This window comes from Myodes glareolus, chromosome 12 (genome assembly GCF_982192425.1).
Source record: "Myodes glareolus chromosome 12, mMyoGla1.1, whole genome shotgun sequence".
In the NCBI taxonomy this organism is placed as follows: Eukaryota; Metazoa; Chordata; class Mammalia; order Rodentia; family Cricetidae; genus Myodes; species Myodes glareolus.
This window is the reverse complement of record NC_142037.1, coordinates 27980386-28124564: the sequence shown is the minus strand read 5'-3', so window position 1 is coordinate 28124564 and position 144179 is coordinate 27980386. Positions and strand designations below refer to the sequence as shown.

General features: G+C 45.6%; 2 protein-coding genes and 1 pseudogene across 3 annotated transcripts; all 3 read left to right on the top strand.

Moving 5' to 3' along the window:
- The first annotated feature begins 7146 nt into the window (after positions 1 to 7146).
- On the top strand, positions 7147 to 8205 carry LOC125392347 (large ribosomal subunit protein uL29 pseudogene; annotated as a pseudogene).
- Positions 8206 to 24519: 16314 nt separating this feature from the next.
- C12H13orf42 (chromosome 12 C13orf42 homolog) lies at positions 24520 to 59420 on the top strand. The gene is made up of 6 exons (XM_087912175.1): positions 24520 to 24903; positions 42603 to 42629; positions 51277 to 51424; positions 54680 to 54914; positions 55696 to 56350; positions 56761 to 59420. Exons 1-5 carry the CDS (start codon positions 24520 to 24522, stop codon positions 55868 to 55870), a joined length of 969 nt encoding a protein of 322 aa, XP_087768301.1. The 3' UTR covers positions 55871 to 56350; positions 56761 to 59420.
- A 26520-nt stretch (positions 59421 to 85940) lies between these two features.
- Positions 85941 to 136628, top strand: LOC125392391 (guanylate cyclase soluble subunit beta-2). 2 transcript variants are annotated; one of them, XM_048422175.3, is made up of 14 exons: positions 85941 to 86014; positions 86683 to 86777; positions 101256 to 101416; positions 106653 to 106752; positions 107976 to 108172; positions 110531 to 110639; positions 111843 to 111946; positions 113393 to 113609; positions 122009 to 122329; positions 125224 to 125372; positions 128157 to 128303; positions 130583 to 130737; positions 132061 to 132212; positions 135968 to 136628. In XM_048422175.3, the coding sequence occupies exons 2-14, from the start codon at positions 86711 to 86713 to the stop codon at positions 136111 to 136113; spliced, it is 2025 nt and encodes a 674-aa protein (XP_048278132.3). In that variant the 5' UTR covers positions 85941 to 86014; positions 86683 to 86710; the 3' UTR covers positions 136114 to 136628. The 2 variants fall into 2 exon arrangements, with proteins under 2 accessions (XP_048278132.3, XP_085554757.2); XM_085698631.2 differs by lacking the exons at positions 85941 to 86014; positions 86683 to 86777; positions 101256 to 101416 and adding an exon at positions 105514 to 105600.
- The last annotated feature ends 7551 nt before the right edge of the window (positions 136629 to 144179 follow it).

Here is a 144179-nt window from a genome sequence, read left to right as displayed (position 1 = left end):
ACTCCCTTGTAAACTGAGTATCATCAAGGCAATATTCAGGAATTAAAGGTCTAGTGAAGAAATACATATATGTCTAAATGTATGTAAAAGTGATATTACTACATGAGCTGAGGAGATAGTTGCCAACTTATCTGGGAAGAGAGAACTAAGGAAATGCCTCCATCAGATTAGCCTGTAAATGCATCTCCATGCATTTTCTGGATTAATGATTGCTCTGAGAGGGCCCGGCTTACTGGGAGCAGCGTCACTCCTGGGCAGTGCTGCTGGGCTGTATAAGGAAGCAGGCTGAGCAAACCATGGGGAGCAAGTCAGTACACAGCACTCCTCTAGGGCCTCTGCTTCAGTTTCTGCCTCTGGATTCCTGCCTTGGCTTCCTTCAGCAATGGACTGTGACCTATAAGCCAAGGAAACCCCTTTCTCCCCACATTGGTTTTGGTGAGTGTGTGATCACAGAAATCAAGAAAACTAACTATTTAGGGCACTATTAAAGGTAAAAAAAAAAAAAAAAAGCTTTGGTAGTGCCTAAAGTCACAAAGTGGCATCTATGCTAGCCTGCAAGCTCCCTGCAGTCAGAGACTCACGCCCTCTCGCCAGTCCTACATCCCTGGCTCAGAACCCAACAATTGTACTTTAATATATGTCATGCTCTTCTGCCATCGGTGCCATTAGTTGGAGGTAAGGCCCTTGACTGCATTGTTTACTGCTCTACCATCAGTGCCTTAAATCGAACTGGTGTCTAGTAGGTGTTCAGTTCATCTGTACCGAATGTGTGTGTGGATGCATGCACTGGTAAGTGGGGACCAGTTCCAGAATGAGCTATAGGAGGCAGTTATGCATCCTTTAAGTCTTTAGTTTTCTAGGGCTGATGTAATGACTTATACATACCCGGGTGTGGGGGTAAAATCAGTTATACAAGCCAACTCAAAGTGTTCGCGTTTGCTCAGAAATTAGTTCATCTAATCTGGTTACTCCACTTCTGGGTGTGTTCCCAAAGGAACTGAAATCAGTGTCTCAGATAGATACAGCGCGCAAGCTCACAGTAGCCTTGCCGGTCTGACGGGAAGGGTAAACAGCGTCTGACATTCATATACCTTGGCAAAAGAAAAGAAAACTCTGACCCATGCTGTAGCAAGGATGAGCCTGCAGGACATTATGTTAAGTGAAACAAACTTTCCGTAGAAATCTCAATCCTGTATGAATCCACATATGTGAGACACCTAGAGTACTGAGATTCACAGAGGCAGGAAGTAGAAGCTGTGGTTACTAGGAAAGGGCAGAGGAGATGTGGGAACTTATTTAACAGGTACAGACGCTTTGGTCATGGGTCATAGAGAAATCGAGCTGAAGCTGAACTGGAAACTTCCTCTACACTATGTAACTTGTGTTGTTCTGGAAGGTGATGTGAAAGTTACTAAAGGAGAAAAGTCATGAGCAGTTTCCCCTGCTTGTGAGCTCTGCAAGCTATGGCAATAAGCTGCCAGGCGAGGCATGCTCTCTAGCGCAATAGTGGCACAATTGATAGGATATAACCAAACGCTTTCTGATTGGAATTGAGGTCCCCACCACAGGAGGAAACTCATGCCTAGCTCTGCAAGCCTGGTTAAGAGTCCTTGATTTGGGTGTTCATAGATCCTAACGGGAAACTGATGACTGTTTTGTTAAATGATTCAGTTATCAAACTGCCTTCTAAATAATCATGTTTATACCCGTAGATTAGGACCATGCCCAGCGTCCATCAGAGAAGTCTACTGCAGTAAGAAGCTGAGAAGAAGTGTTGGCGGAGCTCAGGCCCAGCTGTAGTATCTCTCCTCGGCATGGGGAATATCACAAAAGATAGGCAAGAAAGAATATAAAAGCAGAGGATGGTGAGATGCATGACAAAAGATGTTTTCTGGGCATGGCATAATTCTTGCCCTGATGAACTCACTGCAGATGTGGTTATCTGCACAAGCTTGGAACCCCCTCGACATTTCATTGTGAATGGGGGGGGGTCATGAGGCCCCACTTCTCCCAGAGGAACCATGGACAATTAGCTATAATTGGTGAAGAGGTGTCACCTTGTTCAGAGGTGTATAAGTTGCCTGCGCCCCACTAAGTAGCTTCTCATTAGACCACACGAAAAAGAAGACATGAAGGTAGGAAGTGGCTCATTGAGAAGAAGCAGGGTGTCAGCAGGAGAGGAAGGGGAATGAGGAAGGGAAAGGGGGAATATGAAATGCCTGAAGTTCATTATATGAATGCATGAAACTGTCTAGTTATAAAAATATAGGAGGAAGCCGTTCTGTGATTGGCTACACAGAGAGAATATGCTTCCTACTTCCAAACACTCATGATGGTTTAGAGAGCAACTTTCTACTCTGCAGGCTTTTACTATAAATCAAAGAAGGCCAAAGAAAGGCTTCTTCTCCTTTCCCTGATCTTATATGGCCTGTGAGAGTTCATTTCATGGATGCCATCTCATGTTGCATTCCCTCAGGAACAGGATATCCATGGAACAAGGCCAGAGTCTCAGGGGTGCTGGAAACTGTGCCCTACTTCTTGGAGGGACTGCTTGTCTGGCCCTCTCTGGAGACAGCCGATGCTAGGTGGGAGCAGAAGAACATTCAGTAGAAGAAGCATGGGGCTAGGCTGGGGTGGGAGGCTCTGAAAAGAGAGAGAAGCCGGGTAGGATGTGGCTCCCCAGGTACCGTGTAAAACCACAGAAACCAGCCCCAGTTGAGGCACACAAGCCTAATCAACTTCAGCCTTCATAGCAGAAGTGTCTCCAGGCTTCTGGGGGAATGGAAAGCAGCCCCAGGTGTGTCTAGGATTTAGAGTTAAATAAAAGTGGAGCGCCAGCAGAGCAAAGAGGTTGTCATGCTGGGCTAGTGGAAGGTTATGCTTGCAGCCTAGTGTCAAAGTCCTAAGAAAAGAGCTGGTCTTGGGGGCCGGAGAGATGGCTCAGTGGTTAAGATCCCTGATTCCTTTCTAGAGGACCCACATGACAGCTCAGAATTGTCTGTAACTCCAGTTCTAGGGGATCTGATACCCTCACACGGACATGCAGGCAGCCAAAACTGAAATATATTTCTACATATTTAGAAAACCTAACTAACATGACTACAATTTTGACTATTATAGATGACTATCTTTTAAGCTATATTTCTTAATTACATTACATTTTCAAATGAGCGACACAATCACAATACCACAATCAAGAGCAGAAATATATGTACACAGTATAACAAAATTGACCTTAAATTTATATCAACAAACCAAGATACATACCAATGCAAATCTCTATAGCATATCCCCATTTAAATGAAAAAGAACATTTATAAACAATATTTGGAAATATGGGTGTAGTTTTATCCATACTGCTTCCTGCTGTTTGGGGACGCTGTTATTCAGGTCTTTCATGGTATATCCTGTGTGCTAGGTTCATCTCAGTCAGCAGTTGGGTGAAATAATTTTTTGAGGGTGTTCACGGCGACCTTTCAGGAGTCCTTGGTCCATGAAACCATATTGGTCTGGAAGTATCCACAGGTTTTCATCTTCTGTGGAAGCAAGAGAAGAACTTTTCCAAAGCAACATATTTTTAGACCCAAATTTAAAAGTCATGATACCTTTATAATATACATGCTGGTTTAGTTTAGCAGCCCATACAATGAAATGTCTCTCTGTACTTAGCTCCTTCACAGTCAAAAAATTTAAAGAAAACACAATATACATAATCCAGACTCTCTGTGAATTTTCCATTTTTACATGGCTTATTTTTCTTTACCCTTTTAATCTATGACCATCTGTACTCTGTCTCTTTAAAGACTTTGCCCCCCCCCTTTAACTTTTTTTCTTAACTCTCTATACTCTTTTTCTTCTCTCTTCCAAGCCTACATACATTTATCCTCATTGTTGTCTAGGTTCTTTGAGATTGTGAATTGTAGGCTGGTTTTCTTTGCTTTATGTCTAAAAGCCACTTATGAGTGAGTACATGTGATAATTGTCTTTCTGGGTCTGGGTTATCTCACTCAATATGATGTTTTCTAAATCATCCATTTGCCCGAAAATTTCAAGGTATCATTATTTTTTTCCCACTGTGTAGTACTCCATGGTGTAAGTGTACAACATTTTCCTGATCTATTCTTTGGTCCAGGGACATTTAGGTTGTTTCCAGGTTCTGGCTGTGACAAACAATGCTGCTATGAACATAATTGAGCACATGTCCTTGTGGTATGATTGAGCATCCTTTGGGCATATACCCAAAAGTGGTATTGCTGGGTGTTGAGGTAGGTTGTTTCTTAATTTTCTGAGAAATCTCCATGCTGATTTCCAAAGCAGCTGCACCAGTTTGCACTCCCACAGCAAAGATTTTTCTGTCTGCCCTGAATGAAATTTCGGAGCTAGCTTCCAAGTTAAGCAGATCAAGGTGTTGCAGAGTTCAAGGGCCCCACCTAGTGGGGAAACAGTAGTCTGCTACCTGAAAGCAACTGTGGTGGAGGGGTGGAGGGTGAAGGAGTGGGGAGAGGTGGGAGGAGGGGGGGGAGGTTGGCTAAGGATTCCCGTCCTTCCAGTGGGCAGAAGGCCTCCTTCAACATCTTGAAGATTCGAGACTTTTCCGTGACTGTAGGCAGGAGACGTGGCCAGGCTGAAGGATGCTTCTCTTTTCAAAGAGAGAAAACAGCGTGCCGCTGCCCATCAAGGGAGTAGCTTCCTGTGGCTTTCTCCGGAGAAAGAAAGGGATGCCTGAGGTAGTCTTGATTGACCAGCTTGCGATGCTGCTGCTGGAGTCCAGAGGGAGGGAAAGGGGCTCTTTCACCAGCCAGGCCTGACTGCTGAGGCCCATAGGGACATTTGTGTCTCCCGCTGGCTAAGGGACTTGGCTCTTCCATCTCCTACAGCTGGTCCCTGTCCAGTGGGTGTGGGCTCTGTCCTGTCCATAGACTAGCCACATCCCTTTTATTACCTAATCTCTAGGTGCCACGTGACTCCCTGGAAGCTCAGGGCTGGACTGCTTCCTTCTTAGCTTACAGCACTTCTCCTTGGTGTCACAGCTCCATAGGGCTTCTAGCCTCGCCACTGGTCTCAGCAGGAGCCTGTAGGCTTCCTTCAAGTGCTTGCTCAACTTGCCATTGTATCATGTGTTACCCTTCTTGTCTTGTCCTCCCTGTTGCTGCTTAAGCAGGGGCTTCGAGAGCAGGGATGTGTCTACAGGTATCCCCGACACATGTATGGCATACTGGTTCACTGGTGTGGAGAATGGAAGCCCTAGGACCTGGAGGTCAAACCTAGAGCTAGCTGAACCTCCTCCAGAAATTGGCTGTTGTTAAAGGAAATCATGTGTATGTGGTGTGTTGTGCTAAGGCAGGAAATTCTCGAGGCTTGGTTCCCTTTACCCTGAGTTCATCTGCTTTCCCGGATCTCTTTATTAGAGGGAGGAGAGGTAAGATGGAGGAGGACCCATGCATGTCACCAGAGCCCCTATAACATGAAGGGGCCTGATTGTTCGGATTTCTGTCCTGTCCGGCCCTCCAGCTGTTTAGTCCCAGAGAAAAATCACACAAGAGATCTCTATAAGTTATAATGCTGATTGGCCCATTAGGTCAGGCTACTTATTAGCTAACTCTCACATCTTGATTAACCCATTTTTCTGATCTATGTTAGCCATGTGGCTCAGTACCTTTTTCAGTGGGGCAGCTCACATCCTGCTGCTTCGGTCATCTGGGCAGGAGTGGGAGGAATCAACTTCTGCCTCCCCAGAATTCTCCTGCTCTCCTTGCATCATTTCCATGTCCTGTCTGGCTTTCCCGCCTACACCTCCTGCCTGGTCAATCAGCGTTTTATTTAAAACATGATTGACAGAATACAGACAATTCTCCCGCACCAAGCCCCAAACAGAGAAACGAATGGTAGACAGGGCTTCAGAGAGTCATGGCTTCTCAGCCTGCCCTAGTGTTAGAAGCCCGAGGGCAGGTTTAATCCAGGCCTGATTACGTACACAGGCATGACAGGTGCTCCAGGTAGCTTTTGAAAGGCTAAAGACCAGGATCAAACTCATCTGTTGCTGCTGCTGAAACAGATTTACATAATGGATTTGCTTGATTTTTACATATGCTCTTAGTTGTCTGGACAACAAAGAGCTGCGAGCGCACACAGCTAAGGTATAAACCCATCTCCAGAACTGGGATCATTTGGAGAACCCGACCCCCACATCTGGAGTGACAGAACTGTTTTAAAATGAGCTCTCTGCCAAGACAACAATGAGGCCCCTAAGAGAGACATACATGGATCTATTCTACATGGGAAGTAGAAAAAGACAAGATCTTCTGAGTAAATTGGGAGCACAGGGATCATGGGAGAGCGTAGAAGGGGAGGGAGAGGCAGGGAGGGGACCAGAGAAAAATGTAGAGCAAGATAAAAATTAATAATAAAACATAGAAAAAAAATCAGCTGTTCTGAAACAGATATGCCTTCAGTACAGAACACTAGCTGTGGTCTAAATGTATCCCACCAAACTCATGTCTAAGTCTCATTAGGAGCTGTTGTTGAAGAGGCATGTGCCGGTGGTAAGTAAATTGAGTGCGTGCTTTTAAAGAGGCTAATGATAGCACTCTCTGGCTCCACCTTCCATGTGAGGACCCTTAGGAATCACTGCTACTTGTAGTTTTAACACTTAGTCTCCAGGTGGTAGGGTTGCACAGGGCAGTTCTGGAACCTTTAGGAGGTGGAGACTCGCTGGAAGGAACGCATCACTGGGCGTGGCTTGGAGAGTTCATATCTTTGCCTTACTTCCTGTTCTCTCAAATGTGTTCTCTCTGCTTCCTGGTCCTTTTGTCATGCTTTTCCTGTCATGATGGACTCTCATCCCGCTGGAAGTGTCGTCAATCTGGTAACCAAGCTTGGCAGTGTAGTCTATGTGGTAATGGTTTTGAGGAGAAAGATGCAAGATGGAGTGTCTTGGGTTCCTTCTCCACAATTTCAGGAAGACACTAAAGCCGGGTGATGTTTGGCAGGGTTGGAGTCCTTGTGAGGAGGCGCTGGAAGACCACTCGACGTGCTGGGAAAGGTGAATCTGTACTGTGGTAGAGATTCCAAGATGCTGGAGATGCCAGAGCCAAGGAGAGCTGCATACAGCAAGTGGGACCAGGCCAAGAGAGAGAGAGAGAGAGATGTTGCAGGCAGTCTGGAGGGGTGGAACCATCTAAGCCCTTTGATGCTGAAGCCCCAAGCACGGGACATGGACATGGTGTTTGTCCTACTGCATTTCATTCTTGCTTCAATCCAGTATTTCCCCACCAAGCCCCCGTTCCTTCCATTTAGAATGAGATTGTCTATTCTGTGCTGTTGTATGTTGTAAGTATAGATATACTTTTCATTTTTATCACAGTTAAGAGACTGCCTTGAGAGCGGTGAGCAAGAAGCCATGGTCAAGATTAAATCTCGGGACCTGCGTGGCAAGAAGACGGAAGAGCTGCTAAAACAACTGGACGATTTGAAGGTGGAGCTATCCCAGCTTCGCGTCGCCAAGGTGACAGGTGGCGCCGTGTTGAAGCTCTCCAAGATACGAGTTGTCCACAAATCCATCGCCCGTGTCCTCACTGTCATTAACCAGACTCAAAAGGAAAACCTCAGGAAATTCTACAAGGGCAAGAGGTACAAGCCTCTGGACTTGCGACCCAAGAAAACTAGAGCCATGCACCGGCTCACCAAGCGCGAGGAGAAGCTGAATACAAAGAAACAGCAGCGGAAGAAGAGGCTGTACCCGCTGGGAAGGGCAATAAAGTGCAAGACTGGGGAGAGAGAGAGAGAGAGAGAGAGAGAGAGAGAGAGAGAGAGAGAGAGTGCCTTGAGTCTCAAAAGAGACTTGGGACTTTTAAAGACGACAGGGACTTTGGAAGTTGGACTAAATGCACTTTGCATTTTGAGATGGCCATGAGCCTGTTGGGGCCAGGGGGTGGAATGTTGTAGCTTGAATAAGAAATATTCCCTATAGTTTGTGTATATGAACACTCAGTCCCCAGTTGATGGTACTGTTTGGGGAGGTTATGGGACTTTTAGAATGTGAAGCATTGCTGGAAGAAAAATGTAGCTGGAGGTCTAATTTGAAGGTATATGGCCCACCCTACTTCCTAATCACAGATTTCTGTGTGTAGATAAAACGCTTCCTGTTCCTACAGTTGTATCTTATCTATTGTTATGTAAACAAAAATAAAGTCTTTTCTTCCTTAAGTTGCCTTGAGTCACGGTGGGTGTTTCGTCAGCAACAGAAAGGCAAACTGAGCATCTTTGGAGCAGGAGTGAATATCAGTGACTTCATCCTGTCCTTAGAGAAGCATTCTGTTGTTTCTAATTACCAGGGGGGGGGGGGGGGGGCGGGGGGCGGTGCAGAAAGATGGCCCAGTAGGTAAAGGCACTTGCTGATCAAGCCTGATGACCCATCAGATCTCCAGCATCTGTGCAAAAGTGAGATGGGAGAGCAATTGCACAAATGTTGTCTGATCTTCACACATCATGCACAGCATACACGCTCTCATAAGTACACACACACCCATGCATGTGCACACCCATATGTGCACACACAATAATAACAATAGTATAAAGTTTAAAAATTAGCCAGCCTTAACGAATTTTGTTTTAGCAACCACTTTTGACAGTTTCGGAAAGGGAACAGACTACATCCTTCAACGCCCTGTCTAAGCAACTCTGAATTTGTTTCCTCAGTAATAGGTTACTGAGATTTGTGCTTCTGGGTCCGAGAGTATGAGAACAAATAAAATGGTTGGTGATCTTTAGCTTCTTCGACTGTGGGTGACACTCCATGTGTGGGTCACGTAAAAGAATGTGGAAGCCTAGAAGACTGGGATCAGATAGAAGGTACTGGAATGTGTAAGGCCCAAACCCTAGTTTAAAATGGAATGTGTAGTGGGCAGCCCTCACCCATACTGTGCTGAGTGTCTCCAACTCACAGCATGGTTCTGAAGACACAGCATGCACACTTCACACTGCCAACACTGTACCCTTCCAATGCCAAGGAGCGAGCCTAAAATACTTCGGCCCACATGCTACAGTCATATATAATGCAGATCGCACTGTTTTTACTGTGCATGCAATGTTTTCTGCTTCTATGGAAACATAATGGTTTAATTATTAAAAACAAAGACTGAGGACTTTTCTATTGTTATTTCTCATCATGCAAGCCTCAAGTTAGCAATCTTTGGATGTATTGAGCTAGAATGTTTGGTTTTAAAAATTACTACTTGAATTGCTAACTTGAGTTTCAGAAAACGACAGTTAAATGAATTTTGTCTTGGGATTAGGAAGGAATTTTCGCTGATTTCTGAAATGTTCCCAAATGTATTTCTTCCAGTTTGTCCTGTGTATTTAGGCAAAGCACTGATAATTATAAAATCAAAATATCTCTCAACCAACTCTGAAAATTGTTGAAGATGCTCTACATCCTGAAGTATCAAATATTCAGCCAGATTTTAATTCTTTTTTTTTTTTAAAAAAAATAGTTTTATTGTCAGACAGTGGTGGCACACGCCTTTAATCCCAGCACTCAGGAGGCAGAAGTAGGTGGATCTCTAAGTTTGAGGCCAGCTTGGTCTACAGAGTGAGTTCCAGGACAGCCAGAGTGGCTACACAGAGAAACCCTGTTTTGAAAAACCACACACAAAAAGACACATTTTACTTATTTTACTTGTCTCTGTACTGCCTGAGTGTACGTCTGTGCATCACAAGGGTGCAGGAGCCAGCCAAGGTCAGAAGAGGGAGGTGCAGTCCTTGAAACTAGAGTTACAGGTGGTTGTAAGCCACCACGTGGGTGCTAATAACCAAACAGGTCCCCTGTAGCAGCAAAAAAATGCTTTTAAACTTCTGACTCATCTCTCTGGCAACTGAAACATCTCGTTAGCATGCACATTTGCTTTTGTCTTTAGTGACTAATGAAATTATGTGCATGTTGAAAAACGTTTTTAATAAATGTCATTATGACTTAAAAGTAAACTTTTGACTAACATACCTGTATCACACACACACACACACACACACACACACACACACACACACACACAGACCTGGGTCCATGTAAAAGGTTCTCCAGTGAGAAGGGAAAGTCATGGGGAGAGTTGAAGGAGCCCTGTCCCCCATGGTCCCCAGTTTGAGCTTTGGCTAAAGATGACCTAGGCTCTCCTGGGCTTCTTTGGGGTGGGTGGGGTGGATCTCTGTCTTCATAGCAGGAACCTGAGAGTAACATATTCTTGGTGGTCACAGAGTTGACTGAGATAGCATGAGGAATGTTCTAGAAATGTACATTCTAGAAACTCAGATATGGAAACCTGGTTTGGTAAGGGTAGGGGCTGACCGGAAATGGGGAGACTCATGCGGGTGTGGTGACACATAGCTCTCAAGAACTGGCTGGCCAGTCAGCAAAGCCAAAAGAGCAAGCCTCGAGTTCAGTGAGAGATCTTGTCTCAAGGGAATATGGTGGAGAGCAAGGTGGGAAAGCATTGCATGTCTTCTGTGGCCTCCATACGTGATATACGGACACAGTGCAAACTCCTGCATGCACAGTCTACTCTCCTCAACACACACAATACACATGATAGAATTTTGTCTGAATGCAATTCTTTAATATTGCCTTAACAGTCAAGATGCTTTCTAAGCCGGTGAGGTGATGTCAGCAGGAACAGAGGGAAGTGCTTGCTTTAAGTGATAAGACAACACACAAGGCCACTTCAGGAGTGCTGCCCTTTGTGCAAGATGATCCTGGCCAACGCGTCCTCATTCAAGGGGAAACTATAGCAAGCAGCACAACCTCTGACTTATGGCAGGCGTTTAGTAAATGCCACACAGTGGCGTGACAATGTCTTTGCAACAGCTTAGGCGTGAGTACGCTCTTCTAGGTCCACCTATCCACAGCAGAGGCGCTCTGGCGCTAACGAGAAATTAGAATCCATTAATGCAAGCAAGTTGCCCCCGCAGAGGTTTGCACACAGCACACCTTGGAGAACCATGGCTAGATTGTCCTTGTCTACTCAGTACCAGAGCAGGGGTGGCTGTGGAAGGGTACCCTCTGGAGACAGTTACAAAACACGCTTGCTATATTAGATAGACATCAGACATCACTAGGCAAGGGCTTTGCATCAGCTCATTAGGCTGTGGTCTTATTGTTTTTAACAGATAAAGAACTGTTATAGAACTGGGAAACCCCCATCGAGTCCAGGATAACTGTGAGCATAGACCTCACCACCACCCCCCGCCGTGACTATTTTCTGATTGGTTCGGCAGATAAGCCCAGGGACTGCGTAGACCTGGGTGTTGCTGGGCACTGGAAGCCAGCTGAGGTAATCTGGGCAGTTCTGCACGCACAGTGGGAATCCTGCTGAGCCTTAAGATTTTTCAGAATTCTCTTCTGGCCATTGCTTAATCCACCCAGTACCGTAAATGAACTGTGATTCTTCTCTCCCTCGACTTTCTGAATTGCGATATGGAACTGGCCAGCCTTCTCTCCACTTAAAGGCAGTGGAAGGGTTTAGAAATGAAATGAAATATGTATGCTTGGCAGGTGCGAACCACACCAGAGAAAACGCTTCCTCGCGGCTTCACGGGGCCCTCAGGACCAAATAAAGAGCTTTGCAAGAAGAGGCACGCCTCGAGCTGTGGCTGTAGCAGGGAGGCGACATAATCACAGGTCAGGGTAGACAGTGCCTGGCACGTTTGCCACTCTTGTGATCTGGAGAGGCGTTCTGCCTTCACATACACCTGTTCCTCCTTTGTCATAAATAAGACAGGTGCCTGTCCCCAGGGGAGAGATGGTCACTGCTGGCAGGCTGGTGGCAGACACCCTGAACCCTGGAGCAACCTCCAGGTCCTTTTCCCAGGCAAAGCTCAAGGAGGGGAATTAGCAGTTTTTATGTGGGGTTTTACAGCAGAATAAAAGCAGCATGTTCTTTTGGCGACTGACGAAAAGAAAAACTCGTATTCAACCCCTGGAAAGAAAGCGAGACCCAAGAGGAAAGCTGCTTGATTTATTATGAAGGCAAAGAAACTCACTGTAGGAATGAGGGCTCACAGAAATGAGAAGTGTTAGAAGGTTAAAAAACAAAAACAAACAAACAAAACCTAGGTCGAACTGAGGTCCTAATTGGATAGTTCTTGAAGCTCTGTGGGAGACTGCTTCAGTTCTTCAGGAACATGGGAAAATGTTCCATCAACCCTGCTGAGTGCCAGGAAATCAGAAGAGCTCTGGAGTGTGTGCTCTCCCAAGGACAACCTGAGTGTGTGTGCTGTGACCACTAGGACCTCCCAAGGACAGCCTGAGTGTGTGTACTGTGACCACGACTTTCCAAGGACAACCGTCTTCCTTCGCATTTCCTCTCCAACACTTAGACAAGTTCTAATTCCAAAACCAAACTCAAACCATGTAAGATAGCAGCAGGGTGTGGTCAAGAGAGTTCGTTCCAAGGCAGGCTGGATGGTGAGGGGATGCAGACTGTAGGCAGGGTCCTATTCCAAACCCCTGACATTTCCAGGGTTCTGGAACCCTACACCTTCCCATTATCGGCTAAACTCTTCACTCCGGCTCACAGATGCCAAGTACTGTCTGGTGTCCCGGGTTGTTCTGGAGAAGGTTGGAGAGACCTGGTTAGCTAAGGTGGCACAATCGGAAGCTTAAGGACCCTTTCTACGGCTAAGGGTCTCCTCTCTCCTCTGTACAGCAAACCTTCCTGTGGGATTGACTTCCCGTGAGAGCAGATGATTGGAATAAAGATCCACAAGGGGTCAAGGCCTAGCAGCTTCTGGGTCTGTATGGGGTAGCAGTTAGGGGGTGCAGAAGTTTACAAAGAGTCTGGGGGAGCTGCTAGGCCTCTAGCTGGCTGTGTTAGTCGGCCTTTCTCGGGGGGCACTACCCAAAGAACGGACAACTACCCCAGCACCTTACAAGATGATAAAGTTTTGTTTTGTTTTTTCTTTACGCTCGGTGTGATGGTTCACACCTGTAATCTCAACACGTAGGAAGTAAAGGCGGAATCAGTAGTTCAAGGCCCTCCTTGGCTACGTGAGTTTCAAACCAATTTGGGCTACATGAGACTTTGTCTCAAAAAACAAAACTCGAGACTGAAGGGACGGCTCAGTGGTTAAGAGCGTTTTCTCCTTTATGAAAAACCGGAGATTGATTTCTACCACCCACATCCAAAAGCTCACAGCTGCCTGTCAGCTCTAAAGATACCTTCTGCTGGATGCACAAGCACTTGCACACAAGTGTGCAGACATTCATAAAAGCATACACAAACCCCTATGGAAGTATTAGAAAACAAAGGCCTATAAGATCAGTTTTGGATTTGTGACTTCTCTTTGATCCTATATTCTGACATTCATATATTTATTAATATGCCATAAGTGTTTCTTATGTATTTAAAATTTATTCTGTATGTGACTTGAGAGAAAGCTGTTTGCACCCACACAAAGCCAATCCAGACACAGTCCCTACAAATCAAGCAGAAGGAGTGTGGTCTGCATGCTGCCTTTGTGGCCTTCTGCTCTTTTGCACTGTGGGAACATTTTGGTATCATCTGTTATTCTACAGCATCGTTTTTGCAGCTGCAAAAATGGGATCTCTAGGGCAAAGGGATGGCACGAATTTTAGAATTTTTAGTGGATGTTTCCAAACTATGCCCAAAAAATTGTTACAGAATATTCTGATTCACGGTGCATGAGAATGATTGCCCACGCCACCTTTTCTTACCCTCACAACATGGAGCATTATTTTTCTCCAAGTCTGGTTTAATCACATCAAATGCTATCTTATTTTACATTTTAAATGGCTTCCATGATTTGGAAGCACTCTGCAACTTCCATGGTAAATCTGAGGCTTCTGGGCCCTGGATCTGCCTGTTTGAATCCCCAGAATAGTTTTTTTTTTTTGGGGGGGGGGTCTTTCTAACAAACAAAAAGAGGCAAACGTTTCTCTGTGGGTAGAACTGGCTCTAGTGTGGTAAGCCTGCCCAGTTCTTGCAGATCTGGCCTCAAATCTCAGCATTGTCATGCGGTAGATGTGGTTGCCGGGCTCACACATCTGCGCTGTCTGTTCCAATGCCCGACTTTCTTGAAGCATCTTTCTGGCTGAGCCATCTCAAGGTTTCCAGATGGAAATTTCTCGCAATTCTGTTGTCACATTACCTTCAGTTCTACATTTTTAACCAAATGGCATCACCATTGTGACAGGGCAAAGGTTCCTCCATCGTGCCTCAGATGGAGTTATCTTTGATATGAGCCTCACCCCCATCCGCTCCCACTTTGGGAATGTACCCAACCCTGTTTAAGAAATTTGGGATGAAAATGCCCCCAGATAACTGCAAGTGTTTGGCTTCTGCTAATCTGCTTGCTTGCTTTACTTCCTCTTGCAATGGTCAACCAGGTTACAGTTTTTCTGTGTTCTTTGTCTTTTAAAGCTCCCTGTAAAATGCATGTGAAGCTGTTCTGTGAGAAGTGTTTCTCTTTAGGCAGTTGCAGGCTGGCTTTACACAGACTCTCAGTTTGGATTTCAGCCATTCTAAGTGGTCTTTGGGTCTCTGTCCTTTGATGTGGGATTCTCCTCTGTATGTTGTGAATATGTCTTATTATCATTGGTTAGTAAAGAAGCTGATTCAGCCTATAGCAGGGCAGAATATAGTCAGCCTGAAAGAGATATATAGATATAGAGAAAGTAGGTAGAGTCAAGGAGATACCATGTAGCTGCCAAAGGAGACAGAAGACAGACCCTTACCAGTAAACCACAATCTCATGTCAATTCATTAATAGAAATGGGTTAATTTAAGGTGTACAAGTTAGTTAATAAGAAGCCTGAGCTAATAGGACAGTCAGTGTTGTAATTAATATAATTTCTGTGTGATTATTTGGGTCTGAGTAGTCAAGAAACACATGTGCAGTCTCTGTCCACAGAATGGCGCACCAAGGTGGGGCAACTACATCCACATAAAAACTGAGAGAACTGGGGAAGGAGTTCTAGATACAAAAGAACAGAGTAAAGCACAGCTTCTTAGTAGCCATATTTTTTTTCAGACAGACTCTGTTTGCTGGTGGCAAGCAGAGGCACAGTTCTTTTAAGAGAAGTCTTCCTGACTCTGTGTTAGTGACAAAAAATTGCACAGCTTCTTTAAGAGATGGCTCCCTGTCCACGCTGTCAGAATAAACTCTGGCTCTTTCGGGAGGTCCTGCCCTTAAATGGAATCTGTGAGCAGCGTGCTACAAATTGCTTAATGGCAACAGAGACCCACTGCGTTTCTGGAGCTGGGGTGGTGATCATGGCTCACAGAGCTGGCAATGAACGTTCCTCCGCCATGTTGGACTGGGCAGGGCCAAAAGTCAAAGCACCCTTAGCGCTAGCCATGCCGCTTAGCATTTTAAGAAGTGGTCATGGTCAGAAAAGGATTACAGATGCTCAATAAAGATAGATTCAGATAAAAATGACCTTTGCGTGGGTCACAGAGTTGGATAAATGTACACAGGCTTGGGAAGGAGAAGAAAAAGAGTAGAGGCAGCTATAAAAAGAAATAGGCTTAAAAAATAAAAACAAAGTCTCTAAAGAGACAATAAAAGTAATATTAAAAATACCGATAATCATAAATTAAGAGTAAAAAAATAAGCCACATAAAGATGGAGTATACACAGAGAGTCGGTTATGTATACTTTTGTATATTCTTTGAACTTTTTGACTGGTAATGAGCTAACTGCAGAGAGACATTTGATTCTGGAGGCTGATAAGTTAAACCAATATAAAGGTATGTTGACTTAAAAATTTGTATCTAAGGACATTTTGCATTGGAAATGAGGTTCTGCTTTTGTTTCCACAAAAAAATGAGAACCTGTGGATTCCTTTCAGGCTAACGTGATTTAATGGAACAAGACCCTCCAAAGGTCTCTGTGAACCCAAAAAATACTTTGCCCAATAAACAGCAGAAAGCAGTTTCGAGAAAACAATGCCCAAATTCCCAAAAATGTCTTTTTATAAATGTTAGTTTTCATTTAAAGGGGGATATGGTATAGAGATGAATGCTTTACATTGGTGTGGATTTTGGTCTATTAATAAAAATTTAAGGTCAATTTTGTTACACTGTGTATATGAATTTCTACTCTTGTTTAAGGTATTATGTTTGTGTAGCTCATTTAAAAATGTAATGTATAATTAAGAAACATAGATTAGTCGTCAAACTGTAGTCATGTTAATTAGGTTTTCTAGATGTACAGAGATAAATTTCAGATGGATAGGTGTTCTTCATATCTTTCAAATGCCTACAGAATGTGGTATTTAAAATGTTTTAAGAACTTCAGACTTTTTATGACAGTGAGACATGTCTGCTTCTGGTATCACCAATTACTTCAAAACGATGATGGGCATTGAAGAAAATTATTATGAAATTTGCCTTCAATGTGACAAGGCTAGCCATTTGGGCAAAAAAACTGCTCTTGCCTGGACTTCTTGATGGTATGCTGTATGAACTGGGCTTGCAGGACTCACAAAAGAAATAATTGCTGAACTTGCCTGAAGATGATGAGACAGTCCTTCAGGGTTCCTGCTTCATGAAAGAGTCTGCCAGATATTCTGTAGGACACAGAAGATAGCAACTGATGAAGCTTGCCAGTACAAGGCACAACAGATCTTAAAACTTCTGCTTCATGGAAAAGTCTGCCAGAAACAATGGACCTGTAGGCTGAAGATAGGTGCCCCAATGTTACAGAAGAACTTTGGGTGACTGTTCAGGCAGCAAGATGTCTCTTTTAATTCTAAAGTTTTGGAAGTTGCTTACAATACACTTTCCATTTACTTAGGTAATATCATATTCTTCTGGAGTCCTTGAAGAGTTGAAAACAAAGTCATAGTTTTCCTTAGTTATGATAAATTATAAGCTAGATATGAAACTTTAGACTCACAAGGAAATATTGTAAACTGTAATTCTTGCTTGATAACTGTTTTGTTATATGTAATTTTACTATGTTAAAGTTAAAACCTTCCTGTATATTAGATAGAAAAGGAGAAATGATGTGGGTGTCCTCCTGTATATGTGTTGCTTTTATTGGTTAATGAATAAAACTGCTTTGGCCTGTAGCATGGCAGAATATATAGCCAGTCTGGAAGGGATATATAGAGAAAGGAGTCAGAGTCAGAGAGATGCCATGTAGCTGCCAAAGGAGTCAGACTCCAGAACCTTACCCAGTAAGCCAGGCCTCATGGTGATATACAGAATAAAAGAAATGGGTTAAAATATAAGAGCTAGCTGTTAAGACACCTAAAATATTGATCAAACAGTGATGTAATTAATAAAGTTTCAGTGTGATTATTTGGGTCTGGGCATCTGGGAAACGAAGGAGCAGTTTCTGTTTACCAACCAACACCCTGGAGAACTCTGGGAAACCAACTTCACAGAGATTCAACCTAAGGATATAAGTACTTGCTAGTTTTTAGAGACAACTTTTTCAGGTGGGTAGATGCTTTCCCCATCTAGACTGAAACTGTTTAAATAGTAGCTAAAAAAACTTCTCCAGGAAGTGGTACCCCAATTTGACCTTCCCCTAGCAATGAGGTCCAACAAAGGCCTTGCCTTCATAACCAAAACCTCTCAGTGAGTTAACGCATTTGGCATAGACTGGAAACTTCATTGTGCAGATAGTCCTCAGGGTTCTGGGGAGGTAAAAAAAAGTAAACAAGATGTTGAAAGAAACTCTAATAACATTCTAATTAGAATCTGGCAGAGTGGACAGACCTCCTTCCCTTTGTATTGCTTTGATTCCACTGCTCTCCATATAGGGAGGGATTTACCCCCTACGAAGTTACATTTGGAAGACCTCCCCCAGAGTTTCCCAGGCTCAGAAACCAACAATTGGCAGAACTCTCTAATCACCCCTTTCTCAAGCCACTACATCCCCCTCCAGTCCTTCATAAAGGCCCAGTTGTCCTCTGAGAGGCCCAGTTGTCCTCTGAGACTGAAACCAGTTTCTTCTCTCTCACCTCCGGGTCGAGCATGTAGCCAAAGGCGTGCTGGAACCAACCTGGAAAGAACCATACACAGTGATTCTCTCCACTCCTACAGCCATGAAGATATCTGGCATTATGCCATAGATCCACCACACCTAGGTCAAGAAAGTGGAAGCCAGCAACACCACCAGCATAGTCTCCCAGACTATGCACCCATTAAAATTGAAGATCTATTCCCTACCTATTCCCTTCTATTCTCTACCTCCTCCTGGGTCTTGTGTTTCTTCCTACGGGTATGGGTCAGGATCATGGTCCAATCCCCACCACCCTCAGGCCTGAACCTGGGAACCTAGGAAGACAAATACAGGGGAGATGTAACCCATATTCCACCCTGAACTGAAGCCCATTTTAAGTGTCTGGTTGTACTAGGGAAAGGGGAGCTGTGGGAACTTATCTTTTGAGATAGGAACACAGAGTTTATAATTCTATGCACGGCCTGCAGATAGGTGCCCTAGTCACTAAAAACAAAGGAGCTTCCATAGCAAAATTTGGGGTTGTGAAGCAAAGACTTCCTGAAACCACACACACACACACACACACACACACACACACACACACACACACACACACATATATATATATATATAGTCCTATCCTAAGGAATATCCAATAGAAAATATAATTCAATGCCAATAAAATTAAAGGTCTAGAAGTTTCTTAAAAGATATTCTGGCCTATGTAAAACAGGGAAATCCTGGGGAATCAGACTCCAGGCCACAAGAAGGGACCCTGGGGATAGATTTACTATCCAGAAGAAACTCCCCGCCCAAGGTCCCCAGACCTTTGAGTCCTAATAAAAATCTTTTACCTGTGTCAAAGCCCCAATCAATTCTTCCTCCAAAGAAACTATCTCACTTGACATATCCGGGGCCCAGGCTCCCACCTTCCTATCCAGGCAGCAGAGGAATCCCCATCCCCATTTTCCACTATTGATAAGGTTTACTGCTTAGTTAATCATTCCCAACCAGAAATTGGTCAGGATTGCTGGTTATATTTAGATCCTCATGTTTTGGTAGAAGCGTCATCCCAACCCCTGGCATCCATACATCTAAAGAGTCTGAAATGTTCATGTGGGGGCTCCATCCCAAGTCCCTTTTCCTCAGAGTTACCTCAGTCCAGACTCTGCCCATGAGAAAGCCCACCAAATGATGGTCCCTCCCCAGAGATGCTCAAGATCACTCCCACAGGGTATTTAAACCACCCCCAGAGAACAGACGTGTGGTCTCCTCAACTTCCCTTGGGGTCACCCAGGAATACTGTGCTCGGAATAAACCTGGATTTATTGATTCAGATTGATTGGCTTATTACATCAGTGGTGGTGCATTTCCATTAACCAGGAATTGAAACTTAACACCTCGGCCCTTGTACTACATAGGGATAGGAACTAACCAGACTGGCAGCCCATGATTGATAAAATTCATAGTGACTGGGGACAGTCCAAATTAGCTTTAGAGGACTTACAAGGGGCTAGAACTTGTCTAATATCCAAAACCTTTACTCTGGACACTTCCCCTTTTTCTGATGCTTGTTATTCCGACTTGCAGGTTAACTCATCTGAACAACAGTCATGTTACCAAATCCCTGAGTCTACCTGGTTGGTACGTACTCATGTCTGATTAAATGTGCCTCTTCTGATGTTTTCCAAACTGAGATAGTTAACCCCTTGATGTGTCTTAGTACACATTCTGTCCCAGGTATACCTGTATAATGGGAAAAAAAATACATTTTAATAGGGACCCGGGACTACAAAGGTAAAAGAAGGACTGTGCCTGTCTTTATCCTACTCCTGGTCAGAACTGGCTTCGTCAACTCAACACCCATAGGCACATCAGCCTTTATCATGAGACGAAAGCTTTAATGAACTAAGCAGACATGTTGATCAGGACTTAGAGGAATTAAGAGTTTCCATTTCTGAATTAGAACAACAGATTCCCTTGTGGAAGTAGTCCTACAAAATCAGAGAGGTTTAAACTTAATTCTCATGAAACAGGGAAGGATTTCAGGAGGTTTTTATTAGCATTAACATGGTTTTTTATGCGAATAGATTAAGAGTAATTAAAAGAAAATTTTGCCATGGTTGGGGAAAACATCAAAGAGAGAGGAGGAGAGGTCAGATAATTGGTACCAATCTCTCTTTCTGGGACCCCCTGGTTAACTAACTACTCTGCTATTAGCACTGACTGGCCTTTAATTCTCATTCTGATTGGATTAACGGTGGGGTCCTGTATCTTAAACAGGATGATCAATTACATAAAACAAAGGATTAATTCAGTCAAATCAATGGTTCTTAGAACCAACTACTCCTCTTTGGAGCAGGATGAGTCCTTAGGATCACCCTAAACTAGTCCTAGAGAAGGATTAGCCATGCACTTAGCCCATTGGTGAATATGACAGGGCTAAAGATTCAAGCAAACAGCATTGCTTTCTGAGCCAGGGAAGCTGTCAGTAGGGAGAATTCTTTTCCTTGCCATTCAGCACAATCAGAAAGTGGAACGTTCCAGTAAGCTGTGCAAATGGACCACCATGACATGGGATCCATGTTGTCGAACTTTGTAATCTTATCCTTCATTAACTATTCAGCAGAGGAATTTGACCGCTTCCTTCTCTCAGCATCCTCTTCTTCCTCCACACTCTTCCTCCGGCCCCTCAACTGTGCTGCTCCAACGTTTTGTCCATCTCTGGGAAGCACTGAGCTGACTCAAAGTCACCTTTCTTCCTGTAGGGAACAGAGTGACAGAGATTTCCAGACTTGCCACTGGGGGCATCCACCTTTGACAGTTTGCTATTGTTTGAGTCAGGGCTCTCTTTAGGAGGTGCAGGCACTGACCTGTATGTGGCCCATTGATTGAGATGGGCATCCCACTGGGGTTCCAGGCTGTTCCACAATGGCTGCTGTGCACCTGGCTGTCGGGAAGAGGGCGGGGTGCTCATGGAATCCTGCCAGGAAGAGCAAGGCACAGGGCAAGCGGCCTGGGAGCTGTCTGGCTCCAGACAGACCAACCAACTGGCATCTAGGAAACAGATTGTCCTCATGGTAGTGGCAGTATCTCATCTGGTTGTTACTTAGGGACCCATCCAGGTCGGTGGACCTCTATAAATATCAAAGCATGGCAGACTTCCTGCGTTTGACTGAATTCAAGCATTTGTATGACAAAAGAGATTGGCAACTGACAGGGGCTATGAAATGGAAACCGTGGTGACATTTTATACTATTAAAATGCTACTTGTGATGGAGGAGATAGAACGGCTGGTGCTCTCGCTATATTATCTCATTTTCTCGCTTTTTTATTTTTATTGTGTATGTTTGACATACTTCTAACATGCTCTTGATCTAACAGAACCATCCTCCACCCCTCTTTCTGGGCCAGAGCACCTAAACCCCATTTCTTTGTGTGTGGGAGAATCCGAATGAAACACATTATTAGTAACTATAGTGTTCATTCACTCGATCTCTGGACCCATCTTATGTATCTGCAGACTGTCACAGCAACCAGGTTATAAAAACAGCCAAAACATCTGCTGGTCAGTGAGCAGAAGAAGAAACTGTTCTGGGTACACAGTGGGTTATTATTCCATCTCAGAATAGAAGATCCTGTCACTTGCTACAACATACACAGCCTTGGGGACATCATGCTAAGACAGATTGAAAGGTATCTCATAATCACACTTCTGTGTGGAATTTTAAAGTTGAATCTACAGAGATGGAAAATGAACTACGGTGGGAAGAGAAGCAGAAGTAGGGAGAGAGATGTGTTGTTGCTATGGTTTGATTAGGAAGTGCTGCCCCAAAGGGTTCATGGATGGAAGGAAGGCTTAGTTCTCATTGCAGCAGTTTTGAGAGCAGAGGCTTGGGAAGGGTGTAAGGTCTCAGGGGCTATGACATCATAGAAAGGTTAATCCACTCCTATCTTTGTAATCTGATGACATTTTGAGGAAATAGCACAATTAGGAGGTGGGGCTGAGTTGGAGGGAGCAGAGCATTTGAAATGTGTCTTGTTCACTGAATGATCTTTTCTATGCTTCCTGGCCGCTCTGGGTGAGATTGCTTCCTCTCTATACATCCTGATGCCTAGATGTTTAGTCTCACCTCGGGACCAAAGAGGTAGCACCAGTTGACCATGGGTTTTTGTGACTGTGAGCCAAAATATATTTTTTTCCTTCCTTAAGTTGCTTCTCTTGGTTGTTTCATCACGGCGTTGAGATTCTAACCATGATGGTTAGTTTTAACCGTCAGAGTGTCTGAATGAGGGGTTCTCTAGATTAGGTTGGTTTGTGGGCTTGTCTCTGGGGATTATCTCAATTGTTCTAATTGACTTGGGAAGGCCCAGCCTGAAAGTGGGATGCGCCATTCCCTGGTTTGGGGCCCTGAACAGTATAATAGCAGAGAAAGCTAGCTGAGCATGAAGCATGCTTGTAGTCCCCTCTTCTTTCAAGTGCGGCTGTGGTGTGAGCAGCTGTTGAAGTCTGACTGTCTCTGTGTGTGCATGAGTATGCTTGAACATGCCTCTCTGTGTGTGCCTGTGTGTGTGTGTGCATACCATGAGGTTACATGTGGAGTCAGAGCATGTGGGAGTTGGTCTCAGTGCTCTCCCTCTTCTTCCTGGAGTTGAACTCAGGTTGTTGGGCTCCAGTGCAAGAAAGAGCCATTACCAAAGGTTCCCCCTAAGTCCGGCCTGTGAGAAGAATCCAGCAGAGAGGAGTGCACAAAGAGGGTGAGCATGTGGAGCAAGGTAGTTTTATGCCCTTCGTGAGCAAAAGGTGAGGCTGCAGGTGATGTTCCGGAAAGGAGGTGCTGTCTTTAAAAGCTCGTCACACATTTTCTTGATCCAGGCAGTGCAAACGTGATCACTAGTCACCGGCATCATCTCCTAAGGAAGGCTGAATTTCTCCGTCATGGGCTCTTCTGAGAAAAGCTGCAGCTGGCCTTGCCCACTATGGGCTCCTCCACACTGTGTCCCGGTGAAGGCAGAGACAGAGTCAAGGGGAGATGCAGCTCTGCGGCTTTTTGAGGGGGAGCACGGGACTTGCGGCTGAGCTGTTTAGACCTCAGACAACTCTCTTCCAGGGCTCCCCTTTTTCCTGTGTACTGATGCTCACTATAGATGATGGTTGAAACCACACTTCCCACCCCAGAAAGCTACAAATACTAACTGTATCACTTCACTGGAAAATACTTCATCTTCCCTAAATCCCTCTGCAACGGGGAGGCTTAAATAGCTTCACCCACAAGGAACTCTGCCCCCAGCCTGCCTAGGAGAACACAGGCCGAGAGAGGGTGCCCCATACAGTGGTTTCAGATACAGTGCTCTATACTCACTTAAAATAAACGGCTACTTTAGAGCAGGGTATAAACTTTTAAACATGTTTTTCTTTGTATCTGATGAGGCTAGAAATGCTTTCTGTTTCAGAAATAAAAGAAAGCAAACCCAATAAATAGCAAAAATAAAGGGTGTGGATATAGGCAATAATACTTCACACATACTCTCTAGTCCCCAACTCCTCTAGTATCCTAACCCATACCCAAAGAAATACCTGCACTGGAGCCATTCAGGATTCAGTTCTCAGATCCTTGCCTGGGGGAGAATAAACTCTAGAGAGAAACCAATGTGGCAGTGAAAGGTGTGGCTGGAACTGTGAAAACTGGGGGGGAAGGTCCCTGGGGAGCTGATAACTCAGTGTTCTCGAGAAGTAATTTGTTTGGTTGGGTTGTCCCGAGTTAAAATGCACTCAGGAGAAATGACTCTTCCCCAGTGGATGTAATCACCCATCTGCTCACTGACGCATTTGCGCTGAAAGTCATGATCCAGATACCTGAATCCTCCAACCCTCAAAGGCCTGCTATCGGGTGACCACCGTGAGGTCCTCTTACGCAGGGCCAGCCTCCCCCAGGACTCTCGGATGCCTGCTCAGTGCCCGGTTTATCAGGGCATCTGCCTGTTCCTGCCAAGGGTCCTGGTCGTGTCCACCCTGGCCTACAAGGGGGGCTGGATCTCACCCGGAACAACACCTGGGTTTAGGTAGAGAGTACCGCTGAAAGAGTACGATTTTGTTTCGGAGCTACAGATTCAGCACCAGGGCCAGCTCAGCTTCGGCGGAACAGTAAAAACTTTGTGAAGATCAAGCATAGCCAGATGAAACCTCTCTTGAGGACGGAAAACTCAAAGGAAAGACAGCGACTCGGCAGGTAGAATGTTCCCTCCAACTGAAGCTTTCCATGGAAAAGCATAGGACATATTTGCAGCAACTGATTCGAAAGGCCTGCCCGGACACTCTCTCCTGGAGCCGGGAACCCCTCTTCATGCCGTCTTGGTTGTTCCATCTAAGAGTCCCCAATGAGAGAGGTGCAGCTTGCCCGTCGGATACAGCTGTTTCTCACCAGAATTGTGAGAACTGAGCCTTCTGGGAGACAGGTGGCGCAGGGCCCGGATATGGGCTCCTCTGCCTGCAGCTGGATCAAGTGACACCCCCGTGCGGTCGGCCAACAGTTCCCACGGAGGGAAACGGAGACTATGTTCAGAAAGATCCATTCCATCCTCCACCACGGCCCTCAGGGGAAGGCGGCAGCCGAGGGTCCCTACTATGCAGGAACCAACCCCAATGTCAGGCTGATTCGTAGTAGCTCCATGTACGTGATTGGGGACCATTTCGAGAAGGCTGGCGAGTCCTTGAAGAAGTACAGAAGCACCCACAGCATGGACACCAGCCTGCATTACCTGCAGCAGGAGGACCGTGCCTGGATGTACTCCCGCACCCAGGACTGCCTGCAATATCTTCAGGAGCTGCTGGCCCTGCGAAAGAAATACCTCAGCAGCCTGGGTGACCTGAGGCCCCGGCAAGCACAGGGCGCTGGGTCCACCTCCTCCAAGTCCTCCAGGGGAGCACAAAAGACCCCAGCAGAAGGCAAAGTAAGTGTGGAATAGGCTGGCTGCAAGCCATGGCTCTTCCCAGTCTTGGGACACTTGCTGGAAGTCCTCCCTCTTGAGTGGCTCTGACAGGTTCTATTATGGCCTTCAGTCCCCACACCTCCCTGACTCCTGAGGAGATAGGGGGACCGGATCCAGAGCAGGGGACAAGGGCAGGGGCTTCAGAGCCACCAGGTTCCACACCGGTGTCTGAACATATTACTTATTGTCTGACTTGAGGAGGGGGGTGGGGGGGTGGGGGGGGTGGGGTGGAGGCAATGCTTGCATGGCTTTGGGAAACAGCAAGGAATTTCCCACAAATGCTTTACTCTCCTTAAAACAATTGCCGCTGTCACATGCGAAAGGCCTGGAACCAGACACAAGCGTGTCATCCGTGAAAGAAACCTTGTGTGTTTGCCTCACTGTTGGTGCTCACTTCAAGGCTTTGCAGATATTACCTTCCTCGTCTTTCCTAGCACGGGAATATGCCAGACCTGTTTCAGAAGGGCAAACTGAGGTGCAGGGACACATCTCTGTCCACTGGGCCAATGACTTCCTTATTCCTTTCCTTGGCATATTTCATCTTATGTCAAGGGTTTCTCTAAGTAGCCTAGGATGGCCCTGAGCTGGCAGTCTTCCCACCTGGGCCCCCTGAGTGTGCCGCCAGGCCACCCTGTCATCACGCTGCCATTTTCCGTTGTTTCCCATTATTTATTGTACCCGGAGTTTGAATGTCACCTGTTGAATATTTCTAATGAACGTTTTACTGATGACCAGACTAAGTGTCTAGAGCAGACCCGACTCCCTCCCCAGAGAGTCCTGCGGGCTCCCCAAGGTCCATTAATGTTGAATGGCTGATTGGACTGTTATCAAATTTCTAGGGCCTGGCTTAGCTAACAGGTTTCAATTGTTTGCACTTAGTACCAGGTGGAAATGGGTTAAATAATCCTTTTACCTGTAAAAGTGTGTCAGTGTTGAGCCCCGAAGAGGGCCTCCTAGTCTGGGGTCAAGATGCTGAAACCCATACCAGTTAGCTATGGGGTTTGAGCCAGTTTCTTCTACTGAAACTGGCACTGGGGATGAAGAGGGCTCTGGGCTTCCTGCCAGCCTGAGTCTCCTGGGATTCTGGGTCTTGCTTAGCTGCTGGCAGAGAACAGCTCTGTATTTGCCTGCAGATGGAGCCCTCCCTTTTAGGACACAGCTGGCTTCTGACAGTGCTGAGGATGGGGGATGGGCACACAAAAGCGGCTCCCCGCGGAGCATGACATGGCCACATGCCAGGTGTGACCACTGCAGGCTATCTGGCAGCTCCGTTCAGAAACTACTCTTTTCCCTGGATTTCAGAAGAAATTTAGGAGCAGCCATTGGTAAAGAAAAATGGATTTATTTACAGTTTGACCAGAACTAGAGGGAGAAAATTCTTAGATGTAAGAAGGAATTTTCTCCCTTTCCTGGAATCGCGTTTCAATTTTATAGAAAAGACAACATCACAGTTTTATAGAAAGAAATGTGTATGCTGATTTAGCTGCGAGAGAGGCTGTCTGAGTCCTGCGACATCCCTTCCAGGGAGGCAAGCTCCTCCTCCTGGTGCCAGGGTTTCTGCCTATTTTCTCTGTTGGCACTGGGCAATAGTTGCTCTTCGGGCCATTGTTTCAGGGTCTTTTACATTCGAAGGGTGAATATTGAAAGGGTGCTGAGGGAGAACAGACCAAAGTTTGATTTTTTTCTGCTCCCCTCACTTTGCTGGGTCTGTTTTAGTGGCCAAGCCTTGGACGTGGTGCCATGCCTAGGGAGGAGTAGTGCCACCCTACAGGTGCTGGTACCCAGTCAACCTGCTACACCCATGTTTATTACCACAGAAATGCCAGGAACGTCCAGCCAGCAACCACAGACCAACTGCTGGCATCCTTTGCCCTCAGCCTACAGAAAGTCATCTGCTGGGCATTCAGTCTCCAGGGCCAGCAGGGTAGCCTCCATGAGAGCTCTTTCCTCCCGAAACGCCATCGTGGTCCTGCCAGTAGTCAAGAATTAGGCCTGCACTATTCTTTTTCCTGTTCTCCATTATGGGTTGACTTAGATGCTGTCTCTCAAAATTCACATGTTGAAGATCTCGTCCTAGCACCACAGAAGGAGATCAGATTTGGAAATAGTGCAACCGGAAGGTTTAGAGCAAAGCCCAGGCTCAGGAGGCTCCAACAAATTCCAGTTCAGGAGAAGAGCAGCCGTGAAAGGCAGAGAAAGGAGATGTAGTGAACGTGGCCACATCGTGCAGAAGCTCAAATAAAGGAGTCCAGTGGTTCCCAGAGTTTTAGAGCAAAACCCGAGCTCTGTAAGGCATAATGCGCAGTCTACCCCGATACAGCAGTTAAAGAGATGGGACTAGTGAGAAGGGGAGGAAGGGGAAGCAACTAACTCGGCTGCAGTGGGGAGAGGAGAAAAATTATTCATCTTCAGGACACTGACGTGAATTCAGGCTTAATACTGGACAAGCAGGATGTATAGGAAAACAGTCCTGGCCGTGGTGTGCTCCCCCTCATTAATGACCCATCACCAGCTTGCCTCTGGTTTGTCCTGCAGGGCGGTCTTGAAAAGTTGTTAGCATCACAGGACATCTCTTTCCTGGAGGCAAGTTTCTTCTCTGGAAGCAGGGTTTCAGTCTTTCCCTACGGCAAGCGTGAGATGCCTAGCGGAATTTAAATTCTCCCGTGTGTGTGTGTGTGTGTGTGTGTGTGTGTGTGTGTGTGTGTGTGTGGTGTATGTGTGCATGCGTGTGTGTGTGTATGCATGTGCATGCACGTAAGAGGTCAATTTCAGACTTATTGCTCATGAGTTATCTACTTTGGATTTAGGGACAGCATTTATCTCTGAGATCTGTAGCTCACAAATTAGGCTAGGCTGGCTTGCCTGCAAATCCCTGGAACCCACCTCCCAGGCACTGGTGTTGTAAGAGCACTTTTTAGGTGAGTGGTGGGAACTGAACTCAAGTCCTTATGCTTGTGTGGCAAGCACTCTATTGATTGATGTAGTTTCTTAGCCTTGAGATAGTTTTTATTTCTCAGGGAACCATTGTTTGAGCAATTGGATGGCACAAATCTGTCTAAAATGTCTTCGCTACTGTCCAGACCCTTCTCTTCTTTGCTTCAGACCTCAGATTTGAGGTATTTGCGGTGATATGCTGGGTTTGTGAAAATCTCTGAAATGCTTTTATTGTTGAAACAAATATCACAAGCAGCATTGGAGTGGCCAAGGTCAGAGCACATGCAACCATGCATAAGGCCACAATGCTGTAACTTCTCAGCTCAAGTCACTTTTGGAAAGCCTGGCATAAGTGAGTTCATTCCTGTTGGTTTTGAAACAAATCCTGTTGATAGAGATCCCACATCCATTTAGTCCCAAAGAAATACACAGAGGTCTACATTAATTATATACTGGTTGGCCTGTTAGTTCAGGCTTCTTATTAACTCTTATAGCTTATATTAGCCTATAATTTTTGCCTGTGTTAACCACATGGCTTGGTACCTTTTTCAGTGAGGCAGTCACATCATGCTTCCTCTGTGTTTGAATGATTACTGCAGACTGAATCTTTCTTCTTTCCAGAATTCTCTTGTTCTCATTGCCCTGCCTCTTCTTCCTGCCTAGTCGCCTGCCTAAACTTCCTGTCTGGCTACTGGCCAATCAGCATTTTATTAAAATACAAGTGACAGGGTACAGACCATTGTTCCACAGCACTACCCCCCCTTTTCAAAACAAGAACTCTGAATTGAATCTCCTTTGTTTAGCTTTTCTTCTGACCATTATCCATAATCATATGTAACCAATATTCTAAAAAAAGGCAAATATCCATAATCCAATTTTCAGAATGTGGATATAGTTTTCCAGGCTACTTCCTATTGATTGGGGGCACTGATAATCTTATGGGGACCTAAAGAAAATTTTGAATTATGGTCAAGTTCTGAATGGAATATTCTGTGAAGCTTGATCATCTCAGCCAGTCTTGAAACTGTTCTGGGATGTAGAACTTAGACATCTGGGCCATTTGCTCCTATCAGAGATTTCTCAGGAGGTCTTCCTTTTTCTTAGCCCAGAATGAATCAATAGCCTCTCATTTCCTGTGGAAACAAAAGCAAAATCTTTACTCCAAAGTAACATATTTTTTGACTTAAATTTCAAAGTCAAGGCATTTTCAAAATATATATGTTGAATTAATCCAACAGCATTTGAAATCAAATATCTTTTTAGCAGCTTTTGCTCCTTCCTTAGCCATCAAATAATTTAAAGACAACACAATAACATATAGTATCCAGACTCTCTGTGTATTTTTCATCTTTACATGGCTTCATTTTAAACTCTATTTCTTTTATTTATGTTTTTAATTTTTGACTTTTTGATACAGAGTTTCTTTATGTGCTGTGGGACAATGGTCTGTTCCCTGTCACTTTTATTTTAATAAAGCACTATTGGCCAGTAGCCAGGCAGGAAGTAGAGGCAGGGTGATAAGAACAGAAGAATGCTGGGAAGAGAAAAGGTCAGTCTGCAGCCAGTTACTGAGACACAGAGCAAGTGCACCTTTTATAGCTGCATTTATAGTATAAGAGACCATGCCCAGGTAGGCTGGTATCTTAAAGGCTATTGGCTGACGGAGCAGAAGGAGCTCACACAGCAAGGTTCTTCCTGTGAAACCCTGGTTGTCCTCAAACTCAAGACCCACATGCTTCAGCCTCTCAATGAAAGGCAGGAATCCCCTGCCTAGGGTGCGTTCATTTAGAGATGATAATGCCCCTTCTTACTTCTGAGCAATTTTCTTTGAATTTAATTGATGATTAGCCATCTTGTTCAATATCAGCTTTCCTTCATTACTGGGGCAAGATCTGTCCCAGATGGACTGATATGGTCCCACATCATGAGGGACAAATAAGAGAGGCTAAGGAGTTAGTGCCAATAAAGCCCTTTAAGGTAGATTTTAATCAACTAAGCAATATAGCTACAGGAATGGCTCTTAGGCCAAGCCCACTTGAAGTTTTTTCTTGAATTTCATGCTGTCTGTCCTATGGATGATCTCCTAGTATCGTGTGTGTGTGTGTGTGTGTGTGTGTGTGTGTGTGTGTGTGTGTGAGGGGGTTTAGTCCAGGGTCCTTTGTTAGAAACTGCTTTTACAGGATATCAACAAGTGGTGGCCAGTGAGTTACATAAGATGAATATAAAAGACGGCCCATAAATAAAAATACTTAAAGAAAACTAGTTTGTAGGGCTGGAGAGATGGCAAACAGGTCAATAACCTTCGCTGCTCTTTCAGAGGACCCAAGCAAAGATCCCAGATTGGGTCATTTACAACCACCTGTAACTCAGGCTCCAAGGATCCAGAGACTTCTCTGGCCTCCCTAAGCACACACATGACGTTCACTCACACATACATGCACACATACACATAAAAATAACACAAATAAATCCTAAAAAGAAAAAAAAAACTCTGAAAAATCGAGTACTGACAAGCTGTACTACTTGATGGCCAGTACCATTGCCTTTTGATAATTAAACATGGCCAGTAGTAGGGCTTATCTAGTTATCATTGCCTAAAGGACCAGTTCATGGTACAGTTAGGGACTGCCCTGGGAGGACATCAGCTTGGGAACATGTTCTCTGAGTTTGTTTGAATGAGAATGGATATAATATATATCCATTATATATATTATATATATATTATATATTATATAAATATAAATATATATATATTTGGGAAAGATTAGACGATGTGGCCTTTTTTGCAAGAGGCATGTCACTATTGGGGTGGGCTTTGAAGTTTGAAAAAGCCATGCCATTTCTAGTTAATTCTCTTACTCTGCCCCCTATTTGTGGATGAGAATGTAAACACTCAGCTACTGATCCAGCATCATGCCTCTCAGCCTGCTGCCATGTTCCCTGCGATAATGGTCATGGACTCCAACCCTCTGAAGTGGTAATCAAGCCCCAACAAACTCATTCATAAGTAGCCTTGGTCATGGTGTCTTCTCACTGCAAAAAGAAAGTAACTCAGTCATTCTCCTAAGTACTACATCTTAGAAGGCTTATGTAAGGCAGAAGGGACATGCATTTAACTTGTGCTTTCTTACTTTAGACACAGAGAATTAAGTTCTAGTTTTATACGAGTGCATTAAATTGTGTGTGTGTGTTTGTGTGTGTGTGTGTGTGTGTGTACGTGCGCACGCGTGCATGCGCATATGTGGTATGTGCTCAGAGATGTGTGGATGCTGACTGTGTGGGTACTCACCTAGAGCAGGATAGTGGATAGCCTTCTCTATTTCTGTCTACATTACCTCCTTAAGGAAGGGTCTCCCACTGAGTTCTTTTGGCCAGGCTTACTGGTCAGTATCTTCTGGGATCTGCCTGTCTGCCTCCAACTTGGGGTAGGTGCTAGAGATTCAAACTCTTGACTGTCAAGCTTGTTCAGGAATCACTTTTCCCACTGAGCTACCTCCCCAGCCCTGGTGCATTAAAATTTGACCCTGTGAAATTCTTTAAAGTTATTTTGAAATATTTTTATAGTTTCGATAAAATCGTATCAATTATCATAAAGAGATAGTACCTAGTGCAATGTGTGTGATAGACTCATATAACTAGAGCTAAGAAGTCTTTAAAATCATTTCAACCTAAACAGAAATTTAAATGAACTCTGATTCTTCTGAAAGCAGACTTGGAAAAACTAAGATAAAAACATTAAATTTTTATTTTTTCAAGTTAGAGTTAACCCTTTTAAAATTTTATCAAAAGTAGATCAGTAATCTAAGAATCACTAATTGTTTTGGACAAAAAGCATTTTTAAAAACTTTACTAAAAGGACCCTGTAGACAGCACTTTGTTTATGGTTAACCTAATTACATATAAATCTTTTAAGATTTATTTTTCTCATAGATATATCTATACTCCAGACAAAGCATTTATTGATATAGTCATTGGATGATCATTAAATTCATACCTAAAAATCATTTAAAAATGAACAAGATTTCTAATAATAATAATTGTAAGCCTCTAGCAGATACAACATGATAAAATTATTATGTATCATGTATCCAACAGAGTGTAAGCCTCTAGCAGATACAGCATGATAAACTCTGTTGGATACATTATAAGAACATTTTCTGGCTGGGCAGTGGAAGTGCACACCTTTTATCCCAGTACTCAGAAGGTAGAGGCAGGCAGACCTCTGTGAGTTCGAAGCCAGCCTAGTCTACCAGAGCTAGTTCCAGGATAGGCACCAAAACTACACAGAGAAACCATGTCTCGAAAAACAAACAAACAAAACAAAACAAAAAATTCTGTTTAAAATATAAATATCAGATGACCTAATGTAGAGACTCTAAATCTAATACTACCTTTTTGTGAATGAGGTTTGCACTAGCTTGGTAAGTTCATAATGTACGTACTGCAGAATTAGATGTGCAAATACCTAATCTCATAACATTGCTCATAATACAGTGCATTATTTGCTAATGGTGACTCGACATTGAGTGACAACTTTGTCTTTCCACTTGATAAATTCTCCCATCACATCATGAACAAAATACATGTATATTTTCCATGGAGCAAAGTTCAGAAACTGTGTAAGGGTGTCTCTATGTACAGGCCTGTCCTATACATTTTTCTCTTTTAAGTTTATACTTGAAGTTTACTGAGCAAAAGCCTGCTTAGACCTTTTTTGGGCGCATAACATTAGCATATTTAATTAGTTAATTACCCTTTCAATAGTTAATTACCCTTTAAAAGCATGGGGGCAAGGCTTTATAACAGCTATTGCCTATTATATACAGAATAAATCTGCTCAGATTCTGAATGTTAGTAGGGATTGTGAGCTGCCTGGTGTGAATGCAGAGAGCTGAACTCTGGTCCTCTGGATGAGTAGTACATGCTCATATACAGAACCATCACTCCAGCCTCTACAGTTAATTTTTGAATTCCTATATTTCAACTAACAGCTTTTTCAAAGAACAAAGAAAAAAATGGGGGAGAGAGAGAGTAAGGGAGAAAGAACCCAGTAAAAGGCAAATCAGAGAGTGGATGGCTCCTTCACATTAACGTAGTACAGATACTGACCCCCAAACATTTATATTCCTATACATTTTAAAGTAGCCATGCCAAGAACAGAGATGCTAGCATGTAATGAGTTAGAAAAAAAATCAGTGCAAAAAATGAAGCATGCAGAGGTTTGGTAGTCAGTTCTTTTCAGGATCTCATGGCTTGGCCAAAATTGTTACTATAGATTTTAGAGTCAAAGCCTGGTCCCTGGCAGCCCTAACAAGACAGGCTCAGCTTCCTGTTCTCAACAGACCAATTAAGAGTCAAGGGATTTGAAAAGCAGAGAGAGATGAATTCAGTGTGGTCACACGGGGAAGAGAAGTAGATAAAGAAGTGATACATAGGATTATTTTGGGGTTCTAGAGAAAACATTTAAGCAGAGGGCAGGAAGAACACATAGCCACACAGTGTGGTCTCGTTCATCCCTGACCCATCATTGCTGGGTTCTAGTCTGTCTTGAAAGGTGATCTGATACAATGTCAGAACTGTGTTAAATATTTTCCTGGGGAGCAAGGTCCTCCTCTGGCACCAGGAAGTCAACCTTTCTCTCTCTCCAGCATGAGAAACAAAAGAAATTCCAGTTTTCAGGGGCCCACTGGTTCAGTGTTCTCACTGTGAATAAAACGGCACAAGATTCTATAAATTCTTCTCTTTTGTCAGGGTGTGATGTAGGAGGTCCTTCAGTACATGTGTTGCTTTTATTGGTTAATGAATAAAAAAGCTGCTTTGGCCTGTGATAGGGCAGAGTAGAGCCAGGTTGGAAAACTAAACTGAATGCTGGGAGAAAGAAGGTGGAGTCAGTGAGATGCCATCTAGCCATATAGCAGGAGACAGACATGCCCGAACCTTGCCAGTAAGCCACAGCCACATGGTGATACACAGATTAATAAAAATGGGTTAATTTAAGACATAAGAGCTAGCAGGAAATATGCTTAAGCAATTGGCCAAACAGTATTGCAAATAATGTAGTTTCTGTGAGATTATTTTGGCTCTGAGTGGCTGGGAATGAACAGTCTCTGACAACAAGGGTGGCTACAATCAGGTCTTGTTGCAGATATAACTAGTTCAGACAAAACCACGTTGGTAAAGTGGTCTCTTTTCTATGATTGCTGTCCTTGTAAGAGGCTGACTGCATTCTGCTGCAGAGGACTGGGAAAGGCCTCAGAGACTGCAGTCATGTTGCCACAAAGTGAAGCTTGCTGGAAGTTAGAGGAATGACTGAGAGCTGAGCCTCCCCAGCACTGTTGGAGGTAACATGACCCTTTCCACACCATTACCCTACGACTTCAGACCTTCAGAATTGGGCAACAATATGTTAGCTCTACACCATCCTTGTTCAGGACAGTTATAGGTGTATACATACTTGTCCATAGAATTAGCTTTATTTTCTTTTCTCCAGCATTAGCATAAATGCACCTCTATTCTATTATGTTTACTTATTTATTTGTGTAGGTGGATGGGTGGACACACATGCCATGGCTCACATGTGGAGGTCGGAAGCCTACTTGTGGCCATTGGTTCTTGGCTTCCAACAAATGGACCCTAGGGATCTAACTTAGATGGTCAGGCTTGGCAGCAAGCACCTTTACCCTCTGAGCTATCTCACCAGCCCCTGCACCTCTCTTCTAGCATTTATCACATCTTCTTGAGCCTTGTTCAAATGTGTATCCCCTGGATGGACTGTAGCGGGACTCTGCTGGATCTGAAGCAAAACCAGTATCTTTTTCATTTCTCTTTGACTGGAGTCTAGAGCAGACACCATTGGAAACGTGTGTGTGTGTATGTGTGTGTGTGTGTGTGTGTGTGTGTGTGTGTGTGTGTGTGCATGTGTGTGTGTGTGGTCTGGCATTTTTTGTAAGTTTTGGCTTTTCCAAGTGAGCCATGCTTCCTGTAATCCCAGAGTGCTGTGGCAGCCCCTCATCCCTCCCCAAATGCTAGAGCCTGGATGTTATCATCTTTTCCTCTTTGTTTTGATATTGACTCAGTTTACCCAAGTATGTAACCATTTTTTTTAAAGAAGTAAACGTTTTTATGTTCCCTGCTTGGCACTTTAGTGTTTCCACAGTACTCTGGTCTTCCTGGTCCGTTCTATGTTTACATACTGGTCATGACACACAGCTTTATTTTAAAGTACACCATTGGATCAAGACTGGCACTTTGTCTTGCTCTGGAGTAAGGCGTTTTAATAGGCCTCTCTTAAGCACCAGGGTGCCAAGGGTTTGCTATCCCAGCTCTGTGGAGAAACCCTGAGCCTGGAAGAACTCCCATAGGGAGGGAAGGAGGGAGAACAAACCGGAAGGGAGACAAGCCTAGGGTGGGTATATAATAAGACCATATAGGTGAGAGTCACAGTCAGATAGTGTGTCAGCCTTCTCTCCCACACCACAGAGAAAGAGATCATGATAATGAATAAATCACATTGTTTATAACATTTATAAAATGGCAACCATAGGGTTTACAAGATGATTCAGAACTAAAGGGATCTGCTACCAAGCCTGACAACCAGAGTAAACTACCAGGACTGACATGTTGGAAGACCAACTCTTGAACATTATCCTCTGCCTTACACACACACACACACACACACACACACACACACAATCTATCTATATATCTACATACACTATATACACAGTACGCACTATAAATGTACACACACACACACACACACACACATATATATATACATGGAAACAACAGAAATCATACCTGAGGATTTTTGGTCAGTGCAGGACATTAGCTGTATCTGAGATGCAGCCTGGATGCTCAAATGTTACAATATCCAACACACAGAATAACACATATGTCAGAAGGACATTTCCCAGAATGTAGAGTCTTTGAATCAATAGGGCAAGATTCCTTCTGGCTTGGAGGCAGGATGTTCGCGTCAGTGAAAAGAGGCAGGAGCTTCCCGTGCCCCATGTCTTGTCCTTGTGGCCCCACTGAAGCATGTCAGGACCCATCCCCAAACATCCTCCATATCTGACATGGAGGCACCAGCGGGGTTTTCTAAGGCCATACACTGATGGTATCAGATACTGTTGTCAGTGGGTCCCTGTGTCTTTCCACTGGAGATGGAGGATTGAGTCATGTACTATGTGGGCCTCCTCAAGAGGCCTCGGTGGCACTGGGGGTGGGATATTACTTGTAACTTGCACTCAGACTACCCGAGCAGAGACTGCATGACCCAGGCTGCTTTCCCTCAGGAGAAACCTGACTGAAGTTGACCAGAAGGCATGCCAATCTGTGCACACATTTTTCTTCCTGTGGCTGCTGCTGGTTGAACTACACCCTGGGGCTCCACAGCCTTGAGGTCTTGAGGTCACATGCCCTTACCTTCACTTCTTCGAAATGTCTGGAACAATGGGCCAAGCTAACAATGCAGAGCTGTGATGGGCTCCTCACTGTGGGTAGGCGTTCTTTCCTCAAATCATTTCCACACGTTCACTCAAAGCACCCGAGATGACCTGCACACCAGAGTAATGAAGGGGCAGCAGAGGCTGGGCAATTAGGAAAGAAGAAACATCCATAGAAAGCCAGGGCCATGCAAAAGCACGCACCGTCATTGAGCTAATCCAGATAGATCTTCAAATTTTCCTGGGTACTTGCTGGACAGCGAAGACACAAGGAAGATCTGGACTTGTTCAAAATTCTGTTGATATGAAAGCACCAGGCCCATTGCTTAGGGAAGTGACATTCACCCCCTCCACTGACTTTGGATTTTAAACTTTCTTATGTGATACCCGACGTAAGGATCCCTGGGTTGTGTGGTTGACAATGTCTTCAGTGATGTTTTAGGGTTCGTGTGTTATTCACTTATTAGCACGTCCATGGAGAGCACACTGTTTGTCAGGAACTGTCCATGGTATATGAGATGCTATTCCTGTTCTCACACAGAGAATATGTATGTGTGTGTGCACACGTGTGTGTGTGCGCGCGCACGTGCGTAATAAAAATGTTGGGGAAAATTTCTCTGAATAGCCCGAAGCAGGAGGATTGTCAATTAAAGGCCAGCCTGGGCTTTAGGGTGAGTCCGAGGCTGACTTGGGGGCTACCCAAAAAGACTTTGACTCAGTACAAAGTAGCAACATGAAGACCGCTGAAGATACTCTCTCCCTAAGGATGGTGAACCTCTGTCTTGCCGCTTTGCCATTTCTTCTGCCATCACCCCACATCAAAGAGGACGAGGAAGCCCAGTGTCCTCTGTGCCTTACTCTGCCCCCCCAGACTTGCTTGCTTAGGTTTTGGGGGCCCTCTCCTTGCTCCTCTCTATATACAGTGCTGCTTCCTGCTGCTGATGTCTTGAGCTGTTTTACCTCTTTCTTTCCCTGTAATCATTCCTTGGCTCCATTTGGCTTAAAAACTAGCTCTCGTTCATGCCTGCGAAGCTCATCCCTTTGAAATGTCCAAGTCAGTGATGCTGAGACACTTTGAGCTATGAAAGTTTAACTGCCATCTTGTTGGATATTTCCATCCTCCATTTCAGGTGTGTGTGTGTGTGTGTGTGTGTGTGTGTGTGTGTGAGAGAGAGAGAGAGAGAGAGAGAGAGAGAGAGAGAGAGAGAGAAAGAGAGAATGAAGATAAGATGGAGTTTACCATTTTCAACGCGACACTTCAGAGCCCCTAAGTGACTGCCTTTTGGTGTCCTCAAACTATAGATAATATGTGCATTACAGCTAATGACTCTTTAAGACGCCATTTGCTTTGAATGGTTTTACATCAGTTTTTTATGGGGCTGGGGAAATATGGCTAGGAGCCTCTGCAAGCATGAGGACCTGTATTCAATCTCAGCATTGTGAAGAAACACTCCTAGAGCTCAAGCTAGCTGAGGAGGGGTCATCTGGGGAGGGGGTTGACTCCTGTGGGGCCCGCAGTGTGTAGGATGCTTGTTATTTAAGTCAGGGTTCCTGCTCACCCATCTCTGTCAGACAAAAGAGCATTAATTCTTCCCTGGACCTTCTAGCATTGAGCAGCTTGGACAGTGCATGAAGGAACTAGCTGTAAAATGCACACCTCTCCCTGTCACCTGACTGAAGAAAGTCCCCTGCTATCACAAGGGTGCCAAGAACCCACTGAAGTGTGGAAAACTCTAACAGTGGCTGGACCACAGCTGGACTGCAGAGAAAGGCCACACAGGCAGCTAAGTTTTGTCAAATCATCAAAGGTTTCTCCTGGTGATGCTTAGCTCTCAGGGACAGCCCATCACAGCTGCTCAGTTTCACAAGGTATGATTTTAGAAAGATATATTTGCTCTTTAGATAAAATTTATAGGACACAAGAAATAGAAGAAGAAAATAAAAATAACTTAGAAGTCCATGATCTGAAAATAATTACTATAGTAGTTTAGGTGTGTATTTTGTCAATCATTTATTTTTCCACACTGGCGTTGCAAACTGAAACAAATGATACCCAGATAAATTAGAATTTCCAGTAAACGAGAGATGAGTCTTTATGTTTTGCTTCTGTTTGTTAGTTTTTGAAATGGAGTCTTGCTGTGTTGCCCAGGCTGGTCTTGAACTCCTAGGCTCGAGTGGTTATGCTGCCTGGGAGGAACAGCTGTGATTCTGAGGGCTGGGATGTCATCGCAGCCTTGGTAGTTACTGAAAAAAATTACTCATTGTGTGAAATCAAAGCTTAGCTCTCATTCCATACTTTTATTTGTCAAATCTGGCAGCCTCAATACTTGTGTGTGTGTGTGTGTGTGTGTGTGTAATAACAAGTTTACTTAAGCAGCTGGGTCTCAATAACTTTTATAAGTAAAAAATTAAAAGGTAAAAAAATTAAAAACTCACTTTAAGTTATTATTATTAAAAGATTATGTATGAGTATATCTTACTCTGTGGTCTCTAAGGCATCTTATTTATTTATGCTACATTTTTTTTTTTTTTTGAGTCAAGGTGTCTTAACTCTGGAGCCCAGGCTAACCTGGAACTCATGACAATCCTGCTTTGGTTTCCCAAGTACTGAACTTTTAAACCAGAGATTCCTAGAGTCATGACTTGTGGGTGGCCATTAACTTTTAGTGTCTTCTCCATTTGCATGATGCAATGAGATGGGTATTTGTCTTGATCTCTGTTTCCTAGCATTAATCTTCTCAAAGCCTTAGGATCTCCACTGGGCTGCCTTTGTGCACTAATCCTTTGGTAGCATAGGAAGGGGCTGGCTGCAGACAAAGCCCAAAGCCAGGTGAGAGCTTGGGACTTGCAGCCCTCTGGGCATGAAGAAAGGTTGACCATGTTACTAGTGACCAATGATTTGATCAGTCGTTATCTATGAAACAGACTCCCTATAACCCCCAGAAAGTTTGGGTTCAGAAGTTTTTCTACCAGCAAGTAGAACAAGTGGCGGTTTGGGGTTGTAGCGCCCCCTAGGGGGCATGGTAGTTGATTCCCCTGTACAGCACACCTTGCCCCATCTGTCCCTTTACCTTTCTTCATGGATTTTCTTCATAACAGGCTTCATTTAACAGCAGAGTCACATGAGTCTCTGTCAGAAACTAACAATCCAAGGAGGAGGTAGTAGGAAACCTGATTTATTTTGGTCATGCTGAAACAAGCAGCTCTCACCTCAAAGGAATAAAAGCTGTGATTTATCATGGAGTGTATTTAAGTTCCCATGACCCATGAACATATATTCAGGTCTTCCCAAAGATAACTGGAAGCAGTTTTGTGTAGTTTTATAGTAACAGAACAAGGAAAGTCATAAATCAAGGCAATTAAAAAAATACATTGGTGGGTATGCCAGAGAAACAGACAAGATGGAGGAATCTCTCTATAGGGTCTCGTCTAGCCTTTGGGTTGATGGGAGCTGGTGGGTCTGCCAGATTAAAAGAGTCCAGATATCGAATTTTTCACAGAATATTAGTACTGACACAGAGGTAGGCTATCTGGGGGACTAAAATTAGCCTGAGATAAGGTAATCAACCTCTGAACCCACAACACAGTCATTGCAGATGCAGCTTCTTTCCAAGAATCATAAATCACAATCAGAAGCACAGATAGAACAATGACCTGGGACATTGAGCAGATATGAAACAGGGGCATTCTGGGAACTGAGCTTCCTTCCTGTGGGATCCATATTAGCCTCAGGTAAACAGCATCAGACCCACCTGGCCTGGGGTCTGAGTAGTAGGTTTTCTGTACCCCAATAAAAGGTTTCTTTGGCGAATCAGTAAGCCGGATCAAGCTGAATTTTAAAAGTAAAAGACTAGTTTTATTTTGGACAAAGCAACTCCCAGGTGACTCCTCCAGATCCCAGAGATGAAGGCAGGAGAAAAATCACAATCACATGGCCAGCAAAATTGGGGTATTTCTGTAGCCTATGGTTGAGGGACAAAGACGTGTCTGCCACAGACAAGGTGTGTGCCCAAGTATGGTGTGTTTTGGGTGGGACTTGGGCAGCTGGCAACTTCAGGGGAGGAGCCACTGCAGCTGCCAAGAATGTGGAACTAGACTTTTCGGGCTTTGTTGTTGTTGTTGTTGTTGTTGTAGATTTTCTGAGAGGGCAGGGTTTGGAGAGAGAGGTGGGGCTTCCACAGCAAATGGGAAGTTCCAGACAAACACAGGACCTGGCTGCTGCTGACTGAGAGTTTATGTCTTTCCTCTTACAGTGGTTAAGTGTCATAGACAGCAGCAACAATGAGTGGTTCTAGGGTTATTTCCTCTCTTTTATCTCTTTGTATGATCTCCTCAGCTCTGTTGTCTCCTTCACTGAGTTTTCCTTCAGGTTGGACAAGTTTATCAGCTAGCTTCTCTGTGAAGAATGGGCATGCGGCTGTGTGCATGCCTGCATTCAAATCCCAGTGACTACTTCCTTGGAGTTGTTTTGCTTATAGATAGGTCTTGTTTCATGAACTCTCACTTTTTAAAACATAAAATCCCATTCAATTATGGGCACCTCACTCTTTCAATACCGTAGTGTTAAAAGAACAGATGCATGCTGGAGCTGGGTATTTGGGTGCACATCTTTAATCCCAGTATTCAGGAAGGAGGGGCAGGCGGATCTCTGTGAGTTCCAGACCAGATGGGCCTAAAACAAAGGAAGAAAAGAAATAAAGATATATATTGTTTTTGACATCATCCTGATCCCTATGGGCAAGGATGGCAAAAGGCAGGATAATGTTGTTAGTTGGAGCTCTTGAAGCTTATCTCAAAGTCCTCTGATTAGATCCCATTTTGTAGAGGGTGCGCTGCACCCTGTGTGCCTGGCCAAAAGAGGAGTAGAGCAGCAGTGGGCATGACTCAGTGTCCAACGGGTGGACCCACGCATACAAGGCAGAACACTAGCATGGAAGAGCATGCCCAGCTCTGTCTGTGGCAATCAGGGTAAGTGTAATGGTTGTTCTGTCTCTTTAAGAGACAAGCCACTCCCACCCTCATCCACAGAGGCAGGCTGGTCTTCCTTCCTGCTTGAAACCTTAGTCTCTCTTTTTTCCATCTTCCTCTTGGAGAGGCAGCTCCTGCCTTTCCCCATTTCTCCCTTTCTGTCTCTCCCCTCTCTCTTCTTTCTCTCTCTCTGCTCTTCTCCCCTTTTCCCTTCCCCCTCCATAAACCCCTGAATAAATATCCAACATCACTCAGCATAGCATGCCTATTCATGTCTCTGTCTCTTGCCTGCCTTCCATGTGTCTCCCTGCCTGGGATCAGCCACCACTCGCAGGACTGGCAGACATCTCTGCCTGGGGCTGGCTGCTCTCAGGGCCGGCTGCCTGCCAACACATGGCCCGCTACCACTGCTTGGGGACCAACAGCATTTCTGCTGCCTGCTGCCGCCAGGGATCCTGCAGCATTTTTAATTTTTCCATTACAGTGAGGACTTCAAAGAGGAGGGAAGGCAGGAAATGACTCTCTGACCATTGGGGTGGGGGAGGGTGGGGTAGGAGGGCACGGATAGACAGGCTGGAAAGGGTGAAAGGGACTAGAGGCCCATGGAGGTTTCCCTGGCACTGGGTGCAGTGAGCATCTCCCTTCCCCTCCTCTGGTTGCTGTTTACATGGGAAGTTCCTATGGAAGGACTCAGGTCTGCAGATAATAACTCACAGAGCCCTGAAGAAAAGAAGCAGCCTAGGTGCCAGTAAGGCAGGATGACAGAGTAAATGCAGAAAAATAATGGCATTTGCCTCCAGGGAATCAGAAACTGAAGTGAGAACTGTAATGGGGTTTGGTTTGGAAACGTGCAAAAGATTCCTCCCAGGAAGAGCAATTCAAGTTTCAGCGTGATGAAGCAACAGGGCCAGGGGAGCTTGGACAATAATAAGCATAGCGCAAGCGAGTACCTGCTGTTCTCTGGCATGGACAACCCCTTCCCAGTAGCTGGATAAGGACAAATGGCAAAGGGGCCATCAGCCTACCCCAGGAAGCAGGCTACATGGCTTACACCAGGCCTTTCTAAACAGTTCAGGAGCAGAGGAAACAGTGGAGTCTACCTGGACTTCCGAGATCCTGGCTGTAGGACTCTTGAGCTCACTCAGTGTGCTGGTGACGGACACCCCATCCTGCTGGTCACCTCTTTGTAAGGTAGATTCTCCTGTAATGTCAGCTGGATCCTGAAACCCTCAGCCTCTGGGTGTGTGAGAGGAGGAACTGTCACAAGTGTGGGTCAGGGAGACCATGGAAGGTGGAAAGATTAGAAGCAAGCCTCATCTTCTGCATGTGAAAATATCCCCACATGCACTCAGAGGCGTTTCCAAGGGGACCCATGAAGGAAACACGCAGCTGTCATCTACTCACCACTGTGGCTTTAATACTTGGTACTCAGGCACCCAGCTCTACCTAAAGCTAGACCCCTATTGGTAATGTTCGAAACAACACAGACGTGATACTCTTCATTGTGGCACTAATTGCTGGAGTCGAAGTTGAAGAATAATCCAAAGATTATTTGTTGCCATGGTGCATGGCTATAATGGAAAACTATACAGCTATTAAGAGGGACAAGATGGTTCTCTGTAGACTAGGGAGCTGAACTCTGGGCACAGAGTGAGGATGGCAGTGTTCAGAGGTGTGTATTATGTATGACTCACTGAATAAACATGAGCATAAATACACTCGCTGTTTCTTTCTGAAAATCTTGTGTGCGTGTGTGTGTGTGTGTGTGTGTCCATGTGTGCCTGTCCATGTGTGTGAATGGATGTGTGCCTATGTGTTGATCAGAGGGCAACTTGGGGTTGATTGATCAATCTGTGCTTGATTTCCGCTGTGTCTGAGATGGGAACTCTTGCTCACTGCTGTGTAAACCAGGCTAGCCTTCCTGGGGATTCTCCAGGTGTTTATCACCTCGCCTGACTTCATGTGGGTTCGGTGGATCCAAACTCAAGTCTCCACGCTCACACAGCAAACCTCTGAGCTGTCTCCCAGACCCCAGGAAGATGGCTCAGTGGTTAAGAGCATTTGATGCTTTTCCAGAGGACTTGGATTGGATTCCCAGCCCCCATGAAATAGCTCACAACCACTTGTAGCTACAATACTCTGGTTAAATATCCAGTGCTTTCTTTTCAGCTCCAAGGGCACTGCACACACGTGGTACACAGACATATACACAGGCAAAACACCATAATAAGGAGAAAAACAGAAAATTTATCTATTTATTATTATGTGTGTGTGAACATGATGGATGTATGGGTCATGGCATGGCATAAATGTGGAGGTCAGAGACTATCTCCTTCTATGATTATGTGGGTTCCAGGGTTCGAATTCAGGGTTATTAGAGTTCTGCACTAAGTACCTTTATCTGCTAAACTGTTTCCTGGGTCCTCACTTTCTTTTTCTTGATAAGACTCATTTCACTGTGTAGCCAAGGCTAGTCTTTAACTCACCAACCTCCTGTTTTAGTCGTCTGAATCTTGGGATTATAGGTTTTCATCACTCTGTGTGTGGTCTACATGTTTGCTTATATGTCCAAAAAGAAATCTTGGGAAGACAGACAAAGATTAATTAAAGCATCCAGGACACAAGAAGAAGAGACTGTCATGGAAACACCCTCTGTTTTGAGCAATGGTTCAAAATTTGGTGAAACCATGAGTGCTGTTGTGACTTTTAAAGCATTAAACAAAAGAGTAGTGCTTAAAACTACACTCAGGAGGCAGACGCAGACAGATCTCCATGAGTTCGAGGCCAGTCTGGTCTACAGAGCCGGTTCCAGGACAGCTAGAACTGTTACACAGAGAAATCCTGTCTCAAAAAGCGTTCAAGATTGATATTGGTCTTGTTTTGACTTGATCTTGTACAGTAAGATATAGGAAGTTATTTTTGTTTCAATGTAAAATAGATACAAAAAAAAGAAAAATGAAAATTATAACATTAATTTGAGAGATATTCAGGATGTAGAGATCTAGGAAAAACAAGATTCTCATTTTAGTTAATGTAATTAATCAATTAATTAGCTTATGTTTTGATGATATTGGGAATTGAACTGTGTGCTTCATTTGTTCTAGGCAAGTGCTCTACCACTGAGCTATAGCTCCACTTTATTTTTTAGTATTTTATCTTATGTTTTTAAGTAGGGTGTCATACAGCCTAGAAGGCCATAAACTCCTGATCCTCTGCCTCCCTTTCCCAGGTTCTGAAATTTGAAGAATGAGCCGTACCCAAGCCATTTCTTGTTCATACCCATTTCTACAGCAACAACCCAAATATGCAGCAAGTTCATGGTTTTTCTTGGCAGCACCAGATAGCTGAGGTCCCTGGGAAATCGGCCAAACTAAAATCCAAGGGGAGAATTGGATGCAGCTTGCTGTAAGTGTTGGTATTCACTGGGGGAGGCAGAGGCAGGAGCAGAGCTCCCGGTTGTCAGTTGTCACTCCCGACAGCTCTAGGAATTTAGGCCAAAACCTCAGGCCAAAGCAGGATTCTTAACTCTGATGCAGAGAAGTATTTCAGGACTGGCTAGTGTATAAAGCAGAGTTTATTAATATTTTCATGTAAGCTTTAACACAAGGCTTGAGGGGGAAAAACGGAGAAGCACTCCAAAGAAAGGAAGACACAGCCAGGACAGCTGGTGACACACCCAGCACCGTGGGTGTGAGCTTCTCAGAGAGGAGTAGCAGGAAGCTACCTCTCCTTTGAGTAATCTTACAATACTCATGTATTGAATTTGAGGAGAGGTGTGAAGTTGAAGTTACTGCCTTCAGAGAGTGGCCCAGAAGTCGAAGTGAGCTCATAGGGTGGTTCTTGGGGGCACTGCACAAGATGACAATTGGCAAGGTCCCTAAGATGCAGGAAAGAAGAACATCTTTACTGCAAACAAAGTTAGTAGTCTTTTTTGAAAAATTTCAGGCCATGTCTAGGGAAAGGCATTCAGGCCTTAAACCTGACACATTGTTATCCGACCATAAAATATCTATATGTGAAAAGAATATTAACGGTATATCTTCAGCCTTTGCAGCAAATGTTAATTAATTGCATAGAAGTTGTGTTTCTTCGCTGGTGAGAGCCTTCAATCTGACTCCGGAGTAGGAGGCTGGTATAGGAGGTCCTTCTATATATGCGTTGCTTTCATTGGTTAATGAATAAAGAGACTGCCTTGACCTGTTGATAGGGCAGAGTAGAATTAGGTGGGGAAAACTATACTAAATGCTGGGAAAAAGAAGATGGAGTCAGGAGAAGCCATGTAGCCCGGCTGGAGACAGATACCAGAACTTTTACCTGGTAAGCCACAACCTTGTGGCAATACACAGATTAATGGAGATGGGTTAATTTAAGATATGAGTTAGCCAGGAATACAGAAATACGCTTAAGCTATTGGCCAAACACTATTGCAAATAGTATAGTTTCTGTGTGATTATTTCGGGGATGAGCAGCCGGGAACAAACAAGTGGCCTCCCATACAACAGGAGGCTCTTTCCCTTTTCCCTGTCTTCATCATGTTGCCTCAGCAGGACAGCAGTACCTGCTTAAGTAAGGCAACTATGTACCTGCAAAACCTCCTAGACCTGTTGACAACTGGCAATAGCAAAGCAGGAACTGGGAAGTCAGAGGAGGCCCAGAAGGTCACAAATACAGGAAGTTCTATCTGTTATCATAAGTGGATGCTCACAAAGACTGGCAGACCCTAAGCCAGTATCCCTTACAGTTCAGGCCTTTTGGAGAGACCAGATGCTGAGGGTTCCCTCCAGATGTTATCGTAAAAACCTCAGGCCAGATTATTCTTCTACAGCTCCTGAAACAAGTTTCCTGGGGAGGGGAGTGGGGGAGTTTCTGGGATATTGGGTCCAAGACAGCAGATGCAGAGGAGTGCACCACTTCTGAGAGGTCACATCCTCTCAGAAGTACTACCTAAGATTGGGACTGATCATAAAAACAAACTGTCTCCCTTCCTCCCACTACCATGCAGACAAGCATCTAGTAGGTCCCTACACTGCCAAGAGACAGCCACAGAGTGGAGAAAGGAGCCTCCGGCAACCACATCACAGAGGGGACCTACACCGAGGAGAAAGAAGCGCTTTGGAAATTAATTAGCCTCCACTTTAAGCATGATGTTTCAAGAGAGATTAAAAAATGAACCACACATGGTAACCATAGCAACAAAAGAGTTTGACATCAGCAGACTGCCTAAGACTGACAAAAAAGCCAAACTGAAGGTCTAGCAAAGCAAAGACAGCTTTCAGATACCCGTATCCACAGTGCCTATGGACAACAAATGTGCAGATTTTAACAAAAACATCACACGAGGAAGGGGAAACAAACGGAAGAGGTGTCAAGAAACAAGACACCAAACAGACAAGACTCGGAGTGACGGATGTTGGGACCAGCCGGAGTGAACTGTTTCTAAACAGTTTTTTTGATGCTGAAAAGTCTGAGTGGAAAGAGTAGAAAACATGTCTGGTGGAGAATTCCAGTCAGAAGACAGAAACTTTCAGAATGAATCCAATGACCAGACTAGAAAAGCATTCACAGATGCATCAGGAATAAGAAGGGTCTCCGGTGAAGGTGTTAGTTCCTTTTCTGTCTACTTGACACAAGCTGGAGTTATTTGGGATGGGAGCTTCAACTGTGAAAAGTCACCCACCAGTGGGGCCCATGGGCAAGCCTGTGGGCATTTGTTGTTGTTGTTGTTATTGTTGTTGTTGTTGTTAATGATTGATGTGGGAGGTCCCAGTTCACTGGAAGGAGGCACGCTCAGGTTTGTGGTCCTGGGTGCTATAAGAAAGCAGGCTGAGCAAATCATGGGAGCCAGACAGAAGGTGGCACTCCTCCACGGTCCCTGCTTCAGGGCCTGTCTATGGTTCTTGCCCTGAGTTCCTGGCCTGACTTTGCTGGCTGATGAACTGTGGCTATGAGATGACATCAACCCTTTCCTCTCCAACTTGCTTTTGGTCATGGTGTTTTATTGCAGCAATAAAAATCCTATGTAAGACAGAAATTAGTAGCTGCTGCTGTGACAGACCGGACCGCATTTTGAGGAGGGCTGTGGAAAGACTTTGAACTTAATGAGCTGTCGTGGGAACTTGGGGGACAATGCTTAGAGCAATACGGGTAATGGAGGCCTGGCCTTTGAAATTCCACAGGGAAGTTTGAAAGAATCCATTAAAGAATCTCAGGTGGTTCCGAAGTTTGAACAAAACTTCTGGGGTTCTGGTGAGCCGAAGCTAAAAGGATCAGCTGCGATTGGAAAGAGGAAGCATCTTGGAAGCAAAATCTTCAGGGAAGTGTTTCTCAGGGCCAGCACACAGAATCTGTGGGACAGGGAGGCCATGGCTGTACTTTGTGCTGACAGCTTAACTGGGTATCTAAGAATCCCTCAGATGGTCCTGGGTTTGAAGGCACGAAGAGGTCATGGATCAGCTTGGCACCAGGACGATGCAGCCTCAGTTGTAACTGAAGACCCAAGTTTGAAGAGGTTATGGAGGGAAGTTAAGGCTTGGTACCGTGTGACAGGGTTAAAGTTCCTGAAGAGAGATTCCAGGAGAGGCGATTGGTGCGGCCCAGCTGCAGAGACCCCAGCAATCTGGAGATGCCGGAACTGTGGGGTGACCTCTGAGAACAGCGGCAGCTGTGGAGTACAGGTAGCTGGAGCTGGAGAGACAGGCTGAGTGTGCTGTGAGGGCGCGGCCAGAGAACGTGACTCTCCGCATCTTCTGGAGAACAGAAGACCATTCTGAACGTCAGACATCAGACACTGAATTATTTATCCTTTTGGAGTTGAGTTTTCCATTGTTCATGTTGTGACTCTGCTCTGGTTCTTCCTTCTTGGAATAATAATAATAAAAAAACTTGCATTTTGATTTTACAGGAACTCAATATCCTGGATATCTTAGAGAAACTTTGGAATTTTACAGAAACTTTGGAATTTTAGAGAGACTTTGAATATTTCAGAGAGACTGGATATTTAAAAAAGACTTTGGGGATTTTAGAGAGACTGGATGCCATAGAGAAATTGAACTTTGAGAGAGACTTTGGGTATTTTAAAGAAGCTAATGTTTTAAGATATCTGAATTTTTAAAGTATGTGGGACTTTCAAAACCTGGAATATGTTTTATATTGAGGCATTGATGCAAATGTCTTAATAAAATCTTGGGATAAATAAGAAAGGTAAGGTTATAGTTGAATAAAATCAAGCTTATGTGTCATGTTCACAAGGGATCAATTGCTCTGGCTAGTTATTTTTTTTTTTTCTTTATGGCAACTTGACACGAGCTAGAGTTATTTGGGGAAAGTGAACCTCAGTTAAGAAACACTTAATTAGCCCCTGGGCAAGTCTGTGGGCATTTTCTTGATTGAAGATTGATATGGGAGGGCTGAGTCCCTGTGGCTAGTGTCACCTGAGGGCTGCTGGTCCCGGGTGCTAGATGAAAGGAGACTGAGCAAGCCATGGGAACCAGGCAGTAAGCAGCATGCCTCCATGGTCTCTGCTCCAGTTTCTGCCTCTGGTTCTTGCCTTGGTTTCCGGCCTGACTTTGCTGGGTGATGGACTACAGCTGTAAGACGACATCAACCTTTTCCTCTCCATGGTGTTTTATTGTAGTAACAGAACCCTAACTAAGATGCTGGGTTCACCAGCAGACAGCAGACAGACAAGGAAGGAATCAGCAGAGGTGAAGCCAGAATGGAAGATGAGAAACGCTCAGAACAAACTCAACAACAAAAGTTAACAGAAGAGCCAAGCAGCGCTCTGGCAAGTGTGGGACGGTAGAGGACCAACTCAAATGCAATCAGAGAAGCAGGGAGGGAGGAAAGCGGTGGGGGCCCAGTAGCTGTGGCTTTACAACGAGGACTGTACATGACAAACCACAGAATCCAGAGGCTTAAAATAATGATCAGGAAGATAAATCACAACAGTAAAACCTAGGTGTTTCATAAGAAAACTGCTGGGAAGGTGAGAGGGAAAAGGACATATTTTATACAATGGGACAAAGATTAAAAGCTACAGATTTCTCTTCAGAGACAACTCAGAAGACAATGCAGCATTGTCATCAAATGACTGGGAAGACAAGAATTTTTTGAAATCACCAAAATTTAAAACTTGTGGTCTTAGTGTATTTTCAGTTGCTATAACAGATAATCTGATGCTGAGTAATTAATGAAGAAGATAGATTTATTCTTATAGTTCCGGAAGCTGTGGAGTTCAAGGTCAAGGGGCTTGCATTCCATGACACACCCTGTTCTAAGTCAGAGATGGGAGAGAGTCACAAATAGGAAACATGGAACAAACAAGGCTGTGCCTGCAGCTGAGGTTGAAGTGAGTCACATCGGAAGTCCTGAAACCACGCGCAGCCCTTGGTACCCAGGACACCACATTTGCAGCGTCTCGGCTTTCTGGTGCTCAGATAGTGCCCAGCTGTTCTCTCTACTCCTGCTGTCCTGGGAACTGCAGTCTCTGCCCCAGCCTCCTTCTTGCTGCATTCCATCTTCCGGAAACACGGGAGGGTCTGCCTGCGGGAGGATGAGCTCTCCTTGCAGTGGGCTTCCCACTTCCCCTCGCTGCTCTCATTTTCAGCAGCTCCTTAAAGAGGGTTGGATAAATGTCTGAGAATAACCTCCCACTTTTAAGACAAGATATTCAGGTGTGTGCCATGGTCTTTTGACAGTCTTTCCTATAAGGAAGTTCTTTGCAATTCAAAAAAAGGAAAAGAAAATAGGGAAGAATTGGAGTCTGTGGTTACTGCTTCCTAGTCATACAGGGTGTACCCCACAATGTGCACCTAGAGATGCCGCCCCACATTCTGCTCCGTGACTTAATTCTGTTCATGTTTAATGCCATGCCCACTCAAAGCCTCACAGAATGGGACTTCGTGTCCCATCCAACAGCCCACATTGGTGAGCAAGTGTCCTGCTTGTCTCTCTGGAACGCCTCACGGAGCTTTTCTCAGTTCGTGTGTCTCTCGTGCCCACCTCACCTGAAGTTCTCTGTGGAGCCTACCACAGTACCCGGGCTTCATGAGGTGGGTGTCTCCCAAGGTCTCCAGGCCACCTCCCTATAAAGCAGTTTGGGAGCCGGTGTGAAGGCAAAAGAAGGGCAAATTATTTTCTCTCATGTCTGATGATAAATCTACGACCAGGCTAGAAATAGATGCTGTTGTCCTCCCTCTCACAGTCCCCTTCTGAGAGAAGAAATTCTGCAGCGGCCGCGGATCTTCCTTCCACAAGACCCTCCATCAAATGTGCCTTTACATTTCTTTAACTGACGTGCAATAGTTATGCACATTGATGTGCAGAGTGCAATGCTTTGATATGCGTGTGCAGAGAGGAGTGGATGATGAGCATTTCCACCGTGAGGATTTCTTAAACGCTTACTCTTTCTGCCGCGTCTTCAAGCCTCTCTTCTTGCTCTTTATAGACCATACAGTAAATTGTTGTAAGTACAACCTCTGCTGTGCCATGGAACTCTAGAACCTGTCCTGTCTGTGTTAGCCCACCTTGACCTCTATGTGCTTCTCCCCTTCTCTTCCCTTCCTCTCCCCTCTCTGGAGACAATTGCTTTAAAACCCTTTACTTCTACCAGAAAAAAAATCTTTTAACTTCTACATGTGAAGGATTACATGGGGTGTTTGTCTTGCAGTATTTGATTTATTTCACTTAAAGAAAGGGCCTCCAGTTCTGTCTACATTGTAACAAACAACCAGATTCTATTCTTCTTTGTGGATACACAGTATTCCATCTTTTAAAAGATCCCATCTGTCCAGTGATCAGTACCCTAGTTAAACCCACATCTTGACCATCAAATTTTCCTCTGGAACCTCACAAATACCAAACCCCACACGCATTTAGTTTTAGGAATATTAATTCTTTTCCATATTTTTGGCACTCAGAAAACTCTCAGGCAGCTCTCTCTCTCAGCACCCCTTGCCCCATTCTTCCGTTGCAGAAAGCGGCCTCAAGGAAATACTCCCAGTTCAGCACGGATGTGGCCGAGGCCATCGCCTTCTTCGACTCCATCATTGCAGAGCTGGACACAGAGAAACGGCCGAGGACGGCTGAGGTCGACTCGCCTAATGAAGATGTGGACTTTGATGGTGAGTGCTGGGAGAGGCACCCTAGTGTGCTGAGGGGAGGTGGGCTCTGAGTGGGCCCCTGGGAGGGCATCAGGGTCCACACCTTCCTTGCTGAAAGGGGCTCTTTCACTGTCGTGTTAGGCTTGATCCCTTTAACTTGTCTCAGTCACTCTTGTGGCCACCGCCTCAGCCTACATCTGTGGTGTTTTGTTGTTTGTTTGTCTATTTTAGTTTTTTTTTTTTAACTATTACTGTCAGGGTGGGACCCCCCTAACACTTCATGAGGAAAAGCAAGAGAGATGGTTCAAGAGAGAAGCTCTCAGTGGGGAATGGTGCCATACAGGGGTAGGTTTTGTAAGAGGGAAAAACATTCTAGAATGTGAACGTACTACCTAATGATGTACTCAGGATGACTAAAACGGGCTGGGCAGGATGGTGCACACTTATAATCCCAGCAATTGGAAGGATGACCTTGGAGGACAGCCTGGAGGTCAGCCTGGGCTACATAAGAAGACTCTGCTTCAAAAATCCGTAACGCGGGGCCTGAATATATGCCTCAATCTATAACATGCTTGCCACAAAAGTGTGAGGATCAGAGTTCAGGACCCAGCAGCTAGGTACATGTGATGGTGTGAGCGTATGACCTCAGTGCTCAGGAGGCAGAGACTGGAGGGATCCCTGCGGCTTGTTGTCCAACCTGTCTAGCTGATTCAGGGAGCAGGATAGTAAGAAACCCTGCCTTAAACACAAAACAACAAAACAAAAGGGTGGTGAGAAACCGAGGAAGGCAGATTCACAAATACACACAAAAACAACAAAGCCAAGCCAAAAAGCACACGGGCTAAAGAAGTACGCAGCTGATGTACAGACGCTTTATAAAAGAAAGAATTGGGCAAGTGATTTGAAAATTCAGTTCTGAACCTTCTTAAGCTATCCAGGGTGAAGCATTAGATAGAGCAGAGGTAAGGTGAGGTCAGGGTGCATAGCCAGACCCAGACAGAGCCCTGGAGATGGAGGAAGGGTGGGGTAAGGCTCACTTCTAACCAAAATGTGACTGGGGTCCTGGTAGACAGCAGAAGTCTCACCACTTCAAGAATTACTAGTGTCTTAATCTTTGATTCCATCTCCCTCAAACTGTGGAACTCATCAACAATTTTATTCAGGGTCTCGAACTCTTGACGACAAGACAATGGTGACTGGCAATTAGGTAATTCTTGAGTATTACGTAAGGCTCACCACATGGCAGGTAATTCTTGAGTATTATGTAACGCTCACCACATGGCAGGCTCATGGTTTACCGTTGCTCTGGCTGTGGCAAACGCTGCATTTCCACGACGGCGTCTGAGGTTGCAACGGTGGCACCCACTGTGGGTCACTCGACCTTGCATGCAGCTTTGTGCACTCCTGTTTCCGTGCTGCTCCTGCCGCTATGACAGTGGACTGGAAACTCACTAACACCGAGGCAAGGAGGGCAGAATCCTGAAGGACACGGGACATCTTAATGGTTGTAATGAGAAAGCACCCTGTGTGGAAGGCTGGGGGTGTAGCTCAGTGGGAAGAGAGTCTGTCTGGCACTCACGAAGTTCCAAGTTCCATTCCCAGCACTGCATGAACCCATGGTGAAGGCGCATGTAATTGCACCTGGGAGCAGGGTGCAGGAAGCTCAGAAGTCTAAGAATATTCTTGGCTGCAAAGAGAGTTTAAATCAGCCGGGGCTACATGAAGCCTTGTTTTCAAAACAAAACAAAATAAAACAAAACAAAACATAGACATAAGACAGGTCATTTTTCCAGGCATAGTGGGGAACATCTTTAGTCCTGCACATGAGAGGCAGTGGCAGAAGAATCTCTGTGGGTTTATGTAAAGGGTTCCAGAACAACCAGGACTACCCAGTGAGGCTCTATCTCAAAAAGAAAGAGAGAAAAACGGCCAGTGTTGTGTGACTTTTCCTGGGCAGACATAACATAAACATGCCTACTTACCCTGGGCTGGGACCTAGACAGACAACGAGCAACAGACCACAGAAACTACGGCACCAGTGTCCAGATAGGGGAACCAGTGCATTTTGATTGAGGTTATGAACAGGAGTAGGGGTGAGGGGTTTCTTACAAAAGCAGGGATAACTCAAAAGCACCTGCATCGCCAGGCAGCACACCCCAACACAGGTGACAACTCCGGAGTCCTGACGTCCTGCAGGACATCACAGTCCCGCATCTTTCTCTCCACAGTTTGGCGGCTCAGAGTCTCCATCCCAGCAGCTGTTTACAGTTATATAAACTCTAAACACACACACACACACACACACACACACACATATGTGTGTGTGTGTGAATTATAAATGTTTACAATGCTTTCTATGGTGTTGAGTAGGGAACCTCCAGTGTCTTCCAAGTTTTTGTTCTGGCACATATGACCTGTGGTGACCTTTCGTTCACCACTGACGCTGATAAGCACCTTCCCCACCCCCCATCCCCCACGCCCCCCAGGAAATGTGGAGGGAGGGCTGTGATTGGGAGGAAGGAGCCATACAAGAGCCAGTAATAGGGCTCGGTGGCAAAAGTGCCTGAGCCTGAAACATGGATTTCAACCTCCAGAGAGAACTGACTCCTGAAGGTTGTCTCTGACACCCCTCCCCCCAGAGCACCAATAATCGATGTCCATTGTCTAACAAATGAACCAGATGGCACACAGAAGCACTAAGAATGTAAAGGTGCTGGGAGCCACAGCTCAGCCGGCACGAGGTACCATCGCTCTCACAGAGGACCAGAGTTCTGTTTCCAGCACCCACACTGGGCTCCTGTAATTCTAGCTTCAGGGCGTTCAGCCCTCTTTTCTGGCCTCTGAGAGCACCCACCCTCACACTCACACCACTAAAACTAAAAACTAATTGAAAGAAGAAACTAAGAGACAAATCCCATCTGCAGGTCACTACCACTGTTAATTAATTAACCCTTGGGCATATGACTTTCACAGAGGATTTTCAACACACTCAGATTTTATTTATAATTTTACCTTGAACAAAAAATAGAATCTCTTTGAGCAATAAGCAGTACTTTGGGACATCTTTCCCGAGTGAGTCCGGATCTGGGCTCCGCCCTAGGCTCAAGCTTGCTGAGCCAGACTCCGTCCTCCCCCTCCCGCCTCTCCCCGCCCCCCTCTGCCCATGCAGCCTCCTATCTTCCTTTGCTGTGAACTGCCCGCCTGTTCACGCCCTCTTTTACGTTCCGCTCTCCTGATAGTGGCCAACTGCCCAGTTCACTTGCTTCTCTCTTCCAGTGGCAACCAGCTCTCAGGAGCACAGCTTGCATTCCAACTGGATTCTGCGGGCACCTCGCAGACATTCCGAGGCCGTCTCCGCTCCCGCCACTGCAGACAGCCGGTTTCGAAGGAGCACGGAACACAGGGTCACTGGCACCCAGAGGAGGCTTGAGAGACACCCCATTTACCTGCCCAAGGCTGTGGAAGGGGCATTCAACACCCTGAAATTCAAGCCCAAAGCCCACAAAAAAGAGTAAGTGCTTGGACTTAGCGGAATCAAGATAATCTCCACGTGCTTCAGACTCGTGGAGTGCTTTTTAGGATTTTACGGGGGGCGGGGCTTGACTGAGATGGTTTCTCACAGTCTGTTCTCCAGCAGCCTGGCTCACTGCTGTCCTCCGTTCAGACCTGCTTCCTCTCTGCGTATTGTTTAATGGCCTCTCTACCTACAGAGTAGAGCGCCAAGCAGAAAGTAAACCTACACTGAGATACTGTTGTGTTGGAAGGCACTGCCCAGCCTCTGCTGGGCAGAGCAGGACTTCCTGCTGGCCTGGCCCCTGTGAGGACCTAATGCCACTGGCTCCTGTGCCCTCTGCTGCCAGACCCTTCTCTCCCAAGATTAGTTCCCAGGACCAACTCCCTTATTCCCCTTGCCTTAGGCAGGGCAACCACTCAGGCTGTGCCACAGGACACAAGAGTCTGTTCAGACTCCATGGTTGACCCCTTCACAAGTCCTTCAACTCTCTGAGATACAGGGTTTCCTTGCTAGCATTTTACTCCCATAGTAATAAACCATGCACTCAACGTAGTGAAGCCATGATCCATTCCCCATCCTTGACCTTCTTCAAGGCCAGGTCAATGCCCCCCTGAAGTCCACCCACACCCCACCCTGTATCTCTTTAAGGTCCTCCCTAAAGCCTAGAACTGGCGGAACAATGGATAGTCTCAGAAGGAATGGCGTTAACTTGGGTGTCCCTCCCCTCTGTGCAGCGGCCAGCTTGAGTCTGACTTTCTCCCTTACCCTTCCCTTGCAGCCTGGGGAGCTCCAGACAGATCCTCCGCGGCTTCTCCCGAGAAGACACAGAGTGGGACGAAGCGCTCTTTCCGCAGGAGTCCCTGGGGGCTTTGGAGGAGGCTCACTTCGAGGCAGAGAATCCCAAAGGGCAGTGGCTGATTCGAGAAAGACTCTGGGAGCGGACCGTGCCCTGACCTGACTAGTCTTCGCTTGGGTCTTTGACAGGAGATTTGCTTGGGGTGTTGAGTAGAGTCGGAAATGAAATTATGAAGTTGTAACACAACCAAACTCCGACACTGCCCCACTAGTGCCAAAAAGAGCCTGAGCTTCCCAGGGGACATGTCCTGGGGACTCAGAGACTGGACTTCACACAGCAGTGGACAGGAGAGGAGGAGTAGAGCCATGCTGCTGGAGTCCTGGAGCAGAGGCCTCGAATGAGTGTTCCTGACGCCCTGCCTTGCCTGTCACACAGAGAAGATGGTGGAAATGGCTCCATGTACTCAGAACTGGAAAGGAGCTGATCTGGAGTTTCCACCCACAGCCTCCAGGGATGTGCCTCAGAAGCCCAGTGGTGACATCCTGAGTTCTTGAAGTCCTTTCTTGCAGGACACAGTCAAGAAAGCAGCCCCTTCTGCTCAAGGTCCTCTCAAGGCCTTCACAAATTCGCTTGCTAGGTTGTAGTATGAGGGCCGGCTTGTTGGGGTTTCTGTCCCGCCCAGTACCCCACAACTGGCAAGTCCCAGAGAAAATCAATCACACAGAGATCTCTATAAGTTATAAAGCTGATTGGCCCATTAGGCCAGGCTTCTTGTTAACTCTTATAACTTATGTTACCCCATTATTCTTATCTACGTTAGCCACATGGGCTCAGTACCTTTCTCAGTGTGACAGCTTACATGTTGCCTCTTTGGTGGTCTGGACAGGAGTGGCAGAGGAACTTCTCTCCTCCCTAGCCTTATCCTATTCTCATTACTCCGCCTCTACTTCCTGTCTGGTTGACCCGCCTATACTTCCTGCCTGGCCAATCAGCGTTTTATTAAAATACATGATTGACAAAATACAGATAATTCTCCCGCACCACTAGGTTAGGCTGAAAAAGACGTCGATATCCAGGCAGTAGGGGAGGGAGCAGTTGTATCGTGCACACAGGCAGCTGGCTCAAGGCGGTGGAGGTGGGCGGGTCTTCCTCTTTTCCAATTCCCACACAGATAAAGCTGTATCCACACAACCAGCCCATGACAGGCACTGCACCTCCCACTTACAGATAGCTAGGAACATAATGTTCTTTCTGACTAGGAAGACTTTTTGTAGTTCCGACACTGTCTGAGAAGAGACACTAGCCCACTTGAGCATGGCTCTGGCGGGACAGGCCCTTCTTCCCCATTCCCTCCACCTTGCTAAAAACCGTTCAATTGTATCCCTGAATCTAGCTACTAATGTCTATTCTTTTATTTGGCCGCTTCCTCCTCCTGAGGCTGACCACCAAGGTCCAGTTACCAAAGTATTGAAGCCAAGTAATCGGAAGCCCTGTGGCTCACCTAATTAACATACCCCAATCAAAATTCAACCCCCCCCCCATCCTAACATGGGGTTTTCCCCTTTATAAAAGGCCATCTTCCCACGTGCCACATTTGTCTCTCCTTTATCCAGAGACAGTCCTTCCCCTCCCCCACCCAGTACAAATACCCCATCCCCCTCTCCCTTGTTCCCTTCCCCACCTCCCCTGTTCTCATTCCCTTCTCCCTCTTCCTCTATCTCCTGTCTGTCTCTTATTCCCTGCACTTTGTCTCTGTGGGGCAAATAAATCTCCTTTGTGCTGAGCGCTTGACCTTGGGGGCCCTGAGCCCACGCTTTCTTTCCCTTTGATGTTGACTCTCAACTCCATTTTCAATGCCTGTTTTGTATACAGTGCAGCAGACACTCTTCCTTCCCTAGAGAGTTGCCCCCAGTCAAGCCTAAGAGTCACAGGTCACAGAAGACACTATGTGTTGGTCTTCCTACTTTTTCTCTCACCCAGCTAGTAACCAGGAGTCTTAGTTCCATGATAAGACACCATGACAAAGGCAGCTTATAGAAGAAAGAATTCATTTGGAGCTTATAGTTCCAGAGGGTGAAGCCATAACCCCCCATGGTGGGGAGCCATGGCAACAAGCAGGCCGGCATGGCGCTGGAGCATAAGTTAAGAGTTCACATCTTGAGAAAACCACCATAAGGCAGAATGAGGACAAGGGCAAGAGGGAGAGCAGCTGACAGGAGAACAAGCTCATAAGCTAACTGGGTTTTGCTTTTGAAACCTCAAGGCTGCCCCCAGTGACACACCTCCTCCAACAAGGCCACACCTTTTGTTCTTTTATGATAAATATGATGATGGGAAGTCCCGGGCGGCTCATGGAGTCCGGCAAGGATGGCCGTGAGTCCCTGTAGTGCCATGCGGCCGGGGAGTCAGGCAGGCGGTTATGGCGGATAAAAGGCTCATAGGACATAGTATTATTTAAAGAAGAGGGAGACATTTATTGCTTAAAGGAGAGAAAGCAGAGAGAAAACAAAGACACACATACATACGAGACAAAACAAACACACATATGCACACGCACACATCCACACACACACACCAGAGAAAGAGAGAGGAAGATGGCGGTGAGGGGAGGGGTCAAAAGTGGCTGGGATGGGCGTGGTTAGCTCTTAAAGTGAGCCAATGGAATAACAACACCTCCTAATCCTTCCCAAACAGGTCCACCAACTGGGGCCCAGGTATTCAATAAATGAGCCTATGGAGGCCATTCTCAATCAAAACACCACACAAGGCTTATACCTACTTAACTTCTGAGAGAGCTGAGATCACTGTGTGTGTGAGTGTGTGTGTGTGTGTGTGTGTGTATGCATAGCAGCGACTCTTAGGGGAGCATGCTCATGAATGTGAGCCTACCTGGCACAGGGAAGCAGACATAAAAAGAGAAGCATCATCTAAATCAAGCCAGGGATGCTCCAGGCTTAATGGCCATGACAACTGCAGAAAAGCCTGTGTGATCGTCTCTAAACGAAACAGTAGGAATAGAAACCTTGATTTCTGTGGTCTCGGATGTCTGAAGCTGAGAATTCTGAACTCTGAGGAGGAGAAACCAGCAACTGTGCAGCGGCTGTAAGGACTTCAAGCCCAGGTGCTGCCCTGGAGAACCCGCGCCCACCCTTGGCGTCTTCCTCTTCAGTGTTTTTCAAGTGCCAATGTCAGTATGTGTGTTGTTTGACCAGAGAAGCCATGCCTGGAGAGTGGTTTAATGGACAGTTTTCTTGCTGTGGTCTCTCAGCACAGATGTCTTCCCTGAATGTGCCTTTCTTTCTCTGCTGCGGACACACGTGGGGGTGGGGATGGGGAGTTCCCCTCAGCCTCACCAGGCAGCAGTTTGTTATAGGCTACCCTGATGAACCATGGAAATCTTGTGCTTTGAATGGAGAAGATGCTCAGAGCCCAGTACACTTTCTTCTTCTCTAGGGTTTCTTCTCCGCGGGACACGAAGCTGTGCTGGTCCACTTCGCTTGGGGTTTTGGATGCGTTTGTCTTTAGTAAGACACAGCCTGCCTGAAGAGTTCTAGGGGTTGAACTCCTGTCTTCCGGGACAGCTTTCCTGTCTTTGAAGTTGGTGTTAAATCCCAGGTTCTGGGCTATGGCTCAGGAATCTTGGCTAGGAAATATAAGAATTTGAGATAAGTCAATCTGGAAACAATAAAGCCAATTTGCAAAACCAAGATGCTTTGACTGCTTCTTGTCCTTCCTAGGGTGACCAATTATTCAAGGGGATCAGCTGGCCAAAACTTTCTTAGTTTGGGTGCATGAAAACCTGCAAAGATGGAATGTCAAACAGTGTGTGTGTGTGTAAAATGATACCTTAGTCGATGAAGTTCTCACCTTGCAAGTTCAATCCCTACAGCCCATGTTAAAATTGTTTTTAAGTAGAACAAAATCTCTAGAAGCCAAGTTTGGTGGCACATACTTGTCATCCCAGCACTGGGAAGGCAGAGACTGGAGGATCTTTGGGATTCCTGTGGTCTGTTAATGTATCTGATGGGTGAGCTCCAGACCGATGAAAGACCCAGCCCAGACAAAAAGCGAGGTGGGTGGTACCTGAGGAAAGATACCTGAGATTGTCCTCTGGCCCTCGCACACATATATGTGCACACACACGCACATGTGTGCACACAATGGACACATACATATGTAAATGCCCAAGAAAAAGAACTGAAGGAAAGAAAGAGAGAAATTCAAAAGAGAGTGAGACTCCCTGAACTTTTGCCACTGGCTTCCTGTCCCCTCACCCACAACTTCTGACCCCATGTGATCCTCCTGTTGCTGGGTTGCTATGCAGCAGCTGAGAACACAGCCATGTGGTGTTAAGCCAGAGTGGCTCTAACAGGAGGCTGTCTTCTCTGTGCCACCGCTAGCCTTTTATAGGGATTTGTCTCTTGCTGTTATTAGTAAGTTATCACAAATTACCATCTCAATAGTGATCACAAATAAGTTATAATTATACATTAAGTTATCACAAATATAAAAGCATAGAATACCCACAAGTCTATTCTCCTAAAGTTTGGGAGTGAGAAAGCCCAAATCAGCCATATTGGTTAAGTGTGGTAGGGCCTGTTCCTTCTGGAGGCCCTCTCTAGTCTCTGAGGATGCCCGCATTCCTTGGCTAGGGACCCTTTCTTTGCATGACCTCAGACTTTTCCTCAGAGCTCTGACTGCTCATTTGGATCCCTGCCTCTCTTTTATAAAAAAAATTTGCAATAATATCAGTCTCTCCTGTTTGGGTAATTCAGGATACTTGATTCATCTCAAAGTCTTTAATTTAATAAAATAATCAGGATCTCTTTTGCCAGGCAGGGTCATGCTCACAGGTTCTGGGGTTGGGTAAGCATATTTGGGAGGCCATTCATTTCCAACCATACCTATTCAGGACCACAAGGTATTCTAGTCCTTATGAACTCAACTTGATCACCACTGACACTTGATTCTGATAGCTCAGTGACAAGCTCATTCTGACATAGCTGCTTTTTCCAGATCCCTTTGCCTCCTATCCTACATTACGAGTCAATTCTGTCTTGCCAGATGGCTTCCAGTTTCAGGAGGACTCCAGCTATACCGAATCCCCAAGTGGAGGAATATGGCAGCAGCTCCATTCTGCAAAGAAGAAGAATGGTGGGCCTTCCATGGGGGTCTTTATTAAGCAGCCACTATGTAGAATAAAGACACAGTTCCTTTTCTTCAGTTCCTTTTCTTGGCGATTCAGAGGAAAGATCAGCATGAGCCTGGGTTAAACAGTCAAGATCCTGTTGCTTCATCGAGTGTCTCTACCTGCCCTGGAAATTCATAAATATAGAGAGCGTATGTAGCCTAGGCTTGAGGAGGAAGAGGTTCTGTGGGTGCTTGGAGTCTTGAAAGATGGATTTAGCCTCCAGAAGACAGTTCCAGAGGGGCATGTTGTGTCGGGGAACAGGCATTCAAAGAACAGCCCATCAGAAGTGTGGGGAAGGAGTGTACAACCAAGAGATGCTCCTGATGGAAGGGTGGGTTTTCTAACAGACAACCACAGAAAGGAGGTGAAGTCCAAAGAGAGTTGATCACATGGAGATAAAGCATCCAACCATGGACTGGGGCTGGTGGAAGGGAGGAGGTGGCACAGCCTCCTGAGAAGACGCAGGAGCTGGAGGAAGAGGTGGCAAGTCCCCAGGATGTTGTGATAATCAGTCTGAACTGCCCATCCGCAGGAAGCATTCTCGGGCCTCCTGTCTGCTCCTGCTTGACCTGGCCTCCTCAGCTTCTCCATCCTGTTTGATCTCTCTCCTCCTGGAATCATGGTGCTCACCTAAAGACATTGTCAGATATGGCCAGATGGAATCCCTGGGCTGGGTCTCTCTGTGATCCCTGTGTGTGTGTGTGTGTGTGTGTGTGTGTGTGTGTGTGTGTGTGTGCGCGTGTGCGGTTTAGCCTGCTTCCCCAGTGGCTAACTGCCTCCAGCCAGAGTTGACACTGAATAGATCTCATGCCACACAAGATGCCAGCATATGATGGATATGCTCTTGGGTGGGGCCAAGGGCATTGTGTGTTGGTCGATTCATTTGTCATTTGGCCCAAAAATACTGAGCAGTGCTCTATCCTGTGTCTGGGATTATAATATGAATAGAGGCCTGCCTGGCTTTAACTCAGTGGGCGGGACAGACATGGATGACAAGATTGCACTGAAGTGTGAAGCGTCAGAAGGATGGCAGCAAGCTGTGCAGAAGGCCCACGATGTCACCGAAGTTTTGTCCCAGGAAAGTCTTAGTCAGAAGAGGCTGGCTGGGCAAAGATCGGGCAGACCTTGCCAAGGAACTTTCTCTCCTGCTCCACATTCAGCTTGCAGGCACTCCCAGCAGGCGCTGCGCTCCATCCCACCAGCAGGGGTCCTCTTGGTTGTATTCAGAGTGGGTGGATGCTCACTTACACAAACACTCCCTGTTTCTCTTGGAGTTCTCTCTGTTCTCCGTGCTTGGAACCATGCTAATGACAAATTGTGGGTGGACTGACCTGCAGCTCTTCTGAATAAACAGAGTGATGCAGACAGCAAGAGGCAGTAACTTATGAAGGGTTTGGGGCTAAAGAGGGATTCAGGCCAAGGCTGTATCGTGTGTGCATGGTCCAGGACATCCAGGAATACAAGGAAAACGTTGCCTCAAAATAAAATAGAATAGAATAAAATAAAAATGCATTCATTTATACATATGTGTATGTCCCTGCAGGAGCTTATGTATGCCATGAGTTTACAGGTGCCCAGAGAGGCAGAGGACACCGGGTCCTCTGGTGGATCTCCAGATATAAGTAGTTGTGAGACACCTGATATAGCTACTGGGAATAAAAACCTGGATCCTCTGGGAGAACAAGGAGTGGAGCCATCTTTCCAGCCCCTCTCCCTCATTTTAAAGACAGTTTCATTATGTAGCTCTGACAAGTCCAGAACTCAATATGTAGGCTAGGCTGGCTTAGAATTCAGAGGTCTTGCCTCCGTGTCCCACGTCCCAAGATTAAAAGTGTGTGCCACCCTCCTGGCTCACTATCATCATTGACATCATCATCATCATCTTCAGCCTGAGGTGAGACCCAGGCCGGACCCAGACTTCCTGTACTGTAATGGTGCTTGAAAGACAGTGCATCTCACATATGCGGTTTAACACTTCTAACTTAGAGCGTGAAGGTGATAATTAAGTGATCATTACCTGTCTAAGTGCACGGCCTATCCATATCATTAACTGGCTATAATGAAGCTGCATTAATTATTGCCTAGGATATTAATTTAGCCACACACTTAAACAGTAGTAAGAGAAAACTTCCAAGAACGTTCTAAGCATCGCTGGAGGAAGAACCAACTAAGAAAACCACTTTCAGGAAGACAGGGTACCAGTTTGTGGTGAAAGCGGGCTCTCCAAAGTCACGTGTCTGTGACCACCTCCCAGAAGTCTGCCGAGGGCTGCTCCAGAGCCCCAGCTCCTGATACAGAATCATGTCTGGATGGTGCCTGGGCCCTCACGGCAGCTGCTGGGGCACAATGGGAATGGTCAGTATTGCAGCTAAGGTTTTTCTGGGCTTTCAAAGCATCCACATTTAAGCGACAGTCAGTTGTCTGCAACGTGACAGTTGGGTTATCCGTTTTTGGCTTTTACTTTATCAAATGAATCAGATTCAATTAAACTTAAAGGAAGCTGAAGTTGGTCTTAAATGAGCCCCTGCATGTCACGGTACATTTAGATTTATCACCACCTTCCAAGCCTGTTTCTGTGTGTAGCACTGCAGTTACAGGACGGTACCTGGAGAAGATACCAGCCCCTGCTACTTTAGTAATCAAGGCTGAGTATCTGGAGCCAACCTCACACCCCGCATTCCTTTCAAGGATCTGCCGGGGTGCACGACTTTGGCCACATGGTGGCGCTCCACGCCCAACAATTCCCGGTCCGCCGATGGCTGAAAATAAACCGCAAACTGAAGAGAGGAAGTGAGATCTGGGTAGTGCAGGCGCGTGTCCGCAGGGAGGCGATCTGGGTTCGTGAGTGTGTGGCCTCACTGTGGAAAAAGCCTACGTTCTCGCTGCTTTCTTGGGTCCCAAGCGAAGACTCTGATGTGAAATGAAAGGGCTAGGTGCTGAAACTCAAGCCTCGGTCCACATGCAAATCAAAACTCCATCTTTCTCTGCTAGATGAGGGAAAACGGACCAATAAGACCTGATAGCTGACTTTGCTAGAGAAGGGGATATCACCTTATTCCCTAAGCTTTTACTGTAAAAGAAAGGGGGCTGTTCCAGTTTGACCCCCGCTAGCGTGGTAGCCTTAAGAAAGCCTCTGACTTCTCTTCAACCCTGTTTTCATCTTTCGGGGTGTGTGTGTTAATAAGAGGACCAACTTTACAAAGTCGTTATAAGGAGGAAAGGGAATTAGGCAGACCGGAAGGACGTTGCTCATATCCATTGGAGCGAGCACGGCAGTGTTGTGTGATTTATCCTTAACTAAGCCGAGTGCGCGGTGCCAGGTGCAGTGCAGGGGTGCGGTAAAAAAACAAAAAACAAAAAACAAACCGATGATTTCCACAGCTGTGTGGCCAGTCTAAAGCACCCTGTGGCTGCGGACATTTCAGGAAACAGACTGCTTGGTCTGCCGGTATTGGTTCCCCTGGCTTTTCAATGCTAATTAATAACTTTGGAAATAGAACTGAAAGAAATTTGGAGCCTTTGGTTCAGATTGTTAGGTTTTTATTAATTTGTTTTGAGACAGGGTCTTCCTGTCTTGAGTTCCCCATTCCCCTGCCTCAGCCATCCTAGTGGTGAGATTACAAGCCCGACTCACAACACCAGTCTTCTGACATAATGTGTTTTGGTTCTGAGATAGGTTCTTGTTACATTGCCCCGTCTATTGTGAAACAATCTCTCACGTCAGCTTCCCAACTAGCTAGGGCCACCAGTCAGTCCCATAGTGCCTGACTTGAAACTCTGGTTTTAACCCCAGATATACCTTCAGCCTAGGCATCCCCACCCAAGCCACCTTGAGGTGTTAGCCACGCCAGGGGAGATCAAGAAGCACACAATGCTAGACAGATACAAATGTAGAACACTCAACAAAACCAGCTAAGGGTGGGGGTTTTTACCCTGATCCTTGCCCCTGCGACATCCTTCCAATTTATGTTCTTAAACAATAGCTAAAGTTTACTTAAGTGTGTGGTATCATGCCCTTTCCCGCTGTCCTGTGAACAATGCAAGTTTCTCGTGGCACATAACAAGAAGATTGTCGTGCTGGGTCAGCGTTCATCTTACCAGAAGTGCACTGGACAAAGCTGTGTTTATAAATGTCTGCTTAAAAGAAAGGATAACGTCTGATTCGAGTGTCCTGGGAAAGAAGCAAAACATTAAAATGGCGGACACAGCAGAAGGTGTGCTTTATGACCCGGTGCGTGTGGAGTTTGAGAGCAAGCAAAACTATCCCCAAGTCCCGGTAAGAGAACAGTGGAGAGCTGGGGATCAGCTGGCAGAGAAGGGGCACCAAGGGAACTTGCTTGACAATAGAGACACTCTTATATCTGGGTATGAATAAATCTGGCATATACGTTTGCCAGAATTCGCAGGACAGTTCACTTCAGAGTAACAAAAGGCAACCATTTAAAAAAAAAACCCCAAAACTGTCCCTCAAAACAGTGGTCCCAGAATATACAGGACAGCTCATGATGTCATGGGAAAGGAAGGGCTCTTTCCATACAGTCACAAGTCCTTCTTGGCTGCTTGAGCAATTGACAAACATATGAAATGTCAGCTAATCTTCTAGACAGCTTCGCAAGCCGGGGCGGGCTTTCTTCGTGCACACGCTGTCTGTCTTTTCAAATGTTTACAGAGTATTTACAAAGAGTCGTCCTTTGGGTGGCAGTTGTAATTAGGGAAACTGGCAGAGAAAATTAACACATACCATAAAAGAGGGATAATTAGGCCTCTGCCATATACAATATTATTATCAAATGGCAGTCGCTCTTGAATCCGATTGGCTCACACACACTGGTCTCGTAAGGAAGCTCCTCCCTCCCACATTACTCTGGTTATGAAGCTGCCACGTTCCATGGATGATGGGCCATATGGTACTTAACATCAGAATGAAAATGAGCTTGTGCTTTTTGTGCGAGATGCTGAAAATTATTAGAAAATCAGAAAGCCTAATTCCCACCAAGTTCCTGAGACCCACCATCTGCTTCATGAAAAAGAAAGGGGGAGTTTTTTTTTTTTTTTAAGAAAACCATTTACTTATTGTGAAGTGTGAGTATTTGTATGTTTGAAGAAACAGAGTGTGGGGGGGTGGGCTATAAGGGGGAGCCAGAGCAAGCCCATTTGGCAGGGCCGAAAGAGCTGTCAGCCGAACGTGGTGGGAAGGGTCTGGGGAGCGTAATTATGGAAATCACCTACTCTGGAGGCTGTTTCTCAGGACCACATGCCCCCTGCACATAGGAGCAGCACGGAGTCATTGAGCTTTTGCAAATCTGCAAAATCACTATTTTGTAGTGAGGAGGGGCTTCCGGGGGTCCTGGTGTACCTGAGGGTCTGGCCTCTTTGTAGAGTGGATGGGGAGAGCGAAGAGAGGGGAACAAGGAGCTGGAGGAAGTCAACGATGGGGGTGCCAGGAAAGTTTTCTCAGGGGAGCTGCAGCTGTGTTGGAGGGGGCTCTGGAGAGGAGAATGTGAGGGGTACCTACCCTTTGCCAGGCTGGAGCTCCTGAGACCCATGACCAGTTGTTTTCAGGAGAGCACCAGGGTCTGTCTGGACAGACATCAGTGAACCATTGCAGCCTCCTCATGGCCAAGGTCATGAGACGCCGTCTTAGCCGAGAGTCACCTTAGAGTGGCTGCCAGGGACCTCCACACTGTGGGTCCAGGAGGGTCTAGCACACCCTCCTCCTTCAGTTTATTGCATTTCTTTGTCCGTCCTCTTGTGTTTACGCCACAGCTACCAGGTCTGCTGGAACAGCCTCGGGCAACACTCATGGAATCCGGTTAGCGGCTGGATTTCTCATCTATAACTCCAAGAAACACTCAGGAAATAGACTTCAGGCCAACAGCTTACCTGGGTCCTCGATATAGCAGTGGTTCAGTGGGAGAAGAAAGTTTTTCAGGCCCCAGGGGACGCCACATCGATAGCATTACAGGGTCAAGTGCTGGTCGAGGCAGGCATTTCTTGGATGTCATCCAAAGGGGTTTAATTAGAGGCCTCCCAGCAGACAATCTCCTGTAAGAGGCAGCTTTCCTGAGGGATGTAGGGGTCCTCTTGAAGCCAAGTTCAGGGTTCTGGGAATGCGCTTGTGACCTGGTATCCAGAAAAAGCATTGCTGCAATGAGCCCCTAGTCTCCTCAGGCCTCAAACATGCTGTGTGCAAAGGGGGCTTTGTCAAACAGCAGACAGGAATTTCTGCGTCTGTTTCTCAGAATGAACCAGGTACATCATTGATCTCAGGATTTAGGGGACAGAGATAGGCAGATCTCTGAGTTCAAGGCCACCGTGGTCAATCCAATGAGTTCCAGGACAGCCAAGGCTACATAAAGACCCTGTCTTGGAAGAAAGAAAGAGAGAGAGAGAGAGAGAGGAAGGAAGGGAGGAAGGAAGGAAAGAAGACACTAGAGACCCTCTGTGGAGAAAGGGCACACACCGCAGAATCAGCAGGAAGAGTCACCAGTCACCATAGTCTTGAGGGTGTGGCAGGACTGTGGCTCTCTTTTCCTTCAAGTCCCCCAACTTGCCATACACAGGTAGCAAGGCAGTCTGATCAGCCTCCTGGAGTTCTGCCCATCTCTGCTGTATGGGTTACAGCTTCCATGGGGAGAGCATGGCCCAAGGCTACTGTGTTGACACCTCAGGGGGATGCTTCAGGCTTCACACTTAACTCCCGAGAGCTTAGCGCAGGAGATGTGCACCCCACTGGGGTGGCAGGTGGCAGGTCCCTCTTGCTCCCAACAGGGACACCATAGCCTTTAGTCACTGGGCAGGGTTCAGCAGAAGACCGTGGTTAGTTCTAACTTCATTGTGGAATTATCTCCACGGCTGCAAGACGGCTTCCAGCGACTCAGTAAGCCAGCTTGGACCCAGGGTGTGCAGCCTGCGCCTGGAGACGTCGCTGGACATCATGGTAAGCAGCAGGCGGTGGCCTCTGTTCTGCTGGAACAGGGTCTCCCTGGCCCCAGGGGTAGGTGACTTTACTCAAGACTTTGACAAAAGCGGTCTCCGAAGCGATACAGCTCAGATAGTTTTTAAAAGAGTTGATGTGGTATTTCAAAAGGAAACTGATTGTAGTTTCCAGTGAATATCAAGTTAAACGACAAGCAAGCTTTATGAAGCATCTGACTCCTATTTACCTTCCCAAGCCCATTGCTTTTCAAGGTCCAGCTATCAACTTGACTCTTTCCTTTGACCCTCTCTGTGGCCACGGCATCGCTTTTGCGTCTTCAAGTTCTGTGTATCCACCTATCCTGGGTATCTTGTTATAACTAAAAAGCTGTCCATTTAGAGCTGTAATGCTTCCTTCCAGAGGAATCCTAAAGTGAGCAGAAGTGGGAGAAACAGGGAATCATCATTTGATCCCACAGTAAGAGCTGCCACAAGCCGGCTCTGCCAGGAGATAGAGTTAGGGCAGAGTTTTAGCAGAAACACGACATTAAACGCATACTTTCAAATTACAGTTAGCAAATATTTAGCAATTACTGAGGAAAGCATGGTGGGCTTAAAGTAGAGAATCCTAGCGACACTAGCTTACCATAGTGTTCAACAGGGGGTACACCAGCCACCCTCCTGCTGCGCAGTCACAGGGTGGGGCAGCGGAAGACAGGGCAAGCAGATGCAAGATGGGATCTGGAAGAGCTAAGGGGATGTTAGCAAAGCAAACACATGGAAGCCAAGGTAAGGTCAGCTTTCAGTTCCCTAGCTTAGTTAACCTTGACTGCACTGTAGGAGAGGAACCCCTCATGCTGAGAGATGGCTCGCTTAAGTCAGATGCCAATAAGACAAGCTGGATGGGGGACCCAGGAGCACTGGCATCCCCACAACACTTCTGAAAGTTTTAAATCCTGTGACTCATTTAGAACGTAACAAGATACGTATGTGAGTGTATGTTTGTGTGTGACGTGTAATATATTAAAGATAAATCAAGAATTAGCAGGTTGACATGGGGTCAGCAGTATGTAAATGGAAGGGTCTCTTCTAAATGAGCCACCGCCTCACAGCAATCACGGCTTTAGAGCCTCTCCAAAAACACTCCTGTGTTGGAATGAGGACACCAGAGCTGGAAAGCAGCTCCGCGCAGGCCCGCCTAGCACACACAAACCCCCAGTTTTGGCTCTCAGAACCTTATAAAGAAGGCCTGAACTCTATAACAGGTGCACTCAGAAGGGAGGTAGAAGGGTCAGAAGTTCAAGGCTACCCTGGACTACTACAAGAAATTCTATCTCAGGAATACAAATAAAAACTAAAGTGTTTTTTTTTATTGAAAATTCATGCAACATATTCTGATCATTGTTTCCCTACCTCATCTTTTCCCAGGTCCTTCTCCCCTCTCCACCCTTCCCTTCCCACTGCACACCTCTCCCCTCCCGCATGTTAGAAAACAAACAGGCAAATAAAACAAACCAAACAGAGCAAAAAGAAAAAGAAAATCCCAAGAAATACACACACGCACGCACGCACCCAAAACCTATAAAAATACAAAATCAGGGACTGTATTATATAATTAAGACAAGAAAAATTAAAAATGTCCAAAGCAAGATAGGACCAAAAAACTCCACAAAACACTATTGAGTTCTTTTTGTGTTGGCCATTTACTATGAGGCATGGAGTCTACCCTTAATTTGGTTAATATACCCAATGATATGCCATTGGAGAAAGCTAATTTTTTTCTTTGCCAATGGTTGTTGATACCTTCTTGGCTAGGGATGGGAGCTTGTGTCTACTTCCTCTTCTCAGACCTGAGATAACAAAACTTTTGTTTGTTTGTTTGAGACAGGGTTTATCTGGGTAACCATCCAGGCTGTCCTGAAACTCACTTTGTAGACCAGGCCAACCTTGAACTCACAGAGATCCCTGCCTCTGCCTTCCGAGTGCTGGAATTAAAGGTATGCACCACCACTGCCCAGTTTAAAATATTTTTAAAAAGGGAAAATTCTTGAATAAAATCATCACAACTTGTATCACTTATTACAGACATGAAACCCTGCCAATTTTTTGTTTGTTTGTTGAGACAGGATCTCTTCTAGTCCGTGCTAGCCTTGAATTCATTGTGTAGTTGAGGATAACCTTGAACTTTTGACCCTCCTCTCTCTCCTTTCCAAGAGCTGAGACTATAGATGTGCACCAGCTTGCCTGGTATAAGTAGCACTGGGGCTTGAACTCAGGACTTTGTGCGTGCTAGACAAGCACGCTACCCACTGAGCTGCATCCCCAGCCCTCAGCCAATATTCCACTACATTTCTTCTCATCAGATACTGTTTGAATTGATTTGGTTCTATACTTGAAAAAATGACTATTGATTTAGTATCTATCTGTCTGTCTGTCTGTCTGTCTATCTATATGTGATTTTGATATATATAATGACATACATATATAATGCATATATTTAATGACATAATATAATGACATATATAATAATATATATAAGTCATTTTGATATCTTACTAAGAAACTGCTGGTTTTGCAAAAGCAGATTCTATACACTAGATCGAACTTCAGATTTAAAAGGTAGATTCTTACTTGGGAGATGAAATCGTCTGTAGTCCAGGCTTGACTTCCCTCAGTGCCCATGGATGACCTTGAACTCCTAGCCCCTACTCCTCGCACCTTCAGAGCCCTGGGATGACAGTTGTAGACTATCATGCCCAGTTGCTGTGGGGTTGAAGCTCAAACCCTCAGCTCTCAGGCATGCTAGGCAAGAACTCTACAGACCACTGTATCCTGAGCCCTTGGCGCATAACCTCTGGGAAGCATGGCTCTTGGTACTTAGAGTCATCGTGTGCGTCTATCTACCGTGTCATTTTAGCTCCAGAAGGAAGGACCACTCTGATGCCCATTGTGAGACTGGGGGAATGACCAGTGTCCAACAGCCCCTTCTTGGGGGCAGATCCAGAACCATTCATCTATAACCTATCAGTGGTCCCCCAGCTGCTTCGCCTACAAGGTGCTATCAGTTCCAGCTTAGCTCATGGAGCAGACTGGGTTCACAGAAATTAGACAACTCATCCCCAAACACACAGTTCTAAAGTACAGACAGAAACCCGTGGAGCTATTGAACCCAAGATTTCCCCTCTAAGCGCCAACATCCTTTGGCCTCTCTAAGGTTGTCTTACAGGATGGAGTGTGTACCACAGTCAACAGATAGCAGGCACAGGCACTGGGAGAAAGATTTAATTAGCCCTCACCGTTTTCAGACACTTCAACCCTCCTTTCTTGGGTGTGTTTCAGGTAGGACCCAAGTTCCCCTTTAAAGACTGGGATGGCCTTAGCCAGTGAGAGTCTTTGTTGGCTTGTCAATCTGACTGGAAAGCAGTGACAGCAGCAGAATTGAGAGAAATCTAGGGCTGGCCATGACACTTGGCCATTTCTACAAAGTCCTTGAAAGGTCTGTGCCAGGACAAAGGCGTCTTCTGAGAATCCTTTGCCCATGGGGAGCAGCAGTCCCAGCAGCTCAGGCCCACTCTGCACCAGCCTGCTGGTTCTCCAATCTTCCCAGCACGGACATTTCCTATTAGCAGCGAAGGACAAGAACATACGTGTATTCCTCTCATCTTTTTCCTTTTCAAAGACTGTGTGGTGCCAAGCTAGAACTCCGAGGCTTTGTGCCGGCGAGGTCAGCCCTGAGTTCCCACTGGAGCTGAGAATATGATAATAATCTTTAGAGACTGTGTGGGATTCTTTGTGACCTATGGCTCTGGGGACTCCAGGGATTAGCTACACCAATCCCGGACACTATTGAACAACAAAGACAAAAGCCACTTGTCTGAAGGACAGAATCTAAGGTGTATCATCCATGTGGTTAAAACCCAGAAAAGATGATAAGACTTCCAGACTCCCCTGAGCCTCAGTTTCCCTGGTTGTACACTGGTAGGTGTCCATGGTCATTGGGGTGCAGATAGTGGGCCTGGTGCTCTTATTTGGTCTCAAATTGTTTTGTAAAGATCGATAAGACAAATCATTACAATCTTTGTTAACCTGGAGTGATTTGAAATACCTGGGGATAATTACAGATTCCCAGGAGTTCAAACTAGAGGCTTCAGTTAGGTGCTTATATATTCAGTGTGTTTATTGTGCACCTGCTGTGTGCTGGGTTCTCTCTTGGTACTTGAATCAAAATATTGATAAACGACTCGTGCATCTTCTCCTTATGGAGCTTATGATTTAGCAAAGGAAGGAGAGGGACCCTATCCACTGCAGGAGCCTGCTGAGCTCGGGGAGTGGTAGCAGGCATTGGGATGAGCCGAGGTTGGAGAAGTGGGCACAGTACTGAATCTCACGCTTTATATATTTGAATGCCCTGGTGCCAGGCTAGGACGAGGAGGGGGTATCTTGAGGTTGGGGGAGGGGAAGGGGTGTACATGACGCTGTTGTGGGAGCTGGAACCGCAGCAGGACAGAGGCCTGTTTCCAGGGGAGAGCTAGGCCAGTGTCCTGCTCTGTGCTGCCGCCCTGGGTCCTTTCTCTTTAAAACCTTTGTCGTGGGGCCGGGAAGTTGGTTCAGCTGACCAGCTGCTGGCTATACAAAGCATAAGGTCCTAAATTCAGATCTCCAGAACCTGTGTAAAAATCTGGTATGTATGGGTTGGGCGGGGGAGGGAATTATTACCTGTAATTCTAGCACTTGGAGGTAGAGACTGGACAACTGCTAGAGCTTGCTGGCCAGCTAGTACAGTCAAACAGTGAACTCCAAGTTCAGTGAGAGACCTTTGTCTGAAATGATTGAGGAAAACACCATACTGTGTAACTTTGACCTCTGGTCTCCATGTATATACACACACACACACACACACACACACACACATACACACACACACACACGTGCGCACACATGCACACTCACCTATGATGAGGACCCTACTGGTGCATGCCTATGAAAACCCAGACATATATGATCAACTTCCAACCAGACACTGATGAGCAAAAGGGTCCTTTGCTTTAGGAAGAAACCTCCTAGAACTCAGTTCATTGTTGATTTCAGATAGAATCCGGTTCCGAGGTAGGAGCCCAGGAGCTGAGGTTGGCCTGTGTGGGGCACACATGGGCACTGAAGACTCTCAGGGAACCTTCTTCTCATTCTGCTGAAGCAAAGAAGAGAACGGATGAGTAAGGGAACCTACAGGAACAGTCCTCCTGCCTCCCTGATGTTAGTTTTTAGGGAGTGAATGATAGGTTTACCCTCGCAGCATTATCTCCTCTCTCTCTCTCTCTCTCTCTCTCTCTCTCCCTCCCTCCTCTTTTTCTTCATACTAGTGAGGGAACACAGCCTTTTGTATATACCAGGCAGATGCCCAACTACTGAGCCATATCCTAGTTCATTCTCAACCTGTACTGTTGGTTCCTTTTTTTCCCCTCCACTCTTTACTTCCTGAACACATACCCAGACCTAGATTCATTTTTTAAAGATTTTATTTGTTTATTATGTATGCATTTCCTGCCTGCATGTGTGCCTGCAGGCCAGAAGAGGCCACCAGATCTTTTTACAGATGGTGTGAGCCGTCATGTGGTTGCTGGGAACTGAACTCAGGACCTTTGGAAGAGCAGCTGATGCTCTTAACCGCTGAGCCGTCTCTCCAGCCCTTAGATTCATTTTCATAAAGAAAAAACAATATGGACTTTTAGTAATTTCTTGGACCTGATGTGAAGTGTGTACCCTTAGTCTTCCAATGTTCAATGCAACACCTTTGAACCCTTCATCTAGCTAAAGAAACTTCCTATTCAAAGTGGGGCCCCAAGGAGCAGGAAATACCTTCTGAAGATGATAAGATTGGAACTCCGGCTCCCGTGACCCCTGTATGCACTCTACCAGCCTCTGACTGCTCAGTTTTTCCTCTGCCGGGAAAAGGTGATAGCTACTACTCAGTGACTAGAGAACCCTGGAAAGCCACAGTCAGCTCCCGAGGGCCACGCCCACCTGCAAATACCCACAGGACGGCTAGGCCTAGAGTAGCGTGCTTCCTTTTCCAAATTTTCTCTCCTTTTATGTTCTAGTATGGATTCATCAACACCTGTCTGCAGTCTCTTGTGACAGAGAAATTTGGTGAAGAGACGTGGGAAAAACTGAAGTAAGTGCATCAAAAAGGGGTGAAGTACCCCGCAAACTTCCACGTGGTCTGCTGCTGTACATCATTAGGGAGGTGAAGCATCCCGTGGGCTTCCACGTGGTCTGTTGCTGTACATCAATAGGAAGGTGAAGCACCCCGTGGGCTTCCACGTGGTCTGTTGCTGTACATCAGTAGGAAGGTGAAGCATCCCGTGGGCTTCCACGTGGTCTGTTGTTGTACATCAGTAGGAAGGTGAAGCATCCTGTGGGCTTCCACATGGTTTGCTATTTGTTTTCTTTGGTTTTGAAGGGTTCCCGTATGTTACCGACTTCTTGGTGAGAGAGTCGGTTGAGCAGATAACTGTACTCTTCTAATTCTCAGGGAGTTTTAGTGACTGGAGACAGCTATAGTTCCTTAAACACACATGCTAGACACAGAAAAGACTCCTTAAACCATACTGGGGTTTTGTGCAACTGTGTCCATGTATATGTATGTGTGAGGATGTGGTTACATGTGTATTGTGTGCATGTAGAGGTCAGAGATCCATCAGGTGTCTTCCTCAATCTCTCCACTGTCTCTTTTGAGATAGAGTATCTCACTGAACCTGGAGCTCATTGATTTGGCTAGACCGTTGGCCGACAAGTTTTAGGGACCTGCTTGCCTCTGCCTTCCCCCAACCCTGTGCTTGGGTTACCAATGTGTACCACCATGCCCTGCTTTTATGTGGGTGTTAGGAACCCAAACTTAGGTCCTCGTGTTTGTGTGACAAACACTTTACTGACTGAGGCATCTTCCCAGCTCCCCCTCATCTTCTCTATTCCTAAAATAAGCCTTAAAACAGGGTCCCCCAGATGTTGCTAAGCATTCACAAGATGCTAGCATGGATTTCATGAGTGAACTTCCATTGTACTCTGCTGTCTCTCTATTCTTATGTCTCTGTCTCTCTTTTAGCATCTTCCTGAATCTCTCTCCTAACGGTAGGATTAAACTCAGGGCCTCGGACAATGCTAGGTCCTTAGCTCTGGCCTACACCTGCTCATTCGGTGTTTGTCATCACTGATGAGAGAGCAAATCGTGGGGAGAGGAAGAGGGGGACAGGGAGGGACTAGGAATAGAGCCCAGTGTCCTGAGTGTTTGAGGCAAACATGCAACTACTAAGCCATAGTGATTGGAAGCATCACCCTAGTCCCTGGTATTCATTCTAGGGGCGCAAATGGAGCAGAAAGCTCCATTTCAAGCCCCCTCCCCCTGGGAGTTGTCTTGGTTCGGACTCCACCTCTGGGAAAGCCCACCAGACGCTGACCCCTTGCACAGCCTATTTAGACTCACGTGGTCTTGGGGTTTGCGTGGATTCCTCCCCTCTCTGTGTCATCCCCCCCCCATGTTCCCATGCCACCTGGGAATGCTGTATTTTTTAAACGTGGACATCTTTAATTTGGTCTAATCTGGTCTGATTAAAGTTATTTTTTATCAGCGAAGAGGCTCGTCTTAAGATTTTTCCCTACACATAACCCCCCTCCTCCCATATTCTTTAGATAATTACTAGTTTTTCCTTCCTGACTTCATCTAGTAGTCTTTTTCTTAATTCTGCCATTTACAACTCCAAATAGACCATCATTTGGTTTCTGTAATCTTCCTGGCTCGACACCTCCCAGTGTTACAGATTGGGGTCTAAAGGTCTCAGAAACTACCCAGTCCTCTAGAAGCAAAATGAGTGCAAAAAATATGGAAGGTGATTGACTTCCCCAGTTAATCAATGTCAGGTCACTTAAGACAACCTGGCACAGCTTCGCTTATTAAATCTCCAAAAATTTCACATGATGATAGCCAGTTCTTGTTAAGCAAGCAGGAAAAATGGGAACTTGTCCATTGGTACTGATGGTCAGTGCAGTCCCGGGAGTCGAAAGCTATGAAGCTGAGCACACGCATGATGCCGGAGCCAGCTTCTGAAAATCTGCTCTCTGAAAAGTATATAATCTTGTCCTGCATCACACATATGCACATATATGTGAGGAAAGATATGACATCGCCTTATCTGGAATAAGTTAAAAATTAAATTCTTTGGTTGTCAAAAGAAAATCATCCAACAAATGGAATGACAGAATTTGTACCATTGTATGTGATGCCTGCAAAGTCTGTGAGGCTCACTGCCAAGTTCTGTGACACTATTAGGTTAAAAAGACCAAAGAAACAAACTAACTCATGTAACTACCAGATCAAACACACACAAAGCAAAAATGTAAGAAAAAGCTCAAAACAAATAATAATTGAATTTAGATTTTTCTCTCAATACCTGTGAGCCAAATTCCCCCTTTTTTCTATTTAACTTTTAAGAGGTTTTTTTCTTATTTTTTATTTAAACAAACCTAAAATGTTTAGTGCAAGTTTTCTCTCTACCTCCAGTTTCAAATAAAGAAGAGCTGAGGAGTGTGTTACCTGTTAGCATGGGCTAAACTGAGGTAGAGGCAGGCATGACCCCACACCCTGGGCTCTGTGGGCGCCTGCAAGCGGGTGTTTGAAGGATCTTCCTGATCCAAACCAGCAATCAATTAGACCAAATCTCTTCACTTAAAAAAGAAAACTAACTAACTAACTAAATAAATAAATAAATAAACAAATAAATAAATAAATAGCCTGAGGCTCAGAGAGGCTAGGTGACCTGACTGATATCAACCTACAAGTCAGGGGCTGGGCCAGGACACAAAGGTACACGCATGTGGTCACCTGTAAGGGCCAGAAAAGGGCATCCAATCCCCATGAAGTTGGGACTGTGGCTGTGAGTCTTCCAGTGTGGGAGTTGGGAACCAAACCCTGGTTCCCCAGAAGAGAAGCAGGTGTTAACTGCTGAGCCCTCTCTCCAGTCCCAGCATTCGTATCTTCAAGGGCTCCACTGGGGAGCTGCCCCGGGGAGTACTGTCTGGGATGACAGAGCCTTTATGCATAGTCATCGTGTGATGGAGGGCAAGTGTGGGGAGAATACAGGGAGAAACTCTTCCTCTGCTGTGGACTTACTTTGAGGCAGACACCTTTTTATCAAAGCCTAACAAATACCCAACTTGTAGTAAGCACACAGCAAGCATTAGCTGCCATCATAGAAGTCATGGTTTGCTGTCAGTTTTATTTCAAGACGGAAGCCTTGGGGTTGGGAAGTGGAGGGACCGTACAGTCTTCCGGATCACACTTGAGTCAAGGCAATGCTGCTCAGATCTGTGTGTTCATGAGTCACGTGGCCCCATTCCCTAGATCTCTGATTCTGGATGAGAGAGGATTAACATGCCCACCCTCTGCGGTTGAGGAGAGGGCTGAGCAGAACAACACACCGAGGAGTCGTGGAGGAACCTGGCCGTGTTCATCCCTCCTCCAAACAGGTGTGGAGGAGGCAACCACACCCAACCCTGCCAGAAACTGTTCCACTGCTCTGGTCACTGTGTCTCCACAGCCCCTTCCTTGTCCAGAGGCAGGGTTTCCTAAGGCCAGCGTGTGTTGACAGACTCTTCTTTCAACCTGATCACCCTGGTGTCCAGTGTGGGCCATCATAGCCAGTGAGAGGGAAAGATTGAGTTTTGGGCCAATACTTGGTACCGTCTCATTTCCTATTTAGGACTAAACTTGGCTGCCATTGTCAATTCTGCCTAGGAGAAAGGGAAGAGTTTTGGAAACTGCTGAAACAGCCAGGGATTAGCTGAAGTCCTCAGAAGCAGAGGTAAAGAGCAATATGTTTGCTGGCAGCCGAGAGGCACTGTCTAAGGCAGACCTTGCACCCTCCCTTCCATCACAAAGCTGCATCGATAGCATGGACAGACTGGCACTCTGATTGGCTGAGTATCCCAAATCCCGGACGAAAGTTGGTTTATTAGTTTATGTGCAAACATACGGTAAGGACTTCCCTTCTTTGGATCCTCGGTGTGACCTCACTATAAGGATCCTGTCATTTCTTTGTGTCATCTCTTCCCACACTACTCTAAGTGGACAGGTTTCCTCATTCTCCAACACCAGAAAGCCGTGGGTTCCAAATGATAAAGGACTTTAAAAGAGAAGCATGGGATAATTAGGTGATTGACAACTTAATCGTATGACAAAATGCAGAGGGCAGGGTTGAGGCACACTTTTGGTTGTATCTGTGAGGATGTTTCTGGAGGGGATTAACCGGTAGAAACTCCACACTGAACATAGGTGGTGCTGTTCCCTGGGCAAGAGGGAAAGGGGAGAAGGGGCACGTGGCCCAAACATCTTCATTCATTTCCCTCTGACTCACCCAAACGTGAACAGGCTCCTACTGCCACACCTGCGCCGCTCACGTTGTCTTTCAGACTGTAATGAAGGACAAGCTACATCTTGCTAGGCATCTGGTCACAGCAGGGAGAAAAATGACCAAAACAGAGCACACATTTGCAGGGGGATTAAAGGAAGACCACCGGGAGCAGAGGACTTAGCAAGACAATATTCAGGGTTTGTGTCATCAGGTTTTAGCTGGAGTGTCTGCTTAACCTAGACTTGAGGATGTGTTTACGCGGTGTTTAGCAGTTTATGTGACTGCACAGGAAAAGCCAAGAGGAAGGCCTATTCGAGAAGCACAGCCAGCTGTGAAACTGGATTCATTTAGGGACTACTATTAAAAAGAACTTCACAGAGCAGAAAACTCAGCTTACAAACATAAATCGAAACCAAGCCAAGATTGTTTGCTGCGCTGAAGGATCTCCTTTGGGCTGGGTTTAAACAACAAATTCCCTGGTGCTCTTAAAGCAGAATTTTTGCTGAAAGGGGGAAAAAAAGCCATCAATTCCCATACAAAATTTAAGAAGAAATGATTAGGCAAAGTGAACTATGTCTCCAGACGTTATGACATAGATTATATTTTATATGGAATAATCAGAAACAGATGTGTGTCCTTCTCTGCTGGCCTTGCTGATTTTCCTCTCATATAGTCTAGATTTATAGGTTTCTAATTCTTAGCCACGCTTTTGTAACCTCCTGGCCTAAACCTCAACAGTGGAGGCAACTAATAGTCTGGGAAGAGTGGGACCTTTGGGATGAGCTTGCCTCCATACTAGCTGAGCTGGGCCACTTTCTCCATTAGGCAGGAGCTTCTCCAGCTCCTAGCATGTGTCAAGCAGAGGTACAAGCATTGGGGAAGGAAGTGATGAGAAGACTCAGGGACTGTGTCAGGGAATGGAGTCTAGTGTGAGGAACAGACAGCGAACAACAAGCAAAAACTTTTCATGTTGCTTGGAGAGCTGTACAAATGTAAAGCATTTGAAAGAGACTGCCTAAAGATGCAGGTCTCCCTGTAGTGGTTAGAAATAGTCTTTATGTAGAGGGAATCTGGTGTGGGACAAATGTCTATATTCTGTCAATTATATTTTAAGTAAATGCTGATTGTCCAGTAGCCAGGCAGGAAGTATAGGCAGGACAACCAGACAGGAAGTAGAGGCGGGTCAAAGAGAACAGGAGAATTTTGGGAAGGAGGAAGCCCTTTCCTCTGCAGTCCTGACCAGATCACAGAAGAAGCAAGATATGACTGCCTCACTGAAAAAGGTACTAAGCCATATGGCTAACACAGATAAGAATAATGGGCTAATATAAGTTGTAAGAGTTAATAAGAAGCCTGAGATACTGGACTAATCAGTTTATAGTTAATGTAGACCTCTATGTGATTTCTTTGGGACTTAACAACTGCGGGGACCAGGCAGGGCAGAAAACTCAGACAACAGGAATCTATGAACTGGAAGGAAGGAGCCAACCTGGGTCAGGGAAGTGTGTGTGCTCCAGAAAGAGGGAACAGCCAATGCAAAAGATCTGAGGTGAGCTGAGCTTGGTGGGAAGCAACCACCATGCCTGGAGTATCAAACGTGTGCTATCTGAGAGAAGGTAAAAGGAGAGAAGGTTTTTAGGGACCAGAGCATCCATATGTGTAGAAGACAGGAAGAAATTGGCATTTCTCCCCAGTGAGCATGGGTTACTAACCCCTGGGCCTCTTCACTCCCACTTGCAAGTGAAGAGGATAAATGGCCCTGGTAGTGGGGTATTCACCAGAGGAGATGCTCGGACACAGGTTTAAGTCAACAGAAAGTCTTTATTAGCGGGTCGGCAAATTTACTGGGTGATCAGGCTCCCAGCGTGGCACCGAGCCTTTCTCAGGGTGAATTTTTAAGCATAAGACCCATGTTCTGGGTTGACATACTTCAGTTAACAAGAACAGTTAGCCAGAGAAGAACTACAGAAGCAAAAGGCAAGGTTAGTACAGTTAGAGATGTTCCCAGAACTATGGACTTTGATGGACTGGGCCTTTGTTTCAGTTTTGGCTGGTGATGCTATCTACATGCTGTGTTTTATGGCCTGAATGGTACTTCCATCATGGCACCAGTTGTGCTAGGGCCTGGACTGTTACAGCCCTTTTCTCATCCACTTAGGTACACCCAGGGGCCTAGCAGGTGAGGTGGTTAACATCTCTTGGATCTTCAGGGTTTTGATTCAAAGACCAGCCATCTACTCCGTGAGTTACAGTTTAAAGGGGTTAGTTCAGGCACCCAGGAGATGCTAGGAGCCAAGAAATAGAAGACAGTGAACTCCCAAAGCACATGTTTCTGCCTCTCTCTGTGCGCCTCTTAACTTTTTTTTCCTTCACACTTTTCTATATTCTCTTTAGACCAGTGGTTCTCCACCTTCCTAATGCTGTAAAACTCTGATACAGCTCCTCATGTTATGGTGATTCCCCCAACCATAAAATTATTTTCATTGCTGTTTCAACTGTAACTTTGCTACTATGAATTGTAATGTAAATATCTGATATGCCAAAGAGTCATCCAACCCCCTCCACGGGGGATCACAACCCACAGGTTGAGAACCAGTGCTGTAGACTCAAGGATCAACATCATCTGACTGGCTGAGTCTTCCTATGCCCATGTTCCTGGTGGCTGAGACAGAGGTTTGATGGGTCAGCCTTGGTTAGGAGTCATGGCGTCCACTAGACCGACTCTTAGGCAGGGCCCTAAGAAGACGTAATAGGCACAGCCTCAGAACTAGAAGATGTTCCTTACAATAGAGACAGATTACAGAGAGGGTGAGTGGTTGGGGTTCAGGCGCATTAGCATGGAAAATGGTGATCAAATGAACGGTAGGTGGACAGATGGCTTTGAGCCCAAACCCATCAATGTAGGAAGGAGGTGAATGGGACTGCAGGACTTTTCTCTGCATCCAAGGCTCTTAAACTGGGGCTCATAAATATACTAGAGAGAGCCTGGAGCTCTCCGAAATAATCCATCAAATTATCATGAGCATGGGTGTCTTAGTTAAGGTTTCTATTGCTGTGAAGAGACACCATGATCATGGTAACTCTTATAAAGTAAAAATATTTAATTGGGGAGGCTTAAGTTTAGAGGTCTCATGACGGGGAGCGTGATGTTGTACAGGCAGACATGGTACTGAAGCTGAGAGCGCTACATCTTGACCAGAGGGCAGTAGGAAGTGGACCGACTGTCTCACTAAGTGAAGCTTGAGAAAAAGACCTCCAAGCCCACCCCCACAGTGACACACTTCCTCCAACAAGGCCACACCAACCATAACAAGGCCACATTTGCAATAGGGCCGCTCCCTGTGGGGACCATTGTCTTTCAAACCACCACAATGGGTATCTATATACTTCTGGGGAAAAGGTACATAGTATTCATCAGAATCCCCAAGAACTCTGATGAATGCTTCCATAATCCCTGCCTGTGCATCCTAAGGGATGTGCTAGCTAAATAGGAAGGATGTCAAGCGCCCCAACATCCTACACAGCATCCTTTCAAACAGAGATGGTCCCAAACCTACTGCCAACACAAAAACACAGATCTCACCTCAAAGCAATTAAGTAGTAGATTATTCTGAGGTCAAATATGAGCGGCCACCAATCAGGTTGCTCTGAATATCATAACCTAGTATAGAAACAGTTTCACCAGGTTTTTACAGTTACAAAACAAAAGGGAAGTCTAAAGTCAAGATACTTTTCAAATACATTGGCAGAAATGTCAGAGAGGCAGGTTGGAGCCAAATGGAGAAATTTTTCTTACAGAGGTGCTGTATCTGCAGGGACATTCATGTAATGATTTCACCTCATCTTGAAACAGGCCTTGGCTTAGATAACATTGCCCAGCTGTAGTCTAAGAAAGTGTTCTGATCTGTAATAATCTGTAAGTTGGGTATATCAAGTGTATTTTGAGATTTAATGATGTCTTTCCATTTACTGAGGGTTTATTGGGATTTTCCCAGTCAAAAGTCAAGGAAAGCCCTGTCTTATTCAGCTTTAATAGTTAACCTGACACAGCTTAGGTCACAGCTTAGAGTCATCTGAGAAGAGAGACACAACTGAAGGACTGTCCAGATCATACTGGCTTGAGGACATGTCAGTGGAGAATTATCTTGGGTGTTAATTGATGTAAGAGATCCAGCCCACTGCTGGCAGCGTCATTCCCTGCCCAGGCTCTGTGAGAAAGTTAGCTCCGGCTGAGCCTGTGAGTGAGCTACCATGCAGCATTTTCTTGGTGGTCCCTGCCTCCAGCTCTCTGCCTGAATTCCTGCCCTGACTCCATGATGGACTGTGACCTGTAAACTGAGAAAAGCCCTTCCTTCCCTAAGTTGCTCTTGGTCATGGTATTTGTTACAGCATAAGAATGAAACTAGAACACACACACACACACACACACACACACACACACACACGATTTGAGCCATATACAGCAAGTGGCTCCCATTCCTCCCCTTTCTGAGGGGTCTTTACTGCATTGACTCTCACCCGTTCTTTTCTGACTGAGAGGCCTCTTCTCCATGATCCTCTAGTTTTCCATGAGTGAAGTCTAGTGAAAGAGAGACACATGAAGGTGCTGTTCTCTCTTGACTTTGATCTTGGAGTGGGGTTTTCCTTCTTCCTTCCTGGCTAAGAATGTATTTGTGCCTCATGCAACTGCCTCAAACCGCAGGCCAATAGAAGGGCTTTGATGTTCACGTGGCCAGAGCATTTCAGCTGGGAACTCAGCTTCCAAAACATCATATCACAACATTGGAGGGTGGGGAAAAATTTAAAGCATAGCTCACTTTATAATATGTATGTATGTATAATATAAAGTAAGGTAGAATTTTTCATATATTGCAAGAACTGAAAAAGGGAAGGCTTGAGAGAGAGTTTAGTTTAGTAGGACTATATTGTGTGGGACAAAAATCTTGTACCCTGTAAAAATTTGTCACCTGTATTGGCTTAATCAAATGCTGATTGGCTAGTAGCCAGGTAGGGGCAACCAGAACAGGAGACATCACCCTGATGTAGAGGAAGCAAGATGAGAATGCTTCACTGATAAAAGGTACCAAGCCACGAGGCTAACACAGACAAGAATTATGGGTTAATGTAAGATATAAGAGTTAATAAGAAGCCTGAACTAATAGGCCAACCAGTTTATAGTTAATGTAATCTTCTGTGTGTTTCTTTGAGACTGAATGGCTACAGGACTAGGTGGGACAAAAACCTCTGTCAACAATATTGGGGGTGAATTTAGCAGGATGAGAAACAGGCATTTTGAGGTCTGAAGCCTACTTGGCTAGAGACTTTCCTTTATAAAAGTGGGTGGTGTGGGATGGAACAACAGCAAATTCAAGGTCTATGGGACTACAGATGGAGTTCAAGGTCAGGAGGGGCAGCTTAGTGGGGCCATGCCTCAAAACAAAAATAACAAGAGGGGGTAGGCGATGAGCCCAGTCAGTGGTGGAGCAGTAACAAAAATATGGATCTCTTCCTGACTTCCGCAGTGAGGATAAGAACCTCTGTTGATCTGTATCTTTTATCAAAACTTCTGAGACTGAGATGGCTCCGTAGCTCAGTGGGTAGAGTGCTTGCCCAGGATGCAGGAGCCCTAGCATGGTTATGTGATTCCATCCCTGGCACCACATAAACTAGACAGGGTGGCACATGCTTAAAATCCTTCTGCTCAGGAGGTAGAGGCAGCAGAGTCAGAAGTTCAAGGTCACGTTCAGCTTTCTATTGAGTTTGAGGCCATGCTAAATTATAAGACACCCTCTCTCTCTCTCTCTCTCTCTCTCTCTCTCACACACACACACACACACACACACACACACACACACACACACACACGCACACACACACACTCCTAAATTCTCTTTTAAGTGTTTATTAGTCTTTATCTGTGTGTCAGGGACAATGCCAGATATTGAAGATATGAAATCAAGGGACACAGCCTGGTCTATAGGCTTGGGATGTAAGAAACATCATAGAGTCATTCATAGGTGTCAGGACTTGTCCATGCCCAGGCAGGTGTTGCAGGTGCCGGGGACCGTGGAGGTGGGTGGATACATGAACACTCATGAGACTCACAATAACCAGAGGCAGTGGTTCTTAGAAAGACCAGGGGAAAGAGGAAATAAGCTGGCCAGGTTAGAGGGAGTGGGCATCCTTCTGGTGGAGGGAGCCTGTGGAAGGCAGGGAAGGGATGGTGAGCAGCTAGAGGGCTCTAAGCAGGGTGGGGAGGCGGGGGATGTCTAGCTAAGTCTGGATGCTGCCAAGGACACTAGGGGAACTGGGAAGTGTGACACAGTTAATAAAAACTCAGAGACAGATATTGGGGTTCAACCTGAAGACCAGAAAAGCAAAGCAGTCAGCCACTGACTCTTACCTCAACCTCAGTTAGAAAATGGCGATCCTATTTCCAGAAAACTTCAGAATGAGACTGAGACTGAGAACTCTCTCCTCCTGTTTTATAATCCTCTCTAGTTCTGGGATTATAGATGTGCATCACTACCATCTGCTTTCTGTGGCAAGCCAGTGTGGCTACTGGGATTGAAGGTGTGTGTCACCACTGCCCGGTCTGTAAGGCTGGCCAGTGTGGCTGTTTTACTTTTCTGATCTTCAGGCAAACTTTATTAAAAACAAATGAAATGCTGCTACAGGGGAGGGACAGGCTAGAGGGACAGATGGTCAGGACAGGATGTACACTCCAGTTTTCCTCATCTCTCTGTGCCCAGTACAGCTGTAGGCACACCTTACTACTGCAAGGGGTTCTTGAAAGAACAACTTCCCAGTGCTTAAGTCCACCCCATTTCTGTGGCCCAAGACTTGCCTTGAAGAGCTTCTCATTTCTCCTGGGACCTTTATGACTCATCCTGGACTCTAACAAACTATGACATCAGCTGAGTAATGTAAGGTCTGTTGTTTGTCACCCGTTTCCTTTCTGTGTTGAATCTAGAAAGTATAGGGGAGTAGCAATTTCTCAGCTTTGAGAAGCAAGAGACAAGTGGTTAAAAGATAAGACTCAGAGCCTGCCTGCGGGTTTTTTTTTTGTTTTGTTTTGTTTTGTTTTTGTGTTTTTGTTTTTCCCCTCAAGTTATTCTGATCCAGGCAGCCAGCCCTGGCTTGCCGCATAGATATCTTGGATAACACTAGGTGTTATTCACTAATGAGAAACCCTGGGTGTTCCAGTAAAATATTAGTTAGTCAATGGCCTTTGAGTGTGGAGGTGAGACCGTGCAAGTGTGTGTGTGTGTGTGTGTGTGTGTGTGTGTAGATGAGTCTTTGTATCTGTGGAGGTGAGCCCCTGCATGTGTGGAGGTGAGTCCCTGCATGTGTGAAGGTGAGCCCCTGTATGTATGACTGGCATTCATGTTACACGTTGAGTGTCCTCTTCATGCCTCTTACCACTTGCTCTCTCAAGTCCTGGTCTCTCTGAGGTGCCTCCCACTGTCATTTTTCTTCCTCCCTTCTTAGCAGAAGTTTGGTTGTCTCATTTAAAATGTCTATTTGTTTATTTTTTTAAAATAAACTATTGACCGACATACTGTGTCCTGAAAGCATTTTGAAAGATTATGTGTCCCAGCGTGCAGTGGTTGTGGTGACTGCTGCATGCAGCGTTAGAGACCTGGAATGGGGCCAGAAGTCCTAGCAGTTAGCATGTCTGTCACCCCAGCAACATGTAGCTTGTATACAAACCAGAAAAACATCCGATACTATAGTATTATCAGCTCAGCCTGCAGGAAGGAAGAGTCTGTGTGACCTGGACGGTGAGGTGAGGACAGCCTCGGCCACAGAGAGCATACTCTGAAAGGCCTGGCATTTACATCGCCTCCCTTTGAGCCTTTACCTGAAATTGTGGCCATGTATCAAGTCTAAATTAGGGTTTGGCCTGTTAGTTTTTGGTTCGTAAGGCACCCAATGGCCTGAGAGGAGAGGTCACTCCAAAATGGTGGCGAATACCCCATTTTTGGTGGCAGTAGTGAGGGTTTGCAGCACTCCATGTTGGCCCCAGCATCCTCATCTATTGCAGCTGCATGTAATAATTCTTAGAACTCACTGGACCCAAACCAGGAATCCTGTAGGGAATCCAGAGATTCAGCTGCAGACCCAAGTACCCCTTGTCTGTTTGAGAATCCTGGAATGTGCGTGTCAGGACCAGTGTTCTGGGATTGAAAAATAAAGGGCAAATAATGATAGCCACCCTCAAGGAGTCCAGCAGGGGTGGCGGTGGGTAGGCTAATCATCTTCATCTAAGCTGAGCCTCTTCAGGCTCAAACTGGAGTCCAAAGGATGTGCTCGGCAGGAGTCAGCACCTACACAGTCACAGTGCTTAGGGCCCTGAATGCAGTGCTTGCTGTACCATACATTGCTGGGTCGGTGACTGTCCTGGGACTCAGCTCCCGTTAACCAGTGCTCAACTACACTTGCTGCATCTTCCAGGGCTTCTGCAGAAGTGCAAGATGCCTTCATGACCTACACCGTATACGACGACAGTATCACCATTAAGCTCATCCAAGAAGCCTGCAAGGTCCTGGGTAAGTTCAGAAAGGCTTGTTTGGGTTTTCTAAAGCTGTTAGAAGAAACAAATACCACAGTTGATTTTCCTCACTTACAACTGTTCTGCTAGGAAGTTCCTGCAGACAATGAAGTAGTAAATACAGACATTTGACTCCTAGGGGAAATACGGGGCTCAGATTTCTGAGTCTTTGTCACGGTTTTTGAGAAGCAACCAATGTGTGATGTTGTTTATGTGAGTTTCTGTTTAAACACACACAGACACATAGACACACAGGCCACAGACACCCAGATACACACATACTCAGACACACAGACACACACACAGAAACAGAGAGACACAGACAGATGCACACATACTCATGCATACACAGACATATACATAGTCACACACAGACATATACATAGTCACACACAGACATATACATAGTCACACACAGACATACACGCACAAACACACGCATCCAGACACATACACAAGCACACACAGATACTCAGAGACACACACAGACACATACACAGAGACATACAAAGGCATATATACATGCACAGACACACACACGATTCATTGACATTGGTTCAGTCATTAAGAGTGTATAGTGTCCTTGCCAAGGAACCAATTCTAACACCCTCTTTTGGCACCCTATTGCAATGAGCTCACGTTCATGCAGCCACACAGGGATACACATATACACATAATTAAAATAAAATATTTAAAGAAACCCACTAAACTCACAACAAATTGCATCATAACATTATGTCTGAAAAAAAAATAAAAAGAAAATTCTCTGTAAGTCAGCACGTGGCAGCTTTCTTGTTCTCAGGGACGTTAAAGAGCCCTTTGACAGTGCACTTGGGCATTTTAAACAGCAGAATCACCAACAGAAATCAGAAAAACATGAGCCTGGGTTATAGTGAGCTTATGTGTTCACGAGAGCTGAAACAAGCACATAGCACACAGCCTTGTTTATTTTACCTAACAACTTGGGAAAGGCAGGGTTTACACACCCTAACAACAGAGGAGTGCTGCCTACTAGCTTGCTCCTCATGATTTGCTCAGGCTGCTTTCTTATAAAATCCAGGATTGTCTTCCCAGCAGTGACACCATGTACAGTGAACTGGGTCTTCCCTCATCAAGCATTAACCGAGAAAATGCCCCACAGACACGCCCACAGGCTAATCTGAGAGGGGCAGTTCCTCAATTGGAGGTCTCCCTTCCTAGTGACACTAGCAAGTACCAAGTTGATGAAAACTTAACCAGGACAGGGGGTTGCAGAATTTTCATCATGCTTCTCGGGTCTCTCACTGACCTTGGCAACTCTAGGCTGAGCTTAGGTCCCCCTTTCTTAGCCGGTAGCAAAACTAGCAAATAATGGGGACCAACTGCATAACACCATAAACTGAGTGATTTAGAACAATAGCAATTTTTTCTGTCATTGGAAGGAGTAAGAAGGTGAAAACCAAGAGACTGGTGTACAGCGCTGTCTCTGGAGATGCGAGGGGAGAATGCTTCCCTTTTTCAGTTTCTGGTGGTTTCAGGAGCGTGTGGTCAGTGGCAACATAACTCCAGTCTCTGTCTCCAGACAGCTACTTCCTCTCTGTGTCTTAATTTCTCTGGCTCATAAGGATTCCACCAGTCAGATTAGATTTAGGGGCATTCCTAAATGACTCTTATGTATGACCTTGAGTACATCTGCTTCAACTTGGTTTCCAAGTAAGGCTGACATTCACAGGTTCTTGTGGACGTGAAGTTTCAGGGTGAGGGTGAGTGCAGGACAAAAGACAATTTTAGCTTTGTCTCTACTTCAAAGCTGGTGGCACATGCCTTTCATCCCAGCACTCGAGAGGCAGAGGCAGGCAGAGCTCTGTGGGTTTGAGGCCAGCCTGGTCTACAGAGTGAGTGAGTTGCAGGTCAGTCAGAGCTACTTTGGAAAAACCAAAAAATAAGTATGTAAGAAAAGTTAAATAAACATTTAGCCACAGTTTTCTAGCTGGTCAAAGAAAAAGATCACCATCTGCCCTCTAGGTTTGTTTCAAGGTATGAGGTAGTGCATGTGGCAACATACAGTGTGGCTTTCAACACAGAATGACGCAGAAAGAATCCTTTCTTTCCCCGTTCACCCTTGCCTCACACTGTGGGACCCTGTGAGGAGGAGAGACAGCATTTAGAGCCATCATGGGCAGGAGCAACAGCCTTTGTGCCCAGTACCTGATCACCCAGGACAGAATTGTCACTAATGTCTGGTTATGGAGCCTTCAAACTGGATCCTGTGTAGCTTATAAGTGATCAAACAGTAGGACCTGTGGTTCGGGGACAGTGTCACTGAGCCTTTGATGCCCAAAACGGTAACTAGAATCTCAGTGAGATAAGTGTCCAACAGTTACAGGGTTAAATGCAGCCCCAGGTACCACAGTCACCTGCCCTGCAGGTGCCCCCGAAGAACTTGGACAATTAACTATGGCTGACCCCTGCTGGCTGTGAGGCTCAGGGTTTGCAGTGGGCAAGGAATTAAACTTGCTATCTTCTCTTTTGAGTCTAAAAAAAAAAAATTAGAAAGCTCTGATTAAAAGGGTTGAGGCAGAATGACTATGAAAGAAGGGCCAAGAAAGAGTGGTGTGAACAGCCGTGGCAGGTGGGATCTCACAGCAGTTACAGTTGCTTGTCCAGAGTCTCCACAAGTCTGGGCCTGTCACTGGCCCAACTTGGGTCAGGGAGGGACTCATAGAACCCGTACCTCACCTGCTACAACTGTTGTTATTGAGAATTCTGAGGGAGAGCTCACATGGGAGCCACTAGGGTAGTTCAAAACCCACTGAAGGCCCTTGTGAAACTCAGTAGGTCATGATACAAAACACAAAAATCCATGAATCTAAGAAAAGGACTGAGTAGGGCAACTGGCGAGGGTTGGAGGGGGTAAAGGATGGGGTGACAATGGTCAGACTGCTGCACGTCCACGGATAAAATCTGTCAAAGAGAAACACTAATAAAAGTTATTTTTAAAAAGCTCTTTCCCTTGACTGATCTAATGAGAGTTCACCAAGGCCAGTTGGACTGGGACTGAACGAGGACGCGATCCAACCCGATTCTCTGAATGTGGCTGGATTCTCTGAATGTGGCTGGCCCGGAGTCTTTCTGAAAAGCCATTGACAATGACACTGGGACTTGCTTCCTCTGCATATACTGGATTTTGGCGATCCAGTCTGTTTGGATGCTCACCTTCCTGAACCTGGAGGGAGGGGGGAGGAACTTGAACTTCCCACAGGGCAGGAAACCCTGACTGCTCTTAGGGATGGAGAGGGAGGAGGAGAGGGAGTGGGGGGAGTGGGAGGGTGTTGGGAGGAGGGGCGGAAATGGAAACTTTTATAATTTAATAAAATTAAAAAAAAGTTCTTTTCCTTAAAACACAAAGCATATGAAAATCTTAGAGCAGACTTTGAATAAATATGAAATGAACCCTAAAGGTAAAGCCAGGATGACAACATTAGCCCAGCATCTAGAAGCGACAGACAGAGGGCTCTTTCTTTGACTTTTGCGTGACAATCTGACTGGCATCTCTTCTCACGTTCATGAACTTCTGGATCTGGGGATCTGCATCAGGGAGAGACTGAAATCCTGTCAGTCCAGGAGAGAGGAGCAGGGGAGTGTGTGAGGCAGGAGTCCCCTCCACTCCTGTCAGCTCTGCGTCACTTGATACACTGGTTTCTTAGACTGTCTGGTCTGTGTTAGAGCCTCAGAGACACACAGTGGCCAGAGGGGCAGTGCCTGGAGCTGGGAGGAATCTAGGCAAACACTGGCCACTTCCTCTCTGCACCTCCTCCTAGGAGACAAGGTCAGGTCTAAGACTGGCGCTGTCACACTGAAGTGAAACAAGGGAACATTCCTTCCTTCAGCTTCCAGCGCTCAGACTTTGCTCAGCCACCTTCTTGGACCCCTCCCAAAGCCACTGGTGGTCCCTTCCTTTCATAGCTCCAGGCCCCTGTAGACTCCTGGCAATCACAGCTGCTAGCAGGGCAGGTTTGTGTGGGGGTACACCTTGTCAGGGCAGCAGGCTGCTGCCTTTCTACACGGAGTCATGGTTCAGGGCGGGTACTCTGCTCTGTGGGGTCGGGACACTAGGAATCTGACCACCGGCCTCAATTCTGCTCCCCATAGCACCTTGCTTAACATACAAACGTAGGCCTGCTCCTCTAAGCTATCTTTGATACACCTGCTAAGGGGATTTTTTAGATCTTTGTCATTGTGTTATCTATTTTATTGGGGGCAGGGGTGTCTCAAGGCTCAAGGCTGGCCTTGAACTCATGGTGAGCCTCCTAGCTTAGCTTCTGAAGTACTAAGACTGTAGGCATTAACCATCATATCCAGCTTAGACACGGCTTCCTTAAGGTGGCTGGGAATAAGAGTGAGAGGAACCCCCTAAAACACAGGAAAAGGTCAAAACGATGTGCCATTTCTTCTGTGCCAATCTAAAAGCATGAATGGACAAAAACATGTAAATGTGTGATTGTGGTATGAAATATCCTTTCTCAAATCATGGCCACATTCTTGCTTCTTTTTTGAGATTAGTTATCAGTTTTTAAAATTTAAATATTTAAATTTTTAGGGTTTCATATTTTCCACCCCACCCTCCCCCAACCATTTCTGTTTCCCCCACACACTCTGCCTCAGATTCATGGCTTCTTCTCCTTTAACTGTTAGAGACACCCTGCTGAGTCTATTTGGTGGTGCTCATGCAAACATGCTTAGGGCTGAACACTTGGGGTTGAATAATCAGTGAAATCCCAACTGTAAGCCATGAAGAGGTCAGTGTGCAAAATGCTTAGGACCTCAGCAAATGTGACTGAGTGTTGAACCTCAGAGAAAGGCAGGGTGCGGCACTGGCCTCGCTTAAGCGTAGTGGCCGGGCTTTGCTGGTCACGTCAAATGGCTGTGGTCAAAATTCATAATAATATTCTGAGCCCTCTGGCCAGTGTTCAGAAAACTCTTTGCAAAGTAGTTCACGGGCTAAATCTGGGTCCCTATCCGGTTTTGTAAATAATGTCTTATTGAAGCACAGCTGTGCCCATTTGTTTGCATATTATCTATACGTCTTTTGTGGCATATTGTTAGAATTGAGTTGTCCCAATGGAATCCATATGGGTCGTGAAGCTTACAGTGTTTCTTCCATAAGTTCCTTTTTGAGAAGAAGTCTGCTGCTTCATACTCTAGAGAATGAATTTTTGACAAATCGCTTGTTTTCTAAGGTAAAACAAACAATATCTGATTTTAGTTAAGAGCTGCTGTGGATTGAACTGTGCCCTGACAAAGTTTACCTCTTGAGGTGTTGGTTGCCAGGTGCTGGTGATGGAGTTTAGAAAATAGCTAGGTTTAGATGTAGAGTGCCCCACTAAGAATTGGCACCAGAGGCCCAGCCTGTCTCTTTTCTTCCTGTGAGGACAGAGCAGGAAAGCGGTCATTCATGAGCCCAGAAGGCCCTCACCAGAAACCATCCCGGTCAGCATCTCCAGCTGCCTTTACCACAGTCTGAAAATAAAGCTCCGTGGTTAAAGGCCTGTCTGTGGCATGTTGTTACAGGTGCCCTCAAGGATTAAAAACCCCAACAAGTGTCTAGGTCAGAAATAAGCAATTCTGCGCAGCTGCTCTCATCCTGCAGAGTTTTATAGCCGCGCTGCCGAACACTGTGCATTTGCTGACAATGCTGTAGGACACTCGCTCTGTGCATTTGCTGACAATACTGTAGAACTCTCGCTCTGTGCATTTGGTGACAATGCTGTAGGACACTCGCTCTGCGCATTTGGTGACAATGCTATAGGACACTCGCTCTGCGCATTTGGTGACAATGCTGTAGAACACTCAGCCTGTGGATTTGGTGACAATACTGTAGAACACTCAGTCTGCACATCTGGTAGTGATTCTGTAGAACACTTGCCGTGTGTGTTTGGTAGTGATTCTGTAGAACACTTGCCGTGTGTGTTTGGTAGTGATTCTGTAGAACACTTCTAAATTTGGCAGCAGTCTTGGTGGGAAGGTGCCATCACACACCTGTCCTGGTCCTGTTTCCAACCCAACCAACACGTTTAGAGGCAGCAACAAGTTTGTAGACTCATGTGTGGACATGACCCTGTCCCTTCCAACCCAACGCCAGCCTCTACCACAATGATTTCTCTTCGGCTCACTTTGACTATCAAAAATTTTTGTCTCCTTGTTATCTCTAGAAAACCTGTTGGCTCATATTTCCAAAGAAAGATAAGCATGACAGGAACATCACACAAATAAGATATTAGGATCATGAAATCTCAATACACAGAAGTTGCGGGGTGGGGTGGGGTGGAATACCTTCTGTACAAGGGTGAACATTTGAATTTGAATCTCTAGGACCTGAGTAAAGGCAGGCATGGTCACATGAGGCTACAATCCCAGTGGAGATTGAGACAGCCTGATACAGTCTAATTCCAGGGACTCGCAGACCAGCCTGCCTGGCCTAACCAAAGAGGGTCACATTCATTGAGAGACCTCTGGCTTTCACATGCATGGATATACATACCTCCAAACACACACACACACACACACACACACACACACACACACACACACACACACACACACACACTCCTCTCTGTCTTTGCTGTGGGACAATGATCTTGTACCCTGTAGATATTTATCAGATGTATTGCTTTAATAAAACGCACCTCTTAGTTCAAGACTGACCTAAGTGGTATCATTCTAGAAGAATATATTCTTTAAGAAATGTTTGTATTAACTCCTTGAGGATTTCATGCCCCTGCCCTTTCTACCAACTCTCAACCTACCTCTACCTCCCTACTCATCCCCCTACTCATTCCCATTTGTTTTTAAAACAAGTCATTACTCCAATGTGTGCCACCCATACACTCCTAGGTATGTGGCCATTCCCTGCAGCATGGTGGGGCTACCAGGAGCCACGGGGCTAAAGAACACTGATTTTGCTCCTCCCGCAAACCACTACCTCTCCATTCTCAGTTAGGGATGGAGGCTCATGAACCCCTTTCCCTCTCCACGCTTGACCAGCTTGACATTGTGCAGGCAAGCACGCCTGCTGTGAGTGCATAAGTACAGCAGCCCTGTCCAGGAGATGTTGCTTTGTCCCGGTCCTCCCAAACTCAGACTAGCTTCCCAGTGCTCCAGAGCCTAGTGTATGGGAGGAATGGCACAGATGTCTATTTGGGGGCTGAGCCCTCTAATGGCCTTTGCTCTCTTGCACTTTGGCCAGTTATGGGTTTCTGCATTAACCATTGTCCACTGCACAGAGAAGCAAGAAGAGGAATTCTGCGAATGGCTTTTTCCACACAGCAGATGCTTCACACTGTAAACAAAAGCCGTTATCGTGAAAGGAGACCATTGTAAGTTGTAGCGTAAGTCCCTGTCCTGTGGATCCCTACATGCTTCTCTGGGTACCCCTGGGGACATAGATAAGGAATAGGTCCTGATGCCCCAATCTTGGATGATGAGGTGTGGGCAGGGGTCATGAGAAATCCAGTCCAAAGTCTGCCCTTTGCTGAGGAGATGATTTCCAGGTGGTAGCTGCTTCATTGCAGCCCTCACCCAGACTTTAGCAGGTGGCCTTTCTCCCCCAGCCCTGGGCAGTCCGCCTCTGTTTTCCAATTCCCAGAGCTGTAACCACACAAGAAGTAAATATTTCTGGGCAGCACAGAAGAGCCAAGTTTGTTAAGTTCGACCTCCCAAGTTCATACAACATCCAATTTAAGAGCCCGGTTAAAGGCTCCACACCTCTCCGGGGAGGCCAAGCGTAGATGCTGCATAGCAGCTATTTTCCTGCTAACAGAGGAATCTTTCATCCTTAGCCAGACAAACCGATGCACACCTTTAATCCCATCACTCAGGAGGCAGAGGCAGGAATATGTCTGTGAGTTTGAGGCCAGTCTGCTTTGCAAAGAGAGTTCTAGGACAGCCAGGGCTGTTACACAGAGAAATCCTGTCTTGAAAAGAAAGGAAGAAAGGAAGAAAGAAATATAGAAAGAAATCTTTCATCCAAACAAAACACTTTTTAATAGGTATTTAATACATCTACAACAGTAGAGAGACTCAAAGACTGGAGCCTACATGTCTTTTGCCCAATTTCTCTAATCTTATTTCATGTCTGGATCCCTCCACCATTTTCTGGTTTTGTTCTTGCTGGAATGTCCTAAAACAAGTCTCAGGTTTCCTATAATTTCACTCAAAAATATTTCCGCATGAGTCTCTAGCAGGGTGAAGACATTTTAAAACGTAATGACAATGCTCTGACTATAGACATGAAACCTTGAAGAGCGGGTCTCCAGCCACATCTGACACAAGTTCTCTGTGGACGTCTTGCATGCAATCTCTTCAGGTCTTTGAAAGATTACCAGCTAAACCCTTTCACTTTGCCATAGATGAAACCCTATTACAAGTTTATCAGAACAGTACCAAAACCATTTCATCTATCCTTCATACCCTCTCCCTCCCCTCCTGAGAACATCTCCAGCCTTCTCTGACCCTGGATCTGCACAACCTCTGGCTTGTTAGCAAGACACAGATAAAGTAGTCTTTGTCCCTAAAAATTCTCTTGGGAAGTGCAAGTATCAAACTCAGAAACTGAGTGCCGAACCAGTCCTGTAGATATTAACAAAAATATTCCAAATGACCTATAATGTCCTTTAAAAAAGAAAGAAAGAAAGAAAACCTTTAATAGTGTGCTGTTGTTTCAGGCTTCTTTAGTCTGGAAGATTCCCAGTCTCTGTTATAGTTCATAACATGGATGCCTTTGCCAAAGTTCTCACCAGCTGCTTGGTAGCGTGTCCTCTATTGGGGGGATCATTACTAGTTTTTCATGATGCCTCTCGGCAGAGAGGTTACAAAAGTGATCTCTCGTCTTTCCCAGTTGGTTTTGTCAGGAGCAGCAGGTGTCCCGTGTCCTTGATGTGGGCAGTGTGAACTTTGATCACTTGGTGAAGCTGGCATCTGCCAGGTTCTCTGCTCTGAAGCCACCGACTTCTTCTCTGTAATTAGGACCTCATGAGAAGCTGCTCTCGGATGATGCAGGTGTCTGATTACTTCTCAAACTCCCTCTCGTATGATCTTAGTTCTCAGGGACGCTGTCCCCTGTGATCTCCGTGGATCAGTACTTGAGATTCTCTGTGTGTATTTATTCCTCTCCTATTTATGATTTAGTCTTCCATTGAGGAAAGATGTCCTCCCTTCCCTGCTTGTCTGTTTATACCAATGTGATCCTGAGTCTCATTTGTAAAAACAGGTCATACTGCTTTCATTATTTTGTTGGTGTTCAAATTCAAGACCTGACTAATGGAGACAACCCCCACCCCGATACCTTGATGTCTCTACCATTCTTTAACATCTCTTCGTTTTCTTGCATGACAAGTTCAATTTGTTCTTTCCTTTCCTTGTTCCAGCCTGGGAATGTTCTGTTTTTCAAAGAAGCTCTGGTTCTGTTCAGTAGAGGATACCATCCTTAAAAATCCATGATCTGGACTCTAGTAGAGTTCAGTGCTCTTACCAAGACTGACCTCTGTTAGACCGTCTCAGTGGGCAGACATGTACACACTGTCTACAATCTGTCTGTCTGCCTGTCTATCTATCTATCTATCATTCATCCATCTATCTACATATCTATCCATCTACCTATCTATCTATCTATCTATCCATCCATCCATCCACCCATCCATCCTTCTATCTATCTATCTATCTATCTATCTATCTATCTATCTATCTATCCATCCATTATCTATCTATCTATCCATCTATCTACATATCTATCCATCCATCATCTATCTATCTATCTATCTATCTACCTACCTATCTACCTATCCTCTATCGCTCTATTCCGCCATTATCTAACCTCAACTGTCTAGTTTTCTATATCCTATGCTGGGTTTCATGGTCCTATGTCATATCTTTGTGTCTGTATGAGTGTGATGTATGTGTGTGCATTGTATGTGAGAGTGTCCTGCTTTATCATTCTGTCTTTCTGTGTATATGCTTAACATTTTACAATAATTTATTTATATTGTGTGTGAGAGCCTGTCATGGCTTGTATGTCGGGGTCAGAGGACAAATTTGAGGAGTCTGTATTTTTCTTCCACCATGCAGTCCTGACTGAACTCATATTATCGGGTTATTGACAAGCACTTTTGCCCACTGGGCTGTCTTGCCTACCCTGTGCTTTCTTCTTTTTAAGACAGTATTGCCCAGTGAACCTGGAGCTAGACTGGTAGCCAGTAAGCCCCAATGACTTCTGTCTCTGCCCTCCGCAGTGCTAAGGCTGCAGGCACACACAGGACCACACCCTGCTTTTTACATGGGTGCTGACATCAGAACTTGGGTCTCATGTTTACTTACAGAGCCTCTCCAGCCCATTGCTATGGCAGATTTGTCTCATCCAACCACACAGTGTTCATTCTTTTCTTCCTTTTTCTGTAGTTGTAGCCTTCTTTTTATATAGTGGTATATTATTTGTGTTTTAATAAATAAAGCTTGTCTGAAGATCAGACGACAAAGCAGCCACACCAGTCAGCCATACAGGTCAGGGAGTGGAGGCACACACCTTTAAATCCCAGGACTCAGAAGACAGAGGCAGAGGGATCTCTGTGAGTTCAAGGCCACCCTGGGCTTCATGAAATTGAATCTGTCTAAAAGAGAAACAGAGCTCACACAAAGGTGATCCCGCACTTGGGAGGTAGAGACAGGAGTGATATGGCTCGGCAGAGAGAGGAATATAAAGAGGAAGAGACAGGAAGTCATGGAGTGTGGAGTCTGAGGATTTGTGGAGACAGGATCTCACCTTTTCGGTCTGAAGATTTGGTAGAGGTAAAATGTCTTTCTGGTGGTTTGTTGCTTTGCTTTTCTGATCTTTAGGTTGTATCCCAATATCTGTCTTTGGATTTTTATTATTCATGCTACATTCTTAGATAGTGAGAAACCTGGGTTTATTTATTGTCAATGCCTTTGCTTATGTGTGCAGTTCTTAAATGTTTAGAAAGTACTTTCAAAATTGCTGACACATTGATGTGATAGCAAGGCCTTCTGATTACAGTCAGACAGTTGCTCAGAGTTCTGTCTTCAGCTTTGGAATGAAGAAGTCGAAAGGTTATGCTTAAGTGTTATTAGATTTTTTTAAGGATTAAAAATGATATTTTAAAATCAAATTTATGTCTGTGTTTAGATATGCATGTGAATGCTGGTGCCTAAGAGACCGGAAGAGCCATCAGATCCCTTAAAGCTGGTTCTGAGTCATGTGACATAGGTACTAGAAACTGAACTCAGATCCTCTACAAGAGCAGTACATGCTCTTAACCACTGAATCATCTCTCTGCCCAGATAGGTGAAATTTTTTTCCTGAGTAATTATACTATCCAAATATTTCTGTTGAAATATTATTCTATGACTTCTTTGTTTCTTTCTTTGTGTATGTCCACACCTCTCCCCCCTCCCTCTGTGTGTGTGTGTGTGTGTGTGTGTGTGTGTGTGTGATGTCTTTCTCTCCTTGTTTTAGGGATTGAATCTAGTTCATCTCACTTGTAAGGCAAGTGCTCTATTACTGAGTCATGTACCCAGCCCCGTCTTTATTTTTTATTTTATGACAAGGTTGTGCTAAGTGGCCTAGGGTGCCTTTGAACTAGGTTTGCAGTCCAGTTGAACCCTGAACTGGTGATTCTCCTGCCTCAGTCCCCTGAATAGCTGAGATTATTTCCTGAATGTTGATTTGGTTTGGTTTTCTGTCTCAGAGCTCTCCTCTATTCTTGTCTTACTTAGTTAGCCTAAGCACACAAGTCAGGAACATGATTCATAATGCTGAAGCTATTCACGGAGGTCTGCTTCAGGAAGTGCTAACCCCCGACCCTTCACGACTTTTCTCCCCACCCCATTCCCACCAACATCCCTTACGAACCCAGTCTCATAAGTCCCTGATTTAATTTTGTACAGATAAACAGAGAGATGTTTCCCTTTTCAATTCCCTCTGCTGGAAAAAAGATGCAAAGGTTCATGTACTAGAAATTTTTCTTCCCGTTACCAAATAACATTTTAAAGCCGACTTGGGTTTTGGGCTCTCTTCCCTTCCCCTCCTTTTTCCATATGGCCCTGGTCTCCTGGGAATCAGAGGGCTCTCGGAATCCTAAATTCACAGAGGTGGAACTGAATTAAAAAGTAAGACAGCTGCTGATTTGAAAAGGAGCCTTTGTCCCCTCTCAAGAAGAGTCCCAGGAGCGGCTCAAGGCCAGCACAGATGGCAGCTCCCCACCTAGGCCCACGTTGCGGTCTATGGAAGTTAACCGCGGATGGGGGGACTTTTCTGTTGACAGTGCTGGGCACCCAGAGACAAAGCAACAGGGGCTGAAGCAGCCCATACTGTGGGTTCCCCCTCCCCCAGGTTTTCAGCTGTGAGTCAAGTCAGACAGGCGGCTCCCCTGGGGAGAAGGAAGCCCTGCAGGTTTCCTGGCAGGTAACAGGATGCACCTGCACAGGGCTCAGGCTGTGGCTGCACAGCACAGCTGCTTTGACTTAGCCTGAATGGGCTGGATTCATGCAGCAGGGAGGGGTAGGGGAGAGCGGAAAGCGGCAGTTGCACACCTGTCTGCAAGCTTCTCGGGTTGGAAAAGACCTGAATAGAACGTGTTTCCGTTCACTTAGAACTGAGCAGGTGGCTCCTGAATTCTGGCATAGACTAACCTGTTGTCAGCTAGGAGGGACAAAAGGGACAATTTACACAGGCCCTGGCTTTCTCCCACCCTCCCTTTCAGACCTTGTCTAGACTCCGAAGAACTGGCTAGTAGTTTTGGCAAACTATGTTTGATTTATTTGTGTAAGCTCAGATTCCATAAGAATGATCTTCCCCGAGGTCTGGCTATAGACAGAGAGCTGTAAGGAACCTGTTGTGGTGTGTGTGTGTGTGTGTGTGCGTGTGTGTACGTGTGTGTTCACTCACACATGCACATGTTGTTAAGGACTGAGTCTTTGGGCTCATGTGTGTTAAGAGACCCCCCACACACACACACACCACTGAGCTATATCTCCATCCTTCTTTTTCTTTTCCACATTGAGACAGGGTCTCCCTAGGTTGTCCAGGCTACCTTTGAATTAACCCTGCAGCCCAGACATGCCAAAAGTTTGAGATCCTCCTGCCTCAGCCTCCTGAGGATCTTATAGCTATGCACAAGCTTGTACCATAAGGCCTCACTGTTCAGACGGTGTTCAGTGACCAGGGCCTCAGAAGTAAGGACCACTTTGCACGCCTGCCACTCTGGAGTATTCTGCACTGAAATGCTCTGAGGGCGGTGAGCTTCTCACTGTGATAGCAGCTCCATCAGGAGAAGCGGCCTTTAAGGATGCCGTCAGGAGCTGTGACTCTGATGGGAGTCCCAGGGACTTTCACAAGTCAGAACTCGACCCCAAGTAAGAGAATGTTCTCAGGACGCTCCAGGCTGGCCACAACAGTGAGGTCTACGCCCTGTGTCCACGAAGACAGTGAAAGCAGCCTTCACCTTGTTTGGCTGTGGGGTGTGGTCCAGAGGACATGGAATTGGTCAGAGACATGGCAGCAAATCTGGCCTCTAACTTGCTTCCATTGTCCTCCTGGAAAAAGGGGGACACGATAACAGAATCATCTATTTCCAAGATCCTAGCGTGCTCTGAGGGTAACTATTGAACATTGCAGGAACTTCAGACTACACTTGAAAAAGTTCCCTGCCCCCACCACGCAGATGAGAAATGGGGAGACACGGGGCCATACCCCCATCTTTGATTGCAGAAATACCTCAGGAAGTCATCATTACTTACTTTGTATCTAGCCAAAGAAAATAAGTAGGACTCAGTTGCTGCCCACAAGAATTGCCTGTTAGTTAGGAAACCGGAAGTTCAATATGCAGGGAGAGCGTAGTTGGGGTGGCCTTGAGACTGGCAGGGAAATCCTTATGGAGTATTTCATCTGAAAACAGCCCTGAAGGGAGACAGAGGCCTGGGGAAGCTAAGAGAGAAAGGAGTCGACGTCACAGGTATTTGCTGTCATCTTTTAGGTGAATTTTGGGCAAATTCGTTTTGCATTTCTGTGATTGTCAGCTCTGAGTCAGCCTCGAGTTCTGCGGCAGGCTGCTGTTTGAAGGTGCACAAGGTGGTGGGCGAGATCGGAGGGGCCGTGCTCTACCCTGCCTTACGTCAACCTGGATCTAGGCACAAGTTCAGTGCTCAAGGGAGAACACTAGCTCTGCAGATCTCGCTTGAACCCCTGGGAAATATCTGTCTTAGATGTTACAGAAAAGAGTGAGGGAGCTTGGGAGGGACTCATAGTGAACCAGGGCTGCTCCCCGGCTCTTTATGATGCCTTAAGGTGATTCCAGACGTGTCACCAACGACGAAGGTGAAGGATTAGACATGAGTCTCCCAGCAGCAGGATTTGAGCACTTTGGATCTGGATAAAGACTACCAAAGGGATAACCCCACCTCAGACCTTACTGGGGTATGTATTCCACAGACGTATCCATGGAAGCCATTCTGAAGCTCTTTGGAGAATACTTCTTCAAGTTCTGTAAGATGTCTGGCTATGACAGGATGCTGCGGACCCTGGGAGGAAATCTCACGGAGTTTATTGAAAACCTAGATGCCCTGCACAGTTACCTGGCACTGTCTTATCAGGTAAGGTCATCTGAGCTTTGCCTTGGTGGTCCTGAGAGGCAGAGAGAGAGAGAGAGAGAGAGAGAGAGAGAGAGAGAGAGAGAGATCCCAGTTGAGCTGCACAATCCACCCATGGCCTCTGGCATCAGTGGGTTCTCTTAAAGGATAGAAAGGAGGATGACGACCCAGTGGCTTCCTGTGTGAACGGTTGACAAAAAGTCAGAGTTCTAGCCTTGTGGTGGTTGGGGGAGGGGATACTTCTGAAGGTTGGACCCAGACTTGGAATGACTCTGAGAAGTCAAGCACAGTGGGAGAAAGGGCTGGAAAACAGGTTGGGGTGGATTTTCCAATTTCTCTTCAAGTCTCTTGGCCTGGGTAGAGCTGATAATAGCTTGGGCAACCAGATTAGGCCTGTGCAAGTATCGGAGGGAAAAGCTTGGCAGGGCCACGAGCCAGAACTGGGAGCCATCCAACACTGATTAACCCCTTGGGGTGACGGACTGGGGTGTTAGGAAACTACATTCCCAAGTGGGATATGTCCTCCTGGAGTCCATGCCTTGCTGGTGTTCTTGGAAGAGTTTATTGAAAATTCAAATGTTTAGATTTTCATCAAGATGCTTTATTGTAAAGATGTAGTGTTCATTCATAGCACAAATTATAGTTTATTAGCCTATATAAAACAGTTTATTTTATTTATTCTTTTCTCATAATATTATATCCCGACCAGTTTCCCCTCCCTCTACTTCTCCTAGTTCTTTCTCTCGCCTCCCCTCTCCCCCAGGTCCACTCCTCCATTTCCCTTCAGAGAAGAGCAGGCCTCCCAAGATATCCACTGAACACGGCATAGCAAGTTACAATAAGATGGGCACAAACTCTCATATCAAGGCTGGACAAGGCAACCAAGAGTGAGGAAAAGGGTCCCAGGAGCAGCCAAGAGTCATAGACAGTCCCACTCCCACTGTCAGGAGTCCCACAAGAGCACCAAGCTACGCAGTTATAACCTGTATGCTGAGGACCTAGCTCAGACCCACACAGGGTCTGTGTTTGTCGCTTCATTCTCTGTCAGTCCCTATGAGCTCCATTTAGTTGATTAAAACAGTTTATTTTTATACCCCTTTATAACTGACCAAGAACTTTCATCATTATTTCTATATCTTGTGTTCATAAGCACTCTGGGAGGGTGGTCATGAGGATATGATGGGATGGTGCTTGCTCAGATGGCCCCTTCACTGTTGGGATGGTAAAGGGGAACATACTTTTCCCATCTTCCAGATCAAGGCAAAAGGAAAGCATTTGTGTCTGTGTGTTTGTGTGTGTGTGTGTGTGTGTGTGTGTATGTGTGCATGTGTATATGTGTGTGTGGTGTGTATGTGGTATGTGCAGTGTGTGTATGTGTGTGTGGTACAAGTAGTGTGTATGTATGTGGTATATGTGTGTGCGTGTGTGGTGTGTATGTGGTATGTTCAGTGTGTGTTAGTGTGTATGTGATGTGTGTGTTGTGTGTATGTGGTATGTGCAGTGTGTGTATGTGTGTGTAGTGGGTAAATGGTATGTGCAATGTGTGTGCATGTAGTGTGTGTGCTGTACATGCATGTGTGTGTATGTGGTATGTGTGTGTACATGTATGGTATGTATGTGGTATGTGTAGTGTGTGTTAGTGTGTATGTGGTGTGTGTGCGTGTGTGTGTGTGCAGTGTGTGTATGTATTGGGTCATGGGCATGTGGAGCTCAGATAACCTCAGGTGTCAGTTCAGTCTTTACCTCTTATTTGACACAAGGCCTCTCGTGGTTGGCGGTTGCATAGGTCAGGCTAGCTGGACCTGGATATTATCCTATCCTGTGCTCTTTATTTTGCCATAGGGATTCTGGGATTACTATATACATGGCCACACCTGCCTTTAAGTGGATTTTCGGGATTTAAACTCAGGCCCTCACACTTTCACAGTAAGGGTTTTTCCCATTGAATTATCCTGACAGCTCCTAAATAGTTACTGCATGGCCACTGTATATGAAACACTTTAAAAAAGGCATTTGACAGAGAAAAAATAAGGAACCAAATAACCCACATTATGGTGATGTGTGGATTGAAAGAGGCAACACAAAGGTCTATAATATTGGAGTAGACCCAAGGAAGGCATTTTGTGAACAATTACTTCTCTGTGCTCCCTTCACTCTGGTCAGCATAGACAGTTCCAACATCATAAGCACTTACACGGCAGCTGCGGTCAAATTTCTTCACCAAAGTACACCCAGCAGGGTGCGAATAGTTAGATCCTATCTTCCTAACCCCACATGTGCACATACACGACACACAAAGAGAGATGTGAACACATATTCATACATACTGTGTTATTGGGTGACAAGATCTTTGGGAGATGCAACACATTTAGCCCAGATTGGGAGTCCATAGCAGACCGGAGCATGGAAAAGGCCCAAGTCCGACTTGAAGAACCAATGAGTTTTATTGGGATTACTTTCTGCAATATGGGTGAGGGGTTGCTTACAGGAGCTGAAATGACTCGCAGACAGCTGCATTAGCTCACCCCAAAAGCTCACCCCAGCTCCGGTGACAGTTCACAAGAGCTGGGAATCTGGAGCACAACACAGACTGCAGCAAGCTCAAGAGTTGGATCATGCCCCTGCCAAGTGATTGAGTTATTCTAAACATCTTCCAGGCAGCTGGTCTGGTCTTAGGGTCTTCTCTGTAGCTTGACTATCTGAGAGAAGGACCCTCAGCCATCTTTATTGCTTACTCTGGGAGGAAGAAGCCTAGTGCATCTGGTCAATTTCAGGAACTTCCTGAAGCTGTTTTGAGTTGTTTACCTGATGGTTTAAAAAGCTTCCCTGAAGGACGGAATATTTCAATATGGGAGGAAACTGATAATCTACCAACACTAGTAAACTTTTAGAAATATAAAGTATATGAAATTCAAGAAGAAACCCATTTTCTCAAGCAGCCCTGCATTGTGAAGGACACTAGTCCCTTCCACTTCTCTCTTCGTTTAGTCTAAGTCTAGTGTCTTGTGAGCTGAACTGTGGCTGAACAAGCAGTAGGGGACTCCTCACCACTCCCTGTCCACTCCTTCAGAGAAGACATCCCTGTCCACTCCTTCAGAGAAGACATCCCTGTTCACTCCTTCACAGAACCTCCCAGCGACCTTTTCCTAGCCAATCATAAGAGGGCCCTGTTGAAGGGTCTACAGTTATTTCTGGACAAATAATGTTTCTTTCTGAACATTCTTGAAGGTTTCTAGTTTTCAAGTGGAACCAGCCTTCGGAACAAAAACGAGTTGATTATTTCCAGTTGTGAGGTCTCTGAGCAGCTCGTCTTCCCAAATGAAAATGCTCACATGGCTTGGTCACAGGCCAAGTATGGTGACAGATAACCCTTGGGGGTAACAGGAGCAGCATGGTATGGTGCCAGGGATCATGGAGGCTTAGCAATGGTTCTCTCATTAATCTCCTTTGTAAGTTCCCTGGATGAGGCCCGAGTGCCAAATGCAATAGTTCAGGGAGAGAGACTTGGGGTAAGCTTCCTCAACAGGGGCTGAAGTGGTGGTGTTATGTGAGTGGAGAGATGATGGGGACATGGTTCTATGGGTGGTAATGTATGCATATTATTGTCGATTTGCGTGTGCTAATTATTATTTATCTATTATATACACTGTTGTACTTTTGTGTGTATAGTAAAGGGTACACACTATTGTAGTTCTGTGTGTGCTAATAGGTGCATACTACTACTTCACACAATCATGGTTTATGAGACAGCTATACCATTCTTGGGCATATACCCAAGGGCTCTACGTCAGCTAGAGAGAAACTTACATATCCATGTTTATTGCTGAACGACACAAACAGTCAAGACATGGAACCAGCCTAGATGCCCATCAATGGACAAAGGAAATATGATACACATACATACACAACTGTGTGTTTTGCAGCTATATAGAAAAATAAAATCTTGACATTTTCAGGAAAGTGGATGCCACTGGAAGAGACTATGTTGCGAGAGAATTGTCTGTATTCTGTCAATCATATTTTAAATAAACGCTGATTGGCCAGGCAGGAGGTGTAGGCGGGAAAACCAGAGAGGAAGTGGAAATGATGCGAGAAGAGCAGGAGAATTCTGGGGAGGAGGAAGTTGATTCCTTGCACTCCTGCCCAGATCACCAAAGCAGCAGGATGTGAGCTGCCCCACTGAAAAGGTACTGAGCCACATGGCTAACATAGATCAGAAAAATGGGTTAATCAAGATGTGAGAGTTAGCCAGTAAGAAGCCTGACCTAATGGGCCAATCAGCATTATAACTTATAGAGATCTCTTGTGTGATTTTACTTTGGGACTAAACAGCTGGGGGAACAGGGCAGAACAGAAAAACCCCAACAAACAAGCAGCTCCCCCCACCCCCATGTTATATTATGTTAAGTGAAATAAGCCAGACTCAGAAAGACAAATGCTATGTGTTTTCTCCCATAGGCAGTCCTGGATTGAAAGTCATGTAGGTACAGGCCATGTGTGGTGGTGTGCTCCTTTAATCTCAGCATTCGAGAGGCAGAGGTGGGCGGATTTGTGTGAGTTTGAGGTCAGCCTGGTCTATACAGTGAATTCTAGACCAGTTATGATTACATAGCAAGACCCTGTCTCAAAAATAAAATTTACAAGGAGGGGCTGAAGTGATGACATAGTGATTAAGGAAGCTTACTGTTCTTCAGAGGACCTGGGATCACTTCCCCCGCTTACATGGCAACTCATAGCCATCTGCAGCACCAGTTCCAGAGGATCCAAGACCCTCTCTGGCCTCCACAGGCACCAGGCACGCATGTGGTACACATACAGGCAAAACACTCATACACGTAAAGTAAAAATATGTAACTCGAGTATTTTTTAATTACATATGTGTAAATATACATATATGTGTATGTTGATGCATATATGTTAATGTGTATTTGTTAGCATTACAGAACAGAAAGGGGATCATGAGAGGAACGAGAAATCTTAAGAGAGGTGGGGAGGAGAGGTGATGGTTACATGTGAGAATTAAGCCCAAGGGTATAAAGTGAAGAAGAAAGGGAGCCTGCTGGAGGAGGTGTAGGGCCAGTCTGGGAGTGGACGGAATAAGAATAAAACATGATATATAAAGATGCTGTGGTTAAACTCATTATTTTGTATATTAACCTAGAAAAATAAAAATATACTATGGGCCTTAATATAAACAACGTGTTTTCCCTGTTGGGAAAATGCTATGTCTGTTCATTAGGAAATGAATGCTCCATCCTTTCGTGTAGAGGGAGGAGTTGACGGGACCATGCTTCTCCATTACTACTCGGACAGAAATGGCCTGTGCCACATTGTACCAGGTAGGAAACGGATCAGCCCATCCCAGCGCTCTCTAGGGTGGCCATACACCCCCTGTGAGGAGGGCACGCCGTCTCCTAGAGTGACCGGCTTCTTTGCCATTATCTTAAGGATCTGGAGACTTTTACAGTTGTAGTGATGGGTTGCGGGCAGGCCTGCTTTTCATCCTGCCCAGCTCCTGCACGGCTAGCTTAGCCCCAGAAATAATAACACGTAAGTTGTATTCATTTAAATACTGCCTGGCCCATTATCTCTACAGAGTTAGTTACTGGCTAACTCTCACATCTTGATATTAACCCATTTCTAATAATCTGTAGCACCACGAGGTGGTGGCTTACCGGAAAAGATTCAGCATGTCTGACCTGGTGGCTGGCTCCATGGCTTCTGCCTCACTTCCCTTCTTCCCAGCATTTTATTCTGTTTACTCCGCCTACCTAATTTTCTATCCTATCAAAGGGCCAAGGCAGTCTCTTTATTGACCAATGAAAATAACACAATAGACAGATAACCCTCCTCCATCATACAGTAATTCCGGAACACCAGAAGACATGATCTTTAACACCCTACTGTTGTTTGCAAAGCTGTGATAATTCTGTGGAGAGTGTTGTATCTGTTGACTCTTCAAAAGAATTCACCATTGTAGGAAAGTTTTGGTATTTAGTCTATATTTTGAACCCAATGCCTCCTGCATTCTAAGTACACATATTCCTCTATGGAGATACATCTCCTGCCCCAAAAGCCTGTATAGGCAAGCGGGTATTCATGCCATGCTCCCCTTAACTCTCCTATCACTGCATGTGGAGTTGCTGCTCATCTTTTGCTGATATAGATACTGTGGTGCTTTCTTCATATTTTATATTTCACTCCTAGATGCATCCCCAGAACAATAGTTCTGAATACATGAGCTTTAACTCATTTCCAGTGGAACTTTGCTTCCCTTTACAGAGTTTGTCTAGTGGGTTAGGTGTCTTTCTGGAATAAAAGCATGAATAGATGTTGAAGCAGAAATTGAAATGACAGGGACATAGTTAGTATTCAGACTCTCAAAACTTAGATCCCTGTCTATTCTTCCCTCTGAGCCATTATAGGATGCCTACCTTGAGGTGAGGCACGGGCATAGTGAACTAAAGAAAACCCACAGAGTTGGGCAACTGGGAAAGTGAGTGGCTCCTGGCAGTGTGCTGCCTTCTGCCGTTCCTCACCCACAGGTGTCATTTTTCCACAGGCATCATTGAAGCTGTGGCCAAGGACTTTTTTGACACTGATGTGGCCATGAGTATCCTTGACATGAATGAAGAGGTGGAGAGGACAGGGAAAAAGGAACATGTCGTGTTTCTGGTTGTGCAAAAGGCTCGCAGACAGACGAGAACGGCCAAGGCCAACAGGTCACAGGGCAGTGGGGACATCGACACAGAGCAAGAGGTACCGATCCACTGTGTCTTCAGAGAGCATAGTGTCCCCAGGCTGGGCTGCTTGCCCTGGAACGGTCCGTGCAAACAACACAAATGAGTGGGCCTTGGACAGTGGAATTCAAGGCAAGCTGTCCCAAGCCTGACTTGATTGACACCGTGGACCAGATTATTCTGGGCTGTGATGGGCTGTGCTTTCTAGGATCCTCCTCCACCTACACTTTGTAGGATCACCCCCTCACAGACATCTATCTATCCAGCATGACCAGAACCCTGTCCCTTAGTCATGGCGAACAAAATTGCTTCCAGGCATTGCCAATGTCTGTAGGCCAGAGGTGGGGGGTGGGGGGTAAAAATCCTTTCTAACTGAGAACGGCAAAGTCCAGGGTAACTTAATGCAGACTTTCTACGATGAACCTTAGCCTGTAAAATGTTCACATATAAGAATGTCAAAGTTGAGTATAGGTATAGTTCATACCTATAATGGGATGCTGAGACAGGAGGATTGCTATGAGTTTGAGATAAGTCTGAGATGAAGAACAAGAACCCTCTCTTAAAGTCTCAACGACAAACCAAGGTAAAGGATTTGGAGTTGGAATTTGGCATCTTCTTTTGCTAGCTTCTTTCTATGAGAGGAGCTATCAGGTCCTCAGTGCCTATTAGCAGGTGGAACCAGTTCCAGGTCCAGTGGGCAGTCAAGAGCCATCCTTGATCACCTCAGATGTAGCACATAAGGTGAGCATTGTCAGTTTAGATGCCATGTGTGTTAAGATCTCTCTGGATCCACGTAGTCTATGCAAACACAGAGATAGGACTATGATTCCTGGAGCCCGGGGGTTATGCCTTAGAACACGCAAAGCTCAGGATCACAGATCACAGATCAGGATCACAGAAGAGTTTTCAACCCCAGGTGCTGTGTGATGTTTTACTCTTTTATTCTTTTGGTTTTTGGTGGGGTGTGTAGGGGGCGAGGCCTGCCACCCAGCTCTTAAATAAATCACTCACGGAGGCTATTCTTAGTTATGAATGCCCGGCCTTAGCTTGGCTTATTTCTTTTCAACTTTTCCTGACTTAAGTTACCCCGACTATCTTTTGCTTCTGGGCTTTTATCTTTCTCTATTTCTGTATAGCTTTCTCTACTTCATTCTCCATGGCTTGCAGTGTAGCTGAGTGGCTTACCCCCTGACACCTCCCTTTCCTTGTTCTCACAATCCTCCTCTTCCTCGTTTCTCCTATTTATTCTCTCTGCCTGCCAGCCCTGCCTTTCCTTGCTCCTGCCTCGCTATTGGCCATCCAGCTTTTTTATTAGGAACGTCAGGTGTTTTAGGCAGGCAAAGAATCACAGCTTCACAGAGTTCAACAAATGCAGCATAAACAAAAGCATCACACCTTAAAGTAATATTTCCCCGACATCAGGAAAAGTGCTATGGGTTCTTTGAAAGTAACGGGGACTGTCTCCATTCTTGGTGAGCTTGCCTCAGGTTTTAGGGTGTCAGACAAATGACAGCCACCGATGAGCCAGTAGCTTCTGCATTTGTTGTCTCACATCCAAGAAGAAAGAAATGGGGATAAGGGGTAATCAGAATGAACACAGATTTATTAGGGAAACAGGAGAAAGAGCTCTGGCCATGGGGGAAGGGTCCACGAGAGGAGTACTGTCACACTGCCTGCCTCGTAGGTCTTATGGAGGGAACTGGATGGAGGCTGAGATGATCATTATCGGGCCTGGTCAGTTTCAAAAGTAATAACAGTCTGAACTGGTAAGGAGTTCACAAACCCTCTGCACACTCTCTTGGCCCAAGCTGAGAGTGACCAGCCTAAAGGAGGGTTCTGCGTGGTGTGTGATCAGCTCATGGTCCACCAAGACCCACGCATCTATTGCCTAGGGAGAGTTATTTCCTGCTGCTCAAGTTGTCTAGCCGCCTAGATAACTACTTATCATAGTTAGAGAGCAACTATTCAGTTGCTACGAACCTTTTGCTATTATAAAGGGAGAGTGTGGTGAGCATCCTTCCCTACCTGCTTCTGCCAAAGTTTGTATTTCACCCTGGGACATAGTCTTGGAGTGACACTTAGAAAACCATGGCCCTCTAAGCATTCCCCAAAGATCTTGTAAATATATATATATATATATATATATATATATATATATATATATATGGCTTCCTGTGATAGAGAAATGACTTGAGGGTCCACCAGCAAGTACATCTTGGAGCCTCAGGCTCTTGACAGAACTGATCTTGAGAGCCCTCACACTGTCCCTTCAGCCACCAACATTCTTCAGTACCCAAAGATGGGCCCAGTAGCAGCAGGCAAGGCTTGTTCATGCCCTGCGATCTGGTGCCTGAGCTTCCCTCCCTGCCCTCTTCAGGCTCTCAAGACAATGCTCCTTAGGAAGAAGGAGAAAATTTTGAACATCGCTGTTTGCCCTGGGGAGAAATCTCATTGGGATATGAGGGGATCTGTCATGTCTGGAAAAGGTAAGTGTGCTGTTCTCCTGGACTCAGCTCTTAGAACCGCCACATTTGCAGGAGAAGAGCCCCCTTAAGTAAACAGGGCAAAATGCTCTATTATTTCAAGGCCTCCAATTCCCTCGGAGCTTGGATTTGGCATCTTTTGTTTTTAACTTTTAAAATCAGCTTCTAACTTGCCATACAACACCTCTTTTGTTTGTGCTGGTTCACACAGAGACACCATCATCTCTGGAATAGGAAAGCCACTGGCTTGGGTTCAGTCCCAGAGGTGCCTGTGAAGAGGAAGCTGGGCACAGACATCCTGAGCGCAGTGAATTCTGCCTCTCTTCTGGACACAGGCCTTCTTAACTGGGGTGTGTTTCTGGACTGGAAATCTGTGGCTAACCACAGCCAGCCAGCAGTTTGAAGGACAGAGGGCAAGAACCAAGAAAGCCCATGCCTGCCTCTGTCTCTGGGGAGCTGTGACCTGGGACAGTGCTGCCCAGTTTTCCATTCATAAGGTGAAGGTGGTGAGCTCAACACATTGGGTCTTCGGGCGCCGAGCGAGTCTGTCACCCAGCACCTGACACTCAAGTAGCAATCAGAGCTCTGACCCAGCAGAAGAAGGGAGCTAGATGCTCCGTGTCATGGCCCGGTAGGTCAAATGACAGGCATCTGGGGGAGGGTGTGCAGGGCTCAAAGAGCTGCATTCTGAGTCCTTCAAGCTGTGGCAAACACAGTTGGCATCCTTTGTCTGGGAGATTTTCATATCAAAAAGGCTCCATTGAGGATCTGCACCCCCTGCCAAATAGGACTGTTGGTTAAATTTTCACGTGCCACCCTAAACTGTCAGTCTGAAAAGCTCCATGGCAAATGTCCCTGATGCTGGGACGGGCACATACTCACTCCTCTTCTGGTTCATTGTCTGCTTGTCACCATTTCAATGCCAGCTCTGTTTTCATGGCGAGACATACTCAATTGGCCCAGAAACTAACTCTTCAGCAGTGGGCAGAAACTTGGCAGGGGGCAGGAGGGCTTCTCAACCTGGTCGCAAATGTTCTGTTTGTTTTAATTTGGAGGAATAATTGCGGTGGCCATCTGGAGATGCTGAGGGAGCTTGTGCTAAGGAGTGGGAATCGCACTTTTCTCGGGACACACTTAAGATTCTAACCCTGTCCAAGTGGCTCCGTGGGGGCCTCTCACTAGCGCTTTCTCTCTCTGCGTGTCTAGGGCCCCTTGGGGACACCTTCCGGCCTGTCTACCCCGAGAGACTGTGGATTGAAGGAGAGGTGTTCTGCGGTGTTTTTCCTTTCCACCTTGTTTTTGACGAAGCAGTAAGAGCTCCTTTCTTTCAGAAGCTTGGGCTTGGGGCTAAAGCAGGGATCAATTCACTGTCGTTATGGCTGGTAAGGACTTAGATCCCAGAGTTCACGGGGCTTAAGAGACTAAACTTTGCCCTGGAGGGGCCATTGACTTCATTTCGTGTTCTAGAAGCTTCAGAAATGCATGCTCTTCCTTGGGTCAATAGAGCAAGGAAGTGGAACCAGTGAATAAATGGGAAAGTTTATGATCAGAAAGGAAGGCTGGAAGACCTTAAATTCACTCCAGAAAGAGGCATGGCACCCTATAGCCATGGTCCTAAACATGACCTGCCCCCCCATGAGCACAACTGATTCTTAATCCCCCTATGGTGCTCATTCTTAGTGGTGCTCCCTGCCGTGTTCTGTGGGGCTGTGAGCACGGCCATTTAAATTTGGTGGCTATCAATTTCCCAGGAAAAAATAACCTTTTAACTGGAGCTGGGGTTTGATGGCAAACATCTATAATCACAGCACTCAGGAGGCTGAGGCAAGACTTAAGTTCAAGGTCAGCCGGGGCTACAGCATCTTGAAAGAGAACACCTCAAAACCAAAACAGCTGTAGACATAGATGATACAGACATGTGAACTGAGTTGATTTTTTTTATTCATTCAAAGGGCATGTAGTCCCAAATATCTGTTAAAATGATCAGCCAATATGATTTCCTCTAATGTTTGTTGGAATTCAAATGCACATCACCTGCCAGCTGCCTGCTCAACATGAACTCTGACATTTACTCACCTGAGTGTAGTGCCTTCCCTCAGAGACATGATGGTATCATGGCAGTAAGAAAACACCCATAGGTGGAAAACAGAATTATAAGCCAATGAATGCGCACGTTTTTCCAGTGCTACAACATCATGACTCATGCCATTGTTTTCAATGCAATCTGCTCTAAATACTCCCTTCCCTTTCAGCTTTTGGGTATAGGATGACGGGAACGGAATGATACATGATTTCTGTAGCTTACCTGAGTTCTTATGGCTAGTAAAGGCTCCCAGACACTGTGCTGGTATTGGGCAGGTGATGTCACGGTCCCCAGTTCGTGCTCCTCCTGTGCATTCTCTGAACAGAGAGCAAAGAAACATTGCCCTAGTCCCAGGATGGACTGGGGACAGGGGTTGTGTTGGGGACGGGGAGAGACAATACAGGATGAAACTACTAGCCTTGTTGGGAGCCTTAATGCCTCTTGGCAGTCAGAAAAGGCTTCTGAGCAGCCCCATGCTATGTCATTCCTCTTCCAACATCAGTTGCAGGTTTGACCATTTAAAAAAATGATAATTTTACTAGGTTTATTCCGTCACTGATCCTTTTTCTCCCCAGTGAGTTGCAAAGCAAAGCCCAAATGTCATATCTCAGGGAAAGCCGGTGGTGGAAGTTGCTTTCTGATCCCCAGACTGACATGTGTCCTCTGTGGATAGCTAAGGGTCAAGCAAGCTGGAGTGAATATTCAGAAGTATGTCCCTGGACTCCTGACCCAGAAGTTTGGGATAGATGAGTATTTCTCCATCGTCCACCCTCAAGTCACCTTCAGCATCTCCAGCATCTGCAAGTTCATTAACAGCCAATTTGTCTTGAAGACAAGAAGAGAAATGATGCCCAAAGCATGGAAGAGCCAGCCAGCACTCAAACTCCGGGGTAAGAGCCCACATCTTTCCCTTCTGCCTGTTAGATCAGCAGGAATGGGAAGACAGCTTTTCAACTTCTCCCAGGCCAGTGAAGGAACTACATTGAGAACAAAGTTGGTTTTTTGTTGTTGTTGTTGTTGTTGTTGTTGCTTTTGTTTGTTTGTTCTTTATTTTCTGATATGTCTACTTGGCCTGACCAGTAAATAACACCTTTTAATTTCAATCATTTCTGGTTTAGACATAAAAGGGCTATATAAAAGCCGGGCGGTGGTGGCGCACGCCTTTAATCCCAGCACTCGGGAGGCAGAGGCAGGCGAATCCCTGTGAGTTCGAGGCCAGCCTGGTCTACAAGAGCTAGTTCCAGGACAGGCACCAAAAACTACAGAGAAACCCTGTCTCGAAAAATCAAAAAAAAAGGGCTATATAATAAGTATATATATGCACAGAAACATACTACATGGAAATGTATATATTGTCTATTCCAACATTATACAATATGGCTATACTGTACACTAAAATATACAGGTGGAATTATAAATTCTATAGTTATAAAATTCTGCTATCTGTCACATAAGAGATAATATATTAATTTTATGTCTAGTCTTTCTAAAGCAACAAACTCATCTGACCTATTGGCAGGGAATGCACTTTGGTTTTGCTTCAATTATACCAGAAGTTTTTCTATATTTTAATCTACACTATAGGGAATTAATATAAAGAATACTTACAGTTTGTACACACATCACCCTATCCATATCCAGAACATTTTAAACATCTACAGAACTCAAATCCTATGCCTATTAAATATCTGCCTGTTCCTCTTTTCTCCCTATGGCAACCAGCTTTCTACCTTCATGTCTGTGACTGAGACTTTTCTAGGTAGAGGGTAAGGGAAGTGCAGTCTTATAGGACTTGTTCCTCTGTGACTGGCTCATTTCCTTCTCTTTTTGGCTTGACAATATTCTATTGCTTTCTTGTATCTGCCTACTCATTCACTGAAGACTTGACTTACTTCCTTTGGCTAGTATGACTCTCTGTGACCATAGACTATCTGTTTATCTCCTTGAGTCCTGGATTTTAATTCTTTTGAGCCTGTTTACAGAAGTGGATTTGCTAGATCATATAGTAAATTGCTTTTTTATTGAAAATGTTTTTATACAATGTATTTTGACCATCTTTTTTCTCCTCTCCACCTCCTACCTACCCACCCAACTTCATGTTCTCTCTCTCTTCAACATGTAGAAATAAAGAAGAAAAAAACAAGAAAAACACACACACACACACACACAGAAAGAAAAATAAGCAATCAAAAAAAAGAAAAAGTCAAAAAATGCCCAAGCAAAGCAAAATGGGATTAAAAAAAAATCTACAAAAATACCTTCGAGCTTGCTTTGTGTTGGCCAATTACTCCTGGAGATGGATCCTATGCTGAAGTGTAGTTAATGTAACCAGGAAGACTTCATTGGAGAAAACTAATTTTTCCTTTGTTGGCATGTTACAGTTGTAGATAATTCTTGGCTGGCAGTGGGAGCTCATGCTTCACCCCCCTCTCAGCACTGGGTCCCCATCTGGCTCGCACCTGTGCAGGTTCTCTGCATTCCACAGTCTCTGTGAGTTCATATGGGCATTGGTCCTGTGGCCTCTGGAAGACACTGTTTCCTTGGTGTTGTCTATCCTCTCTGGCTCTTAGGATATTTCTGCCTCATCTATTTTTTATGTATATTATTGTATTTTCTTTTTATTTATTTATTTATTAAAAATTTCCACCTCCTCCCCACCTCCCTTTTCCCTCCCTCTCCCCACCTCCCCCTCCCTCTCTAGTCCTAAGAGCAGTCAGGGTTCCCTGCCCCGTGGGAAGTCCAAGGTCCTCCCTGCTCCATCCAGGTCTATAAGGGTGAGCATCCAAACAAACCAGGCTCCCACAAAGTCAGTCCATGCAGTAGAATCAAAACCCAGTGCCATTGTCCTTGGCTTCTCAGTCAGCCTTCATGCCAGCCACATTCAGAGTGTCCGGTTTGAGCACATGTTCCATCACTGCCAGTCCAGCTGGCCTTGGTGAGCTCCCATTAGATCAGTCCCACCGTCTCAGTGGGTGGACGCACCCCTCGTAGTCCTGATTTCCTTGCTCACGTTCTCCCTCCTTTTGTTCCTCGTTTGGACCTTGGGAGCTAAGTCCAGTGCTCCAATGTGGGTCTCTGTCTCTATCTCCATCCATCACCAGATGAAGGTTCTATGGTGATATGCAAGATATTCATCAGTGTGGCTATGGGACAAGGCCAGTTCAGGCACCCTCTCCTCTGCTGCCCAAGGAACAATCTGGGGACCTCTCCTTGGACCTGGGAACCCCTCTAGAGTCAAGTCTCTTGCAAACCCTAAAATGGCTCCCTTAATTAAGATATTTACTTCCCTGTTTCCATATCCACCCTTCCTCCATCCCACCATTCCATTCCCCCAAGCTCTCCTGAATCCTCCCCTTCTCCCTTCTCTCTATCCATCTCCCCTTACATCCATACCCCCCAACACCCCCGTGCACCCAAGTTTTGCCTGGAAATCTTGTCTACTTCCAATATCCAGGAGGATAACTATATGATTTTCTTCAGGTTCATCTTCTTATTTAGCTTCTCTAGGATCACGAATTATAGGCTCAATGTCCTTTAATTATGGCTAGAATCCACTTATGAGTGAGTACATACCATATATCTCTTTTTGGGTCTGGGTTACCTCACTCAGTAAAGCGTTTTCTATTTCCATCCATTTGCATGAAAAATTCAAGATATCATTGTTTTTTACCACTGAGTAAAACTCCAAAGTGTATATGTTCCACACCTTCTTTAACCATTCTTCTATTGAGGGGCACTGAGGTTGTTTACAGGTTCTGGCTATTACAAATAGTGCTGCTATGAACATAGTTGAACAAATACTTTTGTAGTATGATAGGGCATCTCTTGGGTATATTCCCAAGAGTGGAATTGCTGGGTCCTGAGGGAGGTTGACTCCCAGTTTCCTGAGAAACCGCCACACTGATTTCCACAGTGGCTGCACAAGTTTGCATTCCCACCAACAATGGATGAGTGTTCCCTTTACTCCACATCCTCTCCAGCATAGGCTATCATTGGTGTTTTTGATTTTAGCTATTCTGACAGGTGTAAGATGGTATCTCAAAGTGGTTTTGATTTGCATTTCCCTGATCACTAAGGAGGTTGAGTGTCTTTTGTGTCTTTTGGCCATTTGAAGTTCTTCTGTTGAGAATTTTCTGTTCAGTTCAGTACCCCATTTTTAAATTGGGTTAATTAGAGTTTTAGTGTCTAGTTTCTTGAGTTCTTTGTATATTTTGGAGATCAGACCTTTGTCTGATGAGGGGTTGGTGAAGATCTTCTCCCAATCAGTAGGTTGCCTTTTTGTCTTAATGACAGTGTCCTTTGCTTTACAGAAGCTTCTCAGTTTCAGGAGGTTCCATTTATTCATTGTTGCTCTTATTGTCTGTGCTAATAGGGTTCTACCTAGGAAGTAGTCTCCTGTGCTCATGTCTTGTAGACTACTTCCCACTTTCTCTTCTATCAGGCTCAATATGATCAGATTGATACTGATGTCTTTAATCCATTTGGACCTGAGTTTTGTGCATGGTGATAGATATGGATCTATTTTCATTCTTCTACAGGTTGACATCCAGTTATGCCAGCACCATTTGTTAAAGATGTTTTCTTTCTTCCATTGTATAGTTTTAGCTCTTTTGTCGAAAATCAGGTGTTCATAGGTTTGTGGATTAAGATCTGAGTCTTCGATTTGATTCCATTGATCAACATCTCTGTTTTTGTGCCAATACCAAGCAGTTTTCATTACTGTAACTCTGTAATAGAGTTTTAAGTCAGGAATGGTAATGCCTCCGGAAGTACTTTTATTGTATAGGATTGTTTTGGCTATCCTGGGTTTTTTGTTTTTCCATAAAACTTGAGTATTGTTCTCTCAAGGTCTGTGAAGAATTTTGTTGGGATTTTGATGGGGATTGCATTGAATCTATAGATTGCTTTTGGTAGAATTGCCATTTTTACTATGTTGATCCTCCCAATCCAAGAGCATGGGAGATTCTTCCATTTTCTGGTATCCTCTTCAATTTCTTTCTTCAAAACCTTAAAGTTCTTGTCAAATAGATCTTTCACTTCCTTGGTTAGAGTTACCACAAGATATTTTATGCTATTTGTCTGCCTCATCTTCTTTATCCCCCCCCCCCACCGGAGTACTAAAGGGAGAGATTTAATCAAGACATTCAATTTAGAAGTGAGTGATCTAAAGTCTTTTACTCTTTGAACATTTTCTATTTCTGCATTAATTTCCCATCCACTACAAGAAGAAACTTCTCTTGATGTGGGTTGAGTGAGGCACTGATCTATGGGTATAGTTGTGTATCATTAGAAGCCATTTTTGACATGTTTCTTTAGTAGAACAATAGTATGTCCATGACCTATCTGTTCTAAGGTTCTTGGCCATTTGAGCAGTGTCAGATGTGGGTTCCTTCTCAAGGACTGGGCCTTAAATCTAATCCCAAAATAGTTGGCTACACCTATAACATTTGTGCCACTATTACATAGAAACATATATATTGGAGGCAAGTCACAGGTGAGGTTTGCAAAGCTTGTAGCTGGAAGATATTGATGATTGCCTTAGTCCTCCTGTATCATGCAGAGTACCCTCTAGAACCATGAATGCTAGTCACTAGAGGTGAAGCTTCTAGTTAGGTATCAGCTGAACTCCATGTTCAGTGACACCTGTGCTTTCTTTAGCAGTAGGGCCTCACCATCAGAATGTGGAGAGTTACCAACATCCTTGGCAATACATCTCAACAAGATTCAATCCTGGCATTAGAGGTTTTATTGAGTATCATAAAAGTCTATTTGGCATATTGTCTTACCTAATATTTGGTCTACTCTACTTAGATTCCTTTTATATTATATATATTTAGGAAGCTTCTATATTTGGAGGTTTTCACATGGTTTTTCAAATGTCCTTTACTGTTACTTATCCTTCCCCATATTCCTTCCTCTTCTGTTCTCTCCAATCCCCCTCCCTATTTAATCCTCCTGTTCTAGTTTCCCCTTCTCTAGCTCCATCCATTCACCTGACAATTTCATGATCTATGAATAATAGTATATCATGTAAATGTGTGACATTTTCATTATCCATTCATCAGTTGATAGACATCTAGGCTGTATCCAATTTTTGGGTACTGAGAATAGAACAGCAGTGAACATAAACAAATACCCTCTGTAGTAGACTGTAAAGTCCCTTAGATGCCCAAGAGTGGTATGGCTGGATCTTGAGGGAGATCAGTTCCCAGTTTTCTGAGGAGCTGACATACTGATTTCCACAGCCACTGTACCAGTCTTCACTCCCACTAGTGATGAGTAAGTGTCCTGCTTTGGCCACATTTTCACCAGTCTATGCTGCCATTTGGTTATTGGTCTTGACCATTCTGACTGGGGTAAGCTGAAAATGCAAGGAGTGTTAGTTTGTATATTCCTGGTGGCTAAGAATGCTGAACATTTCTTTAAGTGTTTCTCAGTCATTTGTGTTTCATCTTTTGAGAACTTTCTGCTCAGTTCTGTACCTCATTTTTAAATTGGGTTGTTTTCTTGATTCCAGTTTTATGTTTTAGATCTAAACTCTCTATCAGATGTATAGTTAGTAATGATCTTTTCCCATTGCATAGGTTACTGCTTTATCCAAATTATACAATCCTTTAATGTACAAAAGTTTTTCAGCTCCATGGGGTCCCATTTATTAATTGTTGGTCTTAGTTCCTGTGCTAATGATGTACTACTATTCATAAAGAGTAGTGTCAATGAGTTCAAACCTATCCCTCACTTTCCTATCTGTCAGATTAGGAGTAGCTGGTTTTATGTTGCAGTCCTTGATTCATTTGGAGTTGAATTTGTACAAGGTGATAGAATGGAGCTGCTTTCATTCTTCTTCATATACCATCCAGTTTGGCCATTTGTTGAAGATGCTGCATTTTTAATAACTCCTTATTAGACAGATGGTTTACAAATATGTTCTCTCATCCTATGGGTTGGCCCAGTTTCTTGTTTGTGTTTCTTGATGCACAGAAGTTTTCAATTTTAATGTATTATAAAGCAAAAAAAATTTAGTGTAGTCTAATTCATCTACATTTCTCTTTCTGGCTGTGTTTTCACAGCCACAAAATCATTGACACAGCCAAAGCCATTTTTCTCTGTTTTCTTCGAAGAAGTTCATACTTTTATTCTTATGCTTAGGTCTTCATCCAGTGAGTACATTTTTGTACCTGCTATGAGGGGCACCTTGAGTTTCCCGTTAGACCGATGATCAATCTGTATTTATGTTAAACATGTGTACAAACTGAGCTGAGGAAAACACCCCAGGAAAAGATGTTCTGAAGGTTTGAGTTAATGGTAAAGCGTAGTGATTGGAGACGTAGGCAGCCAGATGAATACCTGGCTCTGTCATGCAGTTGGAAACACTTTAAAAGGTCTCTTGTGTATACTACTTGAGGTTTGAGGCTAGAAGTGTGTAAAATAATGGACCATGGTTTAGAGAAATGGAGTCTGGCGGGCAGGTAATGGTCATTGCTGGGGTGCAGGTGAGAAGGTTTAGGTGTGAGATTAACTTAGGAAGGAGTCCATGGATGACTCTCAGGACAAAATCACAACATAATAAGACAGGACGTGGTAGATGTTTTAAGAGACTATTTAGAACAATTATTACCATTCTTGCTTGGAAACTGGTAAGGACGGTGTGGGGAACGGAGAAATGACAAGGACTAAAATCCTTGAGGATAGGAATTTTGTCAGTTCATGCCACCATGTGCCAGGTCAATGGTTGGTACTTAATGCTTAAGTGACAAAGACTTCCTGATAGAGAGCATTTGTAGGGATGGTGGGAAGCGAGATGCAGACATCCGCAAACAAGCATCTAATGGGGAGCAGAGGAAACAAACCAACATAGCTGCCACGCCATCACAGAGGGCACTTGGAGATGGGTATCTAGAACTTCAAGAAACAGCGCGTTTTTGTCTAAGCAAGACCATATGCATGGGTGCATCCTTTAACAAAACAGGCACAGGTATACATAAGGAGATCTCAGGCTGTTCATAGAAGTATTGTTTATAGGACTCTAGATACACTAGATATAACGTAATCAATGCTGGCTTGTAATTTAAATAAAACACCACGACCAATATAGTCAGCAAAAGTTGTGCTGTATGTCTGTACCAAATGCCACAGGGAAATATGTTTCATGTGGAAATTCAGATTGCAAATAGATATCAGATAGTCCCTCTTTGGGTAATTCGGAATATTAAGAGTCAATATGCATCTGCAATATGATTATTATAGAGGACATTCACTATTCTCTTATTTTTTTCCTTTTCTGTAGTGAATGGATACTGCTTTGTGATACACTAATAATCATATCTATTCTTAAAGAACTGCACAATTTGAGTCTGGGAAGCAAGATTTCTTAGGAGACTCAGATTTGTTGTCATTGTGGTGTAGGATACAGCCGGATAGTGTTAAAAGAGAAAACGCAGACAAGTGTGGTGGCTCATACGTATAATACCAGCACTTGGGAGGGTCAGACAGGGGGATTGCCATGAGTACAAGATTAGCCCAGGTTACAGAGTGATATCCTGACATCAAAAATATGTGAGTGAGTGAATGAATGAATGAATGAGCTGGAGGGATGATCCAATGGTTAAGAGCTCTTGATCTTGTAGAGGGCCCCAGTTCAGTTCCCAGGACCCACATTATACGGTCCACAATTGGCTGTAGCTCTGGTTCCAGGGCATCCAACACATCTATACTCAAGTCGGGAACATAAACACACATACCTACATACAAATAAAAATTTTAAAGAAATAAACACACACACATGCAAACACACACACACAAACGAGAGAGAGAGAGAGAGAGAGAGAGAGAGAGAGAGAGAGAGAGAGAAGCTGAACTCAGAATCTTAGGCAACGCAACATTTAAGAAAGTGAGAGAAAGAGGGAGAGGCTAGACATAGATAGACACAGACTAAAACAAAACTTCAAATAAGTAAGGAAAGTTCAGAGAGAAATCAGTGGTAGGAAGCTTCAGGAGAAAGAAGGAAAGTTAGACCAACACCTTAAGACAGTAGAAGAGCAGAGAACAGCGAAGACATAGCAGCTGGTGTTGGCACTTCATGCTCAGAACAACGGTCTCAGGAGAACTGCTGTGCAGAGAGCAACAGATGAGAGCGGGGAGACAGAAGTTCAGACGATTCTCATGACACATGGCTAAGAAGGAGGGAGCAGACTGTGCAGTGGCTAAAGGGCATGTGGCACGGGTGAGGCTGGCCTCCCGTTTCCTGTCGGACATTCTCTATTGGTACATTCCTCTCTGTGATGGGCAGGCCAGATGATCTGGATGGACTCTCTGCGCTGCATGATCTTCGTGTGTTCTCCAAAGCTCCGCAGTCTGCAAGAGCTGGAGGAGAGCAAGATGCATCTCTCCGACATCGCTCCCCACGACACCACCAGGGATCTCATCCTCCTCAACCAGCAGAGGCTGGCCGAGATGGAGTTGTCCCGCCAGCTGGAGAAGAAGAAGGAGGAGTTGCGAGTCCTCTCCAAGCACCTGGCCATCGAGAAGAAGAAGACAGAGACCTTGCTGTATGCCATGCTGCCTGAACACGTGGCCAACCAGCTCAAGGAGGGCAAGAAGGTGGCTGCAGGTAAGGTATAGAGAGGATCGTGCTCATGCTAAGGGGTGTGGCCTCTGAACCTAGGCAGAACTGGGCTTGACTGATGGCTTTATCATTTAGAAACAGCATCATCTTGGGCTGAGTGATTAACCCACATCTCTTTTATTTCTCTTCTCTATACTGAAGATAATAAAAAAAATAACACAAGGGTGGGGTGTGGATTGTTTCCAGAGCAGGATGTGGACAAGGGGACTCTGGAGTGTAATGATGATTCTGGGTTCTTATAGAAAATGTTTGTTATTGTAAAGACAGTGAGAAAAAAAAAAGACAGTGAGGACTCACTGGTGAGGGGGGGTATAGACATGTGTGTGTGTGTGTGTGTGTGTGTGTGAGATGCATATGCCTGTTCACACATGGAGTTCAGAGATGGCTACCTCTTTCTACTCCTTTCTGTCTTATTCCTTTGAGACAAGGCCTCTTACAGATACTAGAGTTATGGTAGAGGGCAGCAAGCCTCAGAAATCCTCCAGTATCTACCCCTTGCCACATTCAGACTTTTGGACAGGCTCTTCATGTGGGTGTTGGGGATTTGAACTCAGGCCTTCCTGCTCACACAGTAAGCAATCTTACCCTCTTAGCCATCTCCCTACTCCCAGTGAGGTGGCGTGGCTCTTTTATCATATGCCAGGTTTGACTGCGATGTAGTGAGGAAGGGAGGGAAGACTGGAAGCTCATCACACATGAGCAAGGCCTGGGCTGAGGCTGGGTGAGGGGGGACCAGCAAGATTTTTTCCCTAGGGTAAGAGGTGAAGTCTCTGAGGTTGTCATAACATCAAAACATGTTATAATTTATTTCAAGTTGGAATAAGGAGTTGGGAATACGGTCCAGGAGGTAAGACCACTTGTTCTGCAAACACGAAGACCTGAGTTCAAATCCCCATTACCCCCATAAAAAGCAACACGTGAGCACACAGAAGCTTGATACAGCGAGAGAAGTGGAGTTCAAATTGTGAGCATCCACATGAAAAGCGGGGTTTGGCTGCATGCATCTAGAACCCCAGCACTGGGGTTAGAGGAGGCAGAGACAGGTAGATGCTAGAGCTTGCTGGCCAGCCGGCCTAGCTGAAAAGGCGAGCTTCTGGCTCAGTAAGAGACTTTGTTTCGAGGCAGAGTTTGTCAGGGAGCAGAGAGGAAGGTATACATTCCTTCTTCTGGCCTGTGGGCTCATGTATATGAACTCTCATGTCTATACAACACACACACACACACACACACACACACACACACACACACACACCAGAAAGAAGATCAGGCCTGAGGCAATGGCAGCCAGGTCAGTTTAGAAATGTCGAGAGTGAGATAGCTGCAGGACTTCACCTAACAAGAGCAGCAAGTGTTAGGAATTGTAGACAGACCTAGAGGGAAAGTTCTAGCATAGAACTACATAGGTCTAGAATCTATTAGGCTTTGTGAATGACGTAAGATCATCTGGTTAGTTTCTGTCAAGCTGATACAAGCTGGAGTCATCTGGGAGGAGAGAATCTCAGTTGAGGAATTGTCTCCATCAGATTGGCTTGTGGCATGTATGTGTGATGTTTTTTTCTTGATTGCTGATTGATGGAGAGTGAATTGCCTCCATCTGATTGGCTCGTGGCATGTCTGTGGGGGGTGTTTTCTTGATTGCTGATTGATAGAGGGTGAATTGCCTCCATCAGATTGGCTTGTGGCATGTCTATGGGGCGTTTTCTTGGTTGATAGAGGGTGGCTTATCTACCTGAGGGCAGTGTCACCTCTGAGCATGTGGTCCTAGATTGTATCAGAAAGGTTGTTCAACAGTGAGCCTGGAAGCAAGCAGGTAAGCAGTTCCTCCATGGTCTCTGCTTCAGTTTCTGCTTCCATTCCTGCCTCAACCTTCCTCGTGTTTGATTGTTAACTGGGACTTGTAAAAGGAAGCAAACCTTTCTTCCCACACTGGCTTTAGTCAATGTTTCACGACAGCAACATACATGCAAACTAGGACTCTAATAAAATAGCCATAATGAACAAGAAAAAAAATTAAAAAATAAAAAAGGGAGAAGGCTGAGATGAACGGAAATATGATCGGTAGAGTCACGTGAAGGGAGTCTAGTGCCAGACGGATAAGCAATGCAGAGGCCCCCACTGCGTTCCAGGGTTCAGCAGTCCACTTAGTACACACTAGCTAGCATGCAGCAGATAACAGTACTGAGAGTCTCCACCTTAGTTCTCACCGAGATGATAAGTGTACATCGGGCAAAGAGACAGCAGATGTGCAGGCCCCAAGGCAAGAGGCTCTCCCTGGGCTGAGATAACCCAAGTAAACCAGGAGTCGTGGGGACATAAGGTCAGAGATGGCACAGATGGAGAATGGTCCCATTCGTAGGTACACCAAGGATAAAAAAGTGACTATTAGTTAGCAAGATCATTGTCTGCCATGTAGAAATGAGTGGAATTAGGGGTCAGGGTAGAAGAGAGAGAGAGAAACAGGATAATGTGGCAGCTATGCCACTGTGCCAAGACAGACTCCTCCAGACCCAATACTGGTGTCTCTGTAGTTCAGGCTCTGCTTTCGGATCAAAGGGGCCATTTCTCTCAACCCACGGTGTTTTCACTTCTCAGGGGAGCATTTGCCGACTCAAATTCCTGCCTCCGTCACTAACTGGGGAACGCCCTAAGACCCAGGCTCCTTCTGCTTATTTCATGCAATATGACTCTTGTGGAGCAATGGCTGTTGCACAGTAGGGACCCAATGCATGTGCTCATATCTGTTGACTAGATGGGGAAGAGGGGATAACATCAGCTCCTTCGGGGGCAGGCAGGCTTGGTCTTCAAAAGGCATTGGATTAAAAATTCGTAGAATTATTATTCTGTATCCTTGGCTACCGCTGACCTCATTTCTGTTGCAGGAGAATTTGAAACGTGTACAATCCTTTTCAGTGATGTGGTAACATTTACCAACATCTGCGCGGCCTGTGAACCTATCCAAATAGTGAACATGCTGAATGCAATGTACTCCAAGTTTGACAGGCTAACCGGTGTTCACGAGGTCTACAAAGTAAGTGGTGTGTGTGTGTGTGTGTGTGTGTGTGTGTGTGTGTGTGTGTGCACGTGCAGCCTGCTTCTGGAATCAGGCCAGGAGGGGGGCACTTGAGCCTGTCTTCCCTTCCTGCATCTACACCAATCTGAGAAGGAGAGGCACACAGGAATTGAGAAGTGCGTAGGAATCCCGTTAGAATGCCCGTGCTCAGGTGGTGCTTTGGTACCCAGGAGCAATGATCACCACTGTCCCAGGCATCGGTCTCCTGCTCAGCAGAGTTTCAGTCACATAATTCATTATCTGATATAGAACATCATATGACTACCCAGGAACTTCATCTTCTCTGTGTGGCATGAATTCTAATTGATCTTAATAAATAAAACCTGGAGTCAGATATTAGCGAGGGAAAGCTGACGGATCAGAGAAGCCACTAGAGAGATATTTTACCTCTACCAGTGCTCAGACGGAAGGGGCAATCCTGTCCCCGGACTGTCTTCTCAGACTTCATCCTCAGTCTGCACTGAGCTCCTGTTTCCTCCCGTCTCATTTTCCTCTCTGTGCCCTTTCTGTCTCTACATCTCTAGTGCTGGCATTAAATTTAAATCTTTGAAAAAAGAAATTGAAGAAGATACAGAAAATGGAAAGATTTCCCATGCTCTTGGGTAGGTAGAATTAACATAGTAAAAATGGCAATCTTACCAAAAGCAATCTACAGATTCAATGCAAGGCCCAGCAAAATTCTTCACAGACCTCGGAAGAACAATACTCAACTTCATATGGAAAACCAAAAAACCCTAGATAGCCTAAACAGTTCTGTACAATAAAGGAACTTCTGGAGGCATCATAATCCCTGACTTCAAACTGTACTACAGAGCTACAGCCTGGTATTGGCGTAAAAACAGACAGGAAGACCAATGGAACCAAATTGAAGATGCGGACATCAGTCCACCCACACACCTACAGACACCTGATTTTTTTTACAAAGAAGCAAAAAAAAAGTATAAAATGGAAAAAAGAAACAATATGCAACAAATGGTGCTGGCATAACTGTATATCAACATGTAGAAGAATGAAAATAGATCCATATCTATCACCATACACAAAACTCAAATCCAAATGGATCAAAGACCTCAACATAAAACAAACCACACTAAACCTCATAGAAGAGAAAGTGGAAAGTATTGACACAGACCACTTCCTAAATATACCCCCAGTAGCACAGACGCTGAGAGAACCAATTAATAAATGGAGCCTCCTAAAACTGAAAAGCTTCTGTAAAGCAAAGGACATGGTCAACACGACAAAATGGCAGCCTACTGGGGACTTCACCAACCCCACATCGGACAGAGCTGATCTCCAAAATACACAAAGAACTTAGGAAATTGGTCATCAAAAGAACAAACAATCCAATAAAGAAAAGTGGGGTATGGACCTAAACAGAGAATTCTCAATAGATGGGTCTAAAATGGTTGAAAGATACTTAAGAAAATGCTCAACATTCTTAGCCATCAGAGAAATGCAAATCAAAACAACTCTGAGATTTCATCTTACACCTGTAAGAATGGCCAAGAACAAAAACACTGATGACAGCTTATGCTAGAGAGGATGTGGGGTAAAGGGAACACTTCTGCATTGCTGGTGGGAGTGCAAACTTGTACAACTGCTTTGGAAATCAGCATAGTGATTTCTCAGAAAATTAGGAATTCTATCTCAAGACCCAATAATACCACTTTTGGATATATATCTAAATGATGCTCAATCATACCACAAGGACATGTGCTCCGTTATGGTCATAGCAGCATTATTTGTGATAATTAAAACCTGGAAACAACCTAAGTGCCTTCCACCAAAGCATGTATAAAGAAGATGTGGTATATTTACATGATGGAATACTACACAGCGGAGAAAAATAATGACATCTTGAAATTTGTGGGCAAATGGATGGATCTAGAAAACACCAAATTGAGTGTGGTAACCCAGACCCAGAAAGACAATTATAATATGTACTCACTCATAAGTGGCTTTTAGACATAAAACAAAGAAAAACTAGCCTACAGTTCAAAACCCCAGAGAACCTAGACAACAAAGAGGACCCTAAACGAGATATACATGGATCTAATGTACATGGGAAGCAGAAAAAGACAAGATCTACTGAGTAAATTGAAAGCACGGGGATCATAGGAGACGGTAGAAGGTGAGGGGGAAGGAAAAATGGGGAGCAGAGAAAAATATATACATCTTAAACAAATTTTAACAAACAATTTTAAACAAAGCTGTGGGATCCCAAGTGCTGGGATCACCTTTGTGTGAACTGTTTCTCTTTTAGACAGAGTCAATTTCACTTAGCCCAGGGTGGCCTTGAACTCACAGAGAAAACTCTGCCTCTGTCTCTTGAGTCCTAGGATTAAAGGTGTGTGTCACCACTCCCTGGCCTCTAGTGGCTTAGATCTGCCCGCTGATCTTCAGGCAAGCGTTATTTGTTAAAACACAAACAAAATCACACTATATCTATAGGACTCATTTTCACTAAAACCAGTAAGGGTGTTGGGGGTACGGCTTGCCTAGCCATGTGAGATCCCTGGGTTCCAACCCTGGTACCAAAAGTAAAACAAAATAAAATCAGAAAGATCTCTTGGCCACCTTGTGTTCCTTCTCCTTCCTACTCCTCATTTCCCCAGCAAAGAATCAATAGCTTGTTGTCAATGAGAGGCACATATAGGTGTTTGGATGGGACATGAAGGAAACTCCCTGAACACTTTGAACACTTTATTTTATTTTATTTTATTATGTTTGCCCTGGCAGGTGGAAACAATCGGCGATGCTTACATGGTGGTAGGCGGAGTACCAGTGCCTGTTGAGAGCCATGCCCAGAGAGTCGCTAATTTTGCTTTGGGGATGAGAATTTCTGCAGAGGAAGTGATGAATCCTGTCACTGGAGAGCCCATCCAGGTAGGGGGCAAAGGAGCGCTTCATTCGAGACAAAATATAACACATGAGAGTAAAGCTCTGGTCTGCTCGGGTCGACTTGGGGGTATGTGACACCGTTGACATTGCATCTTCTATCCAAAGTCCTTTCTTCTCTTGCTTATGCTCCTAAGCAGGAAAGCATGGGAGAAGGCTCAGCTTTCCCAGGCTCCAGGGTAGGCTGTTTGTTCTGAGATTTTCCTGGGACTCATGGATACTCTTCTTTGTAATAGGACGTGCTGAGGGCTCCTCGTTTGTAATTCCTGCTTTTTTGGCTCAAACATTACTTCAGGTGGCTTAGCTTTACCAAGCAGCCAGAGATTTCTGCCTAGGCAAATGCATGCCCACATGCCCCTGATAGCTCAGAGCACAGCTGTGGTGTGTGCCATTACTGATGTGAATGGAGAACTGGAGAATCAACCTTGGAAAATTTGGGGCAGTTTTGGTTTGGTAAAAAAAATTAAATATGTATCTGTTTTGTGACACTAGGTAGCACCTACAATTTTAAGTATTTTGCCTGAATGGAGTAAAAACATGTTTACAAGTGTATCTCTACAGACTGCTTATAACTGCCATACTTATCACAGCTCCAAACAGGAAATAACCTAAATATCCACAGAGAGGAGAATGGATGAATGGATCATGGTATGTTCTTCCTAGTGGGCAATAAAAATTATGACTGTGGATATAAGTGCCACTGTGAAGGACTCTGAAAACAGTACAGTGTAATAATGAAACCAGCCTGTCAAACAGCCTATGCTATCTGATTTCTTTCATGTGATGTTCTCGGAGGACAAATTAATCTTTGATAGAAGTAAGAATCAACAATCTCTTCTGGAGGAAGAAGGGTGGAGCTCATGAACAAATAGTCATCTCACGTAGGGTACCAGCAGCAGATCAAGTTAGCAATTGAGCCTATGACTGGCTTAGTGAACCAGTGAGGTTATTGGGGTTACTTATAGGAGCTCCAAATTCAGCCAGAACACTTAAGAAGGCCACCCCACACCCCAGCGTTAATGACAACTCTTGAAGGCCGCCTTCTTGAACCCTGACCCCAGCACACAGTTTTTCAAGCAGCTTCTGCAAAGAGAGTTTCCCTTCCCTGCTGCTTTACAGCCTTTGGGGCTGGTTATTCATCTTTTCATCTATTTATTTTATATCCCAGCCACAGCCTCCCCCCACACCCTCCTATCCCAGTCTCTCTCCCTCATTCCCCTCTCCAAACTCCCAATCTCCTCCTCTTTAGTCTCTATTCAGGAAAGGGCAGGTCTCCTGTGAGTATCCATACAGCATGGCAAGCTGCAGTAAGACTAAGCACTTCCCCATGTATTAAGGCTGGGCAAGTAGGCAAGTGTGAGAAGTAGGGTCCCAAAAGCCGGTAAAAGTGTGGGAGACAGCCCCGTTCCAGCTGTCAGGAGTCTATAAGAGGCCCAAGCTACACAACTGTCACGTATATGCAGAGTGCCTAGGTCAGTCTCATGCAGGCTCCCTGGTTGTTGGTTCTGTCTCTATGAGCCCCTATGAGCCCAGGTTATAAGATGGTGTGAGCCCAAGGCATCCTTGATCCCTCTGGCTCCTATTCTCCGTTCGCCTCCTCTGTAAGATTCATGAACTCCACCTGATGTTTGACTGTAGGTCTCTGCATCTGTCTCCATCTGTTGCTGAATGACATCTCTCTGATGTCAATTGGGCCAGGACCAATCTGGTCACAGGAGACAGCCCGTTCAGGCTATTTTTGTACTATTGCTGTGAGTCTAAGCTGGGGTCCTCCTTGTAGACTCCTGGGAGGTTCCCCTGCACCAGGCTTCCACTGGACTCCGAACCCCCCCCCCCCAGCAGTCTCCCTCAGCATTCACCCCCTCCTTGTGTTCCCATCCCCACCGGCCTCAGTCCACTCACGAAATTTCTTCCATGGGGGGGGGGCTTTTGAACCTCAGAACTTCCTGAGGTTCGCCATCCTCTTATGCTGCATTAGCTTTCTAAGACTTACATACAGTCTTCCCTTCTCCCTCAGGAAGGAGCACTAATTCTCCATGCAGTGGGTTGGGGGGAAGCTAACTAGAAAAGGGCACAAGGTAAGTCTGCAGGGTAATGAACTGTTCTACATTTCGTTTGTGACCTTGGTTGTAGCAACATGTGCGCTTGTCAAACCTCGTGGAGCTAACCACTTCAGTAGGTGCGTTTTCCGTTTAGCTAAACTGTGCCTGCAGCGTAAAGGCAAGAAGATTCAAAGGTTTCTTCTCAGTGATGTTCTCTCTTCGCAGATCAGAGTGGGAATCCACACGGGACCCGTCTTAGCAGGTGTTGTGGGAGACAAGATGCCTCGGTACTGTTTGTTTGGTGACACTGTCAACACAGCCTCTAGGATGGAGAGTCACGGGCTTCCCAGCAAAGTGCATCTGAGCCCCACGGCCTACAGGTTGGCCACCGCTGTCCTCCCAGCTTCCCCAAACCATCTGACTGCCCGGCAGCATAGGCAGGACAGAGGAGAGGTTGATGTTTCTTCTCCCATGCTTTACTGACTTACAGACAGGAAGTGGGGAGGGGCCCCTACCATAACTTGTTTTTTGCTATAACCCCCAGGCCAAATCCAAACTGTCGCCTGGTTTGGGAAATAGTTTTATTGCACAAGAAAGTGGGACTCTGGGGAAATCACCCACTGCTGAGCTGGATGAAGGGGTAACTGTTTTGTTTGTGGTACCCAAAGCAGAAGCTAGAATTCAGTGGTGAGGGCTCTCTGATATAAGACATGCTTTTCTTTACACATTGTCCATGCATGACTGATGTCTCTGTGAGTGGCAGAGCCAGGCAGTCAAGACAGAGACTGTGTGGCTCACAATGCCTGAAACAGTCACTCTCTGGTCTTTCCCAGAAAAATCTTGTCAGCTTGGTCTAGTAGGGGAAGAGAGAAAATTCATAGCCGGTTTTGAAATAGAACACACGAGAAAGTGTGCAGCAAATGGCACTATTTCTCGAGCTGTTAGGATAAGCCACACGTAGATTAGGTTCCTTCATACCGGTCAGCTCCTTCGCTGTTACGCTGCTCCATGAAGAAAAACCACTTTTATTTACACGAAACACCTTTTAAAAATATTCTGGTAAATTTTTTGTTGTTGGTTTTAATTTCCCTGTTTCCTAAAGAGAGAGAGAAAGAAGGTTTGGAGTTGGATGGGTGGGAACAGTTTTGTAGGAGATGAAGGAGGGGAAACCTAATATACTGTAGAAAAAATATTTTCAATAAAAGGAGAGTAAGGGGGAAAATCTGATATTGAGGCATAGAAACAAAAGAAAGGAGAAACAGCTAACAGCTTGCTTCAGCTCCGAGAAGGCCGGGAAGAGCTGGGTGATGCGCAGACTCCACTCTGGCCATTCCACTCCCCCACCAGGAGAACTAGAGCATGGGCTGCGGGAGGTTGGCAAGGGTCCGTGTCCAGAAAGGTTTTATGGAGATGCTCGAGCTGAAACCTGAACAAGGATGTAGCGAAAACTAGGGTGCTGGGGAGTAAAGATCAAATAGTAGGGGAGAAACAAGGTGTGTGGGTCTCCTGTAGCTACTCTTAGACTTTGGTACCCTAATCAGAACACTGGCCCTTCCTGCCTCCCCCCTTCCCCACCGAGTCCCTCACCCTGATGTCCTAACAGGCTCTAGAGGATGTCACCTCAGATCCTCCCTCTTCTGCTGTGGGTCTAGGACTGGTCTGTGATCTTTGGTATTTGGCACATTTTGTTTTTCTCTATATAGAGCCCTGGAAAACAAAGGGTTTGAAATTGTCAAGAGAGGGGAGATCGAAGTGAAAGGGAAAGGCAAAATGACCACGTACTTTCTGATCCAGAACCTGAATGCCACCGAGGACGAGATCATGGGGCGACCTACAGCTCTCACCAATCAGAAAGGTAAGCACATCCACAAGCCTTGTCCTTGGTGCCAGGTGTGCCTCACTGAGCTCTGCAGAGGTGTCTAACGTGGCAGTATCCTACCCTCCATGATGCCGCTACCATCCATGTGGCAGCATCCCACCCTCCACAATGCTGCTACCATCTATGTGGCAGCATCCCACCCTCCACGATGCTGCTACCATCCACGTGGCAGCATCCCACCCTTCACAATGCTGCTATCATCCATGTGGCAACATCCTACCCTCCACGATGCTGCAGTGGACACGTGCAATGATCAGCTCAGCAATCTTTTCCTGGACACTCACATCCTGAGGCAAGTTCTCACCTGCATCGGTTTCCATGGCGCTGTGTATCCAAGCGACGAACTTTCCCACAGATGCTCCTGTGCTAAGAAATTACTCTGAGTGCTTCCCCTGCCTCTTCACCCTAACAGAGGCTCCTGAGCAGGCTTTCCACACACACTAGAACCTTCCAATTGGAAAGAGGGATAAAAATCATAACTCACTAAGTTCGAAGAATGACAAGACAGTGGGACTTTGGGGGAAATGACCTGGTGCTGAATTGGACCAAGGAGCCGCTGTTTTGCTTATGGTACCCAAAACAGAAGCTAAAATCCAACAGTGAGATTCCTGGCACTGCAAAGTAGATTTGATTTATCCCCTGCAGCTACTGCCCTGATTAAGAGGAAAATTCGGGCCTGAGAGGAAATTCTATAGCAGGGGCAATTCCTGTTACCTTTGAAGAAAGCAAGACAAGGAAGTGGTTCCAACAAAGACCTTTAAGATTGACTTTCACGGTCTTTTGTTCTAGCTTCGGTTCAGCTGAACATCCCTGAGAGCTGGTTTAGGCTGTTATCCAGGTGGAGATACTGAGATGGAAGGGTCTGATTAAAAAAAAAAAAACAAAAACAAAAATAAAAAAAAAACATACAGGAAACTCTGACTTAAGTCACCAGGACCAGTGCTCATAGGTCTCCATTTCTAGACTCTGGCACCTTTCCCACAAACAACACCCCTCCCTTCCTCCCTCCCTCCCTCCCTCCCTCCCTCCCTCCCTCCCTCCCTCCCTCCCTCCCTCCTCTCCCCTCCCATCATGCCATTCTCATAGTACAGAGGATATTTTTGCCTTTCCTCTTCATTGTTGGTGTTTGAAGTAAGTGATGGGAGATGGGGTGTCACATGGGATGCACAAGGGCAGGGCAGAAGCCGTCCAGGTCGGACTGAAACTCTGCACAGGTCTGTGCCACTCACCTGCAGAGACACCCAGTGCTTTCCAGGGAGAAACTGGGATTTGTTGACTTAGATATGTAAGCAACTGCCTTTCAGCCTTGACTAAAGGGTTGCCTTTCTAGCTCTGTCTGCTGGCAGGTTCTTCTGGGCAGAGGCCAGCCTCCTCCCTGAGCCCCTTAGTTAGGGGGCAGCATGCAAATAAAGAGCACAGCGCTGTGCAGGGTCCTCAAATGGGATCCATCTCTCCGCTTTTCACACACTGCCCTTACAATGGCCACTTCCCTCCTAACAGTCTTGGGTTGCCTGCCATAAACCTCTTGGGCTCTAGGTCAAGACATATTTGCTCTTGGGTTGCCCCTGGCCCATGAAGGACAGTGTCAAGGCCTCCAGCAGTAATGAAAAAGCTTGGCGCTCTCAAGAGACATCTGGGAAGGTCCTGCTTCCTAAGGGGCATGGTAACCTCAGCGGGCCTGAGGCATTTTTCCATGGTGGTCATTGCCATCTCTGTACAGTCAGATGGAGCTTCTCAAAGCCAGTGATGGAGGACGGGACAGAGGAACACTGCGTACAACTAAGACTCTTCCCAAACCCATGTCTTTCTTTCCTCACATGTAACCCATGGGACACACATGCTGATTTGGAAGGTGGTGGTAAGGAGGGTGGTGTGTGTGTGTGTGTGTGTGTGTGTGTGTGTGTGTGTGTGTGCACGCATGCATGTATGGAGGCCTGAGGTTGGCCTCAGATGTCCTTGCCTTTATACATTGAGGCAGGGTCTCTCACCAGATGTGAAGTTAGGTGTTTCAGAGTCCAGATAGTCATTTTGCTGCAAGATCCTCTGTCTCCACCTCTCGGGCCTTTGTGCTGGGATTACGGAGAAATTGTCAAAGCCACCAACCTTTACAGCTTCTATGGGGCTTCTGGGGATTTAAATTCTAATCCTCTCACTTAAGCAACTTTCCCCACTGAACCATCTTCTAAACCCCAAGGGTTTTCATTAGCAAACAGGCAAAACAAACAAACAAACAAAACCATTGAGTTTGTGTCCTGCATCTCTGCACTGTGGTCCTAGCATAAACGTGAACCCGAGCCCTTTCAAACACACTCTCTTATCATTCAACTTGCATGGTCCATTTCTGAGAAATTTAATCACTTTTAAAATTATAATTATCAGATGTCCAAGAAACCCAGTAGTTCAATAGACTCCATAATTAAAAGTGAAAGAAATAAGGGGTATTAAGAATAATAAAATTAGCAAAACAAAAGAAAATAAGTCCCCTAACATTTGAATAGGGAACAATTGCCGGCTGAGCATTACCTTCATGCATGGGGGAGAGGGGAATGCTGGACTATCAGATGAACTTTAACTAGGGGAATCTATACTCAGCCATACCAGTGGGGCCACGTTCTATAAGAATGCCATAGGTGAAAAAGTTGTGTGCATTTGAGAGTTCTATGGACCTTAATTTCTTGTCCTTTAGACCCTCTGTTTTAAATTCTAGACATAACTCGTCTACTTGAGTTGCCCCAAGGCAGGCTCTGCCTGTCCAGGTCTTCTTTAATTCTGGATCTGAGAGCACATGACTGGCGATAGGTCTAGAAGTCGCAGACCTCTGACTCACCTCAGATTCACGGAAGACTTTATCAAACAGGACTTGTCACAGTCTGGCCCTGCTGGAACCTGCCTAACCCTCTTCAGATCTTAAAGTGAAACTGACAATGAGGTAGATTGGCGAAGAAGCCTGAGGTGCTATCAGCCCTACCCCAGGCCACAGAAGCCTACTCACAAATTTGGGGAGGGAGAGCAGATTTGACTGATTGCTTTCTAAGGTGTTTGATGGATGTGAGCCTCTAGTCAACACAGGAGCCTTTTTAAACTTAAGTGTGTCCAGAACAATGATTATCATAGAAACGAAAATGGAGATGACTTAGTAGGAGTAGAGAGAGCCTCTGAGAGCCGGCCTCCTATAGCCAGAGTTCTCTAACCCCACTCCCCCCTCCTCTCCTGGCTCACATCCCAGAGGCTGCGGTGTCCCCAGCCTGCCCTCTGGCCTCCCACAGGTAGACAAATTGGCTGTTGGAGTTTTCTCCCCACGTGGGACACTGTGTTAATCATTTGATATAGGTCCTCACTTTAATTATTAGTTTCTCCCATTTTACAGATGAGCAAACACGAGACCCAGAGAGTAAATAACATAGCACTCACAGGCAAGCAGGGCCACACACCCCAGTGCATGGTCCCAGGCCTGAACCCCATCCTCTGTGGCCTTGCTGTTCAGAACACATAGACAGTCACACGCCAGCAAGGGCACATGAGTGGTGCAGAGGTAAAGATTTATGATGACATTTTTAGCACAGCATACCAGAACATAATTACGGAGAGGAGTGTGAATGTAGCTATCGTAGCTGGGAAGACCTTATTATACCGAGGAGGTCCACATTGTGTTTCCAGAAGCCTGGCTCCAACAGTGCCCCCCACCCCACCCACAGGGAAGCTTATCCACTGACACTTCTGTCTTGTTTCAGTGTCTGAAGAAGTCACCCCTGCTGGGAGCCCTGTGGCAGGGCCAGACTCCACGGACGCAGCCAATGGTCAGCCACCGCCAGATCAGACCAAGACAAGTTTCCCTGCTAGTGGCCCTGTGCCATCTGTCTTCTGTGTTGTTTTGTGATCAGGAGAAAAAGCGAAACTATGTGGCCCATTTCTTTTCATCAATGGCAGCGAAGAAAATTAACTTAGAATAATTTGGAAGTCCAAAATGTTTCCGATTGCATCTCTTTCTGCCAGGTTTGGGAAATGCTTTGTAGTAACGGGTCACGGCCAGCCACAAACGGGCTGGAGCTGTGTCTGTCCTAGATATTGACTTGGCCGGTGGGTCTGTTGCTGTTTGCTTGCTCTCAGCTCCACGGCTTCCCAATCCCTGCCTCCGAGTCGGTGTCCTAGGGCCCATCTTCACAGGAAACCCTGACCGTGGGCTCCAGCTTGCCATTTAACTGGAAGTGGGAAGGGAAAGGAGGAGAAGCTGGAGAAGAGAGGTCCAGATCCTGCAGTTTCTAAACTGTTACCCACTACGACGGCGGGCTGGGGAAGGCACTGGGCTGGTGAGAGGAAGCTATTTTACTTTCCGGATGCTCCACACATCACCCTGGAGCCGCCATTTATCCTATTAAACACCACTAGAGACGATCCTCCCAGTGTTGGGTGTGTTGTTACTTTTCTATTCTTTGTTAACCATGACCAAGGTGACTTTTAGAAGGGAGGGCTTATTGGGGTTTCCGGTACCAGAGATGTAAGAGTCCATCCCCGGCACATGGGGGAGGAGGGCCATTCTCGTTCAAACCACCACCCTTGGGAAGCTTGACCAGGCTGATAAAAGGCCCACAGGGCTCCTCACACCTCCAATGCACCTTCATGTGGTCTGGAATCTTCTGTGGGTTGAGGCCCCAGAATCCAGGAGTGGTATGAACTCTTACTGAACCAATTAGCTCAGGGAAGGTCTATGTCCCTGCACACACTTGTATGTACATGCTGTGTTCTCATGGAAGCATCTGGTAGTCCGCCTCATGGTCACCAGCAGACCCGGGCTGTCCCTCCGATGAGAGACTTGCTGATGAACCGTGAATGATTTGCTCGCTGAACAGCATGACTCTAGGTCGAGCCCTTCCCAGAGCAGAAGGTTCCAGGGAACTTTCCGCTACAGCTACAGCTCAGCAGGATCATTTTACCCCATAACCCTGCCTTGTTTGGACCCCTCTTAGCTTCCACCACTTCAGGGCACCTGTCCCAGGCACGGCCTCTCCAGATGGTGGCAGATGGCTGGTCCTCAGACCAATGACTGACAGACTCATTGGCCTCTAGCCACGGAGGGAGGTGACAGTTTCCTAAATACGAAGTTGAAAACATTCTCCACTGCAGGGGCAGGGAGCTCAAACCCCAGTTTCTAAGAGCCACAACACCCCACCCCTGCTCCCACTGTCCTTCATACCATGGCTGTCCTGGATGGCGGAGGCGAAGTTCTCGGGTACTGAGGAGGAGAGGGCAGCCTGCTGGGGTCCCTGTCTGTCGCTTTCTCCTCCAAGGGCCCTCTTTGTGCCCAGTAGATGCCGATTCCTGATGCTCCAGTAAGGTTTTGGTGTCTTATCTCTCTCCTGGGCTAAGACTTATTCACTCTTCCCAGGCTTCTGGCTTCCCTGTACCTTCTTAGTCTTTTTCTTTCACTTCCAACTTTTCCTTCAGCTCAAGTTGTGTGAGAGAGAAAAGGAGCCACTCGCTGGCTGCCTGGCTGAGGGGTGAGATCATTGTCGTCTGTCCGTTCCGCAGAGAGCCCGAGAAAGCAAGCGGAGGAACTTGTTCTCCGCAGAGGACCATCTGGCTGCGACAGACTCGCGATAATCTGTAGCTTTCCTTTTCTTTATTCCTTTTGGTTTGTTCCCGGGAGCACTCCATCTGCAGCTGTACATTCAGACCTGGCCCCTAGGAAGGCAAGCGTTCATTTGGGGAACACGTGCTTATTCTCCCCACTCCCCTGCCTCTCGGATGTGTCAGGAAGCCATTCTTATCCCGGGTGGGTTTCTGTGGCCTCAGTGTCAGGGCTGCACTTTCAAATGGAAATCAGGCAATTATTCGTCACACAGAGAACCCTGACAGATGCAGAGGTTTGACACAACTGGCCCTGTCTGCGGGACCAAAGCACCTGGTGCTCCCCGAGGGACCATTAAATACATAGAATGTGTTCTGAGAGCACAGAAAAATTCAAGAACAATTAACTGTGTGATGAGCAATCATAGATGCATGGCTGTTTAACCTCCAGACGTGATCATGATACATCAACCAACCGCCTGAGTCATCTTTAAAGGTGCCATTGAAACAGGAGGGAGGGGGCTGCTCTGAGGTTCTGCACGGTGCAGCCCAAAAAGTTTTGGAGGATTTGGAATCACTGTGTTTCCCATCATGGGGCTCCACTTGATGTGAGGTGGGGGGGGGGGGAAGAGACCAGCTTCAGGTCTGCTTCCAGTGGGGTCTAATAATGGCGCCCTCTAGAGATCTTGGTGAAACAGTACTATTGTGGCCCAGTCAAGAGCCCTTCTCCCTTCCCCAACCCCCAAAGTCCTGAGAGCCTATCACAGATCTGGTTATTAGCCACACTGCACAGACAGGAAACCAAGGCATGAACCGAAGAATTGGCCTTCAGACTTAGCCCTACTCAAGTCTGGTCTTAGCTCTGGGTCACCGGACGGAGCCTTATCTGTGTTGGAAGCAAGGTATGTACTCCCTGGCCCAGCAGCTCAGTTCAGATGTGTGCTGTCATGAATCAAACAGGAGAGACCTACATAAAAGTTACAATTTGATTTTCCACAGGAAATGCCCAGCTGTTAAAAGAGACTGAAACATGAGTGAGGTTATATATAAAGTGTCCCAAGAGTAGATTTGTATTTTGTCACAGGCTAGAGTGTCCCCAGGCACTGGTCAGGGCTCCTGTTGGGTATGGAGGAAATGCTCAGAGGCTTTGAACTATTTGGCTTCAGCAGACTCTGGGATCCCCCCGAGCTGTGACTTTGGATTACAAAAAGCCAGGCAGCTTAGAACCGATAAATATAGGGGATGCTGTATCTCTACAGAAAAGATAGGGTTTTTAAACAAACAGTACTTTTATTTATTCTTTGAGGATTTCATAATACATGTATAGTGCATTTTGATCATATTCACCCCCAGTCCCTCCTGAAAGTAATTTTTAAACTCCCCATATGATAAACAAAGCAGGCTTACACAGGGCTCTTCACTCCCTTTGCAAAGCTACAGACGTTATTTGAAGGACATGAAGCCCCATTTTAGTGAAATTATGTTCATCTAACAAAACTGGGCACATCAGGAACAAAGCACATTTGCAAATGGCAAATAGACAGATGCCACACACAACCGTCCCATCCTGATGTGTTTTCTTCTGTGAAATAGAGGGACCATGGAGGCCATTCAGTGTCATTAGGTGATGGGAAGCAGGACACTGCTCAGAGAGAAGCACTTGGGCCTTTCCCCTCTACTGAACATGCCTGTCTGAAAGTGTCACTGTAAGGTGCAAGCATCATTTGTTTTCCAATATTCTTACCATCTTGTTAGGCCTTAGGGAATGACATACCCATACACTATGCTCACATTTGGGCGGTCACATTGGTGAGACTCTGTGGGTGTAGCTTCTGAGATTCCTAGGAGACATGCTTTCAAAGCAAACTCTCTGATCCTCTGGCTCTTAGAATCCCATTTTCTGCAATGTTCCCTGAGGTGGGGGGTGTTTTGCAGATGCCTCCATTGGGACTTGGCTCCAGAACTCTCATTTATGGAGATTTTTGTTTGTTTGATTTTTCCATGGTCTCGATGTGTTGCAAAGAGAAGTTTCCTTGATAAGGTAACATGAATAAAGCAATTCCACACTAGGTCCAAATAGGCTATAGTGAAAGACTCCCCGCTGGGCGTCTCCCCTCGGGAGAGACCCCAAGCCCAAAGACCAGTCGAAAGCACGCAGCCGGATGCAAGCAGCAAGAGGTTTATTTAGGGTACACAGGTACCTGCGGGCGACAAAACCTCTCGGGGACTTTGCGCCCCGCAGGTTGGGGGTGAGGGGTTTTTATAGGGGAGCAAAAAGCAAGGTTTACAGAAGCGAGATGCAGGGTGGTAAATTGTTAACCTAGATAACATTGAGGGGACTGCTTGGCGGTTTATTGTTCCTCTCATCCTGCCTTCCCCTTTTCTGGCTGGCGACCAGATGTCTGATAGCATAGCCCCTGATCCGTGACGAGCCCTGCTTTCTACGTGAAGAGGCCTCGCAATCTTCTCTTTCTTTGTTCCTATGACCTATCCATAAATCTTATGTCTCGCAGCCAGATGAGGCTATCTTTGCTCAGGTGTCTTTGCTCAGCATTGTGGAGGTCCTGAATTAGGCCTGTTATTTGTTCAGCACTCTGGAGGTCCTGACTCCGGAGGCCTTAATGGAGCTTGCTATCTGAAAACCTTTGCAGAGCGTTATAACTGTGGTTAAGGTTAAAACCACAGTTTTAACTGTGACCCCAATGAAGTTGGGGTCCTTCAATAGTAAGGAGCTCTTTATTAAAGGGGAACTCACAGATCACAATGGAAAACAGGAACAGAATCCAACATCCAGACGTGACTACCAGGAGAGAGAGAGAGAGAGAGAGAGAGCAAGTGGACCCACAAGCTTTTTAGTACCCAAGTCCATACCCAATCTAGTTCAGCCTCTCAAGGGCCATTGGCTGAAGGAGGTTCCCTATCACATCTCCCTTAAGTCTAAATAAGAGAGTTTCAAACCCAATCCAAAACTATATAAATAAGAACAGATATCAAGGAAGGAAAGAGTAAAGACTTTCGAGGCAAGAGAAAATATTTTCTAACAATAAGTAAGCTGGTCACACAGTCTACTTTTAAGCTCTGTGTAAATAAGAACCATGGATGTAAAGACTTTAAATGTTTCATCTGAGTTGCTAGAGAGCTGAAGGGAGATTTTTAAAGTGTGTAGTCACAAAGAGACTGTGAAGTGCTACAGCGGGTTGGAAATATTGACTGTGAAGACAGTGTCCTGCTTACTACTTGTGCAGCTCTGACATTTTTCTGGACATCTTTTTTTCCATGGAGGAGTTTGGTCACAGCATCCTGAACAACGTATGCACAGTAGACAACTCAGGGCTGAGCTCACAGAGATGAGTCACTAATGCTGGGTTTGAACCCTGAGGGTATTTGACTTGGGGGAAAGCTGGGGGCCTTGAGATATATAGAAGAGAACTAACTTTTCTTAAGAAATGACATCATATCTGTGCACTAAGAACTTTTTATGTGCCATTATCCCTGGGAGATAAATACATTATCACTTCCTCACAGAAAATGAGGTTATAATACATAAAAATTTATTCAAGATGACAGAGCCAGAATTAAAATCCTGGCGCCTCTCTGGGTATAGATAATTGGATTCATTTGTTGACAAACATACAGAAGTGTGTAGGTCTGCCATCTGAAATCCATGGCAGCCTTTCCAGTCACTACTGGCCTCTGTCCCCTGACCACTACACCATTCTCAGGGTAATTATTTTATACCCTAAATCCAGGCCGTGAGACCTGCAGTCAGCCAACTCAGAAGAGCGTTCTGAAAGCCACATGCCACGTGGGAGGTGTTTGCTTACTGAAACTTGAAAACAATAGTACCAAGGAAGCTAATTTTAAAAGTAGTCTTCAAAGGCCCAAGGAATCCTTACCCAGGCATCTGCTCAAACAAAGATCCTCCTCAGGCATGGTAGCAGGCGTCTGTGATCTCAGTGCTTTGATGGTTGAGGCAAGGACTGCCCTGAGAACGAGGCTAGCTTGAGCTACTTGGCTCCTTGGCAAGGCTTTGACCACACAAAAGCAACAACAACGATCACAAACAAAACAAAACAAAGCAAACAAGGAAACAAAAGCTCATTGGTTTCTGTTTATATTTTGAAATGATGTTGAGTTGTGGCTATTCATTGATGAATAGTCAGCTGATGAAACTAGTGCAGAAACCTTATATTTAAAAAGAGTAAAACGCTCTTGCGAAGAGTCATCGCTGGGAAGCACTTTTGTCCTCAAATTTTCTTGGTCTTATAACTCTGTTGGCAGAGAGACGTGGACACACAGGTGCCTTCCTGAGCCTTTGCATTAGCAGCACTTGTCTGGGTTCCGTTAGGTCATGACTCACCTCTGTCCCCTTGTCAACGGTGGAAAGCAATGTGTGGCTTTACAAGCGACACACCTTTCTTCACACTTGTGAAATCTCCTGACTTGGAACCTGTCTTGTCTAGACCTGTCCAACTTCATGGTCCCCTGACAATTGCCAGCCTACTAGGCTGTGTCCCTGTTGGCAAGGTAGCCAACTATTATTCTAACCACAACTGGAGTTGGAATTTTAACTGTGTGCTTAGGCTTTTGACCCAGGCAGAGAAAATGTTGAAAGCACCCAGAGAGCATGTGATTGCAAAGCTCAGGGTATCTGCCGCCGGAATTCCTGTCACTCCGAAGATGGGGGAACAGTAAGGAGACTGTATCATGGGCCAATGTGGGCCCTGACAGAGGTGTCACTGCCCTCTCCAGTGAACCCCATTCATTTCAGATAGGCCCACTTTCTGGCAGCTTTGTGTCAGCCCTGTTTGGGTCTTTTCTTTTGTGTGGGGAGGCTAAGTTTCCATCCTGGTTGCCTGGCTCCAAGGAGCCCACATAGCCTTCCCTCAGTCACTGGCTGCTGTCAAGCACACAGTCCACTCCATGAGCCGTTGTGTTGGGGACTCCATAGCAAAGGAATCACAGCTCTTCCAACTAGGCCTTGACCATCTATCTCACACTCAGCTGTTGTGTCCCGAGAAACCTGAGGTGGTGAACCGATGGGAGAGAGAACTTCCCCTGTTAAATAAACTAACTCCACACCACATGAAAGCCAAGGGTGTATTGTCAACGAGCGCTGACAACATGGACGTTAAGTCATTGTTAAAATGCCCCTCCCTGAGTAGATGTGTTCTGCACCCCCACCCAGTGGGTATGGCTTTGAGGTCACCTGCTTGTGCTAGTTACCCTAACTTAAGCTGTTGAGGCAGTGTGCCAGCCTGCCCTACTGGCTATGAGCTAGGAAACCAGAAACCTTCAAGTAGAGTCTTGAAACTAAGGGGACTGGGAATCTGGCTTAGTTAACAAGGGCTTGCTCTGCAGGCATCAGGACCTGAGTTCAGCATCCCAATAGAAAAGCCAGGTGTGGTAGTATATGGTGTATCCCCAGTGCTGGGGGTTAGAGATGGGTAGATTCCAGACAGCCAGGAGGGCCCAAAGGTAAACTCTAGGTAAAGTGAGATGCTCTGTCTCAAGAAAAAAAGGGGAATTGAGGAAAATATCCCAATGTCAATCTCTGACCTTCACATGTGCCTGAGTGGGCGAGTGCACACACAAGTGCACCATGTATGTGCGTGTACACACATACCACAAATAAACTTGTGTTGTTGGAGGTGTGGATCTTGTGAAGTCTGTCAAAAATGGGTGTGTGGAGGAGGGAAAAGGGGATAGAGGTAGTTTGAGGGCATGCATATGAACACACCCCCAGCATAACTGAAACGTGGTTAGGCCTGGGGTCTCAGCTATAATTGCTTAAAGTTTCACAGACATTGTATGACCACTGTTGAAGCACAGATTCTGCTCCTTGTTCAGCTGTCACTCTGTGTGACCAAAGCAGACAACCACAGGAACAGATGGTAGGGAAGGAGATGACAGCAAGGTCACTGCAGTCTTTACCTCCAAGTTGCTGGTTCATATCTCCCTGCAGTCACTCCTGGTGACTCCAGGAGCTCCATCTTCCACCAACAGAAAAGGCTTCTGATGACCTTGGCTGTGTGCGGTTCCCAGAATCACTTTTACTTTGCTTTTCTCAGAAGGATGTGAATCAATAGAGCAAAGTGGTGACTGTGATAGTTCTAGGTCTTCTGAGTCTCCCACTGGGTAGACTTAGCCCTGACTTTCTCAGTCCTTTCTATTTTATTTTCCCACTGGATGTCATACATAGGCAAGGCTTTAAGGCTACATGGGTGTGGAGGGTCACCAAGACATTCTCATGGCTGAGTATCTGCTGTAATGAATCAAAGGAACTGGGGTATAGATTTATTCCATGGTGTGTAGGATGCAAGTCCCAACCAGGGGAGCCAGGGATATAGGCAGGACTTGGGGTAGTCTACCTACAGA

Excerpts from the sequence above, each read along its gene's own strand:
- C12H13orf42 (XM_087912175.1), top strand. The coding sequence starts at position 24,520 with ATGTTCAGAAAGATCCATTCCATCCTCCACCACGGCCCTCAGGGGAAG. Across the intron at positions 42,630-51,276 it reads GCAAGCCTCATCTTCTGCAT|AAAGCGGCCTCAAGGAAATA; the intron begins GTGAAAATATCC and ends CTTCCGTTGCAG. Across the intron at positions 54,915-55,695 it reads CCCAAAGCCCACAAAAAAGA|CCTGGGGAGCTCCAGACAGA; the intron begins GTAAGTGCTTGG and ends CTTCCCTTGCAG.
- LOC125392391 (XM_048422175.3), top strand. The coding sequence starts at position 86,711 with ATGACCTACACCGTATACGACGACAGTATCACCATTAAGCTCATCCAA. Across the intron at positions 101,417-106,652 it reads ACCTGGCACTGTCTTATCAG|GAAATGAATGCTCCATCCTT; the intron begins GTAAGGTCATCT and ends TCTGTTCATTAG. Across the intron at positions 113,610-122,008 it reads GCCAGCACTCAAACTCCGGG|GCCAGATGATCTGGATGGAC; the intron begins GTAAGAGCCCAC and ends TGTGATGGGCAG.